Below are 144,179 nucleotides of genomic sequence, written 5' to 3'. Positions count from 1 at the left end.
ACCAAAGAGGCAAAGGATCTGTACTCAGAAAACTATAAAATACTCATGAAAGAAATTGAAGAAGACACAAAGAAATGGAAAAACGTTCCATGCTCGTGGATTGGGAGAACCAACATTGTGAAGATGTCAATGCTACCTAGAGCAATCTACACATTCAATGCAATCCCCATCAAAATACCATCCACTTTTTTCAAAGAAATGGAACAAATAATCCTACAATTTGTATGGAACCAGAAGAGACCCCGAATAGCCAGAGGAATATTGAAAAAGAAAAGCAAAGCTGTCGGCATCACAATTCCAGACTTCCAGCTCTATTACAAAGCTGTCATCATCAAGACAGTATGGTACTGGCACAAAAACAGACACATAGATCAATGGAACAGAATCGAGAGCCCAGAAATGGACCCTCAACTCTATGGTCAACTTATCTTTGACAAAGCAGGAAAGAATGTCCAATGGAAAAAAGACAGTCTCTTCAACAAATGGTGTTGGGAAAATTGGACAGCCACGTGCAGAAGAATGAAACTGGACCATTTCCTTACACCACACACAAAAATAGACTCCAAATGGTTGAAAGACCTAAATGTGAGACAGGAGTCCATCAAAATCCTAAAGGAGAACACAGGTAGCAACCTCTTCGACCTCAGCCACAGCAACTTCTTCCTAGAAACATCGCCAAAGGCACGGGAAGCCTGGGCAAAAATGAACTATTGGGATTTCATCAAGATAAAAAGCTTTTGCACAATAAAAGAAACGGTCCACAAAACCAAAAGACAACCGACAGAATGGGAGAAAATATTTGCAAATGACATATCAGATAAAGGGCTAGTATCCAAAATCTATAAAGAACTTATCAAACTCAACACCCAAAGAACAAATAATCCAATCAAGAAATGGGCAGAAGACATGAACAGACATTTTTCCAAAGAAGACATCCAAATGGCCAACAGGCACATGAAAAAGTGCTCAACATCGCTCGGCATCAGGGAAATCCAAATCAACACCTCAGTGAGATACCACCTCACACCCGTCAGAATGGCTAAAATTAACAAGTCAGGGAACCACAGATGTTGGCGGGGATGTGGAGCAAGGGGAACCCTCCTACACTGTTGGTGGGAATGCAAGCTGGTGCAACCCCTCTGGAAAACAGTATGGAGGTTCCTCAAACAGTTGAAATTAGAGCTACCATTTGATCCAGCAATTGCACTAGTGGGTATTTACCACAAAGATACAAATGTAGGGACCCGAAGGGGTACGTGCACCCCAATGTTTATAGCAGCAATGTCCACAATAGCCAAACTGTGGAAAGAGCCAAGATGTCCATCAACAGATGAATGGATAAAGAAGATGTGGTATATATACACAATGGAATATTATGCAGCCATCAAAAGGAATGAGATCTTGCCATTTGCAACGACGTGGATGGAACTGGAGGGTGTTATGCTTAGTGAAATAAGTCAATCAGAGAAAGACATGTATCATATGACCTCACTGATAGGAGGAATTCTTAATCTCAGGAAACAAACTGAGTGTTACTGGAGTGGTTGGGGGCAGGAGGGATGGGGTGGCTGGGTGATAGACATTGGGGAGGGTATGTGCTACGGTGAGTGCTGTAAATTGTGCAAGACTGTTGAATCACAGATCTGTACTTCTGAAACAAATAACGCAACATATTTTAAGAAAAAAGAAAAAGAAGAAGATAACAGGAGAGGAAGAATGAAGGGGAGTAAGTCAGAGGGGGAGATGAACCATGAGAGATGATGGACTCTGAAAAACAAACTGAGGGTTCTAGAGGGGAGGAGGGCAGGGGGATGGGTTAGCCTGGTGATGGGTATTGAGGAGGGCACGTTCTGCATGGAGTACTGGGTGTTATGAACAAACAATGAATCATGGAACACTGCATCAAAAACTAATGATGTAATGTATGGTGATTAACATAACAATAAAAAATTTTAAAAAAAGAAAAATGTAGGAAATTATAGGGAAAGATTAATAATAGTTTGTAAACCCACTATTAAAAATTTACTTACCTTTAACATTTGAGAATATAGAAAAGTATATAAAAGGAAATAAGAATCACCTGTAATGTCAATATCCAGAGATAATCACTTTTAACAGTTTGGTATACACACTTACATATCTATGTACAAACACACACATATATAAGGAGTTCCTTATATCATTTTTTTAAATTGGGATTTTATTACTATATATGCAGCTCCTTACCTGGAGTTTTTCACCAGATATTATACCATTAGTTTTCTTTTCATATTATTAACCATATTTTCAAAATGTGTTTGTTGTTGATGGTTATAAAATATTTCTATTAGACTATAAGCTCTATGAGCATAGGGACCATATCTTGTTCATACAGCCAGTACCAAGTGTGCCATAATTTATTTAACCATTTTCCAATTGTTTCACATTTAGGTGGTTTCCAAATTTTCTCTGTCATAAACGTTATAATATTTTTTATTGTGGGAAAAATGAATTTTCCCACTATTTCCCCTTTCCTGACATCTGTTTGGTTTCTCTCTCTCTCCCACCCTCAGGTATTTCGCCTAATGATTCTTTGAGATTTTGTGATGCAGATTTGGAAGGAAAGAAGTGAAGCTGAGGTTGAAGAATAAGAGGTGTGTGTTCTAGGACTGGAAGAGGAATTTGCTGAGAATATGAGGATAAGATGTGGGAGTAGCTATGTGAGAGAAATAGATGGGAGATGAGAGCTGTTGCAGTGGTCTCTCTAACCTCCTCACTGTGCTTTTAAAATAGCAAGTATGAAAACGGAAATGGAATCAGTTTTTTGTTTTGTTCTTTTTGCCAGCCCACCATTCATCTTTGACTATTAGGGCACCCTAACTTCTGAAACAAACAAGCCCCCAGATTTCATTAAAGTTTATTTCTTGCACATGTCACTCTCTAATGGATGTTTGGTGGGTGGCCTTCATGGGATGATGTAGGAACTCAGCAACTTCCATGGATTGATCTGACATCCCCCAGGGCCTCTGAGTCTTGCACCAGTCCTTCCGCATCCTGCATGGAGGTGAGCAGAGAGAACACCAATCCTGCAGGAGTTTTAAGGGGCCAGAGCTGGAGATGGCATACATCATTTTTGCCCCATTCATGGCTGAGAATTCAGTCACATAGTCCCCACTCAGCTGCAAGGGAAATCGTGAATGTAGTTTATGGCATCCCAGAGATGTCAGTCTCTGCTATCCTTCCCTATTCTATGGAGTCGTGGAATAAAAAAAAAAAAAAAAAAAAAAAAAAAAAAAAAAAAACTGTTACTCGAGGTATCAGTGTTGTCCTGGTCAAATGGTGGACAAGTAAGGCTATTCAGAATCTTCTTTCCAGGTATTTGAATCTTGAGTAGAGTGACCAAAGGATGGGAAGCATTTGGGACTAGTTCATCCTGATGGTGGTGCCCTATGTGGATCATTCTTTTGTTCCTTTGACCATCTTTTACAAGAACTGGATATTCAACTTTTCCTTCATATCCATGGTTTATCCACATCCTTCCAACAAATTCCCCTGTTGCCTAAGTAAGCCACAGTTACTTTTTGGTGCTTATAATCAAAGGACCCTAATGAATACGGAACCTGAATTATTTTGGAATTGTGTTTGGTTGTTACTGTTACTAATCTGTGTTTCTTTGCTCATAACAACTTTTGGATGGTGGCTCTATAAAGGTTACAGAAATAATGTTGAGATGAATTGATTTGTACACAAATCTTTACCTTATTTCTGATCATTTTCCCAAGCCAAATCCCTAGATCAACTCTATTTTTAAAAAGCAATTTAATACTAATTATATATCTCAGTCATTTAAATATCAATACAAAATCTTTTCATATCATTAGCATTCCATTTTAGCTTCAGAAAATTGTATTTTCATCATTTCAAGTAATAGCAAGCCCAAGAAACACTTACCCCATAGTCTAGTATTAAAGTTAGATTGTTGAATCTTATCATGAGTGAGGAAATCTTATAGAAATTCTAGATCCAGTATGAGCTTTCCTGGAAGTTCCCTGGGTTGCAAGAGGAAGGTGGGGAAAATGTGGCCAGATCAGTAGTGCAGGTTTCTGCAGCTTATTTGGTCTGGTTTTTCTTATTCTTGTCTCCTTCCCTCTAACTGCTGATGTCTCTTAGCATTCATGAAGCACCAGGCCACTAGAGGTTCTGCACCCAGAAGCCAATCACGTCGCTAAGAATTTGCCCGTGAGATCTCGCTGTTGCATGAAGACAAATTCTTTCAGAGAGGATGGGCTTCTTTTCTTGGCTTAGGAAAGGGAATGAGAATTGTGAAATCAGATATCTATGTATCCCCAAAAGAGAAATATGGGAAAAGCTTTTAGAAAAAATTCTATGAAGAAGAAAAGTTTTTGTGAGCCTTGCATACCTAGGGCAAATCTTATGTAATAATACTCAACTTTGAAATTAGGGTAACTGTCACCAGTTAAAGTTTAACTCAGCTATGGCCAACTCAGCCAAGTATTTTGTGTTGTTGTCAGAGTTTTTGTGCTGCTTGAAAAATACTTCTTTATCAAAATATTAGCATAAAATATTTAATTACTATTTAACCCAAAATATGATATAATATCTACTTAAAGAACAAAATTAGCTAAAGATAGACATTTTTAACAGGCAATACAAAAGTGTGACCAAACACTTTTAATAAAATTAAATTGGAAAGTCTTTCTTACCTTGAAACCAAAGTCAGAAGAAAACAAAAAAGCTTTTTTAAAAAAACCACCTATCAGAAAGACCCAGTATAATCATGTGAGCAAATCCTTTAAAAAAATTTTTTTTTAAAGATTTTATTTATTTATTTGAGAGAGTGAGCAAGAGAGCACGAGCAGGGGGTAGTGGCGGAAGAGGCAGAGGGCCTCCCCACTGAGCAGGGAGCCTGATGCGGGACTCGATCCCAGGACCCTGGGATCATGATCTGAGCCAAAGGCAGACGCTTAATCGACTGAACCACCCAGGCGCCCAATCTTTAATAGCCAAATAGGATAAACTTCTCTACTGAGCCCTGGAACAGTTTAAAGGAGAAGGTTACATTCCAAATATATGTTATAAGCAACATGACATTATTGCCAAATCTTAACAAAAAGAAAGCTACTAACCAACCTCACTTATGAATATTGACCAAAAAAACCCCTAAAATATTAGAAGAGATAATTGAATGGAATACTGAAAGGATAATAGATCATGAATAAGTGTAATTCATTCTAGACTGCAAGGATAATTTGATATTAGTAAATAAATTAACATACCGTACTCTCTTAGCTGCCAAAAACATTTGTTTGATTCCAAATATATTTGAGATTTAAAAAAAAAAAACTATGATGTAGGATTGAATGGATATTTCCTGAATATTATAAAATAATATACACTGTAACTCTAAAGCTGGCATTATGCTTAGCGGATAAATAATGGAAGTATTTCCTTTAAAGACAGAAATAAGATAAGGATATCTTAGATCAGTACAATTATTTAATATCACTCTGAACATTGAAGAAAATGCAATTAACCAAGAAAATGAAATGAGGTACACATACTTGAAGGGAGAATGCAAAAATTATTAGTATTTCCAGCTAATGTAATTTTCTACTTGTGAACTCCAGGAAAACAAACTGCAAAGCTTTTTGTAAGACAGCCAGTTTCAAAATAAAGATACAAAAATGCAATTGCTCTTTTCACACATCAACCTTAACTATGAGAAAACTACCACATTTACAATAGCAACTAACAACAAAAACTCAAATTAAAAAATAAAAAGATATATTCATCCCTATTGTATTCAGCAATAATAGTAATGACAGCCACGGGAACAGCATGCATGGTACTGGCACAGGAAGGGCAGACAGACTGCCAAGGAGCAGAGTCAAAAATCCCAGAAATGCTCAAGTATCATGAGAATTTAGAGAACAAATGTGTCACTTCAAATCACAGGGGAAAGAATTGTTATTCACTAAATAATTTGGGACAACCAGCTAGCCACTTTAGGGAAAAGTCACATTTCATAAATTAAATTCCAATTGGATAAAGATCGTTAATAAATGGGAAAAAAATGAAAAAAAATGTATGAGAAAACAGTCCCAAGAATAATAGAGTGGAACATCTCTTTCTTAACTTGACACCAAAGCCAGAAACCATAGAAATTTATAGAGAAGTTAAATATTTCCTGGCAGCGAAAACAAAAACAAAATACCACAATTACAGAAGTTTAAGAGACTTAGGGAAAACCATTTAGTAAAACACATGTTGGACAAAGACTTACTACCACTTTATATGGAGCTCTTACAAATCAATTATTTAAAAAAAAATAGTCAAAGACTATAGTCAATTTACAAATAAAATAAATTAGAAAGGACCAAAAAATGATACATTCAGTTTATTTTCTAAAATGCAAATAAAACAATTTTTACAGTAAACTTACCCCCGCCCTCCCATTTTTTTTAACTGAGGCATAACTGCCATAGTTTCAGGTATACGACTTGGTGATTTGATATTCGTATATATTGTGAAATAATCAACACAACAAGCCTAGTTAACATCCATTACCATACATAGTTATAGAATTCTTTTTTCTTATGAGAACTTTTAAGATTTACTCTCTTAGCAACTTTCAAATATGCAATACAGCATTATTAATCACAGTTACCATGCTGTACCTTACATCCCCATGACTTATTTATTTATAACTGGAAGTTTGTACCTTTTGACCACCTTCACCCATTTCACTCACAACCCAACCTCTACCTCTGGAAACCACCAAGCTGTTCTCTACATCTGTGAGCTTGTTTTTTTGTTTGTTTGTTTTTGTATTTAGATTCTACATATAAGTGAGATTATATAGTATTTGTCTTTCTCTCTCTGACTTAATTCACTTAGCATAATGACCTCAAGGTCTAACCATGTTGCTGCAAATGGCAAGATCTCATTCCTTTTTATAGCAGAATAATATTCCACTCTATATATATTCCACATTTTCTTTACACATTTATCTGTCCATGGACATTTGTTTCTATATCTTGTCTGTTGTAAATAATGTTGCAATAAACATTGGGGTGTATATATCTTTTTGAGTAAGTGTTTTTGTTTCTTGCAGGTAAATACCCAGAATTGGGTTTGCTGGATCAGATGATAGTTCTATTTTTAATTTCTTAAGGAACTTCCATACTGTGATAACTGTATCAATTTATGTTCTCACCTACAGTACACAAGGGTTCCCCTTTCTCCACATCCTTGCTAATATGTGTTGTTTCTTACCTCTTTGACAATAGCTATTCAAACAGGTGTATTTCCCTGATGATTAATGATCAGCATTTCTTCACATATCTTTGGTCATCTATAGATGACCATTCCACAGAGGACATCTGTGGAAAAAATTCTTCTGATCTTCTGCCCATTTTTCAACCATATTTCTTGCTATTGAGTTGTACGAGTTCTTTATATATTTTGGATATTAACCCCTTACCAGACACATGATTTGCAAATATTTTCTCCCATTCAGTAGTTTGCCTTTTCATTTTGTTGATGGTTTCCTTTGTGTGCAAAAGCTTTATAGTTAGATGTAGTCCTACTTGTTTACTTTTGCTTTTGTTGCTTTTACTTTTGGTGTCAAATCCAAAATCATCATCTTTAAGACCTATGTCAAGAAACTTACTGCTTATACTTTCTCCAGGAGTTTTATGGTTTCAGGCCTTACATTCAGGTCTTTACAATTTTGAGTTAATATTTATGTATGGTGTAAGATAGTGGTCCAGTTTCTTTCTTTTTGTGTTTGTGACTGTCCAGTCTTCCCCAACACCATTTATTAAAGACACTGTCTTTCCCCCATTGTATATTCTTGACTCCTTTGTCATAAATTAATTGACCATATTAGCATGGTTTATTTCTGGGTACTCTATTCTGTCCCATTGATCTATGTGTTTTTTTATGCCAAAACCATACTGTTTTGATTACTATAGCTTTGGAATATAGTTTGAAATTTGGGCGAGCAATGCCTTTCAAGATTGTAATGATTGCAATGATCTTTCTCAAGATTGCTTTTGCTATTTGGGGTCTTTTGTGGTTTCATACAAATTTTAGGATTGTTTGTTCTATCTCTGTGAAAAATACCATTAGCATTTTGATAGGGATTGCATTAAATCTGAAGATTACTTTGGGTAATATGTACATTTAACAATATTAATTCTTCCAATCCATGAGCACAGAGTATCTTTTCATTTATTTGTGTCTTCTTCAGTTTCTTTCAATAATGTCTTATAATTTTCAGGGTATAGGTCTTTCACTTCCTTGGTTAAATTTATTCCAAAGTATTTTGTTCTTTTTGATGCAACTATAAATGGGATTATTTTCTTAATTTCTCTTTCTGATCGTGTTATTGGTGTATAGAAACACAATGGATTTTTGTATCCTGATTTTGTATCCTACCACTTTTCAAAAGAAATCTTTTAAAACCATAATATTGGCATCAGATGAATGACAATAGCCAAATACTGCTGTAGGGGAGGCAAATTTTTACCTCTACCCTCTTAGGGTTTTCGAGCTGGGCCTGAGAATTAAACTGACATGGGAATATTAACAGGAGAAAAGCATACCCATTTATATTAAGTTTTACATGATGTAGGAGCCCTCCTAAAGAATGAGACCCAAAGAACTGGTAAAACCTAGAGGCTTTATAGGTTGAACAAAGAGAGGCAATTGTGGAAAAGTAACTATATGGGGAGCCTACAGAAGATAAGATTCATTTTAACAAGGTCTGCTTGAACAGATTTCTTTCAGCCTCAGTTCCCTGTCACTGTTGATAAGAATGTTTTCCTTCCTCCTGGTACAGGGAGGACATCTTTCACATGGGAGTTTTATCTCCTACCTTCAGGAATAAAAAGGAGGGTCAGAGTGCCCATCCTGCATCTGCCATTTTTCAAGTGCCTTTAATTCAAAATAATCAATATACCAAAGCAGCACACTTTAGGATGATATGCTCTGCACTGCTTCTTTGGCAAAGGAGACAGAATATTGGCATTTTCAAAATGCTGTTGATAGGAGTATGAATGGATAGAACCTTTCTGGGAGGGATTTTATCAATTGCAATTATAATTGGGCAACCCATTCAATCTAAAAATCTTATAACTAGAAATTCTCCACAAAGAGCTAGTTACACAATAGGGAAAATATATGTGCATAGATATACCTGTTTCCGTCATTGTAAAAGCAAAATCGAAAAGATAAAGCAAAACAAAATGTCCATTATTAAATGACTGGTTAAGTAAATAAGATATTCTGCTATCATTAAGAAATAAGGTAGTGTTTTATACATTGAGGTAGAAACATGAAATCAACATGTTTTCAAGTGAGAAAAAAATAGGCTGTCGTGTAGGATGAATTTATTTATAAAGCATGCATATGCCCACATTTCTTTATGTGTGTCCATGTACATTTAGAAATCTAGAAGTCTATCTCTGGATGGTGAGATTTTGGTGATTTTATTGTCTTAGTAGATTTTTTGCATGTGTTTTTATATTTTGTTATCTTTTGTTAATGAGCATGTATCATCTTAATGACAAAATATTAAGCTTTTTCAAAATAAGTCACTTTACCTACCACTTCCCTCTTTTCACTGTCGTTGTCCTTCCTTTGCACCAATTTTACCACATTTTTTCAATGCTAAGTAGCATATTTTTTTTTCCACCACCATGCATCTTAAAATAGATGGCATTTCACAATTTCTGTTGGCCAGGGGACCAACATGACATAGTTGTCATTGCCTGTGTATGACTCGGCCATGGTTATTCATATTGCCATGACTTCAGTTAAATTAGACACATTATTGGTTCTACATCTGTTGAGTGTAATTGACATTTAAAATTGCTTTGGTTCACCTCCTACACTGTTGGTGGGAATGCAAGCTGGTGCAACCACTCTGGAAAACAGTATGGAGGTTCCTCAAACAGTTGAAATTAGAGCTACCGTTCGATCCAGCAATTGCACTACTGGGTATTTACCACAAAGATACAAATGTAGGGATCCGAAGGGGTACGTGTACCCCAATGTTTATAGCAGCAATGTCCACAATAGCCAAACTGTGGAAAGAGCCAAGATGCCCATCGACAGATGAATGGATAAAGAAGAGGTGGTATATATACACAATGGAATATTATGCAGCCATCAAAAGGAATGAGATCTTGCCATTTGCAACGACGTGGATGGAACTGGAGGGTGTTATGCTGAGTGAAATAAGTCAATCAGAGAAAGACATGTATCCTATGACCTCACTGATAGGAGGAATTCTTCATCTCAGGAAACAAACTGAGTGTTACTGGAGTGGTTGGGGGTGGGAGGGATGGGGTGGCTGGGTGATAGACATTGGGGAGGGTATGTGCTACGGTGAGCGCTGTGAATTGTGCAAGACTGTTGAATCACAGATATGTACTTCTGAAACAAATAACGCAACATATTTTAAGAAAAAAGAAAAAGAAGAAGATAAAAGGAGAGGAAGAAAAGGGGAGTATGTCAGAGGGGGAGACGAATCATGAGAGATGATGGACTCTGAAAAACAAACTGAGGGTTCTAGAGGGGAGGGGGTGGGGGGATGGGTTAGCCTGGTGATGGGTATTGAGGAGGGCACGTTCTGCATGGAGCACTGGGTGTTACGAACAAACAATGAATCAAGGAACACTGCACCAAAAACTAATGATGTAATATATGGTGATTAACATAACAATAAAAAATTTTAAAAAAATTGCTTTGGTTCATACTCCTGTATCATTAATCCCCTCAAAACCAGGGGGCTTAAAACAACAACAATCACTTTATTATTTCTCACAGTTTCTGTGAGCCAGGAATTCAGGAAGGGCTTGGCTGGGTGGTTTTGGTTAAGAAATATCTCATGAGGTTGCTGGAACCCACACAGCAGAGGTGGGGGAAGTGGGAGCAGCTGGAGACTGGCAAGCATCTTTCTCCCTTCCTGTAGGGGGCTTGTCCATGTGGTCCCCCAGGAGTTGAGTGAGTTTGGGCTCCCTCACAGCATGGCAGCCACAGACCACTGAGACCATTAACATGGAGGCCCTGGGCTCCAGAGCAAATATTCCAGCAAGCCAAGTGGCATCTGTATCATCTTTTCAGACCTAGCTTCAGAAATCATGCCAGAGACGATGCTTCCTATTGGTGGCAAGCAAGTCACAAACTAGCGCAGATACAAGCAGGAAGAAATAGGCTTTCCCTCTTCATGTGGCAGTAGTAAGGTTCTAGAAGCACATATGGGACAAGAACTATTATTGTGGCTGCTGGAAAAAAAAATATCTGGCACGAAATGTTTTCAAAATGATTCCACTATTATTATATGGCACTGACGTGTAACGTTATTTTCAATTCAGAAAGGTACTAAGTGATAAAAATAAATCCCTTTCTCTATATGTCTAACAGCGTTCTTTACTTCACTAAGTGTAAACCAAAAATTCTAGGTGATAAGGGAGCAGCATCTCATAGTTGAACTGGCAAAATCCCTTCTTTTGTAGTGGCTTCTTAAAGGTCTCCTATTTGTCCCTCCAGGTCCGCCTTCGACACTCCTCGTGATCTTGACTCTATGCAGACATACTCCTGTGCCCTCTGCTTCAGCTCAGGAACTGGACCCACCGGGAGGCCTGGCGGGGGATGGGAAGAAGGGAGGAGAGGAAGGGAGGAGCACGCAGTGCCCTGTTCTCTCCCTGGCAGCCAGCCTGCTCTACCATTCTCTCTCCTTACGGGTTTCTGTAACAGCTCCCACTTCTCATTCTGTTATTGGGGTGGTGACAGCTTCTCCGATGTTAGCCCCAGGCTTCTGAACTTTCCTTTGTGGTTCCCCCACACCTTTGTAATTAGCACCTGTGGAAATAAATCCCTGACTGGGTGAGAGGCACACAGAACAATGCCACATCTTACAACCATGGCGTATTAGAATAGATGAGGCAGTAAGTACAGCTTTAGAATGGACTGGTTTTCCTTCACGTTACATGCTTGCAGGATGAACAGAGCCCGGCCTGTCCAAGGCCTCCACACTGCGGAGAGGGGCTGTTGGAGCTGGGAGCTCAGGTGAGGCCTCGGGAAAATTCCCTGTTGTAGACAGGCGTGGCCAGTAGACTGTGGGGGCAGTGATCCGCTGCCATATTTTCTACGTTGTAATTCCCTTGTGCTCCAGACACACATGCAGTGTTTGCTCAGTGTGACAGCCCGAGCTCAGCTCTGACATAAGCAAGGCCCGAACCTACCTTTGCTGGGTAGCAGACATAGAAGAGCAGCAAGAAGGAGAAGATAGCCACCAAGTGTCCAGAAGTGACCTAAGAAGGGTGGACAGTTGGCTCAGGTGATAAGGAACGATCGACACGAGGTAAGGAGGGACAGGGATGGTTTCTCACTTTGGGCACTCTGTAGGGCTGTTGGCCATCTACAGGTTTTTTGCACATGTAGTCCATTAAGTCATTTTGAAAAACTATGCGGCCGCTTGCAAATTTCTCAGATACCTGGGGAGGGAAGGATAATGAAGACAAGACTCCCTGCTGCCCCATGTGACTCAGGGTGTCCAAGGGGAGGACAGATCCGTGGAGACCGGGGACACCTGGGTTTCATACAGTTTAACCCTTAATTTAGGCGAACCTATTTCTTGAACACTTTTGTGCATGAGGCCAATCTTTTTCATCTCTGCGTGTCAGTGGTGGGAATCTCAGCACATCCCTGCGTGTCAGTGGTGGGAAGCAAGCCACAACTTCCTAAATCATCTTGGAATCTTCTTAGTAATTTTCACAATTTCAGTTCTTCCAGATACAGCAGACATACATTGCATTGAAAACCAGGCATATTCTTTTCCAGTAGGAATGGGTGGTTTTTGCTTTCATCCGATCAATTACAGATTGTTCTGAAAGTTACCAAAAAAGGAGTGTGCTGACTATAATTGGTTGTGGAAAAATTGCTTTATAAAAATTCAGTTAAACGTTTTTGAACAAAAATATTATTTCAAAGATGTCTGCCAAGTGAATTTCAACAAAAATGAATCCTATTTTTCCGAATAATGGGAAAAATATTGAAATTCGTCAAGAAGGAAAAAAAAGTAGATTATATTACCAAAAATAAAAGTGATTAAAAAGGATCACGAAGAGAGTCAGAGCTTTGAACCCCGTGTACTGTTTATACTGGAAAATCTCTTGCAACTCCCTCCTAGCTCTACCTCCCTCCACTTCCCAGATTATAAAAATTGTTCTATATGCAAAGATACCTGTTTCTGGGACTACAGTAGTTATTATATAACTTTCTCTCACCTGAGTATCTGTAGTGTCTCCCAAAGATTAGCTGTGAAGGTGCATTTTGCCAAAGGTGTCTACCTCCCTCGAACAAGCACTTTACCAGCATAATCCTTTAATATTTCAGAGTTAAAAACAAAATGCATTTAAAATGAGAATTATCTGAAAAATAAAACCCATATCTGAAAACCCATTCTGAGGGTTTTCTACTTCATTTGTTAATGGATTAATAAACATTGTTATGGAAAGTAAGAAAATAGATTCATCTTTATGTTATTTCCTCCCCCGCCCCCACCACCACCACCTAAAATCATTCAAATCTAGAAAACCACACCTACCTGCAACAGCAACCCTGGACAAATATTCCCAGGAATTCCAGTTGTCCACCTATGCAATGCTTGATGCACACATTTTATGTCATACTTAGTAGGTACAGAAGTATAAAGGTGTTTGCCCCAAAATAAGCTGCAAAAATCAACATGTTGTAAAAGCGAGTTCCCCACGTTACAAATACGTACATTAACAATTGGAAAACAGAGAGAGGTGTGCGGAAGGCAACCACAGAAGAGGAAATAACGGCTGGCCAAACCACACATGATAAAGAAGTTCAACCCCACCAGTCATCAGAAAAGCGCAAACCTAAAACCACAAAGTGATAGCGTTTTACACCCTTCAGACTGGCAAAACCTTAAAATCTGAGTGTTTGAGAATGCTAAGTGTTTGAGAAAATGTGAAACTACAAGAACTCTCATATACTGTTAGTGGGAGTGTAAAATGGGGCAAGGACTCAGACCTTGGCAGAATCTAGTTAAGGATATACACTGCCTCTTACGCAGCAATCAGGCACGCTGTAGAGCCGTTGGTCTCCTACGGTTTTTGCACATGTACTCCGTAAGGTAATTTTGAAAAGCTATGCAACCACTTGCAAATTTTAGACGTGTAAAATTTTAAATCATAAATGTGAACAGTTGCAGAAGATGCAATTTTGCAATTGTTAGAAATACTGACATTTAGAAAATAAAACAGTGATGTCATTCCTTTAAATCTATTCAAAAGTGGTATTAGGTAACAAATACTATCTATTTTTAAAATTACACACACTGCTCTCATTAACATTTAGAAATTTTATCTTTTTTTTAAATTTGTATTTCCATTCCACATCCCACTGAAGTTTATCTTAAAGTAATGCATTTTTATGTTTGAACATCTTTTTTTGATCAACTTATCACCTGTTACAGATATGTATACTTAATGATAAATTGCAAAAAATAAAAAAAGAAATGTGTCTTTAAGACTGACGGTTAAAAAATTTTTTCTTGAAAAAAGTGTTTTTCTTGATTTAAAAAATTATCACTAAATAACTATTTTAAGTAGTAATTTACATTACTAATTCTTGTTGAGTCTAATTACTATTACATGAATTACTACTAAATTACTATTGGCCAAAACCAAAATGTATTGCACATATTGCTAAGTATTAAATGTAAAAATGTAAATTTTGATTGGAAATGCTTTTGATGGAATGAACGGAGAATTTTTTTCATTTACTTCATGTATCCAGATATGAATATTGCTTATTGCTAAAATGAAACAGGGCTCATGAAGTTAACAATAAAATAAAAGGAATGAGGCCACTAGCAGTATGAAGCTTACCAATAGTATATTAATAATTAAGTGCATTCTTATAATAAATTCCACTAAATATACCTAAGTTATATAAATCTAATAAGTACCTGATAAAAATGAACAAATGAGCTAAGAATTGGTTAATAGGTGACAATGAGCAAGAAATTTAAGACAAATGAAGAGCATATATGGATTTATAATGTCCAATAATTTTTTTGCAAAGGTAATGGAAATATTTCTTCTACAAATCTGATTAAATGTTCGAGAAAATATAAAACACTAACTTACTTGCAACATGAATTTCTTCTACTCTCTCTCACTCTGTCTCTCTCTCCCTCTCTCTCTCTCTCACACACACACACACAGATGCCCAATTAAATTTGAATTTCAGCAAGCAACAATTTTTTTAATATAAATGTTTTCATGGCACATACCAAGATATACTATTTCAGGATATACTTATACTAAGATAATACAAAACTACCTATTGTTTATCTGAAATTCAAATTTAACTAGACATCCTGTCTTTTTTTTTTTTTTTACTTTTTTTTATTAACATATAATGTATTATTTGTTTCAGGGGTACAGGTCTGTGATTCATCAATCTTACACAATTCACAGTGCTCACCATAGCACATACCCTCCCCAGTGTCCATCACCCAGCCACCCCATCCCTCCACCACCTTCCACTCCAGCAACCCTTAGTTTGTTTCCTGAGATTAAGAGTCTCTTATGGTTTATCTCCCTTTCTGGTTTTGTCTTGTTTCATTTTTCCCTCCATTCCCCTATGATCCTCTGTCTTGTTTCTCAAATTCCTCATATAAGTGAAATCATATGATACTTGTCTCTCTCTGATTGACTTACTTCGCTTAGCATAATACCCTCTAGTTCCATCCACATCGTTGCAAATAGCAAGATTTCATTTTTTTGATGGCTGCATAATATTCCATTATATATATATATATAATGTGTATATATATATACACACACACACCAAATCTTCTTTATCTATTCATCTGTTGTTGGACATCTAGGCTCTTTCCATAGTTTGGCTACTGTGGACATTGCTGCTATAAACATTGGGGTGCACATGCCCCTTTGGATCACTACATTTGTATCCTTGGGGTAAATTCCTAGTAGTGCAATTGCTGGGTCACAGGGTAGCTCTATTTTCAACTTTCTGAGGAACCTCCATCCTGTTTTCCAGCGTGCCTACACCAGTTTACATTTCCACCAACAGTGTAGGAGAGTTCCCCTTTCTCCACATCCTCGCTAGACATCCTGTCTTTTATCTGAATTTTAAATTCCACCCAAGTTTTTGCCTTTAACAGAAATATGTGCAAGGAAAGACATGAGGCTCTATTGCAGACTCCTAGGACCTGATTAAAGCAGACTATGTGGATCCTGAAATATTCTGAATTGTCCCTTTGGGGCACAATACTGTATTAAGATCCTGGGTGGGTAAGAGACCTTTCTTTTGGACAACGGGAGGAAGAGATAGTGAATGAGGAGGTGGACACTGCATGTAGCCCTCCGGCAGGTCAAGTGTAGAATGTGGAAATCGGTTGCGTTAGCAACCATCCATACTGGCAAAGTTCCAGGATGTGTGTGCATTTGCCTATGTGTGTATGAAGCGGGGTAGGGGTGGGTATTGGCATAGTGCATATACCTTAATTTGAAGGCCAGTATTCTGGGCAGAGTCCCCCAACAGGTCTGCCCTAAATGGTAAGTGGGTTTTGGGTGTGCCACGAGAAACTGACCTCTTCAGCTCTAGGGTAGCCTTACTTTAGAGGCACAGTGATAACTGGCAGAGGAACCCAAGTGAAAAGGGCTGGGAAGCCCCATATAGCGGAAACATTCCCTAATATACATAGGTGGCACTCCATAAATGCTCACAGCAGCATTTTTTATAGTTACAAAATTCTAGACATAAACTAAATGCCCATCAGAGCAAAAATGGAGGAATGAGTCACTGAATATTCAGCTAACCAAGTATTATAGTGCAATTAAAATGGATAAACCTGATCTATAACTTCCAAGATGAAGAGTCCCAAAAAGCTAGCACTGAGAAAAAAGCAGGTTGCAAAAGGATGACAGACACAGTATGGCAAACGTGTAAAATGTACACAGGGAAATTTTAAAAAACACAACCATCGTGTATTAAAAGCAGACAAGCACTGATTAGAAGGATATAGAGTAACTTGATAAACGCAGCAATGTCCGCAATAGCCAGACTGTGGAAAGAGCCGAGATGCCCTTGGACAGACGAATGGATAAAGATGTGGTCCATATGTACAATGGAATATTACTCAGCCATCAGATGAATACCCAACTTTTGCATCAACATGGATGGGACTGGAGGAGATTATGCTCAGTGAAATAAGTCAAGCAGAGAAAGTCAATTATCAGATGGTTTCACTTATTTGTGGAACATAAGGAATAGCATGGAGGACACTAGGAGAAGGAAGGGAAAAATGAAGGGGGCGGAAATCGGAGGGGGAGACGAACCATGAGAGACTATGGACTCCGAGAAACAGACTGAGGGTTTTAGGTGGGAGGAGTGGGGACGGGTTAGCCCGGTGATGGATATTAAAGAGGGCACGTACTGCATGGAGCACTGGGTGTTGTATGAAAACAATGAAGCATGGAACACTACATCAAAAACTAATGATGTATTGTATGGTGATTAACATAACATAATAAAATAAAATTTAAAAAAAAAAAAGTGCCTGTGTGCCTCCTTCATTGTCTAGGATGACAATGAATGGAATGGAGGAGGAGGAGTAAGAGCAGAGGCCGAGGAGGGCATTCATGCAGGGGTGAGTCAGGCTCCGTTCTCCGTTCTTTACACTGTCACTCATTCACGCCTTTCAACAACCACAGAAGGTATTGGATAGTATGATCCCCATTTTACGGAGGAAGTGACTGATGCACAGAAACACAGAGATTAGACAACCTGCCCAGGATCAGACACCTCTAATAAAGGGTACAAAAGGGGTCCTTAATTATTAGTTTTTTTTATTAACAAGGACTTGAAAATGTGACAAAATGACATTATAGATGAATGGGTGTTACTTCATTCTTTTCCACTTTTTTGAAATATCAAATTTCAAAGCTCTGCTTTATTTTTTCAGAAGCTCAGACTTGTCTAATAAGATCATTCTAAAACTCTGCTTATGAATTCTTTTCATGAAAACGTAAGTCTTTTTCTCATCTGTCCTCACCAATGGTAAACTATATAAATGAGTGTCCTTTTTATTTTTGTGTGGTGAGATGGAAGTGAAGACATTCTATCTCAGTCTAAAGTACATAGTTGGCCATAAACTTGCATGCCTCACTACAATTTATGTTTTAATATTTAATATTTAAGGGATGGTTTCCATCCAAAAAATCTGTGCTTTGCATGATCCAAATGGATGAATGGGAATTAGGCCCAATTTTCCCTTGATTAAATTAACTAAATCTTTTATTTTACTTATTTATCTTTTTTGCAGCTAAGTTAAAAGCCAGTATTTAAAAGCTTGCTGCAATTAAATTTCTAAGAGCCAGGAGAATAAGCAGTATAAAGAGTAATCTTTGATTCATGCACCCAGAATAGTTTCAGGTGGTAGTTTTATCTCCACTTCCAAAATATATCTAACATTTCGTACAGAGCCATCGATGAGGAAATTGATGGAAAAATGGGGACGAAAGTAAACATTCTTCCCTGGAATTGCTCTCTTCCACCCAAAGCTCTCTCACAGGAGCCCGTCTCCACAGAGACCAGGATGGGGGCAACTGGCCAAACCTCCCTGACACATCTCAGCTGTTACTTAATCACCCTCATTCGTTTTCACTTTCAAAAGCTAGTAGCTGTTGGGGCGCCCTAGCTGGCTGGTTCAGTGGGTGGAGCGCGCAGCTCTTAATGTCGGGGTTGTAAGTTCTAGCCCCAGGTTGGGTGTAGAGATTGCTTTAAAAAAATAATAATAACATCTTAAAAAATTAATTAATTAAATTAAAAGCGAGTTGTTGGCTCCATTGTGAGCAGGAGGAAAGACCTGGCCCAAATCACATAGATGGATCTGGATAACAGCATGCTTTCAGCTGCAGGGGCCCCAGCGGGGGCGGGGGGGGGGGGTCTGTAAGTAACTAAACAGCTGTAGGACTGTGAATCCTAGACAATGAAGAAGGCACACAGGTACGATTGAGCTGCTATTACCCCCCACCAACTTGTCACACTGTCTGAAATTCCTATCCACACTCTCTCAGGTTCAGACATTGTTCCAAGGAATTGCTTGTCTCAATGTAACTATGTACCTTGTACGTACAAAGGGGACACTGCCCCTGAATATGGATTAGTGTGTTTGATTAATTGGCTGACAGTTTAGAGACAGCAAAAGATAAGAGAGTGGGGCACAGAAGAGAGAAGTTTCAATGAGGAGAATATAGAAAGGCACACACTATAGGAGCAATAGCAATTAGGGCAGCATATTAGGGTTCCTCAGAGAAACAGAACCAGCAGCTTATTTTATATATATTATGCATAGGTTATTGATATATATATATATCCCATGTATATCTTTATATAAATGTAAACCAATATTCTATTGATATAGTTATACATACATGCATATAATCTACATAGGGAGTTTTATATATATAGGGAGACATCTACTATAAAGAATTGCTCACATGATTATGGAGGCTGAGAAGTCCCACGACGTGCTGTCTGCAAGCTGGAGACCCAGAAAACCTGGTGGTGTAGTTCGGTCCAAGTCCAAAGGCCTGAGAATCAGAAGGCTGGAGTTCGCAGTCCAAGGGCAGGAGAAAACCAATGTTCGGGCTCAGCTAGTCAGGCAGAGAGTTAATTCTCCCACTCTCCAATTTTTTTGTTCTATTCAGACCCTCAAGGCATTGGACGTAGCCCACCCACACTGGGGAGGGTGATCTGCTTTACTGAGTCTATGGATTCAAATGCTAATTTCATCCAGAAACACCCTCACATCCACACCCAGAAATCATGTTTAGCCAAATCTCTGGGCACACCGATCCAGTCAAATGAACACACAAAATTAACCATCACAGGCAGGCTGCAACAGAATTGCAAACCGGGGGAAAACACTGGGATGCCAGGTACCAGGACGCGGAGGAGTCCAATAGGATTAGGAAGCAGGAGTCACAACCTCCGCCTTCGTCACATCACGCAGGCTTTAACCCTGAACAACTACTGTGAGGGATTCAGGGACCCAGGGGTCTCTGGGAGTTCAGAGGCGTACTTCCAGACCCACAAAACCCGTTGGCATCACTGAGATGCATTTTATGGAATGGAAGGCAGGATGTAAGGAAAAGCACACATCAGCCGGAGGGCTGTTCTGCTACTTACAGATTAAGGTCCTTGAATTCCATACACACCAGGTTCCTCATAAAATGGAGATAACAACCCCTTCTTAGGGCTGCTGTGAGGATTATCAGAATGACTGACGAGTAAGAAACACTCAACCTATGTGAGCTGTATTAATAACTGCCATCACACATAATACACACAATAGTAAAAGCGTGGACCTTGGCCAAGGTCAACATCATTCTCAGTGGCTAATACCCAACACATATTTTCAAAGATCTAGTGTTTGCTTTGTTGACAAACATTTGGTCAGCTGCTCGGCATGGGGGCAGAAAGGTGAGGCATTGATTCTCAGCTGACCTTGTGCTAGCACCAATATTAGTTAGTCAAAGCCAGGAGTTACTCAATAATGTAGGAATTAGCCAGGTCTGCACTTAAAACCAAAATCCATATGTCCTTACATATAATTGAAAATAATCTAAGGTGATCTGGGCGTTATTTCCTTCCACAAAATTGCTGGATTTTTGGTGCAGGAACTGAGTACTAAAGACTATGTGAGAGAATTTGTGAGCATCTTGTGATTTCCCTGACAAGATGCTAGAACTGTATACAAATGATTTCTATATTATTATTTCATATTCATTGTGCTTTTCCACTCTAACTGCACACAGAATCAGCTACATGATTCAGTCTGCCAGCATGTTTGGGAATAGCAATTCTCAACACTTGGAACCCGACTCAGCTGTACCAGAATCACCTGGTAGGCTGGCTAACAGCCCTCTTCACCCGCCACTGCACCCCACGACATAAGGAGTCAGAATTTCTGAAAATGGGGCCCAGGAGTTTTCATGTTTAACAAGCTCCCTAGGTGCGCCTGGCCGGCTCAGTCAGGCAACTGAGCGACTCTTAATTTTGGGGTTGTGCGTTCAAGCCCCACGTTAGATATTGAGCTTCCTTTAAAAAAAAAATCCTTAAAAAAAACAAGCTCCCTAGATCAGAGTGAAGTTTAGAACACGCTGGGTTTAAGACAGAAGGCAGAGTGGTCACTTGATATTAACCTTCACCTTTCCTATATCACAAATGTTCGCCTTCAAACTACTGTTGACACTGTCAAACTTTAGTCTCTTTCTTTGCCCTATGTAAGCACAATTTGGTTAATATAATCATTCTAAAAATTAAATACCTTTCCGTGCCTTCAGGTCAGCATTCTGGATTCAATTTAACGGTGGATAATTGAAGAGGAGAAACACAGGGGGAAAGTTGGGTAGCTTGCAGGCTCTGATTGGCGACTGCCAGCCACTCCTCTGCATCGCTCCTAACCCAGGTGTCGTCTTCCTCCGGCCCCCTCGGTGGAGCTTCCCTGCGTCTCGCACACCACAGCACACAGTGTCACGCTCGTGCTAGCCATTTCTCAGTCCAGGAACTGCTTGGTTTTCCCTAACTGTACACTTGCAGGGCACAATGGTCAGTGTTCGTGATTTTTTTCTTTTTCTCCGTGGTAGGTTTGCTCTGACCATATTTACTGAACTGTAGTTTTATGTCTACTGAACCTAATAAGAAAAAACTGAACTTTTATTTTGAATTTTTACCTCACTTTTCTTCCAGTTCATTTTATTTTACTGTATTTTGCAAATGCACAGCTATGCGACAGGTTTTCTTAAAACTTCTTCACCAAAGATAGCATGGCTTTCCACCACTCTCCTTTAAAAAAAAGTCAGACAAAACACAGCTCTACTTTAGCTTGTTCTCACCTAAATAGGAGGGGGTTATTCTAGATCATCCATGAGATTCTACAATTCTCTGTGGATACGGTTATATCTTTTTCCTACAGGTGACAAACTTTTATGTTCACAGCAGACTTTCTGCTGTCTTGTCATTGCCCCGCACCATCTCTCCCACTACGAGACTGTGTGGATTTAAAGAATAAAGAGCGTTTTAATAAGAGCCCAATCAAAATGTAATTAAGAAAGGTAATTTGGCACCGTTAAAAATATTACAAAATATACACCAAGATAAAGTCTAGATAGTTCTTACCATATGCTACTTTGGACGATCAGTCCTCTCTGCCACTGAGATTTAAATGTTCACATTAATATTTTAAAGTGTACACTTCTTTCTGAACCTCTTTGTATTTGCCTTATCATAACACATATCACACTGGATTAGAATCGTTTGTGTAATATTCAGCTTCCTTGCTAGATTTTTAGCTTCACAAGAATGGAGATCACTTCTGTCTTACTCACCACTAGGTTCTAGTGCTCAGACTCTGACATATTAATAAATATGTACTGGAATAAATGAGTGGAAGAATGAATGAATTTCTTAGAGGAAGAACCATGTATTAGACTTTCATTTCTTTACAGCCTCTTGAATATTTCTTGTCCATTACTTTCCTTTTGTTCTATAATCTCTGAGCATAAATTTTATAGTTTAAATAGAATCTAAGATTTCATGTGTGTTCAGAGAGCCATACTTACAATATGTCTTAATTCCCTCCACTCAGCATTTTTTAATGCCAAATACCTAACATAATTGTTATCTGCAAGTCTACTTCCAATGGCTGTCAACCTCTCATTTTCTGCTCCTGATCAGCACAGTAAATTTTTTTACATTTTTTATTGATGATCACATTACATCTCTGTTGCTTAGACTGCATAAGAAATTTTTTTTTTAATTATTTAGCCAGCAGGAGCTTAAAAAGCAAAGTTTTTTTAAGTTAAGAAATTACTTTTCTTCTCCAGAGAAGATGTAGACAAAACACATTTAAAGAGAGATCTAGTTCGGGGCACCTGGGTGGCTCAGTCGTTAAGCATATGCCTTCGGCTCAGGTCATGATCCCAGGGTCCTGGGATCAAGCCCGGCATCAGGCTCCCTGCTCAGCAGGAAGCCTGCTTCTCTCTCTCCCATTCCCCCTGCTTGTGTTCCTGCTCTCTCTCTCTCTCTCTCTCTCTCTGTCTGTCTGTCAAATAAATAAATAAGTCTTAAAGAGAGATCTAGTTAAATAAACTTTTGTCTCTGGGAATTGGATCCCCCGAGTTGGTTCTCAAGGTCTGCCTGCTTCACACCAAATGTCTGACCAGGTTTTCCTTTTTGTGATCTACACTGCTTGGACTAAGGAAGGAATGACATCACAACATGCGTTTCTCCCAGTGCTTCCTAAATGCACTGACCTCTTGAAAGTTTCAGAATGGCTTCTTTGTGGGCTGGGAGGGACCATCTGGCTAGCTGTAGATAAACAAGTTTCAACACATGGGCCATAACACATACACGGCTCTGCTCTACTAGTGCAGAAAATTAAGAAAAGGTTGCTCTCTTGATATGAGAAGCTCATGCAAAAGCAGGAGCACCCTGTCATGGAGGGCCTGCCCTACACCGCACACAGGAGAGCTTAATTCCAGCCCCTTCTATCTCACCCACTGAACATGTCACTTGATCACAGCAAGTCTCCTCGATTGTCTCATCTGAAAATTAACAAGGATGCCAAGTAAACTCTGGCCTTCCTCTTTCCCTCTCCCTCCTTCCTTCTCTTCCTCTTTTTTTTTCTTCGTTCCTTCTCATTAAGAAATATTTTTTTACATGCCTCCTATATATGTTGCAAGCACAGTGCTAAGTGCTGGGCATACTGATGAGGGAAACAGACCCAGCCCCTGCCCCTGAAGAATTACTAAACTATGATGGACACATGCATTAAATAAATCGTTGAAAACATGAAGAGTATTCCAGACACAGGGTGGAAAGCATGTGTGAAGGTCCGGAGATGGGAAGCATAGACTGTTGACAAAATGCAGGATTTTGTAAATATTTCTATCCCTTAAATAGAGGACTCAGTTGAAAGTCAAAATGCTGCAAGGAAAATGCCTGCCACCTCCAGATGGCAATTCAAGCAATCATTATATTTGCATAAACTATCTGGATAATTGTCTGCATCTTCTATTCATGTCACTGATATTATGCCTACAATCAATGAATCTAATAAAACTGCATGAAAATATGATCATCGAAAACATATACAAGCAACTGAGGCACATGACACTGTTGCAAAGGCTTTAAGAATGATGAAACAGTTTCCAGAAAACCCAGGAACTCTGAGTGCCCCTGCTTAATAGTAACATAATAAAACCAAACACTAGGGTAATTGTCATTAAGTGACAGCTTGCAAGTACTCTTTCCTAAGCACCATTTCCTGATACCCAGTCTTGCAGGCTGACAGCTGACACCCCTGAGTGAGAAGAGAGATGAGTCATCGCAGCCATTGCCGAACACTCGTAAAATATGTGTGAAGTGTTTCTTTCAGTGATTTCCCCAATTCTGGGTTAAAACAAAAGCTGTACCTTTGGCACAAATTATGTCATGTGTGAAGTAGGATAAATCGTTTGAGATTTCGCTCATTCCCTCTCAGTTTGTACTCTCTCCTTTCATTTGGCGGCTCTGCTGGTAACGCACAGCGCACACCATCCCGCCCCTGTAACCAGAAGAAGGCAGAGAGTTCAGTAACCAGGCATTCGAGTCAGGCATGATAAAGAGCCAATGTGAATAACTAAGGTCATGATAAAAAAATTAAACAAACCCATTTAAAAACCTGAAGCAATCCAATTAACCACAACACCTTGCCTTCTACTATGGGAAAGACACAGGACATTCCCTACACACTGCCGCAGCCTTCACTGTATGATATGGCGAGCATTTCTGAGAAATGTCTGCCTTCTCTCTGATGGCACACTTCTTCAAAGTAAGGACTTGCTTTACCCATCTTTGTTCCCTCGATGTCCACAGTGCTGAATGTGGCAGAAGCCCAATAAATGCCCACTAATCAAGTCAAGGAATGCACAATCATTCTTAAAAAAAAAAAAAAAAGTTATGAGCTGGATAAATCCTCACAGTGAAATGCAGTGAATGAATTATAGATGGTCTTAACTACCTGTTAGAATTTTAGCAAAACATACAAAACGTGGCCTTCTGCTATTCTACGTAGAGCAATATTCATGACAGCAGACCTTCAATTAAAAATCATTACTTAAGTTGCTTTATTACAGCTACAAATAAACTTTATTTGATGTAATGTAATAAAACATTTTTCAAATGTAACAACATTTATCTGACCAGAATTAATCATTTAAATTATGAATATAAGTATATACAGTCACTTCAGCAAATCCATGGTTCAGGAATTTGTACAAGCTTTGTCTCAGAGGACAGCGCCCACGTCCCCTCCAGACCGTTCCTGTGTCTGGTAAGATGCAAGGTCAGTGAAAGCAGAAGAAATCCATAACCCACGTTGGAATTCCACATTCTCCTGGAAGAGAACAGCTACATTTCTTATAGGAAAATAATTTTCTCTGTCAGTTCTCTTTTATCAAACAAAGCTTTGCGTTCACTTTCGCCCCTTGGAGGTACTCTTCCAACCCACCATCTTCCTGTCTCATTACATATTCCTTGTACCTTAAAAACGAAAAATACTATCTGCAAAGGGGCCTCTTCTGGTTCCTTACCTGCCCTATCGTCTACTACTTTGGGGAAGGAGAGGGAAGAAGAATGGAATCGGTCAGGCACACATTTGATTTAGGTTACAGAGAACACGAAAACAAATCCTCCTGAAGGAAGAGAACAGTGTTCTGAGTGTTTCCCAGTAGCAGCCCAGGTGACCCCCGAGTCACACAATTCCCTTCAATACAACACTGCCCAAGAATTAACATGTTGATGCTCTGTCTCTGAAAGCATCACAACCTTCCATGGAAACCCCCTTATTTCCACACTTCCTCCCCAAAGACACACGGTTATCACCCAGCCCAGGAGCCCACTGCATCTGTGTGAACATGATCATCGTGCCAAAAGTTCTGTGCCCACAACCATGCTGGTATACAGCCCAGTTCGGTGGCGCTCGCTCTTCATCCAGGTACAAAGCCTCACCGAAGGAACACCCCTCATCTCTCAGGACCCTTCAGAAGAAGTGTGAGTGCAAGAAAAAGCTTTATTCAGGTTTTATGTTTCTCTCCATCCTGAGATCTGTTCCTGAGTTATACCATAACAATACATGAGTTCACAAAGATAAGTACATTGGTGGGGAAGTCACAGGGACCCTGCAAAGAAGCGAAACTATTTGACAGAAGCTTTAACCAGACATTGCTCTGGGACATCATTTGTATTAGCTGATGACGGGATTCTGTTTTCTAACACGGACATGCAACATATTCAACACTACGCTTAACCACAGTTTGCTTGGAAAAACACCCTTCTGTCCTGCCACAAAATACATTCCGTCTTGTGAATGATTCCTGAATATTCACCACAACGCCTAGACTTGGAAGCATGGGAAGTGTGCATTGGAACTTTCTTCCATTTGTAGGGGCTTGGACGTACACAAAGCACCAGAAACGGTTTCCTTTCTGGGACTCAGTTCTGTCTGTGTGCGCACTGCAGAGCTGATCTGGCTGTCTTAAATGGAAAACTATTTTCCCTGGCACACAACAGCACTGATCCACAGAAAAAGATGAGAGGTCACCATCTCCCTCACAATATGATTTGTACAACAGATAACCCTGCTTGTCACGTCTCAGCCACCCCAGGAAAGGACAAGCCGCACTCCATTCTGTGGCCTCAGCAAATGGTTGAGTTCTGTTGCCACCTCTGTCTTGCCTTGTTGATTTCGTTTCCATTATTCCACTTTTGATCATGAATCATGACTTTTTTTTCTACAGTAGTCAGAGTTCTGTCTATAAAGAGAGAGAGAGAGAGAAAGAAAGGGAGAGAGAGAGAAGACAAGAAAATGATTTGGCAGGACCGTAAATGTGAGTTTTCATTTCGTGGTGGGTGGATTTAATTTTTACAGAATTCAGTCACTTGAATCATTTGTGGCTTCTAAGGGGTTATGTGAGCTCTCTAAAAGAAAAGAAAGAGTGCTATGGCTCTTTTCATAAATTTTATCATGTCTCTAAGTTGCCTGGGCCTCAATATATTTGCAAATCAGCCCCAGCTGACCCATTTAGAAATTCACTTTTATAATACAGCTGTAGCCAAAAATGGCTCCACTCTCAAAAATCCTTGCAAAATACTGCTGCACTTGCCCCACACGAAAAGAGTACCGATGACTACTCATGAGAAGTGTTCTTCCCTTCAAGCCTAGGAGGGTGCATCATAGAAAGACATGTGTACAAAGACCAGAAAACCCCATCTCCCTCCCTGCCTTCCCTCCCACACTCAGAAGCGGCATGAGTCATGGAGAACTCTTGGCCAACAGTTGAGGGAAAGTCTCTTTCTCCTTGGTGTAGAGCCACATTCCCTCCAGATCCAGTCCCCTAACTCTGCACCTTCACAGGACTCCACTTACCAAACACTATCCACGAGCTTGAGACCTAGGTCTGTTGAGGTTCCAGGGCCTGGCACCCGCACCCCCAGGCTCTGCTTCCCCATCCCAACAACAGTCCTACTTTCACTTGGCTCTCAAGACTGGATAGAGGGGTTTTCCCGGTACCAGGATCAGTTTTTCCATAAGACACCATCTCTTGCTTTGTCTGTCACCTCACAGGATGGTGCCTAAAGCGAAGCACCACACTGCGGCTCAAACCCACAGCTCCAGGCTCCTGTGTTTGTGGGAGTGGGCACCGGAAACAGCTGTGTCTCTGATGATGCTCCCCACCTAGTCTTAGCCTGGGGTCTCCAACTGTCTCAGCACAGAGGAGACACTGCTCTTCTCTGCAGCTCAGCACTGCTCTGTTCACATTGGTTCATGGAATGGACTGAACCCCTCCCCGGCCCCCCTGCCTTCACCACCCACCTGCGAGTACACTACCAAATGTTCAGACATCGTTGGCTCTTTCCTGCCCTCAATGCCACCCTCCTCATGTGGGCCCTCACGGCAGGAGACCTCATCTTCATATTGGTCTCTTAACCCATCTCCTTTCTCTCATTGTGAACCCGTCTACACCACTGCCCTGGTCTCACTCCTACTCAAAACGCTTCATCTCTCCCCCAACCCCCAACCCACACCGCCCACCTGGCCCTCTGCACTGACTCTACTCAACCCAGCTTCCAGGCACTGCTGAAGACCTGCCCCAGGTTCCTTATCTGCCTCCAACCGCATCTGCGCCCCTCTGTCCATGCTGTCCCATCTGCTCTGAGGAGGCCCAACTCCACTTCCGCCCCTGCCATCCCTCCTTGTTAAATTCAAGGCCCACTCCAAATATCACCTTCTTTCTGATTTGCACCATGGATAGTTTTTTTCCTAAGACATTCCCCCAAGCCTTATTTTTCTCATATACCTATCTGCACTGCTTGATTTTTATTTTAAAAGATTTTATTTATTTATTTGAGATAGAGAGAGTGCATGAGCACCAAGCAGGGGGAGGGGCAGAGGGAGAGGGAGAGAGAGAGAGAGAATCTCCAGCAGACTCAAACCTGAGCAGGGAGCCGGACACAGGGCTCCATCCCAGGACCCTGAGATCATGACCTGAGCCGAAGGCAGACGCTTAATCGACTGAGCCACCCAGGTGCCCCTGTTAATGCTTGATTTTATTTGGTGTTATGTGTATCTGCTCAGAAAACAAAAAAAAAAATATGTTCGAAAAAACAAGAGAGGTCAATTGCCTGCCTATTTTAAAGAGATATTACAAAGTTAGAATGCAGGCAATGGCAAAGCAAACAAGCTGTGATTATTACTAATTGATGATTTAATAAAAACAAAGAGTTGAATTACATCTAGTTAATGATGAGGAAAATATTATTGGGGAGGGGGGCGGGAGTGGAATCCATGAAATACCAAACATGTTATTTGTTTCTGCCTTTAAGGCAACATCCCAGCACAGAGACCCAGAGCTTCAGGGCCTTGGTGCTTCCTCCCAGTTTCCACTAAGACCCATTTCCTTTTAATTTTTTTTTTTTTTTTTTTTTTTTTTTTTTAACCACTGGTTTCCATAAAGAAAAGGTAGAATCACCCTGAGCTCCAAAGCTTCAGCCCAAAGCCTGGAGCAGCAGATTGACAGAACTCATAAAAGGAACCCAAGGTCACTCTGCTACCACTCACCACTGCAATCAGCCGGGATTATGAGAGGCTTTGTGAAGAGAAAGGCAATATGATCACCAAGGAGAAGAAGGGAGAGGTGAAGGGAGAGCTACTTCAAAACAATTTCATGAAATTCTTTTATATGGAAGTATTTTAAAAACGGCTTCTCTTTTTTTCTTTTTTACAAGATTTTATTTATTTATTTATTTGAGAGAGAGAGAGAATGAGCGGGGAGAGGGGCAGTGGCAGAGGGAGAAGCAGACTTCCCACTGAGCAGGGAGCCCGACGCGAGGTTCGATCCCAGGACCCCAGGATCATGACCTGAGCCGAAGGCAGATGCCTAACCGACTGAGCCACCCAGGCGCCCCCAAAACTGTTTTTCTATATTGCTCACAATAACAGTGTCAAAGAACAAAAATCACAATGTGACACTTAAAAACAATTCATGGCAATCAAAAGCAACTCGATAAATGAGGTTGTCAAATTAAAAAGAAAAGCACAAGAATCCCTGCTTGTATCACGTTATCACACTTGGTTTTGTATTACCAGATGTGGATACTTGTGAAAAGGTGAAAGAGGTTATAAATTAGAACTGAATTAAAATTACCCGGTGGGCATACATAGCCTTTTCTCTCCATCTACTGCCTACCCAAGTGCCTGTTGGGCTCCTGAGTCTCTCACTACGCTGATCAAGAAAATGGGAAGAAACGGGTGGATATTTGGAAGTAGCAATACATGGTCTAGTAGAGCATTTACATGGAAAAGAAAGAAAACTATCATGTAGGAGGGAAAAATAGAGCCAAGAAGGCAGAGTTAGGGGCGTAAGTGAATGAGATTAGAAGCCAAGCAGCCAGAGAGGGAGGAAAGGGCTGGAGAGACCGGAGGGAGGAACCTCGCATCTGTAGGCTGGCCAAGAAGTGTAGGCGCTGGAGAGACAGGTCGGGGGGGCAAAGGATGCTGAGAAGTTTGCTGGGAGCTCTGGATTAGACACCAGTCGTTCTTCCAGAGCCTCCAGGAGAGTGAGGAGTTGTTCGGGTCATCCAGCTGGTATGTACTGGAATGCAAGTAGAGGATATTCGGATTACTAGGCTTTCACTAACCACGACCGCCACATCTTTCCCCACCCCAGCCCACTGGGACTGTGAGCTTCCAGAAGCAAGGACAGTCACCTATTCATCTTTCTACCCCTCAACATGCCCGGTGTCATGCCTTGTACATAGCAGGCCTCAAATGTTTCTGGAGAACACCAGCCACTGAAGAGACTCTACCTCCAGCATCTGCCTTCTGACTCATCTCACCTGGTGCCCCCGGATCCGTCTCTGTCACTTTGATGATTCCCATTCTCCTACTTGCAGAGATCCAGCCAATGGCTCTCTTCTGTCCACATTAGCGTTTTAGGGTTTTGCAACTTCAACATTATAGAATTTGGGGTGGGGTAATTCTTTGTTGTGGGGGGAGGCTGCCCCTGCATTATGGGACGTTGAGCAGCGTCCACTGGATGCCAGTAGGTCCTCCCCTCCCCCAGCTGCGACAACCAAACATGTCTCTAGACACTGTCAAATGTCCCCTGGGGGAAAAAACCAACTCTTGTCTACCCTAAAATCCCAAATTCCTGGGGCTGGAATAGGGGAGGCTTTACAACTTGATCTCGTTCTACCTTTGCACTGTGATCTCCATAGCTTGCCCCATACCAGAGCTTAGCGCCAGCCTGACCGTCCTTTGCAGAAGGCCCCACACTGGTGCCTTTACACGGATGCTGTTTCTACTCTCCTTTAGCTACGAATGCTTGACTACTTTCAGAGATGTACTAGAGCCCATAACCTCTAAGGTCGTCCCTGATCAGGCTTAGGGTAAGCTCTGAGTTGTTTTCCTCTGCTTTGAATCCGATTTTTCCTTTTCCTTTTTCCACCTTTCCTTTGATCTCATTATGAAAAGGGTGACTGTGCATGCGTGTGTGTCTACCTTCAGACTGTCCAACAGAAATACATGCGGGGCAGGAAAGACATCATGTATTTTCTGCATCCTTCTCAATGCGTGGCACACTTACAAGCAAGAATTTCAAAAGAAGTCTTCCCACATTGAAAGTGACTAGAAAGCTGCCTGGTATCGAGTTTTTAAAACAGCAGTTATTCCAATTCTCTCACTGGAAATTTCCTGAAGTTAATGGAGATTTAGGCCAATCATTCCAAATGATTTTGTATGCTAATTATAAATAAAATCAATAATTATAAATGAAACAGCGTGAGATGTAATGAGAGGACAGTCATTTTCTTAGACCAAGGGTCAGCAAACTATGACCTGTGGGCCAAATTCAACTGGCAGCTTGTTTTTGTAAATAAAGTCTTACTGGTGCATGACCATGCTCATTTGCTTACTTGTGTCGATGATTGCTTTCTTACTGCAAAGGCAGAGATGAGTAGTTTCAAGAGACCTATGACTAGCAAAGCCTACTTAGCAAAACACACTTACTGTCTGGCCCTTCAGAGTAAAAGTTTGCTGACTCCTATCTTAAACTAACAGGAAGACAATACCCTAAGCCTCCATACTAGCTAAAGACCCAGAGGCAAATATCCTTGGATGCTATGTTGGTGAAGTTAGAGAATACGCTGAGTTCCTAGAGGTTTTCGGAGTCATCTGGTGGGTATCCTAGGTTTGGAGCCTCTGGAGTCTATTGTGATCCGTGAGGACACTTTGGTGTCTGCCTGGAGCAGGGCTGTTCTTCTGGGACAACTGGAAGCAGGAAGGTGTCCTTTGACACCGTTGTTACCCATAAAGGAATCTAATATATAAAGAATTTATAGAAGTAAAATTCAGGTGAGGTGGGAGCTAGACCTAGGGGTGCACTAGCTCACTGGGGGCCGCCTTAGTCCCCAGGTCTGTTACCTCTTCTGTCAAATGAAGGGCCCGGACAAGCTGGCTGACAGGCAGCCCACGGTTCTCTGGCTGCTCCCTCCCACCGGGTCCAGTGAAGAGGAGTGCCTCCCCCTCTCCCACCAGCACCTTCCATCTTCTCCTTCCAGTTTCTCTGCCCTCAAACAGCTTTCAAACAGGAAGATGTTGCCTCTGCCTCAGATTTAAAGCAAAATCGGGGTGCGACATGCTGACAACCCTAATTACTCTATCATCCCCATCTTTACCATGCCAAACTCACTAGCAAGTGGGTTGCATGTGAAACCCACGTTCCTTACCACCACTGGCCCTCAGATCCCAGCACCTACTGCAACTGCTTCCGGGAAATGCAGAGGCCTCCCAGACAGACTCAGCAACTAGGGGTTGTCTCCTCCGAAGGTGGGCAGCGCTTCCTCAAAGCTCTGCAGCTTTCAACACCTGCTTCATCCTGGCACAGCCCCATGCTAGCCACTCTCCTTTGTCTCAGGCTGCTTGCTTTAAGCCCGTGTGAATCTGCTCCCCTCCTCAAACGACTTTATCAGCAAAGGATGAGGGCATCAAAAAAGCTTCACTGGATATAAGAGTTAATAGCAATGAAAATAACAATGTTACAAGAATGGGACAAGTTAGGGGACATGACTTGGATGCTGTTTACGGGAAACGGATGGGAACCACCACCTTCCTTAGGCATCACACCAACTGCAATTCCTCAACACATCAGTCCTGTCTTCCAGGCCCGGTAGGTGCCTGACTTTGGCTTTGGGAACTCTGTTGGCTGGAGGACTGGAGTCTAGAGTATCCTGAACTCGAATCTGTTCTGCTTAGTAGAAAATAAGCTGCCTACGGATTTAGGAAGCCCTCTGGGATACGCTCCGAGAGGTTCCATAGCAAGGGCGGGGTGGGGGTTGGGGATAAAAGGAAAATAGTGATAGGTGACCTTACAGCACAAACTCGGGCCTCTCGGGCCTCTCGGCGAGCTTCAGGGCCTCGTGCATGCCTGCAGCCGACAGCTTGCGGTTGATGTTCCGGTACTGGCACTGGAGCAGGCTGCGGTAGGTGGTCCTCAGGTCCCGGTTGAAGAAGGCATATATAAAAGGGTTAATGAGAGAGTTTGCATAGCCCAGCCACAGAAATGTCCTCTCCACCCACAGCGGGATGCAGCTGCAGGCCGTGCCGCAGATGAAGGGTCTGGCCGTGGAGAGGAGGAAAAAGGGCAGCCAGCACACGGTGAAGGCCCCGACTATGATCCCCAAGGTGGTGGCTGCTTTCTGCTCCCGCTTAAAGATGGAGATGTTTTTCCTTTCGTGTTTGAGGAATCTCGAAAGGTTGGCACACTCCTCCACCTCCTTCTGGAGCTTCACCATGCCGTTCAGGGAGATGATGCTGTCCGGCTCCTCGGGCCGGGGGAAGCCAGGGAACTTGTGCTTGGCGGCGCTCCTCCTGGCGGCCTTGTAGATCTGGTAGTACATGAACAGCATGACGGACATGGGGATATAAAACGCCACCGCCGTGGAGTAGATGGTGTAGCCGAAATCCTGGCTGATCAAGCACACCTTGTCGTCGTTCACATTCTGAGCCCACCCGAAGAGCGGGGGTAAGGTGATGGAGGCCGAAAGCAGCCAGACGGAGAGAATCATTTTCGCCATGCACTTCCCGTTCTGCCTCACAGGGTACGTGAGCGGCCTTGTGATCCCAAGGTACCTAGGGGTCAAATGGAAAGCGGGCATGTGACTCTGTGATCACTCCTGAGCAGCCAGCTTTCCACCCAGCAGCTCCATTCCTCAGGACAGCCCTTCTAGGGAGGCCTCATAGTGCCCATTTTACAGAGAGGTAAACTAAGGCTCTGGGATGTTACCTACTTCTGTCCAGGTCATACACTTAGCTAGAGGGACTGCCGGTGTTTGGCCTCGGAGCCCTCTGTCTGTAATGCCAGGCCATGCTCTTCTTGAACCTCGCAGCCTCTCCGATTCCATGCAGTGAACCAAAGGTTAAACATCCGCCCTCCCCCTCCCCCCCCATGACCACTGCCACGGAAATCAGCCAGGAACAAAATGTCAAGCCTGACGCGGGATGTGGTGACACATCCTCACAAATTAACCAAGGTCTACCACGCTCTGATATTATACACCCACTGATCTCCCAGGCTGTCTTAATTCAGACAGGCTTTCAATTCATTTTAACTTCCCCTTTGCACGGTAGCAAGAGCATTTCTTTAAGATCACAGACATTTGTGAGATATTAAGGAAATCCTAGGGCTCTGGAATGGAAAGTAGCAAGTAATCTTTTTTTGTTGTTGTTATGCCCAGAAAATTCTCACACAAGAGTAATGTCGGAAGAATCTATAAAATAAAAACAGCCTACCTCGTCTCTCCTCTCCTGAGAAGGATCACAAAAAAGGGGCACAATTCTGAAAAATAGGAGGTAAAGCCAATGTTTTTTCTGTGCTTAGCTCTACATAGAGAATAAATATTTCTCCGTCTCTCTTATCAAGGATTTCCAATGCAGAAGAGACTCAGCAAACAGAAAACATGCACAGCAAGATGTTTTTGCTAAATGTTTAATGGTTTTCAGCTTTCCAAATCTGTTTTTTTCTCTGTGTATTTAATGGTCTTAGCTTCTATTTTGGGGAGAATGCAAAGAGCCCGTAAGAAGCCAAGACAGGTAAAAGCTGGTCATTTTGTTGCTTTTTTCATTTCATGGATGTATATAAAAGATACAGTCTTAACACAGGAAAAGGAAAGGTAGAGAGCCCCCAAATTACCAACAGGTTATTTTCTGGAAGTGTCTCAGCTGGTGGGTTGGAACTTTAAAAATAATTATTTGGTGCTAGAAATAGCCTCACATGTTTTGCTTAAATTATCCCACAAAAGTCAAAAAATCATACTTTCACCATGAAAATTAGCATCACTGCAGCACTTACAACAAGGCAAAATTGAAATATTAGCAAAAAGGAATCAGCCACATTTGCCTATTCACTGAGAATATTTATTCATTCCTTCAACAAATATTAATTGAGCTCCTTCTGTATGCCAGGTGCTGTTTTAAAAGCTGCAGATGTGGCAATGAATAAAAGAGACACAAATCTTGAAGCCAGGTGCTTGGGGTAATCACGTTGGGTCGAACGGGAGGACTGCGGCTTGTGGTAGCGTGGAAGGGGCTCCCGCTTCTTTCCAAGGATTCAGGTGTCGGTGGCGCGGGTTCATTTCACAACCTCTAGATCCCCTTCCTCGATCAAGCTGACTCACAAGCACTATCCCTAGGTTTATCAGGTATAACTAGGATGAAGGTTTGGCTCCCAAACAGAATGAAGGATGAGAAAGAGGGCGGTTCTTCTGAGAACACAAGAATTAGAGCTGAAGAGGAAGGGGAAAGAGCAAAGGAGGGAGGAAAGAGGGAGCAAGGAAGGGAAATGCAGAGTAGACTTTGCTGTTTGGGGAATTATCTAAAATTATCTGAGTTTTGTGTTGTGGGAAAATTTTTAAGAAAATTAAAACACACACACACGCACAAACCGGTAAATGAGGAAATCCCTAAAGCAAGGTGTTGGAACTGACTGGAAGCATACGGTTAATTTGATCCCTGCCCTGAGATATTCCTTTTTTTTTTTTGCTTTGGTTCAGGCTTTTCCTGCTGGAACTGCTTTGCAGACCTCTCTTTTCAGATCTCGTATTTGTTCTCTATCAATTCCTGTGGATGGACATAGCCTTTTGGCTCCTTCTTTGTTTCCCAGCTCCCCCCAGCAAGCCTTTGCCAGGACTTGGATTTTGATTATCTTCTCTCTGCCTGTAGCCACAGGCACAAGCTGTTTGTTCCCAAGCCTGGATCTAGCTTCCTGGATATCAACCAAGGCAGGAGGTCTAACAGAGACCAGTTCCTACAGTTCCCCAAGTGGCCACCAGATGGCATTGTGAGACCATCTTACACCTACTTACGGCGGGGGGGGGGGGGGGGGGGGATCGGGATGTGGGTCCTTAGGGCAATTGGTGTTTACTGGAAGGAGGAAGGAGGATCACTGTGGATGAGAAAAGTTATATTTTAATTGTGGGGTTATACAAAAAAATTAGCAAGCCTGGAATTCACAACCTCGTAAACTATTCTTGAGGAAATCCGTTCAGTTTTCCCTTCCATCCTTCACATACTCTTTACTCAAACAGGGAATTCCATCTTCAGGCTTAATTAAATCCAGCCTCTCTTCTGCTCCCATAAATAATATGGAATTCACAAAGATTAACCCTGAGAGATTAATTGAGTACCCAAGGACATCTCACAATATTAAATAATCTCATGAGCGCAGCATGCTTTTTCATATTCTAATGTACTTAGTCTGACTTATATTGCATTTCAGTGATGTGGGTCGGCCCGTATTTGATCCTTCCTGAATGTATAAATTATATTCCATAAACTCCTATTTTAGACTCCATTATCTAGTTGCATCAAGTCACGTCCTACAGTAAGGCAGGTAGAGTTACTTTTGTAGTTTCCTGGGTACCACCTGGTGAGACCTTTGAAGGCTAAAATCAATCGAAAGATGATTTTTAAAAATGCATGAGTGTTCATTAAAGTGTCTGGAAATAAAAAAATAAACAAAAGTCAACACATTTTTAAAAATCAATTAACAATTAGAAATATTATGAAAGGAAGTAACTCTATTCACAGCAACAATCAAGGAATTAAAATATCTAGATAAATGTTTTAAATGTCAGGGCCTACATGAAGAACATGTTTTAAATGCCACGGCCTACTGAAAGAACTAAAAGAATGCTTGAATCCATAGGGAATTTTTAAAAAATACAACCCAGTGTTATAAAAGTGCCAATTTCCCCTCAATTAATCTAAAACTAATACACAACTCTACTGGAAAATTCCAGCAGGACTTTTCTTCATTTGATCAAATGATTTTTAGTTCATCAAGTAAATATGGAAAAAGCAGAAAATCTGAAAAAGAAGAAAATTGAAGAGATACTTATTCTATTTAAAAAAATAGTATAAAGCCACAGAAACAAAAACTCAGTAATAATGACTCAGAAATAGGTCAATTGAATAGAACACAGCGCAGAAACAGATTCAAATATATAAGGGAATAATATAAGAAAATGAGTCACTTTAAATCAGTAGTAAAATGGTATATGTATTCTTGAAGTCTGACAACTGGCTAGCAATTGGGGTAAGTAAAAATAAAACTGGCTTATGTTTCTCCTTATTCAAAAATAAATCCCAGATGGATCAAAGATTATCGTGTAAAAAAGTTAAAATCTAAGGCTACTATGAGGAAATACGGGGAAGTATTTCTTCAATCCTGGAAGGACAATGCTCATTCTTAACTGTGATACAAAAGCTTAAAACTACAAAATGACATAGTGATTAAATTTTTGACAAAAATTTTATACACAAAAACAAGTGACATTTAGTTTAAATTAAAAATCACTGTGTGCAGGGGGCGGAGCAAGATGGTGGAGGAGTAGGAGACCTGGATTTCATCTGGTCGCAGGAATTCAGCTGAATAGGGATCAAACCATTCTCAACACCTACGAACTCAACAGAAGATCGAAGAGGAGAGTAGCAACAACTCTCTGAACAGAGAAGCAACCACTTACTGGAAGGTAGGATGTGCGGAGAAGTGAATCCGAGGCGATATTCGGGAGGATAGACGGCGGGGGAGGGGCTCCGCCGGCCGCTTCTGGCAAGTGCTAGAGCCACGGAGCACAAGATCGGACCTTTTAGAAGTCCGCTCCGCTGAGGGACGTCGCTGCAGTGGCTACGCAGGGGGTGGAACCCTCGCAGGACAGGGTGGTCTCAGGACCCTCGGGGTCACAGAAAGACCCGGGGTGCCTGAGTGCGGCAGAGCTCCCAGGTATCGGAGCAGGGAAGCCGGCTGCAGAGACAGAGCCGAGGCGCGGGCTCTCAGCTCGGGGTGGCCATAAACTGTGATCGGTGACAGTCGGGCCACTGCTCCTCCAGCAGGGACACAACAAGCGGCAGAGCCGGGGAGACTCCCCTTCCTCCCCTGGGAGGAGCGGCGCAGGAGCGCACCGCAGGGATCTGCTGGGTTTGGAGACTCCGCACGGGGTCAGGTGCCAGAGAGAAAGGCTCAGTCACAGGCCGGGTGAGCACGGAGTGTGGCCAGAGACCGGGGAGATGGGAGTGACTGCTTTTCTCTGGGGGCGCACTGAGGAGCGGGGCCCCAAGTTCTCAGCTCCTCCGGGCGGAGATTGGGAGGCCACCATTTTCACTGTCATCCTCCAAAGCTGTACCGAGAGCTTGCAGGGAACAAAAGCTCCTGAGAGCAAACCCCAGCAGCTTGCTTAGCCCAGACGACAAGGGCCGGGCAATTCCACCTCCGGCAAAGACATTTGGGAACCACGGCAACAGGCCCCTCCCCCAGAAGATCAGCACCAACAGCCAGCCAAGACCAAGTTTACCGATCAAGGAGAACGGGAGAATTCCAGCGCTAGGGGAATACTGCACATAGAATTCATGGCTTTTTTACCATGATTCATTAGTTTTTCAAAGTTAATTTTTAACTGTTTTTTTTTTGAATTTTTCTTTTTCCCTTTTTCAAACAACATCTTATCAATCCCTTTTTTAAAAAAAACATTTTTTATTTTTCATTTTTAGAGTCATATTTTTATCCCTGCATAGTAGTTACCCTTATTTTTGGCATATATATATAAGTTGTTCTCTCTTTAAAATTTTCAGATACAATTTCTTCTAACAGATCAAAATATACCCTAAATCACTAGTGTATGGCTTTGTTCTATTTTCCTGCCTGATCACATTCTCTCCCTTTTCTTTTTTTTTTTCTTTTTCTTTTTAAATCTTCTTCTTTCTTTTTAAAAACAACTTATCAATTCCTTTTATAAAATCTTTTATAATTTTCATCATTACAGTCATCTGCCATCCCTTCATTGTACCAACCCTTACTTTGTACATATATAAGTCTTTCTTCCTTTAAAATTTTAGCAGGCACTTTCTTCTAACAGACCAAATTATGCCCATAAGCTAGTGTGTGGCACTGATCTATGCACTAGTCTGATCATATTTGATCATGTTCTGTTTTTTTTTTTGTTTTGTTCTGTTTTTGTTTGTTTTTATCTTTTTCTTTTTCCTTCTTTTTTTTTTCTCTCTTCTTTCTTTCCCTTTCTTGTCCCCTGGTTTCAGGTCTTTTCTGATTTGTATACAGTATATTTGCTGGAGACATTCTTAACCTGTTAGCATTCTGTTCCCTCATTCATCTGTTCTCCTCTGGACAAAATGACAAGACGAAAAAAAACACCTCAGCTAAAAGAACAAGAGGTAGTACCGTCTGCCAGGGACCTACTTAATACTGACATTAGTACGATGTCGGACCTAGAGTTCAGAATCATGACTTTAAAGATACTAGCTGGGCTTGAAAAAAGTGTGGAAGTTATTAGAGAAACCCTTTCTGGAGAAATAAAAGAACTAAAATCTAACAAAGTGGAAATCAAAAAGGCTATTAATGAGGTGCAATTAAATGAGGGCACTAACTGCTAGGATAAATGAGGCAGAAGAAAGAATCAGTGATATAGAAGACCAAATGATGGAAAATAAAGAGGCTGAGGAAAAGAGAGATACACAACTACAGGATCACGAAGGCAGAATTTGAGAGATAAGTGATACGATAAGACAAAACAACATTAGAATAATTGGGATCCCAGAAGAAGAAGAAAGACAGAGAGGGGCAGAAGGTATATTGGAGCAAATAATAGCAGAGAACTTCCCTAATGTGAGGAAGGAAACAGGCATCAAAATCCAGGAGGCACAGAGAACCCCTCTCAAAATCAATAAAAATAGGTCAACACCCTGACAGCTAATAGTAAAACTTACGAGTCTCAGAGACAAAGAGAAAATCCTGAAAGCAGCTCGGGAGAAGAGATATGTAACGTACAATGGTAGAAACATTAGATTGGCAACAGACCTATCCACAGAGACCTAGCAGGCCAGAAAGGACTGGCATGATATCTTCAGAGCACTAAACGAGAAAAATATGCAGCCAAGAATACTATATCCAGCTAGGCTATCATTGAAAATAGAAGGAGAGATAAAAAGCTTCCAGGACAAACAAAAACTAAAGGAATTTGCAAACACGAAACCAGCCCTCCAAGAAATATTGAAAAGGGTTGTCTAAGCACAGAGAGAGCCTAAAAGCAGCAGAGACCAGAAAGGAACACAGACAATATACAGTTAACAGTCACCTTACAAGCAATACAATGGCACTAAATTCATATCTTTCAATAGTTACCCTGAATGTAAATGGGCTAAATGCCCCAATCAAAAGACACAGGCTATCAGACTGGATTAAAAGACAAGACCCATCCATATGCTGTCTGCAAGAGACTCATTTTAGACCCAAAGACACCCCCAGATTGAAAGTGAGGGGATGGAAAACCATTTACCATGCTAATAGACACCAAAAGAAAGCTGGGGTGGCAATCCTGATATCAGACAAATTAGATTTTAAAACAAAGACTGTAATAAGAGATGAAGAAGAACACTATATCCTACTTAAAGGGTCTATCCAACAAGAAGATCTAACAATTGTAAATATCTATGCCCCGAACATGGGAGCAGCCAATTATATAAGGCAATTAATAACAAAAGCAAAGAAACACATTGACAACAATACAATAATAGTGGGGGACTTTAACACCCCCCCGACTGAAATGGACAGATCATCTAAGCAAAAGATCAACAAGGAAATAAAGACTTTAAATGAAACACTGGACCAAATGGACTTCACAGACATATTCAGAACATTCCATCCCAAAGCAACAGAATACAGATTCTTCTGTAGTGCCCATGGAACATTCTCCAGAACTGATCACATCCTAGGGCACAAATCAGGTCTCAACCGGTACCAAAAGACTGGGATCATTCCCTGCATATTTTCAGACCACAATGCTTTGAAACTAGAACTCAATCACAAGAGGAAAGTTGGAAAGAACTCAAATACATGGAGGCTAAAGAGCATCCTACTAAAGAATGAATGGGTCAACCAGGATATTAAAGAAGAATTAAAAAAATTCATGGAAACCAATGAAAATGAAAATACAACTGTTCAAAATCTTTGGGATACAGCAAAGGCAGTCCTGAGAGGAAAGTATATAGCAATACAAGACTTTCTCAAGAAACAAGAAAGGTCTCAAATACACAACCTAACCCTACACCTAAAGGAGCTGGAGAAAGAACAGCAAATAAAGCCTAAACCTAGCAGGAGAAGAGAAATCATAAAGATCAGAGCAGAAATCAATGAACTAGAAACCAAAAGAACAGTAGAACAGATCAACGAAACTAGGAGCTGGTTCTTTGAAAGAATTAACAAGATTGATAAACCCCTGGCCAGACTGATCAAAAAGAAAAGAGAAATGACCCAAATCAACAAAATCATGAATGAAAGAGGAGAGATCACAAGCAACACCAAAGAAATACAAACAATTATAAGAACATATTATGAGCAACTCTATGCCAGCAAATTAGATAACCTGGAAGAAATGGGTGCATTCCTAGAGATGTATCAACTACCAAAATTGAACCAGGAAGAAACAGAAAACCTGAACAGACCTATAACCACTAAGGAAATTGAAGCAGTCATCAAAAATCTCCCAACAAACAAAAGCCCAGGGCCAGATGGCTTCCCAGGGGAATTCTACCAAACATTTCAAGAAGAATTAATACCTATCCTCCTGAAACTGTTCCAAAAAATAGAAATGGAAGGAAAACTTCCAAACTCATTTTATGAGGCCACCATTACTTTGATCCCAAAACCAGACAAAGACCCCATCAAAAAGGAGAATTACAGACCAATATCCTTGAGGAACATGGAGGCCAAAATTCTCACCAAAATACTAGCCAGTAGGATCCAAGAGTACATTAAAAGGATTATTCACCATGACCAAGTGGGATTTATCCCTGGGCTGCAAGGCTGGTTCAACATCCGCAAATCAATCAACGTGATACAATACATTAACAAAAGAAAGAACAAGAAATCATAGGATCCTCTCAATAGATGCAGAAAAAGCATTTGACAAAGGACAGCATCCTTTCTTGATCAAAACTCTTCAGAGTACAGGGATAGTGGATACATACCTCAATATCATAAAAGCCATCTATGAAAAACCTACAGCGAATATCATTCTCAATGGGGAAAAGCTGAGAGCTTTTCCCCTAAGGTCAGGAACGCGGCAGGGATGTCCACTCTCACCACTGCTATTCAACATAGTATCAGAAGTCCTAGCCACAGCCATCAGACAACAAAAAGAAATCAAAGGCATCCAAATCGGCAAAGAGGAAGTCCAACTCTCACTCTTTGCAGATGATATGATACTGTATGTGGAAAACCCAAAAGACTCCACCCCAAAACTGCTAGAACTCATACAGGAATTCAGTCAAGTAGCAGGATATAAAATCAATGCACAGAAATCAGTGGCATTCCTATACACCAACAACAAGACAGAAGAGAGACAAATCAAGGAGTCGATCCCATTTACAATTGCACCCAAAACCATAAGATACCTAGGAATAAATTTAACCAAAGAGGCAAAGGATCTGTACTCAGAAAACTATAAAATACTCATGAAAGAAATTGAAGAAGACACAAAGAAATGGAAAAACGTTCCATGCTCATGGATTGGGAGAATCAACATTGTGAAGATGTCAATGCTACCTAGAGCAATCTACACATTCAATGCAATCCCCATCAAAATACCATCCACTTTTTTCAAAGAAATGGAACAAATAATCCTACAATTTGTATGGAACCAGAAGAGACCCCGAATAGCCAGAGGAATCTTGAAAAAGAAAACCAAAGCTGGCGGCATCACAATTCCGGACTTCCAGCTCTATTACAAAGCTGTCATCATCAAGACAGTTTGGTACTGGCACAAAAACAGACACATAGATCAATGGAACAGAATCGAGAGCCCAGAAATGGACCCTCAACTCTATGGTCAACTCATCTTTGACAAAGCAGGAAAGAATGTCCAATGGCAAAAAGACAGTCTCTTCAACAAATGGTGTTGGGAAAATTGGACAGCCACATGCAGAAGAATGAAACTGGACCATTTCCTTACACCACACACAAAAATAGACTCCAAATGGTTGAAAGACCTAAACGTGAGACAGGAGTCCATCCAAATCCTAAAGGAGAACACAGGCAGCAACCTCTTCGACCTCAGCCACAGCCACTTCTTCCTAGAAACATCACCAAAGGCAAGGAAAGCCAAGGCAAAAATGAACTATTGGGATTTCATCAAGATAAAAAGCTTTTGCACAGCAAAAGAAACAGTCCACAAAACCAAAAGACAACCGACAGAATGGGAGAAAATATTTGCAAATGACATATCAGATAAAGGGCTAGTATCCAAAATCTATAAAGAACTTATCAAACTCAACACCCAAAGAACAAATGATCCAATCAAGAAATGGGCAGAAGACATGAACAGACATTTTTCCAAAGAAGACATCCAAATGGCCAACAGGCACATGAAAAAGTGCTCAACATCGCTCGGCATCAGGGAAATCCAAATCAAAATCTCCATGAGATACCACCTCACACCCGTCAGAATGGCTAAAATTAACAAGTCGGGAAACGACAGATGTTGGCGGGGATGCGGAGAAAGGGGAACCCTCCTACACTGTTGGTGGGAATGCAAGCTGGTGCAACCACTCTGGAAAACAGTATGGAGGTTCCTCAAACAGTTGAAAACAGAGCTACCATACAATCCAGCAATTGCACTACTGGGTATTTACCCCAAAGATACAAATGTAGGGATCCGAAGGGGTACGTGCACCCCAATGTTTATAGCAGCAATGTCCACAATAGCCAAACTGTGAAAGAGCCAAGATGTCCGTTGACAGATGAATGGATAAAGAAGAAGTGGTATATATACACAATGGAATATTATGCAGCCATCAAAAGGAATGAGATCTTGCCATTTGCAACGACGTGGATGGAAAAAAAAAAAAAAAAAAAAAAAAAAAAAAAAAAAAAAAAAAAAAAAGAGGGAGAAATTTTAAATAAAAAAAAAACAAACGGAGGGTTGCTGGAGTGGTGGGGGGTGGGAGGGAGGGGGTGGCTGGGTGATAGACATTGGGGAGGGTATGTGCTATGGTGAGCACTGTGAATTGTACAAGACTGATGAATCACGGATCTGTACTTCTGAAACAAATAATGCAAAATATGTTAAGGAAAAAAAAAAGAAGAAGATAGCAGGAGGGGAAGAATGAAGGGGAGTAAGTCGGAGGGGGAGACGAACCATTAGAGACGATGGACTCTGAAAAACAAACCGAGGGTTCTAGAGGGGAGGGGGTGGGGGGATGGGCTAGCCTGGTGATGGGTATTAAAGAGGGCACATTCTGCGTGGAGCACTGGGTGTTATGCACAAACAATGAACATGGAACACTACATCAAAAGCTAATGATGTAATGTATGGTGATTAACATAACAAAAAATTATTAAATAAAAAATCACTTTGTGCATAGTTAAAAGTCAAATGACAAACTCCAAGTCCAAATAATAATATCTCAATATTCACAGATCCCTTACAGGTCAATGAGAAAAAGACAACCATCCCAATAAAAATACTGAAGCAATTAAACAAAGAAGAAATAAGAACATCCAAAAAGCGCTTGGAAATATGTGCGATTTCACTAATAATCAGAGAGATGCAAATTTTTAAATGATTTTTGGGCATTTGTCAATTTTTAAGAAAGACAAAAGCCAATATTGAGAAAGTATGAAAAAACAAACACTCTTTATTATTTTGCTAGTGGGTGTTGCAACTGGATCAAAGTTCTGGAGGGCAGTTTGGTAAGGAATATACACCAAAATTTACCTTTTGTCTCAGCAATCAGATTTCTAGGAATTTAAGAATATAACTGTACAAAAGCAAAATGATTAATGTGCAAGGATATTAACACATAGTAGAGGGGGAAAGCTGCAGTGTAAATATCAATAGGAGGTTAAAGTTGAGTACATATGCATGTATACAAAGATACAGATATGGATGTAGATGTATAATGTAACCATTAAAAATTATGACATACGTATCTATTTACTGACATGAAAACACAAAAAAGGGGAGCGAAAACAATGTCTAGTCCTAAAAGACAAGTAACAGAGCGTCATATATTGTATTAATCTTTTTATGTAAAACTAGGTGTTTATATGAGTGTGTGTGTGTGTGTGTGTGTGTGTGTGTGTGTGTACTGAGATGTCTAGAAGAATACCTACCAAATATGAATGGCACTTTTATCTCAGTTGGAGAGATTTGAGTAGTTTTGGGTTTTTTTTTTTAAAGATTTTATTTATTTATTTTGAGAGAGAGAGCACATGAGAACGGGGAGGGTCAGAGGGAGAAGCAGACTCCCTGCTGATCAGGGAGCCCGATGTGGGACTCGATCCAGGGACTCCAGGATCATGACCTGAGTACTTGGATGGGAGATTTGAGTAGTTTTAAATTTTTGGGGGGGACTTGGGACTTTTCTATGCTTAATTTTTTTTGTTTTTTGTTTTTTTAAGGTTTTATTTTATTCATTAGAGAGAGAGATAGCGAGAGAGCGAATGAATACAAGCAGGGGGAGTGGGAGAAGGAGAAGCAGGCTTCCTGCTGAGCGGGGAGCCCGACATGGGCTCGATCCCAGTACCCTGGGATCATGACCTGAGCCGAAGGCAGATGCTTAACAACTGAGCCACCCAGGCGCCCCTCTAATTTTTGTTAACTGTATGTAAAAAAGAAAAGAACATCATTTTAATTTCATTTTAATTCTGAGAATAAAATAAAAGATTAGGGAGAATTCTGGGATTTCTAAGCCACCTAAGTGATTTTGGCAATACAGATGACCTGGTTCATAAAATCTTTAAAAGCCAATAATTAAATCTCAGATTGTTTTATTTGATAAACTTTCCAAAAGTGTATTATTACATTCATAAATTCACACAAAGGAAACAGAACTTACTGGCATTTAAAATCCCGTAATTAGTATATAAAGTAATATTAGTATTCAGGGAAGTGTTTGTTCAAATTATACATTCATTCTCTCAAATAGTATAAATTTATTCTCTCGTACAGTATAAATCTTACCTTTGGCGGGGGGGGGTAATCTAGATTGATTCTGAAAATTCCCTAATATGCATGGTTAATATTTGTCACAGTACATTTTATGATCATTTGTGCTCAGTATTAATTAGAAAGCAGGGTGCTTATAAAGCCTTCAGAATTTAACTTCAAAATGGATACAAATGTTAAAATACAGTAAATCTCAGAGACAAAGGCACCAAAGTATTATATAATTGAGAAATGTATGCAACTCACAACAGGGGCTCTATTAAAGAAGAGGTTTGTAGAAAAAGAGGGTTAGGCAATTATAATCTACATAAAGAAGGATTAGAACGCAAATGAATTCTGCTGCCTGTCTTCCATTCTAACTCTACAGAAATTATAGGTAATGGTTCTTCAGCAAAATGGCTTCTCCTGAGTTTTGCTGCTATAGAATAGTAAGTTAGGAGGTAAAAGAAACAGGAGAGAATTACTCTTTGGCAAGTGTTAGGCTTGAAAAAGGTCTGCACACTTAGCACACCATTTCCATGAGAAATCCTCCCTCACAGGTGAAATCCACTGGAATCTCCAGCCCAAAGTTGTCAGAATATCAGAACCACTGAGAAGTTTGGAAACCTACAGATTCCCAGACTGCTTCCACAGATGCTCTTTCAAGAAGGTCTGGAGGCCCGGGGCTTTGTATTTAGGACTGTTCTGTTCCTTATCCCATGTACTGCTGTCAGGTTGCCTTCCTTTGTTCAATTACAGAGATTTTACTCTTGTATGAAGGACTTCACTTTTACTTTATATATTTCATCTTCATGGTTTGCTTCCAGTTGGGGCCAGCAAAAGCATCACGGACCATGTCTCCGTTACGCCAGCTATTAGTTTTGTCTCCCAGTGTACTAACTGGAAGTGAGATAAGCATGGTTTTTCTGTCTTAATCAAGCTGTACATTTTTTTTAAACATACAGAATACAACAAGGTTTTGTAAACCTTTTTGACAATAAGAAATAAGAACAAGTATGTCTTATAATAAATATATTGTCCACAGTCATTCAGTACACATATATTTATGTATTTAAATAAGAAACTGAGGCACATATATATATATATACATATGTGTATGTGGGTATATAGACATAGGCATGCATATGTTTATGTACTATGAATTTAAATAGAAGTTTCACAATACCAACTTACCATTATAATTTGCAATTCACTCTCTTCTATTCTACTTCAGATTTTTAAAGCGTTGGTCTTAAGAGGCAACCCACGGAATGGGAGAAGATATTTGCAAATGACATTACAGATAAAGGGCTCGTATCCAAGATCTATAAAGAACTTCTCAAACTCAACACCCAAAAAACAAATAATCCAATCAAGAAATGGGCAGAAGACACGAACAGACACTTCTGCAAAGAAGACATACAAATGAGGCCAACAGACACATGAAAAAATGTTCAACATCACTAGCCATCAGGGAAATACAAATCAAAACCACAATGAGATACCACCTTACACCAGTTAGAATGGCAAAAATTAACAAGACAGGAAACAAGTGGGGGTTGTATGCAACTGATGAATCACTGAATTCTACCTTTGAAACTAATAATATAGTATACGTTAATTAAATTGAATTTAAATAAAATTTTAAAAAATATAAATATAAATGATAATGATGAGGGGGAGCCTGAGTGGCTCAGGTGGTTGAGCATCTGACTCTTGATCTCACCTCAGGTCTTGATCTTAGGATTGTGAGTTCAAGCCCTGCCTTGGGCATGGAGACTACTTAAAAAAATCTTCTAAAAAATGTAAAAATGGGGGCGCCTGGGTGGCTCAGTCATTGGGCATCTGCCTTCAGCTCAGGTCATGAACCCCGGGTCCTGGGATCAAGCCCCACATGGGGCTCCCTGCTCGGCGGGAAGCCTGCTTCTCCCTCTCCCACTCCCCCCGCTTGTGTTCGTTCTCTCGCTGTGTCTCTCTCTGTCAAATAAATAAATAAAATCTTTAAAAAATATATAAAAATGATGATGATGATGATGATGGTAAAAACTACAATGCTAAGTGTCTGGTGAAGACAGGAAGCAATTGTCATTCTCATATACTGCTGGTGAAAGTATAAATCGATGCAGTAACTTTGGGAAACTATTTTTTAATATATATATAAATTCTTTTTTTTACATTTTTTTAAAGATTAATTTATTTACTTGAGAGAGAGAGAGAGTGGGGGTCGGGGGGAAGGGCAGAAGGAGAGGGAGAGAGAATCCCAAGCAGGCTCCATGCTGGGTGCGGAGCTGGATGCAGGGCTCGATCCTAGGACCCTGAGATCATGACCTGAGCCGAAACCAAGTCAGACGCTTAACCAACTATGTCACCCAGGTGCCCCTATATTCTTCTACATATACAATAAACATTCATCAAAATATCAAAATACATGTATAAGAATGTTCATAGCAGCATTAATGGTAATAGCCCTGAATGAAACCAGCCTATTCCACAAGAATAAAATAAGTACAATTCCACAATAGAAGAATGGACACATACACTGTGGCATATTCATGCAGTAAATTCTATAAAACAAGAGTGAACCAACTACTGCTCAATGCACCAACATGGATGATTCTCACAAACATAATATTGAACTAAAGCAGCCCAAAAGAAAAAAAGAACACAGTTCACAAACAGGCAAAACTAACCGATGGTGACAGACCCCAGAATAGCGGTTACCTCGAGGGGACAGGGGATGTCAATGAGTAAAAGGGAGTCTCAGGAAAAGTGAGAGTTCTGGAAATGTTCTATTTCTTTATCTGGGTGTGTTACACAAATACATTCTCTTTGTCAAAATTAAGTTAGCTGTGCAGTCATGTTTTGGCAGTGTTTGGAAATGTAAATAAATGAGGTTAATTTTAAAAATTAAAAGTAAATTTTTAAGAACACATCAAACTTCCCATTTGTCATTAACCTACACATGGACCTGTTCTCTAAAACCACTGTTATAATGGGGTTCCACTATACTTTTAAACCATTTTCATCAGTGTTTCCAGGCTGTAATTACAGTGAGGACCAGTAAAAATCGAGATTCCCCGTTCTGACCCCAGTACTGAGGAAGAAAAGTGGGCAGAGGAGAGGGGGAGAAAAGACAGCAACAAAACTCAACAAAAATTTGGAAACAGATTAACAAAAGCTTCCTCTTTGAAAAACTAAATTGTAAAATAAGAAATGATAGTTTCCCTTTAGGGAGAAAATCAGGCTTAATTAAAATAAAGCAAATCACTTAAAAATTAAATAAATTAAAAATTCATATACTGTATTAGTTTACTGTTGTTATATAATTAATTACCACAATTTAGTGGCTTAAAATAACACCAAATCTGTAGGTGTTCTCACAGTTCTGTAGGGCAAAAGTCTGGGCACAGCTCCACAGGGTTCTCTACTCAGGGTCTCACCAGGCTGAACTCAAGGTGTTGGCTGGGGCTCAGGTATCATAGGCAGAGAATTCTGGCAAGTGTACAAGGTTGTCAGCAGAATTCATTTCCTTGTAGCTGCAGAACCCATAAAGGTTGCCTCTTCAAGGCCAGCAGGGTAACACCAGCTACATGTCTCAATCTCTCCGATCTTTAAATCCTCTTTGAAAAGGGCTCACCTGATTTGATCAGGCCTGCTGACAGTGAAGGGGGAGGAATTATACAGGGCACACACACGGGGAAAAGCAAATCTTGGGGCTATCTTAGAATTCTGCCTACCACTGATACTCGGTGATACAAGAAGATAAGGATACAGAAAATTTCCCCCCAAAAGAGCTCAACAGAGACCTAGTTACTACCCACTCAAGCTGAGACAAACCTTCCAGTGAGGCTAATCTTCTCTGTGCTCTATCATAAGGCAATTGTTTTCTGCTGAATTTTTCCATCATTCATTAGTGTCAACTCAGTTTTTAGCTACGTAATATGTAAAACTCTGTATCTATCAAAAACTAGCAAAGGACTTTTTTAGATAATTATAGAAAGTCATGAAAATAAATAATGTAAGAGAAGAGTGATCCCTGAATTATACTTGGTGTTTACTCATTTCAGTTGTATCTGAACTTACAATAAAGTCTGAATTTTCCCACCAAAGGATTTTATTCCTCAGAGAAAGAAGTGGAAAGCCAAAGCGTGAGCCAAAATTTTACCAACAACAATAAAACAAAGGAATGGCATAAAACTTCAGTTAAAATTTCAAAAGATCACAGGCAAGGAAAAAAAATATATATATATATATTCTGTTTTGTGATAGTACTAAGTGGCTTCTAATCCCACACCACCCCACAGAAGCAGCTGAAGAAAGACGGTAAGTGAATAAAATCCTTAAATTTCTGACTAGTATTATTTGAAGTAAATTTGAGGTGATGAGGAGCCAGTGTAAGGAAAAGCCATGAAAACCATCAAGAAGAAAAGCCCCAAAATATCATTTTAGCCAAAGTAAGAAGGAGCACCAAAATCTATTATCTTTTTAAGACACAGGGCTAAAATGGGAGATACGCCAAGGTCCAGAAGGTGGGTAATCCTTAGCCCAGTGGAATGTGCTCTGATACAGGACATTTAATGAGAATTCAGAATACAGAACAGTTCCCCACTAAGGGCTTTTCACTCAGCGGCAGCAGTCCACTCCCTTTCCCTCCCCCAATGCTCCACCTTCAGGCTATAGAAAAGTAGATACAATAAATAGTAGCTTAAAGGGAGAAAATAACTGATATCAAATAAGGCAGAATGTCAAAGAGAATTCAACCACACGATGTCAGAACAAGCACTAAGATTCAAATAACTCATGTTAAGAATGAGCCAAATGGAAAAAAAAAGATGTTACAGCAACTCTACAAACATACTACAATAATAATAGTGAAAGAAGAAAGCAACAGAACATGCATAAAACTGTTTAAAAAAAAAACAAATCAAAAAGAAAGCACACCCTTAGATTAGAAGTGGTTTTCTTACAAATACTTTTCACTGTAAAGGACCTCAATAAGGACATCTGACCCTTGAACAAGGCAGGAATTAGGGGCGCTGACCCTCTATGCAGTCAAAAATCCATATTAACTTTTGACTCCCCCCAAAATGTAATTACTCATAGCCTACTGTTGCCCAGAAGCCTTACTGATAACATAAACAGTTGATTAGCGCATATTTTGTATGTAATATGAATTATATATTCTTACAATCAAGCAAGCTAAAGAAAATAAAATGTTATGAGAAAATCATAAGCAAAAACACATTTACAGTACTATACTAATTTTTAAAAATCCACATGGAAGTGGACCCATGCAGCTCAAACCAGTGTTGTTCGAGGGTCAAATATATACATAATCACTAAGGCAGGGATTCAAAGATGAGATGCTGAAACAGCAGAATGAGATAGAAAAAGACTGTAGAGTTAGGGAAATAAATTAAGGTCAAAACACCACCAGTTCAGATCTAATAGATAAATTAGAAGCTATGAATAGAATAAACACAAGTGAAAAGCAACTCAATGGCATGAAGAGAAGGCTGGAGGTAAAATAAACAATGCAGAGAGGAAAATTTATTCACATCATTAGAGAGATGATAGACAAGGAGGACACACAAGGATAATACAACATAAGGATAACTGGTGCTCCGGGAGAAACAAAAGAACCCAACAAACAAAGTAACAACAACACAACATCAATTAGAGATGCAAAATGTTAAAAGTATACAGAGATATAATATAGGATATTTTCCTTAATTCCATGAAAGAGGTGAATACAACACAGCTGGGAAAAGTGACCTAGAATGATCATCAACAAGACCTACCCACATAAAGTTATTGAACTTCAAAACATGGAAAAACGTATACAGGCATCTGGAATGAAAAAAAGAAATCAAGAAATGTCCAGGGGGAAAACAATCAGACTGATTCTCAATAGTATCACTCCATGATGGAACATAACACAAAAATGTCTAGAAAGGTGTGAGTGTGCAAGAACATGATACCTGTTACTTAAGATTATAAGGTCAGCAAGTGGACATTCTCAAACATGAAAGAAGTTGGGGAATATAGCACCCATAAACTCATTTAGAGGGCAGGGGGACAAAATTCATCCAACCAAAAGATGAATCAAAATGAGGAATTTAGAAATAAAGAAACCATGATTATCTCCAAACCTGTTTAAATGCAGAACTAACACCTGTGGGAATTATATTAGAAAAAACAATACAAATTTTACAAAGTAAAAATAGCATAAGCCACAAGAATCAGGAGCTCAGGAAAGTGGTGTAGGATACAGTGTTAGAAGACTAATCACTTCAACTTTTGTAGTAGGGAAGTACTGATACTGTCTATAAAATTTTAACATATAGTTTCTATAAATCCAACTTCTTGATGGTTGCATATTTTCCCCATAATCTTCATGCAATCTTTTAGGAACTAATAGCATTAAAATTAACAGCCCTTACTTTAAGTTTGTACTTCTTTCATTTTAATTTTATTTTGCTTTTAAATCAAACTTTAAATAACCTGTATAATGGGATCTCCTTCCTCTAATTTTTCATCTATCAACTTTCTGTCTGTCTGTTGAGTTAGCCAACCAGAGGGCCAGCTGTTCTTCTAAGTGGACAGAAGCATAAAGAAACATCTAAAATGGTACTCACCAAATATTAACACTGTCATTTTTTCTTTCTGCACAGGGAGAGTTTAGACAAGTTGTTGCTTTCTTATTTGTGTTTTTTATAATTGCTTAAAATTTTTATGATTGAGCACACATGATTTTTAAAAAATTATTTCTCTAACATAATGAAAGTTCTTTAAAAAAAAATAATGGTTTCAGGGGCACCTGGCTGGCTCAATCGGTTACTTAAGTATCCCTACTGTTGATTTCAGCTCAGGTCTTGATCTCAACATCATGAGTTCAGGCCCTGAGTGGGGCTCCATGCTGGGTGTGGAGCCTACTTTAAAAAAAAAAACAGGTTTCAGCCAGTAATTTCATTCACCTGCCAGTTGGTTCTTCTTTACAGATCTCTCTATGAACTTGGCAAGTTTGGGATTAACTGCTGATTTTACCATACTCAATTTCTCAGAAAATTTTGCAGATCATCTTTGCACTCTAAATTCTCTTTAACTTCTTGAATTGTGAAGTACATCTTGGGAGGAAGCCGGTTCTAGGCATCCTAACGGTCTAATCTCCTAACGAGCTGCGGTGGACTACAGGTGGTTATATATTCTTTGCTGCCCTTTCAGAGGTAAACTCTTCCCCTTTCCTTTAGTCTGGGCTAGTCTTGTGACTTGCTTTACCCACAGAGAGTGGGGTAAGCGATGTGTGACTTCTGAGGCCAAGCCTCCAGGGAGCTGTAGCTTCCTCCTTCACAGCTGGGAAAACTGCCTCTTGGAAGCTCACCATGCTGACAAGAAGCCCACTCTAAGCATGTTTAAAAAAAAAAAAAAAAAAGAGCACCTTGTGAGGAGCACTGAGGAGTCAGATATGTGAGTAAAGATTTCTTGGATTTTCAGTCTGGCCCAGACACCAGCTGAATGAATGCAGCCAAATATGACCCTTATGATGTCATTTGATGTCAATGAACCACCCATGTGAACTCTGCCCAAATTCCTGACCACAGAATTTGGAACAATAATAAAGGTACATGGTGGTTTCTTATGCAACATCAGACAACTCAGACAGTGTACTGATGCCCTATTCTCCTAATTAACACATGATCTTAGAAGCTGCATTTGCTGACAAGCACTTCACCTCACTTTTAGGAATGAATTACCACCAGCGCCACTGCTTCATCTTGGCCTCTGCAGCTCCTAAAAGTGAGCCACCAACACTCACTAGTGTTTGAAGCAACTCCAAATTTTGTTCTTTGCCTTCTTTCACTTTGACTTCACCTTAACTGCTTCATCTATTCATTCAAAGACTATATCCTGAGTACCTACAATAGGGTAGGTACTGTTTAAGGACTGGGGCTACAGCAGTGAACAAAACAGATGAAAATCCATGATCCTTGAGTTGAAAAAAACAAAACAAATGAACAAACAAAACCAGAAACAGAATGATAAATACAGAGAACAAACTGGTGGTTGCCCCTGGGGGGGGAGGAGGTTGATGGGTGATACAGGTAAAGGCGATTTAGAGGTACAAACTTTGTAAGTTTTCAGTTACAAAATAAATAAATCGTGGGGATAAAAAGCGCACCATGAGGAACAGAGTCAATAACATCCCACTAGTGTTTCACAGCGACACATGGTAAGTATACTTACTGGGGTGAACACAGCCTAATATACAGAATTGTGGAATCACTATGTTTTACACCTGAAAATAATATAACTTTGTATGCCAACTATACTTCAATAAAAGTAAATAAATATGTTTTTTAAAAAATCTATGAAGCTTACAGAGATAATAAATAAATAAGTAAAAATGGACAGGTCAGATCATTGTAAGTGCAATGGCAAAAAACAAAGCAGGGGAGGGGAACAGAGAGTGGAGGATGGGCTGCGGGCAAGCTGCAGCACAGGTGTGCACTGTGGTCCCTGAAAGGTGGTGGCAGGCTGCCCAGTATGTCTTAAAAGGCTCTCCGCTCTCAACTTCTGTGGCCCTGCCTTCACTGGCTTCTTTACCTTAGGCTGCACAGAGAAGCACCATCTTCATGTAGTGGCTAGACAATATTCAACATCTGGCTAAAAGGAAAACTGCGGAAACCCTGCATCAGGCAAATCTGGCTTGCGTTCTGGCTCTGTCCTTTTCACTAGCTGGAGCACTCTGAAACGGATACTCAGCCCTCCAGAGTGTCTACTGCCTTCCAGGGAAGAAAGGGGGGAAGAACGGAGCCACTGTGATGGGGAAATGAGAACGTGTATGTCAGGTTTTCACACTACCCAGTACCTAACAGACACTCAAAAACCAGAGCTGACTTCCTGCCCCAGAACCCCATTTTAAAGAACAGAACTGGCAAATAAGGCTGCAGATAAGTCAATCCAATGGGAGAGAGAGTGAGAGGACATACAATGCATCTGGGAAAGGAAGAAGAGAGGGGCATCTTGCCCCACACATGAGAAACTGGCAGTGCAGAGCACGTGTTTGTGGAATTTGTTGGTATGAGAGCTAGCTGGCCTTGAACTGGTAAAGTGGCTGTATGAATAAAGACAAGACAGAAGTAGAAGACATTGTTGGAACAGAGTAGATAAAACTCAGAAACGATTTAGCAAGGACTAGGGGTAAAACTGGACAAAGAGAAAGGAGGAGCTGAAGAAGCTGAGTCTTCAAGCCAGGCTGACTGGGAAGATGGTGGGGCTATTATCTGAAAGAAGCGGTCCTCAATCTACTGTGATCCACCTTCACGCCCAAGAGGTCTCTGAGGCAGATCCCGCAGACCTCTCCAGATCCAGTGGACAACACTCCATCCTCATCATAACTGATGGCTCTGCAGCCCTCAGCATGCACTCACTGCCTCCTTCTTGAAACTTCCCTTGGCTCAGTATTGACAGGCTCCCCGAGCCCTCCCATGCCTCTGGCCCACTCCTGCCCAATCTTCTTGGCCTCCTTGTTCTCCACTATGGGGCCTTTATGCTTTGGAACTCCTCCAGGCTGGGTCCCAACCCCACTGTCCTTCTGACTCTGTATTCTCTAGCTGTTCCCCTCCATTACCAGTGCTTTCAAACCTTCTATTGACTGATGATCCGCAAATTTGTGTCCCCAGCCCAAACTTCCCCATGGAGCTCCAGACTCACAAATCCAACTGCCTCCTTCCCATCTCTACTTTGATATTTCTAAAGCATCTTATTCATTCCTTCATCCAACAGACTTTTGTGAAACACCTTATATGGGTCTGGCACCATCTCAATGTGTCTAAACATATCCCTACAAACTGAGTCTCCTTCTATTTCCCCAACTTAGTGAATCCATCTAAGGGTGCAGTTCAGGAACCTGGGAGTCATTCTGGACTCCTCCTTTTCATTCATCATTTCTCCCCAGGCATTAACCCAGTCCTGCCTGTTCTACCTCCTCAGTAGCTCTAAAACCTACCCACTTCTCTCTGCCTCCACTGCCACCATTCTAGAATCACTATCTCGCCATGGATTACTGCAGTGGCCTTTAAATTGGCCTCTCAAATCTATTCTTCTCCTTCCTAACCCATGCTCCACAAGCATCCAACATGACCTTTTCTTTTTTAAATTTTTAATGTTAATTTATTTAACTGAATATGTAACATCTTCTCAGACTTAAAAAATTAAAATATAATAAAAGTGGATATTGAGAAGTCTCGCTTCAAATCTTGCCCCATTCTCCTAACCCCTTACATCCTATATGTTTCATTTTTATTACAATCTTGTGTACCCTTCCAGCTTTTCTTTGTACAAATGCAAGCAAATAAGAACATATGTCTTCTCTCCAACTTTCTTGTATACAAAACAGCATACTGGATATACTGTGCTGGTCATTGCTTCTTTCACTTAAAAATATATCCTTGAGATACTTCTACACTGGTGCATCAAGAGTTCCCTTGTGCTTTTTTTAGAGGGGCCTAGCATTCTACTGTGGGGCTTTGTCATCATTTATTTATCCAGTTATAAATAAATAATTGTATAAATAAATGCTAATGGTACCCACAACATCATACTCTCCCGTCCACCAATCAAAGCCAAAAAGAAATCCACACTTCAGATGCAAACACTCAGGCAGAAAAATAATGAAACAACTCTAATGTCTTCCTTGTGATGTGAACTCTAAAACTTAGTGGCCACCTGCCTTCGGTTGGCCTTTGAAGGAAAGGAAGGATGTTGTTGGCCAAGGCTGGTGTTCAGCTACTGAAGATTCCACTGACACAGAACACAGAATGGATGATTCTTTCTACTAGCCACCAATAATCCCGTTAACTGGAGCCCAGAGCCTAGTTTGCAGAAATCCTACAATAGCTCAGGATGTGTGTCTTTGAGCCATCCTTGCAGAAAGGGCAAGAAGACAGGTTTCCTCCATGACAAGTGCCTCAAGTTGCTGCACTCTTTGAATGTAAACATTTTCCTCCTACTTCGAGAAATTCAAACAGAGTAGTCTAAACCCACCAATACTTGAGTTTTTAAAAAGCATATAAAAATATGGCACCTATAGCTTTGGGTAAGACGTTTGTCTCTGTATTTAATACTTTGATAACACCATTTTCCTCTCTTAAGTAAATTGTATGGAAAGTTATGAATTAAATTTACTCTATATTCTCTTTTCTATTTATTACTGTTATCTGATAATTAATTTGCCCATTTCCATTCATCTTTCCCCAAAGCAATCAACTAGCAAATATATTTAATCTTGAAATGCTTATTATGCATGCATAATTTCAATGTTTTCTTTCTGAACTAAATGCTTATCTGATCTAGACCTGTCACAAATGTTCATAAATTTCCACTGAAACAGAGTGGAATATAAATCAGCATATACTTATCAAAATGTATTTTCTGGTTTAAGTTTTAACATAATAAGCTTTGGACCTTATAAGCAACTATAACCAAATATATACTTTAAAATAATTATGAGAACAAATGAACAAAAGAATTTTTAGAATTAGAAAACCAATTATATAATATATTCCAATCTGGAACCATAATTTAAAAGATTAGATTCTAAAAAACCAAAAAAAACGAAACAACAGAAATAGTTGGCAAAATAACCAACACCAAGAGTTAGTTTGCTGAACAAAATGAATAAAATTGAAAAGACCCTTTAATAGACTGTTAAATAAGAAAGAGATTAAAAGAGGAAAGAAATGAAAAAGAAAATAGCATTTAAAAAGATCAATAGCTTTCACAGTGAACTAAAACATAAAACAAACACTTTTTTAAAAAGCCTTTTGGTAAGAACTATAAATCATTACATGTATAAAAAACAGTATTTAGGAAGACATCTCAATTGAAAACTGATGACAAAATTACCATAAAATAATTCAATAACCTCCTAAATTCAGACAGTATTAAAACAAATTTCTAAACACAAAACCCCACATCATAGTAGTATAATTTTTGCTCTGATCTACTTAATAATCTTACTATCTACTTACCTACTTTATTATTTTTTTAAAGATTTTATTTATTTATTTGACAGAGAGAGATAGCAAGAGCAGGAACACAAGCAGGGGGAGTGGGAGAGGGAGAAGCAGGCTTCCCGCGGAGCAGGGAGCCTGATGCAGGGTCCTGATCCCAGGACCCTGGGATCATGACCTGAGCTGAAGGCAGACACTTAACGACTGAGCCACCCAGGCGCCCCCTACTTACCTACTTTACAAAAGCAAACAGGCATCAGGTATTTGGGTGGTTATTTATTCTCTTCTCTAATTCTAATCCTTTATTCTCATATCCTTTTAGTATTTTTCCTTAAAATGATATTCTGCTAGTTTGAAATGGTATTCAGCACTAGTAGTAGATATTAGCCATATAGTCTACCATTTAGCTGTCTTCCGCTTCTTCTCAGAAACACGAAATGTATCAATGAGACTTAGAGACTTTCCTCCTCCTCTTCCTTCCCCCTTTAAACCATTAAAAAAACACCACAACTTTAGTCCAGAGGCTCTTCTTCCCCTTAGCCCTTTTCTACATGACGTATCTTCACACAGGGGAAAAACCTTTCCAGAATAAACAATCACAGCTGATAAACTTATTTTATGGGGAAAAATTTACGTTTCTTTTATGCATGTGTCTACCCAGAAACCCAACCTGCTTTGTGTGAGCTTAATGAAATATGGCATGTATTTTTCCTTTTATCCCCAAAATGATTATGCTAAAAGAGTAAGAGCAAAAAATAATTCTGCCTCATGTCATCCTAGCATTTGAATACTGCTAGCTAACATTTACTGAGCATGCAAAATGCCAAGCTCTGTGATAAATGTGTAGACAAGGCATTGGATTCAGTCCTTGCAACCTTACGTGGTAGATACTAGCCACATTTCACAAATGAGGAAAATAAGGCTCAGAGAGGTTAACTTACTCTCCCAATGTTGCCCAGGTAACAAAGCTCAAAACTGAATTCCAAACAAGTTTTTTCTGACTCCAGAGCCTCCTCCTAACCAATACACAATTTCTACTTCCTCATTTACAAGTCACATCCATATACATTCTCTCATATACTCCCCCTTTTCTGTTTATGTTGGAGAATCACTGCAAGTCTAGGTGGAAAGAGCTAGGAAACCCTAACTCAATACAGAAATTCCAATCTAGAACATCCCAAGCTTTTGGTTAAACTCATACATTGTCAGAGAAGTCTGAGCTGCCTAAAGCAAACAGCTACGCTGTTGGATAGTGACAAATGTTTACAAGTTCTACATTAGGTCTAGGACAAATGTGCCTTTTAATGGTTCCCCTCCCTGGGTGCCATTCTTTTAGGGCAACTGAGAATAATTCTCAATCTTTTCCATATGACAACTATTCAAATAGCTTCAGACATTTATGATCCTTTCACTCTTCTGTTCAGTTAGGTCCTTTTCATTGGAGATGATAGAACCCTGACCTCAAACAAGCATAAGCAAGAAGGCAAATGTCATGACTTGTGAATAAAAAAAGTTGAGGTTATGGGTTTCATGTATGTCTTGATCCAGGGGCTCAAATGATGTCACTAGAATCCCGGTTCCCTGCAATTCTCATCTCTATACTCATCAACACGGCTCCATGCTCAAGCTCAGTATATGGCTGTACTGCTTCCAGCACCCACAGAGTTATATTTTGCAAGGTTCAGTCTGATTCAAGACTGCGCTCTCTCCCAGCAAACCCAGAGTCTTTTCTCTTTCATTTTATTGGCTTTGATTGGTTCACACATCCATCCCTGAGCCAATCAGACGGGTCAAGAAAACAATACCCTTCCCACTCAATGCCCCAGATGCGAGTAGCAACCACTCCCCCTAAAACTCGCAGAGTAAGCACAGGGTAGGGATAATTTCCCAGACCAAAATAATAGTTGTTCCAGGCATCGTCCTTGTTTTTAGTAGAATTTGTCAGCGATCTTACAACATGACTAAGGAAGGGAACTCAGGACTCCAAATGTGCCTGCATCTGCAGAGATGACATGAAAAGGGGAGTCTTTTTTTTTTTTCACATTTTTGTGTTGTATTTATAATTTAAGTTTATATAATATTGATAACTCAAGGTATTCTTTTTTGGAGTTGCTCTTCCCTTAAGTACTAAGCACTCTTGTGCCATGTCCCTAGCTGATTCCTTAGGGAGATGCTATTGTACAACAGTATCTCATTATGACTTCTGCTCTTTTGTCTGACAGGTTTATACTTGGGAGGCTGCTTCACTTGAATTTTGTTATAATATAGCATTAGTTAGATATGTTTGGCTGGGAAAACCGTTTTCAGAAAACCCAGCTCCAAATGACCTAAACAATGAGAATAATTTATCATCGCCCCAAACAAGAAGTCACAAAGTAGGACAGCTCTGAGATAGTTAATTTGTCAGCCCAACAACATCATCAGGGACTGGGCTTCCTCCAAACTGTTTAATCTGCCATTCTCAGTGTTCGGACTCAGCAGCTCCATGAACCTAATATGGCTGCTGCCATTTTGGAATGGCATCACACACAAACCAAGACCAGTAGAAGTGTGATAGACCGGTCCTTCATTGAAGTGACAGCTTTCCCAGATGGCCTCCTTCTCAGAAGCCCTCTGTTCACAGCTCACCAACAAGAAGTATATCACCTCCCTATTCCCAAACCAACCATAGAAATATGAGACCACCATGAGTAGTTCAGTGAAGCAAGCCCATGGGTAGAAGAGGAGTGCCTGGAACAAGTAGGGTTCTTTTAAAAATGTGCTTGGGTAGGTGGCAGAAAAAAAGGAAAATCATCCATTGCTTGGAAATAGACCTTATTTACATTTTGGTGTTTTTTCCTTCCAAACTGTTTTTCCCCCCTTTTTGGTTGCTTCATTTAAAACTGTTTTAGTCATTTGTCTGACAAATATTTATTGAGGCCCTACTATGTTCCACTACTGTCAAGGCAATGGAGATTTGGTGGTGATAGAGGCAAGGAAACAAATAATTTACATGTTCTTTCAGGCAGTGTAGGTGCAATGTGGATGGATTTTAAAGGGTGAAGGAAGTGCAGTGGGGTGAAATGACACAGTGAGCTGAAAGGAGGCCTGTCTGAGTAGAGGTGAGGGAGTGAGCCACCTGAGCATCCAGAGAAAGCCCATGTTACGTGCAAAGGCCCTGAGAGCAGCATGTGACCATGCTCACAGACCAGCAAAAGGGCCAGAGTGGCACGGAACGCTAGCAAGAAGGGGAGCGGTAAGGGATTGATTTGCAAAGTGGTCAGCAACCAAACTTCACGGGGCCTGCCCGGCCGCTATGGGACTTGGGATTTAGTCCAAGTGAGATGAGAAGTCTCCAGAGAGCTGAGCAGGGGAGATGGGGCCTGAGTTACATTTTTAATGCTCACTGGGACTGCTGTGTGAAGAGACTATGTAGAGACAAGATTCTAGGAAGCAGAGTTCTCAAGATTCTCTAACAGCTTTTTAAGTTCATTTTTTCCTCATTTACAAGAATAACGCTTTTTATTCCCTAGCTTTCTCCTGTATCTCTGGGAGTCTGTTTCGATTACTTGATTTAGACCAGCACCGTCCAGGAGAATATAATGTGAGACACATATGTAATTTAAAGTTTCTAGTAAAAAAAAATTTTTAAAGAAATAGGTGAACTTAAATTTAATACCATACTGCATTTAACCCATGTATCCCAAATATTATCATTTCCACACATGATATAAAAATTTTAATGAGTGATTTTACAGTCTTTTCCTTATATAAAGTCTTTGAAACCTAATGTCTATCTCACACATACAGCAAATCACCATTCTTACCTAACTGCATGTCGAGCCCTCAGAAGCCATATATGGCTTCTGCTACCAGATTGGACGTGGAAGTTTGGGACAACAGTTTCCACCTGTTCTTTATTCTTTCAAATGCGTCCCTTATGCTATTTCATGCCTTTAATATTTGAGGAGTTAATTTCATAAATATTTTAATTATAAAAGGTCTGACCAACGTTAATATCCAATATCACTCAGATCTGTTGGGATGGACATTGCCTCATTCTATTCTCTTTAGACTTTTTATTTTCAAATGCTTTAATTCAAATACACACATACACACACACACACACATATGTATGCTAGCCAACTTCAGTTCAGAATATTTGTCTGAAAAAACAAACTGTTGGGAATCTTTATATGCCTTTAACTAGATAAATTCTACTAACCTTAGAAAAGATGTGAAACTTAACTATTTTTTCTTTCTCTTACATTTATGACCTAAATTTGATTTAATCATATAAGTGATTTCATAAACTCCAAACCTCACACCTCACATAGGTTGAAAGGACATCTTTTTAAACATTTTTAAATCGACATTTAAGCAGAGTAAAATTAAATTATCAGGTATAAAAATGCTGATTAGCTAGAGTACTTAGGGAATAAGATGGTTTTTTTAATTGAATTCTAAAGTTAATGTTTGCTCCTTATTGTGAAAAATCTTTCTAAAATATATTAAGCAGATTTCCATTAATTAAGTTTAGTCTACTGACTATAATAGATTTTCCTTTGATGATTCCAGAAGTTATGCAGGCTCAGTGTTATTATTCTGAATAATAACCATCCATGTACAGAGGTACAAAGGAAAGAAAATCCAATTATTTAAGGTCTTAGTTTAGCTGAGGTCTAGCCAGAATTCCCTATAGCATGGCAAATGAGAACAATTACTATTTTATAGAGGAAGTGAGGGTATACTAGCTAGGAATGCTTTTGGCCCTATAGAATAACCTCTCCAAAGTGGGATGTGTTTTCCCCTGGAGGAGTTCTGAACAGTTATGGTGCCTCTACAATGCCATCAGGAACCTAGCCTTCTAAATTCCCAGTTGTAACAAACTTAATCTTGTGGCCTTAAGATGGTGTCTACCAAAAAACGGCATGCCATCCATGTTCTAGGCTAGAAGACAGGAGAAAGGCCAAAAGGCAAAAAAGAAAGTCAGCCAAGTCTGTCCATTTTTGAAGACTTCTCCAGAAGTCACTCCCAAGAACTTTTGTCTCAAGTCTCATTGGCCAGGACTGTGTAATCTGACCACCATGGCACCAAGAGAGGCTGGGGGGTATTTCAACTGGAAGTGTTGCCATCCTAAACAGAAACAGAGCTTTGTTAATAAAGAAAAGTAAAAGAAGGGGTTTGGAAATGGTAAGCAGCAGTTGCACACAAGGGAACTGGGGCATAATTATGGGGGGAAAGGGAATTGGCTCCCAAATTCCCTCTGTTGCATGGCAGTGGGATGGGAAGTGAGCAGATAGGATCCGTACAAGAGAACGCAATTTGTGTCAACACATAACCATGCCACTTCCTCACCCTCCATCCCAAACCACACATGCCTCTTCAACTCTTCCTCCTCAGGCAGTGTTGGACTCCATGGACACTTCCAGGTATAAAATCTCCTACTGTTGTTTCCTCTTCCATTTCCCTAAAGTAGATTCTAACTAGGTGAACCTGGACAGCCATTGTTCGTTGTCCATGTGGTCCTCTTCTACCTGCCTCTCCTGACTCAATTCCAAACTCGATTTTTCAGCTTCAACTCCAACTATTGTCCCACTTACCAGAAAGGAGATCAGGCACCCTCACTTTCCACCCAGTGTGCTGACTGCAGGAGCCAATCACCCGAAGGCAGTCGCTGCCCTGATTCTGGCCATGATGCTGGTGAAGGGTCAGTAGGAGGGAGGATACTAGACCTGTCCTTTGATGGTGGTGCTGGCCTGCAGAGCCCCTGAGAGCAGTCCCTGAGGAAATGTGTATGACTCTTGGAGATGTTTAAAAAGAATCTCAGCAAAGGTACGCTCTCTTCCTCCTTCCCCCTCTTTGGAGCAGAGAATGCTAGAACAGAGAAATTAGGACAGACCAGAAGAAGAAGGACCAATACCATCAGGAATGACAAGATGAAACTCTCCACATTGCTAAATCTGCTGAGAAATAGATCTGACGTGATTGGAGGAAGTGGTGTTTTATCCCAGGAAGAAGAGAGCAAGAGACAAACAAGGTCCTCCGCACTCTGACCCCTGCCTTTGGCTCCAACCTCACCGCAGGCTACTCCCTTCTTATACCTGCTTTCTGTTTCTCACATACTGTGTCGGCTCAAAGAAGCTAGCTTCTGCTCTGATGAAAAACAACTCTGAAATCCCAACAAGTGTCCATTTTTCACTCGTGTCACATCTTCTGTGAGTCCAAGCAATTCCTCGGCCCAGCTCTCCTCCTTAGTGATAGCTAAGCAGTACGTCTCTGTCAAGCCACGCTTCCACAATCCCATGGCAGGGAAAAAGTGCTCTGGAGAACCCCCCGCCCCCACACCCACAGCTGAATCCCACCCAAAGAATATCTGCCATTTCCACTCACATCCCATCGGCTAAAGCTTCTTACAAAGCGATGATTAACCCCAGCGGGGCAGGGAAGTGAATCCGCTACGAGTGCAGAAGGACAACTGGAAATACTGCTGAGCAATACAAATCAGCTGCCACACCTTCCATGTTCTCTTTCACCACCACACTTTAGCTCCTCCGAGGGGCTGCTCTCCACAGGCTGCTCCACCCCCAACCCTTTCCTTGGTTAACGTCTATTCCTATCAGTTATTCCTTACCCTCCCAGTCTGCACCCAGGCTGTTAGAACTCTGTACCATCATTACGCTTGTCACATTATTTGCTTATCTTACTCACAAAATGACACACTTCTAATGGTCTATCACTTGTCTTTTGAAAATTCAAGTATGGAGCTCAGTGTGTGGCACATGGTAAGGATTCCAAAATGTGTGAGAAATTATTAAAGGAATAAGCATGCGGCAGCCCAGGAAGAGCCGAGAACAGCACGAGGCATGGTGCCACAGGGAAGTAGAACAGACAAACCCACATCCGGCAAGAAGGTCAGCCAACATCAAGAAGGACAAAATCAAACTCTCCACCTACGTGAACTTGTAAGAAGTAAAATTCAGTGGAATGATGGGAAGTGATCTGTTTTTTTCTGTCTGGGGTTGGAGGAGGGGTGTTGTTTTGTGTTGTTTTGTTTTGTCCCAACAAGAGACAGACATAGCCCAGTGCCTGGAACACCACAGAATTCCCTCTCTCTCAGCTTCCTATCCTTCCTAAGAATGCCGTTGGTTTGAGGAAAAAAACACAGAACAAAAAACTCCTTTGCAAGGAATAAATGTTCTATGATGGATGTGGCTTGAAATCACTTCCATGGTGATTAGGAGTTTGTATCATCATCTAGCATGCATCCTGGAGCCTTTCCTCTCCTTCCTGCAAATCTGTCTGACCATCTTTGAGCATATTTGTTCCTCGTTCACCCTTTTTCTTCCATTTTTTTAAGCACAATAAACATGGGCATCTTATGTTCAATATTTAATAATGGCATCTAAAGTCTGCAGATCCAATGACTAAGTTCACACCCAACGTTAACTTCATTAGCTTGAGTGAGCCATTTCCTTAAGACTCCATTACCTCATTTGTGATAGAGGGTTAATAATAGCATTTATATAATAAGATTAAATAAAGTATAATCTTATTTTATAAGGTTAAATAATCCATGTCATGTGCTCATCACAATGCACGAAACACAGGATGTACTTAAATAAATATTCACGGAGATGACAGTCATGATGGCAATGGTGAAGGCATTGACCGCTCCAAAAACTATTTGGAAGTCCTGATTTCCTTGAGCCACTGACCCCCAGAATCATGTCCCATCACCTTTCCTATACCTTTAGTAATGAGATGGCCCAGATCCTTCCAGAGGAAAGGTGCTCTGAAAAAGCTAAGACAGCGCCTTAAATGGCCAACTAGCCTCAGCCAGAATCCTCAGAAACAAGGTAAACCCTTGCCCAGGCCATGTTCCTGGGGCTCCTCAAGAGTGCTTTGGAGGCTTGTATAATCATCTAGCACCTATCCTGGAGCCTTTCCTCTCCTTCCCACAAATCTGTCTGACCATCTGTGAGCTTATTTGTTCCTCGTTCACACTTTTTATTCCATTTTTTTAAGCACAATAAACATGGGCATCTTATGTTCAATATTTAATAATGACATCTAAAGTCTATAGATCCAATTGTGCTGCATGTAGTTTTTGCTGGTAGTGACTGATTTCCTGAGAAGTTTTATAACTTGGTGATTAGGAGCTCCTTCTTACTGAAACTTGAACTGTGGGAATTCTCCGAGGCCTGTGTCGAAGGTATATTTCCCTAGAGACCATCTGCATCCATTTCTGCCAGGCTGGGCAACAATGCCAATCCAAGGCCCCTTTAAGCCCAATTCTAGGTTGGAGATTTTGCTTCTTTTTCCAGGACCTCAGGAGTAGTATGAACTCTACCCCAAGCCCTGTGAGTGCCTGCTTCTGGTTACAGATTCTCAAGTGAGACTTTTCACTCCCCAGTGCCAGGGTTAAGAAAGGCAAATTTCCCCTGCTAACTTCCATGCAAATTTGCCTCTTAGGTCAGCCTTTCAAGAGTCACTCTCTCAAAAATTCGGGGGCAGCTTTGATCTGACTCCCCACTTTGTAAAACTCCTGGGCTTACTTCTTGCCTCTGGAATGCAGCCTTTATATTTAAGACTCCAGGTCACCAGAAATCTGCAGCTCTCCCCATGGGAGGTCACCAGCTTGCACGCTGGTTTACCTCTCTGGCTGCTTGCTTCCTTTCCATTTTTGACCTGAGGATTCTTCTTACTTTCTTGCCAGTTAAGCCACACAATTAAAATGACATGTATTTTTGAAATTTTATTCAGAATTTTTAGTGTTTTACATTAGAAGGGTTTTATAGAATATCTAGTCCATCCATAACACTACCAGAAATAGCCTGGATTTTCATGTGATGTTAAAATTTACTCAGTATTTTCTTCACCCTATTATTTGAATGGTTTATGTTTGCCTCTCCTTGTCATCTGCTTCAATAATCATCATGCTCCTGCTTGACTTTGGAGCCCCCACTAACTCACCTCTGAGTTTTCTCTTATTTCTCCTCTTGTTTTCCATTAAGCTAATGGCATTTTATCACAAATTTTTCCAACTAGGTCTACCCACAGGACAAAGGCTACTATATAATTATTATTTTTAAACTGTGACTTCAAGCAAGATTTCTAGAAAATTTAGTTCCTGACAGGTACAATACAATTACATAAAGAAAGATGGAGATTAATTACATTCTTGCTAAGACAGATCCTGTTAAATAGACGATGTGGAATAGTATAGCATTTTATACATTATCTGTCACAAAACACACCACATACAAAACTGTCTAATTGTGTTACCAATCACCTCAGGAAATATTAATCATCTACCCACTAGAATCCTTCCATTATTTTAAAAATTAATCAGAAAAGACTTTGGAAAGATCTGTTAATAACCCCTGCATTGCATACTAAATACCTCCATCTGGTTCTTTCTCTGAAGCTCAAACCCTGGGGTTCCATGCCCAGCCTCTGAGACAGCCTGAGTTTGAATCCCTGCTCTAATCCTTACCAAGTTAGAGGGTAAGAGCAGGTCACTTCATCTCTCAGAGCCTCTGGTCCTCATCTGCACAGTGGGAATAATAGTTCCTTCCTCACACGGCTGTATCAGGGTTTAAATATGAAGTTTTGTAAAACCTTGGTACAGGGCCCGACACAGACTGTCTTCAATCATTGGCAGCTGTAAGAATAAATTCTATTAATATCTAATTTAAAAATTTATTCACCCAGCATCATCCCAACTGGAATAGCGACCACAGCTGAGCCAGTATCAAAGTTTAGGAAGCCAAGAGGTTTGTTCAAGGAATGGTGATTAATGTGTGCTGACCTAACCACCTTTTCTCCTTGGTCCTCTGTGGGTAGAGTCAACCCAGTCTCCAAGATGGTCAGTCAGGATAAAGTCAGTGGTGCCTGCCTTAATTCAGAAAGTGTAATCACTGACCGTGTGACTCAGCAGCATTAGGACCAGTACATATAGTTCTGTATTACTGCCCAGTTCACTCATCAGCCGTGACCACTCCAGGAAAGACTCAAGCTCCTGGCCATGTACAGGCTGTTCCTCTGCCTAGAACACTCCACAGTCTTCCTCAGGCTAAGTCCTACTCATTCATTAGAGGTTAGCTTGGGTACCATTTCCTCCAGAAAGGCTCTCCAGTCTCATTGAATGCCCTGCTCAGAGTTCCTGGGGCTTCTCCTCATCACATCAACTACCCTGGACTATGGTTATCCACTTAGTTGTTTGGATCCTCAGTAACGTAAGGTGCATTAGGGCAGGAACCATGTTTTCCCTAGAACAATGGCTAGTACAAATCCTAGTACAATGGCTGATATGACAGGCATTAAATAAATATTGATTGTATGAATGAATGAAACATGCAGAGAAGTGTAATCAAAGACGTATTTGTCTTACAGACATCACTTAGAGGCATTCAAACAGACCTAAATATCTAATTGAGATGATTGAATTGAAGAAGTAGCAGAACATACACTTTGAACATTCTCTTCTCTGTGAAAGCCAAGTAGAATCGAGGGGATTTTTAAGTCCTAGATGCAAATTCCTTTGTTACCTGTGTAATGTCCCCCATCCATCTGTCTGTTCCTCCCCCAAACACACACAAAACACACACACACTTGTCCATACAGTACATGACTTAGTACCTGGTACATAACCAATAAATAAATGTCACCCGAATAACTGAACGGCATCCCTGCCATTTTTCCCCCATCAATCCTAACACTTTGCCTGTGGCAACAGACACTTCAGCCAAGAACAGGCACTGAACTCTGCAATCCACTTGGAGCCTCCATTTTGTGGTATATTTTAAATAACACTATGGTTCATCTTGTTCTTTACTCAGACCTTAAAATTGTGTTTATTTTTCCTCCAACATTTTTTACTGTTCCTCAGACAGCACCACAACATCTGCTGACAAGGACTGAGCCCAAAATGCAGCGATGCACAAGGTCGCGCAGGCCCGCAGAGCCACTGCTCAGGAGAGCCCAGAAAACTCACTGAGGTGCCTGCGAGCAGCCCAGCATCAGAATGTGTCTGCCCCTGGAGTGTGCTTTCTCACCCAAATTCACGTGACCACGGGGATGTGGCCTTTCTGCAAGGTGCTTCCACACCCACCCCTGGCCTCCATCTTCAATACTGCTCATTCCAGGCATTTCTACTGAGGGCACTTCCACAGCGCACTGTGCCCGGGTTTATGTCTGACCTGCACCACCCTTGTGTTTTCATTAAAAACACAAAACTTACAAGAGCTTGCAGGTTAACACCTGATCTTTGCTCAGCATTGGCCCACTCACCCATCCAATAAGCAGGCTACTCACCATGGAGGCATTAGCAACTCTGTAGATGCCAGGCGGCCGAGGGCAGGCCTCGGCTAAAGAGGGTTCATCTGCTTCATCAGCAGGAAAATGCCTGTCATACTTGCCTGCCTCTAGGTATCCAGTTCATGTTTCTTTATGCAGGTCAGTGATTTTTATTTATTTGTTTATTCATATATTTACCACACATGTTCTCCTGGGAAACTTGGAAGCTAATGAGGTGGCCAGAGGTGGTGCCTGGGTGATTTTTATTTGTTTGCTTATTTGTTTGCCACACATGTTCTCCTGGGAACTTTGGAGCTGATGAGGTGACCAGACATGGCGCCTGGGTTAACATTTCCAGGTGTGCTTGTTCCTGATATTGGGGTACAGGCTAAGAAATGCTTAAACAGACAGAAAAGTTGATGAGACAAGCAAAGAGAGAAAAAACCTGACAGAGTTTAACTTTCCTTATTCTCGGTTATTACCTGAACTTTTATTTTTAAACTACAAAGCCTTGAAATGCATGAATAATACAGGAAATCTGTAAAATGCCACTTTTCTGGAATAAGCAGGACATTAAAATGCAAATTGCTGTTCCACACACACAGCTGTACTCGATGTGACAAATTAAGCTCTTCTTATTCCTAGTCTTGACATTTGCCTTCAAGATATGTGTTCAATGTAAAGAGAAAGAGCAAGGGAGAAGCGGACAAGAGAAGCGGCTACCACAACACCCAGGAAGTTAGGGGGCGAACGGCCACCCTGGGAGCTCCCCTCCTCTAGCAGAAAACAAGGGGGAAACCATCCTCTGCCTTACTGCATTTTTCTCAGGAAGGCCTCCCTGTAAAAATAGCATTCTTTAATAATGCACATACTTCTTTAGAACAAGCAGGACAGAAATCTAGAACAAACTGAGTAAACTAGAAAGTTCGAGTCCCTTTTTGACCTCCAGTTCCACATTTCACTCACTCGGCTAGACCCACAAAGCTCATCCTCAAACCTTCCCTTATAATACAACATATTTGTTCTGGAGAAGAGCCTACTCTGCCCGGTACACTTAGGAGCCACCTGTAAATAATGCAGACAAAGCTCACTCTCTGCCTTCCCTGGGCTTACCTGTCACAGCGGCGGGCAGGAGGGAATGATTGGCCAACAATTTGATCAGCTGTAGTGCTAACTACATATTTCGCTTGCATAATGCCCACAGCAGCCCTGTTGAGGGGGTACTATTATTATTCACATTTTACAAATGAGGACACCCAGAGGTTAAGTAATTTAGACAGCACACTAGTAAGTGGGTGAACTGGGATGTGAGCCCAGGCACTCTGGCTCCAGAATCTGTATGCTTAATTCCTTCATTAAATTGCCTCTCTCTTAGCGGCCTCTTTCACTTTGCTACCCTGCTATCTGTGTACCCACCCAAGGGGAGGGTCTGCACCCTAGGTATCTTTGGAACCCACCCCTCACAACCCCTGCTGAGTTTGGTTCATGGGTAATCAATTCTATTTCGTGAATAAATGATGCAGCCGTTATTACTAAATGACCCAGGGCTGGAGCTGCAACAGCAAATATTAGCACCACCTAGTGGACAGAAGCCTGGCACAGGAAAGACCACCATCACTGAGTGGTCAACAGCCGGAGATTAAAGCAATTATCTGGATAATTCGGGTAAATGTCCTCATGCAGGTCCCTTGCCATCATTCCACAGTCCTCTCACACTCAATCTGATAACCAAAAGCTAGTCACCTAGTATATAAAGGTGACAATATTCCAAACAGATCAAGCCTTGGTATTCTTCAGGGATCAACAAAACAGAACTTTTTTAAACAGAACTCTTCTGGAAAAGTCATGATCGTGGTCACAAGATGATAGGGAAGATCTCAAACTCTTACAGGAAAGACCTACATATATGTATCTACAAATAACTGCACTAATCTTGTTAAAGCAGATAAAACCAAACATTTGGAGACCAAGAATTAGATTGGGTCCAGATATAAGGCCTAAAAGAAAATGATTGTTCCTGATCTCTGCTTCTACAGTAACTCAAGTCTTTACCCATTCTTTTACTAAATATTAGCAAATTGTAAAAAAAAAAAATAGTAATTATAATATCAACGTATTAGTATACGAATAAAAGCTCTATCTATACTTTGTTTAAAGTAAAACAAAACAAATAGAATTTATTTTTTTGAGACCTCTTATCAAAACAGGAAAAATAAAAAAAGTATTTTATTTCAGTTATTTTCAGTTGCTTTCCCCCTTTGACTTAACGTGAAGAAAAAGAGAAGAGAAAAAAGGTATACGAAAAATGCAGGGAGTCAGAGTTATAGGCCAAAGTGGGAAAGTCAGGAAGACTTCCAATCCCGACTTTGTAACTTGGCAGACTCCCATTCATCCCTCAAGACCTTATTCAATTGTCACCTCCACTGTGTAGTTTCTCCTAGCTGTGCCCCTCCTCCACTGCATACTCTCATTATTGAGATCCCATAGCACTTGATAATACACTATGATATAATATAATATCACATTATAATTATGCACTGACCTGTCCTTATCCCTAAATACTATGAGGCTTTTCTTATGAAGTTTCTCAGAACATCTGCCAGAGAAATGACTACTGAAACCAGAAGTAAATAATGATCATTTGAAATAAATATCACTTCCTTCTTCCTAAGCTATATTTTGTATTGTTACACAACAAAAGGCTCTTGAAAGTAGCTTAAAGACCCAGCAGTTCTCAAGGCCTTTGACTCTTTTGTGATTTGTGTGTGTGTGTGTGTGTGTGGTCTTCAAAACTAGTCCTCCCAAGCTACAAAATCAAAAATCATTGAAATATAAAGTAGAAAAAATAACCAAGGGCTTTGGTTTCCAATGCTATTTTTGTCTGTTCTGCCTACGATAAAACTGTGTCAGGAGGGACACCCCACACACATCAATGCATCTGCCTGAACTGAAAAGAATGTGGAAAGCCTCACTGGGAACATCAAACCCACTTTATAAATCCAAGTGCCTGGACATGATCTGTTTATTTAAATGCTATTGGCAAATGGACTGCTGAAGGTTAACAATTAAGAATCACTATAGTTCCATGAAAATGATAAGTAAGACAGAAGGATCAGCCTTACATTGTTTTATAAAATCAGCTACAATTACACAAAAATAAATCACCAGGAAAAGCACTCACCGTACTTGCTAAATGCATCTTGTTGGTATAGTGTAATGGTTAAAACTGTTTGGATTGGGGGATATCACAGAGCCCAAATTCAAATCCATGTTTGGCCGTATATAAAGTGACCTAAAACATGTTACTCAATCTTTTTATACCTCGATTTTCTTATCTGTAAAATGGGAGTGATAATAGCACAATCCTGGGTTTGTTATGAGCACTTAGCAGAGCATCTGGCATATAGTAAACACTCAACAGATACTGTTATTCTTTCTCTTTCTCATTTATGTATTCAGTGCTTCAAGAAAATAAACACTGAGTGTACACACTAGATATTATGCTGGAGATTTCCATACATATCACCGCAGCGCCTATCTGGAAAAACAAAAGGGCCAGACACAATGAAATTTTCCCAGGCCAACATCTTTTATCCTAGTCATGCAAAGAGTCAAACAGTGCTCCCAGGGTTCTGCAAACATTTGATTCAAATTTCACTGTTAAAGTATATTAATCATTTTACAACTGTAATGCAAAACATCAACCATACTTATTTATGTTCTCTATCAAAATTTCACACAAAGGAGACCCCGAAGAACTTAATGTGTGCTGCCTGGTTTACTCTGCTTTATTCCAGAGTCCACATAATAAAGCTTTTTTGTGGATATATTTGGACTTCCTGGGAATGTGACACTGATTAAGAAGACTGAAGGTCTTTTTGTTTTGCTCTGTTTTGTTTTGTTAAAATTCAGACCTGCACATGCCTACTCACATAAAATCATACAAGCAAATACAATCCTACAACATATGTGTGCTCCACTCAATTAAATGACAAGATACATTCATATGGTATTTTCTGACACATGCTGACAAATTAAAATGGCTGAGGAACCCATTAATTGATTCTTTAAGCTGAATACTTAATTAATAACCTCATGCACTTGTTACTTGTGATTTTAATTTGAGACAAGTATTTGTTACTCTTTTGAGTTACTGCATCCATTAAATTGAAAAGAAAGCTATTTTTAAAAATACTGTCATTCACAACTACTCCTCAGTATGAGTCCACGTTTTCTTGATACCATGCAAAGAGAGAGAGTATATGTATGTGTGAGAGAGAGAGAGAAAGAGAAAGACACAGAGTGAAAGAGAAAATTAAATTGGATGCTTAGATTGATGTGGCTGGAACTGTCTTCATAAACTGAAATTTCATTAGAAGTTTATTAAATGAGCCTCATTGCTCTTTTGGATGACTTTCTAATAACCAAATGTCACAAATTTGAAGTCACAAATTTATACTTTTAAAATGTCCCCTTCATCTCTTCCACATATTTGAATCCTACATGATATTTAAAAGGGAGGTTCAGAAAACTTTGTTCCAAATTATTCTCTTTAGTGAGCAATTATCATAGGCTAGTAACTCTTATGGTTCCTAGGTGGGACACAAAGAAAAATATCACCATGTACCTGTCCACAAGAAGGTTTAAGTCTAGAGAAGACAGACATACCCAAATTTAGAATAAAGCAGCAGGAGTGAAGCTGTAGATTGGGGGATGATTCATTTCAATGAGGAAGTTAGAGGAAAGTTTCATAAATAGTCAGTATTTAAGTAGCACATTGAACACGGAATAGAATTTAATAGGAGAATTAAAGAGAACATACCAAGGTAAGATAAAGAAGTAAAAGATTCAGGAAATGCTCAAGAAAGGTAAGTGGTCCAAGCATATGTGTATACATTTTTGTTCATTTTCACTGAAGGAAGAGGTGGGGGAGAGAGTACAACATGAGATAACAAGGCTAGCCTAAACTGAAATAAGCCATAGCTCCTGAAATTGTACCAAGATAAAGATGTACATTTTGCATTTATCCTAGGCCTACAAAGCCAAAGAGAATAATGTTTAAAGTGAGCTCTGCTGATATTCCCTTCCAGTTTTTTCTGTCATTCAAGATACCCTTATCATTTCCAGTGAACTGAAGCTTGATAATCCTCTTGTTTCTTGATCTTTCCTAACAATTTCTCACAAACATGAAAATACTACAATATTTGATAGCAGTTTTGGTTCTTTAAATTTGAAATATCTGGCCATATCTGCTCCCTAGAGTTCTTTGTTATTTACCTGGGAAATCTCCAAATCTGTTTTTAGTAGAGTTTATAAAAAGACAGAATGAAATTAAAGAATTTTGAAGAGGAAAGAAACCATAAAATTGTGTAACTCAAACTCCTCATTTTCACGGCATCTATCACCCATACAGTTCAGAAGATTCTGAGGAAAGGATGAAATAAAACAGAACATGAAACCATTTTTTAACTCAAACACACTTAAAAATGCTTTGTTTAAGTGTCACACAAGTTCATCCTTCAAGCTCTCAGTGCTAGGAACATAATAACCATGATATTGTGATCCAAATTTTCAAGTTTCTTGACTTCCAACTCAAGCTTATCTTCATGCAGGGTACAGCAGGGGATCAAAAATAAGACACAAAGTCCCTGGTTCTAAGATTTCAATGTCTAATTGGGGAGATAAAAGATAAAGTCTGTAAATAATAGTTTTTGGTTTGTTTGGTTTTTTGTGGGATTTTTTTTTTTTTTACTACAGCCATACTAGATGGAAATTAATCATAACTCTTGGTTTACAACGTATTGTCAACATTGCTCCAGCCACGACCCTCGTCTTGTTTATTTTATCTTTAAAAATAATATAATGAGCACCATGAATGTACCATCTGTCCCAAGACTCAGAATGCAGACAACCATAGCTACCTACCCATGGGCCCTTCCCACTGGGTTAAGGAAAGACTCAATGGAGCTGGTCAGATTTTGGTCAAGGATGATCAGTAGCATTTGGGCAGAAGGAAAAGAAAATCCAAACATGAATAAAAGCTTGAACAAAGTTCAAACATAAAAAACTCTAAGGCAAGTTTGGGGAGGGACTAGGGAGAACACAAAGATCTATTCAGCTGGAATAACAACTTGTGTAAGGGCTTAATGAGAGCCAAGAGTAGATACACCTATGGGTAGAGAACTCTAAGTGCCACCTAAAGTATCTTAAGTGTATTCTGAAAACAATAGGGAGACTTTCAACGGAGAAATGAATGATCAAAGGAGTGTTTTAAGAAAATCAGCAGGATGGAAATAGACAAAATAGACTGAAGGGAAGGAAACCAAAATCAGAAAGTTCAGTCCAGAGTTGTACAACAAAATACCACTGAAAATGACATCTTGCCAACATGCCACTAGCAGCAACTCCCTGTTTCCCATAAAAAATATGGACTCCTCATGAAAATCAAAGACATAAAGCTTATAAAAACCACTTAAGTGAATAACCTATTAACAAGTACCCTCGGATGATCTTTAGAAATATTCAACATGATAAAGCTTAAAATACACACATCTTTAAAATCACAGAGAGTTGAAGAATAAACAGATTCATTGGGCAAATAATTTTTAAAAAGCACAGATGGTAATAATAATTTCAGGTAAAGTAGGGCATATGATTCAGCTGACTTGAAACATATATGGGAAAATATAAATTTCCAAAGCTGACCCCAAAAGAAATGGACAATGTAAAGAGATGAATAATAATGAAGGAAACTGGAAAATTAAAGAAAAAAAAGGCTCCGGAACCAGATGTTCTACTATAGACGAAAGATGCAAATCCATTCATTTTATAAATCTAATATAATTCTAATATCTGAAAAAAACTAGCACTGAGTAAGAGCAAACTACTGAAATTAACAACAGACCAGTCCCATGTCTTTAATTTTAGTAGGGATTATACAGAGCCTGTTACCTACCCTGCAATATGCTAAAATACAAGAAAAAATATGGTCTCTGTCTTCCTGGTACTTATGGGTTAGCCATTAAGCAAGTAATTATAAGTGTGATGAGGTAGATATGTAATATGTGAAAATCACAACAAAATACTGACAACAGAATTTTAAAATAAACTAAAAGAATCATTCATAATAACCATGGAGGAAGCAATCCCAGAAATGCAAGCATAATTTAATGTTAGGAAATTTATTTATATACTACAGTAGTATATCAACATATGTATATGCTGACCATTTTGAATATATATATGTATATATTATATATATTCACTAATATAGAGGTAATGAAAAAATTATATTTAAAAAGAATTTTTAAAAAACTCTTAAAAATAAAAAATAAGATCAGCTGAGAATTACGAAGCAGCATATACTGCAGCCTCAACCCTTACTCACCAGTTCCTTAATGTATAAAGAGAGTTTTTTAAAAATCCATAATAGTATTGGAAGGAAAGAAAGGGAGCCTTCGGTGAACCAAAAATCATAAGGAACCCCTTAAAGATAAAAGGTAGACTGGATTGGATTAAAAAAGGAACTGCAGTCCAAAATGCTCAGAGACAATGACTGTTAAAAAACATGGGTAAGCCTCTACAGGTGCTAGGAAATGGGACGGATACAGGAGGAAGCTCCAGGATAACCAACAGTGTGGTCTAAGTGGGGATGGTTATCACAGCAGGGACAGATAGACAAGCCTGTCACTCTCCACTCAAAACACTCACTAGCGGAACACACTACCTGGAAAGGCAAGATGAGCCCATAACAAAGAACCACAAAACATCTGGGGACAACCAAAATGAAGCCCCAAACTCAATCACAAGAACTAACACCAGGGGAAGAAGAATTATTACAGCAAACACAGAAAGACTTTAAAATAAGTATAATTTTTGAATGTTTAATTCATATTCCCAGAAGGATGAGACGAGATATTGAACCCATTAAAAAGTAAAAGTTGATATAGAAAATCATATCTTTGATCTTAGGGTATTCATTTTCTTAGAATGAGTCAAGTGATTCTAAAGCTCATCTAGAAGAATATTTAGATGATATTAGCCAAGAAATTCTGAAAAGGAAATAGTCCTAATTGTTAGATAATAAAGAATTAAAACAGCAAAATATTGGTATAAAAATTGATAATTAACAGAGTAATAGCCCAGTAACAGACCTTAGTACAAGTATTTAGAGCAAAGTACAACAAATCTTATTACAACAATGAAAATAACCCAAGAACAAAATGTAAAAAAAAAAAAAAAATCCATGAATTATCTAAAATAAATCACAAATATTTCAACTGTCAAAAGATAAACAAAGATATCTTAAGCAAAAAGGCAATCTAAGAAATACAAGATAGCTTTGACTATTAAAAAGTACAAAATTAAAGAGCAAATGATAACCCAGAAAAATATATCTACAACATATAGGACAAAAGAGGATTGTCTTCAAATATAAAGAGCTCCAAAAAGTTAATCCTTAATTAATACAGATACTGAGATGCAAACAAAAAAAGGTTATTTGAATATTCACCATTTTACTTTATTTTTCACCATTTTAAAGGTATTTATCACTAAGTGGTTAAAGTAAGAATTTCATTTCCTTTATATTTTTTTTGTACACCCCAAATTTTCTACAATGAACCCAGTATTTTCACAACCAGAACTAAAAGTTATCTCTAAATCAGTAAAATGAAGATAAACACACTGGCAAAGACAATTCATAAAAACAGAAATATAAGACTGGTCAATATATGATAAAACCTGGACACCTCTAATCAAAAATCAAACCAAAATGGATGCCACGTTTGTTTCTTAACTTGCCGAAGTTAAAAAAAAATTTTTTTAATGCTACTACCCAGGGTTGGCAAGAATGTAATGAAACAGACACTCTTATATACTCTTCTCAGGGTAGAACTTAATTGGTACAATCTTTCTGAAGAATGTAACAATATATGCCATAAATATTAAAAATATACAAACTCTTAAAATTTGCACTTATAAGAAATTATCCTGAGAAAATAATCAGAGCAGCAAAGAAGTATTTTCATCTTATTCTTAATAATAGCTCAAAACTAGACACAACCTGAATATCAAAATATAGGAAAATTACCAAATAAATTATGGTAGATAATTATGCAGTCACCAAAGGTCGTAATTTTGAAAAATGACTTAAGGATGTGATGATTGTTCCCAACATAATTTTAAGTGAAAAACAGCAAGATATAAAATTCTATCTACAGTGGGAATGTAAAATGACGCAGCTGTTGCAGAAAACAGTATGGTGGTTCCTCAAAAAATTAAAAATAGAATTAGCCTATGACCCAACACTTCCACTTCTGGGTGTATACCCAAAAGAGTTAGAAAGCAGGGTCTTGAAGAGATTTATACATGCATGATCATATACCAATGTTCACATGCCCATGCTCATGCCGCAGGATTCAAAACAACTAAAAGATGAAAGGAACCTAAGTGTCCATGGACACATGAATGGATAAACAAGATGCCATCTATCCATACAATGTAATATTATTCCACCTTTAAAAGGAAGGAAACTGGCACACGTTGCAACATGGATGAACCTTGACTACAATATACCAAGTGAAAAAAGACAGAAGTGTAGTATGATTCCACTTCTATGAGGTACCTAGAGTAGTCAATTTCACACAGATAGAGGATAGAATGGTGGTTGCCAGGAGCTGAGAGGAAGGGAGAAGGGGAGTTGTTTAATGTCTATAATCTCAGTTTTTCAGGATGAACAGAATTCTGGAGATTGGTTGCACAAATACATGAATGTATGTAACAGTACTGGACCATACTTGAAAATGGTTCATGTTGTAAATTTTACATTATGTGTACTTTACCACAATTTTAAATGGGAAGAAAAAACAGGTATGAACCCGTTTTTTAATTTTTTTATTATGTATGAACCCATTTTTGAAAGACATTTATAAAAATTGATCACGTCCTTCTACCCTCTCCACCATCACTATCTTCTAAGGAGAACCTAGATATGAGCACAAAGGTTTAAAGGCTCTCCGAATAGCAAACAACAGAGCCACAAGATATTAGAAGTCTAGGAAATAACGAAGAAAAAGAAGGCGGGAGCTGTCAAGATGGCGGTCCACAAAAGGAAGAAAGAAAGTAAAAGAGAAAGCCAAAATTCCATTGTCAAAGAACATTTACAATACACTATAAATTGCTTACAAATACTTTTATGCGAGTGGATTCTTCCAGGGAAGCTCAGAGAGGAGGCTGGTGGCAGCTGACAATTGGGTTACATAAGAAATGTCTAAGCAAAAAGACTGGAAAGATATACCCTAAAGTGTCAGTGATGGTTATTTCTAGACAGTGAGATTCCAGGCATCTTTTTTCCCTTTTCCTGTGTATTCCTTTATGTGTTTTCTAAATTTTCAACAACAAGTAGGCAGACATTTATTTTTTTAGTGGTTGTCTCAGGTAGTGGTGATGGGAATGAGAGGAAGGTAAGCAACAGGCGCAGCCTCATGAAAGGTCAATCTGCAGGATTTAGCAACAGGACTGCTGAGGAACTGCATTCTTCTGCAGTTCATTCACTCACTGATTCACTGACCTGACTGACACACATTTACTGAGACTCAGAAGATACCAAGATGAAGAAGACCCTGTTCTTGCCCTTGAGGAGCCATCGGTCTAACAGACTCATTATCAGCCAACCAGAGAGCTATGTGAGAAGCCCAGGAGGGCTTCGTACTAAGGATACACTCTAAGAAGAACTACCAATCTAGTCAGAGTACTAACTGGAATCCAGGATGATTGAAAAATGCTTCGAATTAGTGTAAAATGACAAAAGCCAGATATTGTCCCAATTATCTGAATTATTCTATCAAGGAACAAAAACTCCATAAAACAATGAAGGATATATCAAGGAAGATGTTCCACTAAGTAAAATTTCCAAAGACTGCATCTTTAAGGAGCATTTTGATAAGCATTATTGGATGAAATCTTTGGAAAATAATTTGTGTGCTTTTTTTGCATTATGAAACAGCATCTACAGAATATTTGATGTTTTCCTGATGACTCAGTGTCATCAACAAAAGCATCAAGCCCGGTGCTGTCTATGATACAGTTATGCCCTCAGGAGCTACTAAGTTCTCTAGGACTATTTCCCCTACTCTGGTCCAGATTTCCAGGTTTTTTCCATTCTTGTGTGTTTTTCTATAGCTTTTTATAGCTTTTATCTTAAACACATTGAGTTTTAGAGCTGGAAGTGACCTCAGAGATTAACTAATATGACCTACTCATCTTGCAGAGGAGCAAACCATTTTCCTCCTCCACTCTAAGGCTCTGCCTCCAACATCTAGCTGTGTCAGTGTGCCTACCGTGAGCAACGCCTCTCCAGTTTCCAATGTTCTGCTTCTAATCTGACAACTGGGAAACCAGATAAGCAACCTTATTAGAATTAGACCAAAAATAACCATGATCTAAATGAAAAACTATTCTTAGAACACAAAGTAAGAGTTTTAATGTTGTTCTCTTGGGTCATACATTTTTTTGTGTGGGAATTTGGAGGCCTCTTTTCCATCCCTCAGGTTTGGGGAATGTGTTTACAACACAACACTACAGGCTTCTAGGACTGTATATAGAGAATGCTAATTCTCTGAGAAGAAGGAATCCTTCCTCTCCTGAGCCGTGTGATCTCAAGTCAACTGTAATCATTCTGAGGCTCAGTGTGCTCACATGGATAATGGAAAGGAAGTCTACCTGGGACAATAATGAATGGATTAAGTGAGGTCCTGTGCTTTAAAGAGTGCTCAAAAATGGGAGTTGATATTGCTGTTCCTCTCCACATTCCCTCAAGAACCACAAGAAGGCATGTTTGCAAAAATTAACATAGTACCTTCATTTATGTAGCTCCTTCAGGACTGGGTACAATCTCACTCAAAGCAAGAGTGGGAACCCCACTCGCAGATACTCTGATTTAACTGGCCTGAGTTGGCACCTAGGTACAGAGATCTTCAGAAGATTCCCAAAGGAGCCCAGGTTGTGAATTAGTGCTCCAGACAAATACCTTGAACCCTGCTGAACCTCTATACCTGCCTGCATCAGATCAGGACCCCTAAAAGCCCTACCGTCCACTGGTGAGACTCTAGGTCGGTTTACTCTTGGTACTTCCACACTGATCCCCGGGGACCCTGCCCTGACTCAACTCCTACTTCCCTCAAATTGCTTGACTATATCTGGTGTGAGTCTCATCACGTATCAGGTACCTATATTGGTATGACTGTAAGTTGTTAAAATACTATGATACTTCCATACTAGTTGGCATATAGCTGTTGCCCCAAACTCCCTGAGAGGCCCCACCTCTCCATCATCCAGCCCTATGACCTACATCTACTGTGACTGGTTAGTAGCAATAATCGAATATTTTTAATATCATTCTTGATTTTCAGGACCTAGGTCTTTGCACCAGGGCACTGAAATTTAGAGTGTGAAAACACTGTAACTAATGATTTTTTTTAAGTTTATGGGTGAAATAATGAAACAGCAGAAACAGAAACCAAGGAATCGGTCCCATTTACAATTGCATCAAAAACCGTAAGATACCTAGGAATAAACCTATTTATGATAGCCAAAAAGTGGAACATCCTAGATGTCCTTCAACTGATGAGTAAACAAATGTGGTATATCCATACAATAGAGTGCTGTTCTGCAAGATATACATATATATATTTGGGGGGGTGGCAATCGGAAATATTCCAGAACTGGATTGTGGTGATAAATACGCAACTCTACACATTCACTCAAAATCACTGATCTGTGTACTTATGGTGGTGAGTTTTACGGTATGTAAATCATATCTCACTAAAGCTGTTAAACAACACCAAAAAAAAAAAAAAAGATGAAATAAAAACCACTGTGGAAATCTAAGTGTTCATTGGCAGCCCTTCCCAGAAAATCTTTCCTTCTCCCTTTTCACTAATACTGCCTCTACCCTAAACACCATCCCCTACCCTGGGCTAAGAACCTCCTTTTGACTGGCATCAGCTAGCTTCCCTCTAGTTCTGGGGTGGGATAGAGTTCAGGCAGTACCTCATAGGCTGAAGGGTATATCCCAGGGATTCCTAACCTTCTTCAAAAATGAGGACCCCTTTTGAATGTCAAAATATTTTTCAACCCACACTTAGTAGTAATTGCACTTCTAGTATCAGTTGACTAAAGAAGTACAGAATGACAAAACGCTATGCTAGCTTAAATGCTCTTAAGTAAATTTGCATTTTATTAATCATAATCACATCTACATTTACCGGGAAGGAAAATCTGCTATTTTTTAAAAGGAAGAAATACTTAGCTCCAGCTGCTTCTGCATCCTGAGAAAGTGCAGAATTCACGTCAGGGGGAAAAAAGATCATTTTTTTTTCCTTAGGATGATGCAGCCCCAAGTTGTGAAAGGGAAGCCAGCCTCTAGACTAATCTGAAGAGAGAGATAGAGGCTGATGGGAAATAACTTGGTTTGCATAATAAAATAATAAAGATCTTTCAAGTAGTTCTCAGGCAGCTTATGAGAGTGGTGGTGGCTTTTAGTTATTGTTTTTGTTACGGGAGGGCGGCAAAGGAGAGGAAGAACCCCAACATATTGAAAGAGGTGTTGAGGGGAAAGTTTCAATGGGAAGAAGAGCTTAACACAAATCCAGACCATTACTGCTTGGAGCAAGGACCTGGATGCTGTCAGAATGCCCCTGCCCACAACATGGGAAATCCACTATAGGAAATGGAGTTTCTGATCATTTCTTGAGTCATCTCTAGAATCATCAGAATCATAAGTGAGCTTCACAGATACTGGGAGAAGATCCCATCTGAACTAGTAAAGCACACAGATCAGAATGCCAACATAGGACCCACACACAGTCCCACCAAGTCTGTCATTTCACAGATAGTTAAAACACCCTAATACTACAGGAAAAGCAATACTCTCCACTTACAAAAAAGCACGCTTGTACATACATTCTTACTTTTACCACCAAAACATCCTATGAGAAAGGTATAATCAACCCAACTTTACAATATGGGAAACTGAGGCTCAAGGAGGGTGAAATGATGTCTTATAGCTAGTAAGGAAGTCACAGAATGAGACCCAAAAGCGAGGCCTTTGGATTCCAAATGCAGCGTGTTTTCTACAACATCATCGGTATGGAGAATGAACAGAAAAAAATAAAAAGAAGTGAGGGCATCTGAATTCTAATTAGTATCAGGCTTCAACAGCCAACAGAGAATGCCTCAGAGGTCAAAGAATTAATAAGCGGTGCTCTAGACAGTTTAGGTGCTATTGCTAACTTTACCATTTCCCACTCATCAACATTATGAATATTCATTCATTAAATCATTCAACAAATATTGACTGTTTATCTTGAGCCAGCACATTGGCAAAAGCCAAGTTTCAGTAATTGCAACTTGAATAGCATTCAATAATGATATCAATAAACAGTGTGACAATATCCTTCCCTTGATGGTAAGAACCTGATTTGCTGCCATTGTGGTTTGTGGGCTCATGAAAACTCTGTATTTCCCAAAAAACAAAAACCATTTACCCCAAAAGATGCTAATTATACTTACACACAAACCATCTGCCTACACTGCTTTTAAATAACACAGAAGCCCATTCACGGCATTTTTTATTCTGGAGCACCCAAGATAAGACAAAAGTCAGAGCTGACAAGTTGTTCAAGAGCAGTTGAGCAATAACCTGGGCCAAAGTCATTACAGGAAGATGTGACTCAGTTAAGTTGTCCTACAAGAAAAGGAAATAAAATAAACAACTGTCTCAACTACTAGAGTACCACTCACTGGTCTGTCCTCACTGCGGTGTATGTGAGAATCACTGGATCCGAAGTCAGTCCAGTGTGCCTTCCAAGTTCTGGTCCTGCCACTTAGCAGTCAGTGGCTTCAAGCAGGCACTTACTTTCTCTGTGCTTTGGTTTCCTCTTTATAAACTGCGAAGGTTAGACTATATACGCTCCAGAAGTTTATATCAATCCAAATCTCAGCAAGAAATAAATTGCACCCTCTAATTAGGATAGTCAAGGAAACTATTTACAGAGGGATGAGCGGGAGGTAAGGGAACGACAAAGGACAGTGGGGCAACAGAACAATCACCACTCCACATGCAAAGGGAAGAGGGCAGAAGGCAGTTAGAGAACCCAGTGGGAAGGAGTCAGGCAGCAAGGGCCATCTGGAGAGGAATAGTGACTTCCGGTCAAGGGGCACAGTCCATGCAAGGTGACCCTAAGGAAGAGTAGGATCTCCCTTTGATATCCTTTCCTGAACTTGCCATTGGCTGAACCCAACCAGAAACCAGAGAGCATATCAGTTTCCCAGGAAAGAGAATAGAGTGGTGAAAAGTAGAGAGTAGACCTGAAGATGTCAACTAGCAGAGGTCCCTTCCAGTTTTCACATTCTCTGATTCTGTTTGTCTGGTAATATGTGGGGGATAACTTGACCTCACTTTACCTCTGGCATGCCAAACTGGGAACTCTGGGACAATCAGGGATAAGTAGAGACCAGCATACACACCAAGGTCAACACCTATCCTATCACTGTACAGAATATTTCAAGGTGCCGATATCATGCCCCCTAGGTGAATCTCCAAGGTCTAGATATATTAGTTGATTTTCATCTTTAAAAGAAGACCCATGATCTACCAGGAATAGACCATACTTTCCATTCCCTTCTCTGAGAAGCATTAAGACATCAGCCCTGGAATCAGATATACCCAAGTTTGATTCCAGATTCTGACCCTGAGTAACCCGATTAAATTCTCTAAGCCTTTCCACATATAATAGAACCTATTGCACAGGGCTATTGGAAAGAGTCAATGAAATGGTCAGCATGTAGCACAGAGTCCTGCAGATACCGGGTAACATTTAATCCTTCACTGGGCATTTATTTAACAAAACTTTCTTAGGAGTTGTTAATGATTTTTACCTAAGTTACCTTTCTCTTCCTTTATTCCAACTCTGAAGGACTCCTTCACACAACTTTCTACGGTTCCCGAAATGCCAACAATTGGTCAGGGATTTTTATTGAAGCTACACATGAAATGAATTTGTTTGAAGAGTCATCACCTCAGACAAGATGAAATTAATAGCTTTCTGTGGAAAACTGTTCATTTTGAAAATATGAATCCTACACACTGAAAATCAAATCAAATGTAAATAAATAAAAATCAATCATCACAATGCCATTTGAAAAATATAATTTAGAAAAAGGAAACTTGGATTCTTATCAAAAAGCTTTATTTTGGCCAGTGTCTTCTGTGACTACCTAATCCTATTTTTTAAAAACTTGGCGGGGGGGGACTTTGCTATTACCTAAAGATACACTAAGAAATTATAAGGATGGGTAAGAGACCACCATAACTATAAAAGAGAATGTGGAAATACAAAATGTCAAGAGTAGAGTGAACATTAAGTGTTGGATAACTAGCTGGGGAGTGGGGAAGAAATAAGTAAAAAGGCTGCTGGTGACACAGAAGCCAAGATTCAAAGACATTGCAATTGAGCTGCACACATTCATCTAGCCTACCCATGTTTCCAAAGTGCATTCTTAGTCCCTGGCAGTGGGATAGGTCTTAAGTCGGCAAATCTTACAAGTCCACCAGACATTGCTTCTGCTCTTGGAGGATCCAAGGTCTACTGGGGAGGTAGACTCATAAACAACCATCCAGACAACATGATGGACATTGTACTATAACATGAATGAATCAATATGGGAACATATATTCAGGGAAGAGGAGGATCAAATCACAAACAGCTTGCTATCAGCTAGCCTCTGCTGTGTAACAAATTCCTCTAAAACCTTGAGATTTAAACACCAGCCACATATTCAGCTTGCTATTCTGTGGGTCAGCTGTACTGTCCTGGTCTAGGTTGGTTCAGTTCTTCTCAGGTGGGTTTTCTTATGTCTGTGGTCAGGTGATAGATCTGCTGGTGCCTGAGTAGTTCATGAAAACCTCATTTGTCTGACCGGGGACTGGGAGGACTAAGCCATGAGTCTCTCAACACCCAGCCTAGGCTTCTTCACATGGAAGTAGTCCCAGGGTCCCCCCAAAGCAGCAAAGGCAGGCAAATGTCAATGCATAGGCTCTTCTCAAGTCTCTGCCTGCATCACGTTTGCTAAAGTCCCATTAGCCAAAGCAAGGTAGGAGGCCAAGCCTAGAGTCAACATGGCAAGGGCTGTGAAGTCACACGTGAAAGGCATGTGCATATAGGAATGGGAAGAATTTGGGGCCATTTTTATAATCTATCACAAGGCTACATACAAGTGACATTTGAGGGGAATCTAACAGTCTCCTAGGAATTTAGCAGGATAGAAGCTATTCTTTGGAAGAAGAATCAAGACAGGAACCAACGTGTAAGTGTAAACATGCCTCTGACTCACCCAAGATGGAGCAATGAGAGGTTCTGGAGGCAAGGTTACATTTCATCATGTGATTTCCCATCTTGTGCAGGGATATTTGAAATATCTGTGGCTCCTGGATCCCATTATATGATTTCCAACATCTCATCTTGCCTCTGGGGCTCAGAAGCTCACTCGACAAGGCTGCTGGGGATGTTCATGTAATGCACCGTAACAGGTAAAAACCCTGTTACACTGACCACCCTTACAAAGAGACCTTAATGACAGAACATCTTGACAATGAAATCCACAGGGACTCTATAAACCATGGGAGGCAGAACTGTGCCTTCAGAGTTAGAAAAAATGCCCCTGGCAGCTATGATGATGTCCCCACTCAGGGAGAAAGGAAATAAGGCTCATCAAAGCAGAACTGGATCATAAAGGGTGTGGCTTCTATGTCCTTCATTTTCCCTGCCTACTTGTTCCAAACCCAAGACCCAATTAAATAGTCAAGTTTTGCTTGCTTGCTTCATTCATTCACTTATTCTTTTACTTATCCATCAAATATTTATTGGGCACCTTCCACATGCCAAGAGAAGCTGGGAGCAAACAGAGATGAATAAGATGTCCCTGTCCCCAAGGACTCTCAGCATTCGCTGTGTGGGGTGGGGGAAGAAATAGAAACAAGTACATTTTGCATGATGATAATAGAGAAGGAATCTCAGGGTGCTAAGGAAGAGCCTGGGAGGAGAACCCAACCCAGACCAAGGGGTCAGGGACAGCTTCCCAGAGACCATGATATGTTAGCTAAATCTTGAAGAATGTTTAGGAAATAGGCAGGAAAGGGAAGGGCATTCCAGGCAGAGGAAACAACAGGTATTAGAACACGGGAGCAAGGGAGGAAGGGTACAGTATATTTGGGAAAAACGGAAACAGCCCCTATGCTTTCTGTGACACATAGGAAGTCCACAGAGAAAGGGCACAAGCAGGAGACAGCTAGGATGTCATCTGATAAGGGAGGATGCCCCACAAGCCCTCCTCTCCCCATTATCTAGAACATTATATAAGGTACCAGTTAGTCACCCTTCCTGACTGACCCACTGAGCACACCCCAACATGAAGGAACTCAAGTCCCTGACTTGCCTCAAGCAGCGTCTGTACTTAATCATGGAATACACTTTGGCCCCTATTTCTGGCATCAGTGGACAGGTGAGGTGGTTTGGGGGCAGGCTAGCATTACCTGGAGCCTCATCAAGACCCCCTACAGGCTTTCCCTGCAGGCAAACTTGATTTACTTCTTCTCTTCAGGATGAAAGAAGGAGAGTCAAGAAGGGCACCAGTGAGCCCTCCCCTTCAAACAGCTCTAATTCCAGAATACTGCCCTAACTGGCTGGCAGCACTCGAGGCCCCCGCGCAGCTCAGAGTTGAACAATATTAAGAACAGTAATAACAGTGCTCTCAATCCACGGGTATTTTATAAGAGGCAAGCCCTTGGCTAAATTCCTCTTGGATATAATCTCATTAATTCCTCATATTAACTCTGTGGAGATATTTCTATCATTTTGAGCAATGAAATTTAGCGATAAGGCATAGTGACTTATGTAAGGCCACAACAGGCGTCACAGAGACAGAATTTGTATCCTATCCCACCTCTGCCCTTTCCTAACCCAGACTCCCCTATTTGACTCCCAAGTTTACCAGATACGTTTATTCATTCAGGGATATTTTTGCATCCCACCTGGTGTAGTGAGCCTGCAGAGGATGAATCAGACATGGTCTCAGAGCCTCAAGTATTTCTGCCCTGGTATGATACTCATTAATTCATCCATCCATTCATTCAGTTAATATGATAAAGCACCTACTGTGTGCCAGGAACTCTGTAAATGCTAGGAAGTAGAAATGAAAAATGAGGTCAAATTTCTTGCCCATTATAATGGAATTTACGACACGTACTTAAGTAACTATCATTGGGGTACCATGCCCCAATGGTACTTCAGATACGAGGCTGGAAGCTCCGTTTCCTGACTCCCAGCTAAGTAGCTATCAGCAAAACTTCTCGAAAGAGCTGTTTCTAGTCACCGTCTCCACTTCTTTCCTCTTGTCCTCTCTTCACCTCACTCCAGCTGGGCTTCTGTTCCACGGCTCTGTTGAAGCTGCTCTTCTCAAGATGACTAGACCTCAAGGTCACCAAGCTGACTGGTTACTTTTCTAGCCTTCTACAACACCATCTGACAGAGTTGATATTCTGTCTTTGTCAAAATACATTTCCCTTGATTTCCTAGATAGCACATTCTCCAGGTGTTCCTCATGTTTCACTGACCATCCCTTTTTAGACTTTGCTAGTTTGTCCTCTCCGCTTGGCCACTAAATACTTTATCTCCCAAAGGCTTGGTACCCAGGCCCCTTTTCCTATCTATCCTCTCCCACCCTGTGACTTTAAATATCATTTACAATGACATCCACATGTGTATCTCTAGACACTTACATCCAAATGTCCACGGACACCAAACCCACCAGTCAAAAGAGAATTCGTGATTTTTACCACCAGTCCTACTACTTTCCCGTTCAGTAAACAGCATCATCCTCTGCTGGGTGGCTTAAGCCAAAAGCACGTCATCCTTAATTCTTCTCTGTCCCTCACTCCCCACATCCAACCCTCAGTTAGTCCTGTTGATGCACCTCCAAGACATATCTTGCATCCCTCCACTTTTCTCCATCTTCACTATTCCCAATTATCTCTTCCCTTGATGACTGTGGAAGCCTTCCGATTGGTCTCCCAGCTCTGCCATGTTCTTTATATCTCAGTGTATATATCACCACCTCAGAAAGGTCTTCTACGATTACCCACTCTAATTAATATATCGCTCTGTTTTAACTCTCCAAATGGCACCTATTACCAATGAATCAGTGTGTTTTTTAAAAGTGTATCTGTTTTCAGCCCATTTATCTTACTAGAATATAAGATTCGAGAAAGCAAAGACCTTATTTTTGCCTTGTTTAGGATACAGAGGAGTAACTAATGAAGATTGAGTACCCGGTAAAGGTTGAAGAAATGAAAAGATGAATCCTCTATGACTCCCAGAATAAGAAAAGACAATTTTGATATGTTAAGAAGTTGCTAATAAAGGCCTCTCACCTTTGTGTTCCGGGAAGGAAGCCTGAGTGGCAGGGGCCTGCAGGAGCCCCAGAACTATCAGGGATGAAACCACAAGGCAATCTATTTGTCAAAATGGAAGAATTTCCAAAGACTTTTATCGGGGATACCAGAGACTTTTTCAAACCAAGCATATAGAACATGTATTTCCCAAAATACAATTCTGAAATATTCAGGCAGCTGGACCAGATTGATTATAGCTGGACTGGAGAGCATGACTGAAGTCTCTCAGGTTGAAGCATTAAGACTGATAGCCCCCTGTAGGTGGATGGTTCTGGCAGATGTTCTGGATGAAAGAACCATTTGGAAGAAGGAAAGCCATCCAGCTGCCATTCTTTGAAAGAGTAGAAAATTTTACCAGAATGCCCAGAAATATCAAACGCTCAGGAATTTGAATCAGAACAGAGCCCATAATGAAAGTGAGAAGGCAAACTGGGTAAATGAGCAAAACTAAAGCTCCCCACACAGATGCACTGTGAGTCCTCCCCCCGGGGCCCACGGTTGTGCAGTCCCCAGAGGCCGGCATCCTGCGCCCTCGCTCCAACACCGGAAGGGTGAGCACGCAGGTCTGACCCAGAAGCTGTCACTGTGCAGCAGTCCTTAGCAAGGATTCTTCAGGCACAGAAAGGCTGTCCAAAAACAGACCACATTGTACCTGAGTTTTTTTACTGATGGAAGCACTCAGACAACCCAACTGTTTGCAACTAGAAGCTAAATGACTCATAATCTCCTCCAGAAAGCTCAGAGCACACAGGGATTGACTGCAGAGCAATATGGATAAGCTAAGCTTTTAAAGGTCCAAATTTTCTGATATGTGAATAAATCATCTTAATTTATGCTCAACTAGATAACCTCTTAAAGATGGGGCTGTGTCTTTATCCACCTTTGTATGGCCACAGTACTTCAAAATCTAGGAGACAAATAACAAGGGTTTGGTTATTAAAGAAATCTCAGCTCCACCATCTCCTCTAACTTGCTCAGGCATCCTCTCTCTCTCTCTTCATTCTCTCTCTCTCTCTCTCTCTCTCTCACACACACACACACACACACCTGGCCTGTTAGGGCCTGCTGCTCAAGAGTCTTTCTCAAACCAGTGAAGAAGTGGATCTTAAGATTCCATAATGACTTACCCTAAACCTAACCCAAAAGCTAACAGATGGACTGGAGTGGAGGTGCCCTGGATCAACAATGGAGGAGAAAGTGCCAAAACACATCTGGCTCCTAGGATATTAGGTAAGAGCCTATGGACTTATGCTAACACAATTACTATTATATTCACATCACCTTTGTCTCTCTGAAAGGCAGAAGAAAACATCTAGTGCTTGATGCAGTTCACAAATGATGTTCACAAAGTCAACACCCCTCTGGGTCTCAAAAGACCTGAAGTCAGACATCTCCCCAGCCAAATATGATTCCACTACTTTCTTCCTGTGTGCCCTTGGGCAAGTTATTCAAGCTCTAACAGCCTCCCTTTGCTCATCACACATGTGGCCAGGATGAGAGTGCCCACAGAGTGGTCATGGGAATGAAGTGAGATGAATTACACAAAGCCCTTGGCAGTAGGCCTGGCATAAAGTATGCACTCAACAAATGGCATTGTAAATGCCAGTTACTGTTCTCCCCTGCTTGGCCATCGCCTTCCTGCCTGACACCTGGGGCTCTCCTTCTGGGATGTGTGAGCTTGGTCAAAAATATGTTTCTTCACTGAAAGAAAAAGGCTCTGGGGTTTTAATTCAGTTTCATCTGCATTTTCCTCCTGCTCCATGGCACAACAATGATGATAATAAAGAGCCAACCCCTGGCTCTAAGCAGCTAAGTGTTCAGTATCCCTGGGGCTTTGTTAAAATCAGTGTTCTGCCTATGCAGAACACCGTCACTCAGCAGCCTACTACAACTTGATGGGACAATCCCTTGGGGCTGTCCCATTGCCTCCATGCTGCTTCTGTCCCATCAATCCCCTAATCCTAATTTGGTTTCCCAAGGAAACTTCTATGTTGTCACCAGGAAGAACGTTTCCCAGAAACCTGGAAAATAAGAAGTCAAGGCCAGACCTTTGGGAATCTGAGGTACCCACCTTCCTTCCTCAAATCAACCCACAGTGATTAACTAAACACCTACCATGTGCCAAGTACTATGCTGGGGATGGGGATACAGTCTCCCACAAGACAGACTCCTGCCATGCAGAATATATGGAACGATTCCATGCAGAATGTACAGGTCCTGCTATGCAGAACGTATGGATGATTGAGCTCACAAATCATGCATTTATTACAGTCACTTTCACAAACCATTAACTACACACTGAGGGGAGTGTTATTAGGAAAAAATGCAGGGAGTTATAAGACTGTTTAAGATGGTCTGGAGATTCTAGGATTGCTTGCATGAGACAGTAACATCTAATCAGGGACCTGTCTGAAGAGTGATAAAAATTAGCTAGCCAAAGAGGTAGAAAAGGGGGGGTTGGGCAATAGAAAGACTTGTGAAGGCCCTGAACATCAAAATGTCAAGGAACTAAAAAAAGAACAAGGTTGTCAGAATATTGGGGGCTTGGGGGAGATGGGGAGATAGATAGATAGATAGATAGATAGATAGATAGATAGACAGACAGACTGACCAACCGAGAATTGAATTGAATTGAATCGAATCGAATCGAATCGAATCGAATCTTGGGCAAAAGCTGGCAAACTCCTGCAGGGTCAAATCTGGCCTGCCTAATTTTGTATAGGACCCCTAGCTAGGAATGGTTTTTATATTTTAAAATAGTTGAACCAATAAAAAAGAATATTTAATGAGATATAAAAATAACATGAAATTCAAATTGCACTATCAATAAATAAAGTTTTATAATGGAACACGGCCACTCCCATGTATCTACATAACGCCTACGGCTGCTTTCAAACTACAGTGGCAAAGTAGTTAAAACAGAGACCACATGACACACAAGCCTAAAATATTTACTAAAATATTTATCTAGCCCTTTACAGAAAAAATGTTTGCTAACTCCCAATCTAGTGAGGTAGGCAGAGGTCAGATTATATAATCTTTTAGGTCACAATGAACATTTAGGATCTTATCCCAAGAAAAGGGGAATTCATTCACCCATTAAAGAAGAACAGCATAATCCAGTAGTGTCCAAACCTGTCTGCACAATGGACTAACCTGGGAGCTTCCAAAATATGGATGCATGAGTCCTATCCCCAGAGGCTGTGCATTAGTTGGGCTTGTGTATGGCCTGGGTGTGGGCTCTGGAATTTTTTGAAGATTCCTAGGTGATTCTAATATGCAGGTAAGTTCAGGAACTATCAATAAAATTGCATTTGTCTTTTTAAAAGAACATCCTAACTCAGGGATTCTCCATCGTGCTACACATTAGAATCACCTGCAGGGCGGGGGGGTTATTTTCAAACATACTGATGCCCAGGCCCACCCAGACCAATTAAATCAGGATCTCTCTAGAGCTGGGCTCCAAGAATTGCTTTTTTTTTTTTTTTTAATTTCCCAGGTGATTTTATTCTTCAGCTAGGGTTACACATGCTGCATTAACATGGGGCAGTAGATACAGGGAGCCTCCTGGGAGGCTACTTTGGGTGGTCCAAATGAAAGATGATGGGGGCTTCAGCTGAGCTGCTGGACATGGCTGTGGGGAGAAGGAGAGGGGAGGGATAATCAGCAGGATTTGGTGATTGGCTAGTAGAGAGTGGGGGGCTGAATGGGAAGTTTCAAAGATGGTACCCAAATGTCTAGCAAAGTAAATGGGTGCAGATTGATTGGGATGGGAATGTCAGAAGAGGAACAAGTTTGGGGTAAGAGCATTAGCTTTGTTCCGACATTGAAAGGGAGGGTCTTATGATGGAGTTAGTCTGACTGAGGCAGTAAGAGAAGCAGGAGTTAAATCATAAAGGGCCTTGAATGCTATTCCAGCAATGTTCTACTCATGCAGCAGGCTATCATTAACAGTGATAGAGAGGAACACATGGGCTTTTGATCCAAATGCTGTTCCTGCCACATAGAATGTGCATGTTCCCTCAGCTTCCTCATCTACAGAACAGGATTAAAAATGTTCACACTTTCTCTTGTTCACCTTTGGCCAGCCGAGACACTCAAGGACAGACACTCAGTAAACACCCTTGCTATGAAAAGTAAATGGGATATTGTGTCGAGTCTCTAGGAATTTATGTAGCACCAAAGGCTCTCAAAAATGGTAGTTTTTAATCCTAAAGGATTTCCAAAAGAGAATGACACAGCGACACCCTCACAATGTTTTATGATATATACATGTGGACATCCATGGGAAGGAGCAGGGAGCGGAGTAAGAAACTGACACTTATGTTCAGCAGGTGTGACAGACAACAGAATGGTATCTGTTCACCCATTACGAAGAAGTCAGGGTTCCAAGAACCCTGTGGAATCCACAGTCCTCCAGGATCCAGGCTATCCTTCCTGCATACCACTCCTCCCTCCCAAGTGTGGCCCTCTCTTGACCAAGATGACAGCCAGACCTCTAGGCACCATACTTAAATGCCAGGTGGCAAGGTGGAGCCAAGGACAAAAAAAAAAGAGGAAGAACACACACACCGAAATGTCTCAAAGGAAGTTTCCAAGAAGCTGAAACACAATACTTCTCTGACATCTCTTCGGTCGAAATTTGATAACACAGCCACACCTAGCTGCAGGGGAGAGTCATCTCTCACCATCATCCCCCAGAGAAAATGTCATCTTTGCGGCACCTGGGTGGCTCAGTCGGTTAAGCATCTGCCTTCAGCTCAGGTCATGATCCCTAGGGTCCTGGGATGAAGCCCCAAATGGGGCATCCTGCTCAATGGGGAGCCTGCTTCTCCCGCTCCTTCTACCCCTCCCCCTGCTCATGCTCTCTTGCTTGCTCGTGCTCACTCTCTCTCTCAAAAAATAAAATAAAATAAATTTTAAAAAACGAAGAAGAAGGAAAGAAAGAAAATGTCTTTATTCTGGGCAGCCATATTCCCAGGTGAAAACAGGAATTCCTGTAAGTAAGGAGGAATAGGGTGACGGGGGTCAAGAAAGGCAACGAGCAGCATCTGCCACAAGGGGCAAGGTCTGGCAGATTTGGGCTTTCCCTGTGCTATTCCCTCACCTGGGATGCCTTCTGGCTCCTTCTCTGTACGTTTGCTCACAGACTGATTCATGGCCTCCAGCCTCTTGGCATCTCTGTTGCTCTTGCCTGGAAACTCTCCTGCCTTTCCATCACCAGTCTAATTCAACATTTCTTCTGAGACCTCGATCAGGATTTAACTCTATCATGGCTGTATCTAAATTTCTATTTTCCTTAAATATATACACATTAATACATGGCACTTGAAGAGGCTTTGAACACAAGTTTCACCCATGCAAACTGTGTCTTTGGACAAGTCGCTTTCTCCCTCCAGTTCCTCCCACACTGAGTACAGATAATAATGCCCACCTCACAACGTTGTTGGAAAGATCAAAGGAGATTTCTGCATGTGGAAAGTGGTCTGTGAACAATAAAGCACTGAACACCTATTAGCGGCTAGCATTTCTACCCTGCCAGCTAACTCATAAGAAGAAACAAAAGTAGTTTGTGGGAAGCGTCACTCACAAAGGAAGATCCATTTATTCTCTTCCCTCTCACCTTCCCAGAGCAAAGCTAGAAGAGGATTCTATCAACCCTTAAAGTGTACCTACAAGCTGAAAATTAATTTAGAGATGAGCAAGGATGACTTCTTCAAAGAGAAAGGCAATCCAGAGAAGCCAGAAGGCTCCCTGCACTGCTGATCACAGCGGAATGAAAGCCAAGAGTACAACTCAGATCATCGAAGCGAATGAGTCACAGTACCTGGCGAGGAGGCAAGGCTTCAGCCAGACACCAGTCAGAGCTAAGGAGCACGGCTCTTGCAAATAAGTCAGATGAGTTCCTGTAACTGTTAACAACCCCAAGATGACCCTTGCCCTCACGCATGAAGCTAAAAAATGAACAGTGGCTGATAGCCCTGAAACAGTAAGTGCACCTGCTAAGACTGACCATCCATCTGATGTGAATCCTCACAAGATGTCATCAAATAAAGACTTCTGTCCTTTTGATTATAAAACAAAATGTGGAAGCAGGAAAGCACCTAGAATATACATGGATGCTTTAGCGGTAATTTAAAAAGCGAACACTCATGTAATTATCACTACAGTCAAGAAATAAAACATGACAACACTTCAGAAGCATGCCCAGAGGTAATCACTCTCCTTGGTCTCATGATCTATATCTCTTCCCTTTTCTTTCTAAAATTTTCACTTACCTGGGTCTCTGAACAAGGTTGTCTGTTTCAAATTTTTATACTAATGGAATCACATTGTACGTGTTCTTTGGGACTCTGCTTCTTCTGCTCAGCATTACATTTGTGACCCCAAAGTATTTATGGGTGAAATGACATGACGTCTGAAATTTGATTTAAAATACTGTGAAGATGGAGGAGTCACAATGTCGAATAAATTGGCCATAAATTCATCACTGTTGAAGCTAGGCAATGGATACATTAGGTTCTTCATACTGTACTCCTGACTTTTAAATATGCTTCAAATTTTTTATGACAAAAAATTGTTTAAATTACTTTGTAAGATTCATTTTAACCACAGTTTGTTCATTTTCATTGCTGTATAGCAGTAGTTCTCTAACTAAGGTCCCAAAACCAGGAGCATCAGAATCATCTGGGAATCTGAAATGCAAATTATTTGGCTCTACCCCAGACTTACTGAATCAGAAACCCTTGGGGTGGGACCCAGCAATCTGTGTTTTAATAAGCCCTCCAGATAGTCCTGATACATGCTCAAGTTGGATAACCACTATCGAATAGTATTCTATTATGCAAATATACCACCATTTATTTATTTATCCATTCTACTATTGTTGCATATATGTATTATTTCAAGTTTTAGGATTCCAAGTTTGTGGATATTATAAGTAATCTTATACAAGACTTTTGGTGACAAGAGTCTCTTTGATACATACCTAATGGTAAAATACCAAAATCATAGGCCGTATGTATCTTCAACAGTACACAATAATGCCAAACTATTTTCTAAGTGATTCACCAATTCACAATCCTACTGGTAATGTATGAAAGTACCTCTACATCCTTGTCAATATTTGACATTTTACAGATATTTTAATTGTTGCCATTCTGGAGCATTAAACACCTTCAGGCTTTCCAACTTGGGATCAAAAAATATATATTAGAGAATAGATATATTAGGGAATAGAACTCCAGACATGAAATCATAGTTTTGCAAACATGTTAGTTGGTGGGTCTGCATGGAATGGACCTGATTTCGGAAAGAATCTGGCATTATGGAGAAACCACAAATGTCAGGGGGACTATACTTTGGAAAGCAAGAGGGAATGTGGTACAAAATGTTATTGTGAAGGAAGGCAGGGACAAATCAAGGACCTTAAAGATGTGCTAAGCACTTTCAATGTTATTCCAAGTGAAATGAAAAGCCAAGGAAAGGTTTTCAGAAGAGCAATTTACATAATTATACTTCTGTATTTGTATATATTTAAAATATTTCAGGCACACATCCACTTGTAGCTATGATGAGGTTGCATGATGCTTCACACCAATGCTTCTGCTGAAACAACTAAAAAAGCTGGATAAAACACAGAGACACATACACACACACACACACACACACACACACACACACACACACCTGCCTGTAGTCATCAGAGTTTCTGAGATAACCGGGAGTTGAAGGGACAAAATAATCCTGGAGAGGAGAGAACCACAGAGAGGTGAGCCAAAATTCTGCCGCCACTCTTTCCCTTGGGACATTTGCCAAAAGTAGGTGAGGGGAAGGGGCTGAGGATCCAGGCAAAGAGCCTCAGGCAGAGCTAGTTATGAAGAGGCAACAATACCAGAAAAAATTTTGGTAGTCTCTTGAAGATAGACAAAAATTTAAGACCTGAGAGTCCAAGAGCCCCAAAAGAAGGAAGGAGCAGAAAACTAAGCCCAACACTGGGCTGGTATTCCCCCTCAAGATGTTGGTTGAGTTCTGAAGTTGTGCAGGGCAGGAGGCTGAGAAGCCAAGGAGAAAGCTCCCAAAAGGTTTTCAGTAGGAGTTTTAACCATCTCACAGTGCTGAGGAGTGAACAATTACAGTTCTGAACAAGCCAGGGGGAGAAGACACTGAGAACACCCCATGCTTTTAGCTGAAATCCCAAGAAGGCTACACCCCAGAAAGAGGCATCAGCCAGTAGCAGACAGAGCTCTAGCAAAACTAAAACATTAGGGGCGCCTGGGTGGCTCAGTCATTAAGCGTCTGCCTTCAGCTCAGGTCATGATCCCAGGGTCCTGGAATCGAGCCCTGCATCCAGCTCCCTGCTCCACGGGAGGCCTGCTTCTCCCTCTCCCACTCCCCCTGCTTGTGCTCCCTCTCTCACTGTCTCTCTCTGTCAAGTAAATAAACAAAATATTAAAAAAAAACACACAAAAAAACCTAAAACATTACCTATAGTTAGCACAACCCCTAACTGGATTACAATAATAAGTCCACCAATATGCCTGCCTAGCAGCTATTTTCTCTCAAGGAAAACTACATCATCTACAACATCTATAATTTTTCATACAAAATACTGAGTATATAATCAAATGTACTAGGCATGCCAGGACATAGACGCAAAACCCAGAAGGGAACAAAAAAAAAGATCACAGACAAAGAAACCACAAGTGATTCAGATATTGGAATTAGTATAAAAAGAGACTAGGTATACTCAAGAGTATAATAACAAGAAAGAGAAATTACATAAGGCAGAGAATTAGAACCAAGAAAAAGGATCAAATCAGAAAAAAAGATCAAATGGAACTTTTAGGAGTGTGAAATTAATAACTCAATAGATAAGGCTGAACAACAGATTAGACAAGCAGAAGAGATGATTAATAAATTGGAAGGCAGGTCAAAAATTTTTTTAAAACTGAAGCACAGAGGAAAATGGAAAATGGAAAATAAAGAAAGCGTGTAAGAGACATGTGTGATAGAGTAAAAGTTCTAAATTATGTAAATTTGAGACACAGAAGAGAGAAAGAATGGGACAGTAAAATTACTTAACGAGATAACAGCAAACTGATTAGAGACTTTAATGCACAAATACAAAAATTACTAAGAACCCCAGCAAGCTTGATCAACAACAGCAAAAAATGATCAATAATGCCACACCTGAGGACATCACAGAAAAACTGATAAAAACTAAAGACTAAAACTAAAGAGAAAATCCTGAAAGTAAGCAGAAGAAAAAAAGACACATTATCTTCAAAGGCATAATAATAATGTTGGTTAATGGCTGATTTTTCAACAGAACTGATGGAAACCTGAAGACAATGGAAGAATGTTTTAAAGTGCTGAAAACCCCTCAAATATAGAATTACATACTCAGAGAAAATGTCATTCAAAAATGATGGCAAAATTAAGACAGTTTCAGATAAATAAAAACTGACAGTATTTTTACTAACAAACCCTCACTTTTAAAAACGCTAATGAAAGTTTAACCGGTATTATACGAAAACAATGAATCATAGGTCACTACATCAAAAACTAATGACGTATTGTATGGTGACTAATATAACATAATAAAATTAAATTTAAAAAAAAAAGAAAGTTTAACTGGACAGAAGAAAATAATCCCAGATGAAAGCATGTTAATGTAGGAAAAAAATATAGAGCAATGCAAAGGTAAATGTGTGGGGAAATAAGAATGAATACTGACTGTCTAAAGTAACAAAAATAATATCTAATAGATCTTTTAAATATGTAGATTAAAATGCATGACAACAATAACACAAAGGATGTAAGGGGGTAAATAGAATTAAAATACAATAAAGAACCTTACTATACAGTATTGTATTTACCCAAAACAAATGGAAACAAGTCCACAAAATGACTTGTATACAAATAAATGTTTATAGCAGCACTATTAGTAATATCCAGAAACTGGAAACAATTCAAATGTCCATCTACAGGTGAATTGATAAACAAATTAAATGGAATATTACTCACCAAAAAAATTGAAATAAAATAAAACAAAATAAAGTACCGAAAGACTATAAACTATGGATGAATCACACAGATATATTGAGCAAAAGAAGTCAGAATTAAGAGTACATACTATATTGTTCCATTTATATGAGTTCTAACCAAGTGAAACTAATTCACGATGCTAAAAGTCAGGATAACAGTTATCCTTGGAGTATCAGAAACTGGAAAGGGGCAGAAGGGGACCTCTGGGAGGTTGGTAATGTTCAATTTCTTGATCTAGTGGCAGATTACATCAAAGTGTTGCTCGCGTTATGGAAATTCATCAAGCTCTATACTTAGGATTGTTCATTTTCTATATGTATTTCCAAAAGACATTAAAAATATATCTCAGACATACAGAAAGTTATATAAAGAATAACAAGACTGTATCAACTATCAAAATTAGAAACAAAACATTGGTACAGTTGGTAAGCGTGTCACTCCCTCATACACCCCCACCCCCACCCCCACCCAGAGATAACCACTCCCATGAGTGAGGTGTTCACCATTCCTCTGCACTCTTTTTTCCTTTACTCTTTATATAAACTCACCTAAACAATGTATAGCGCCCTTTTGTATGTCTTAAACTGCATGTAAAATATAATTTGATTTCTATTTTTATTTTTTTCAAAGATTTATTTACTTATTTGACAGAGCAGGTGGGGATAGGAGAAGAGGGAAAGAATCTCAAGCAGACTCCCCACTGAGTGCAGCGCCCCACCCGGGGTTTGAAGATCTCAGGACCCTGAGATCATGACCTGAGCCACAATCAAGAGTCAGACACTTAACCGACTGAGGCACCCAGGCGCCCCTGATTTCTAGTTTTAAAAGATCATTCTGAAAGGGGCACAAGGCAACTTTCTAAAATTATAAAAATATGCTATATCCCCATTGGAGTGTTGGTTACATGGGTATAGACATTTGTCAGAACACATCAAGCTATGCATTTAATATCTGTGCATTTCACTATAGGTAAATGTTATTTCACTTAAAACAAATTTTTTTAGAAGAGATCATTCTAGCTACTTCATGGCCAATGGATGAGAGATGGATAGAAATGAAACCAGGAAGGCCCATTAAAATACTTCAGTAGACCTGAGAGTGCCAAACATCTACCTGAGGAGGAAGGAAATAAAGACAGCTTGTGGGCACAGTTCTTTGAGCAGCTTAACTGTGAACTGGAGAAGTAACTACAGAAAGAAATAAGGCCAAAGGAAAATAGAAGATCAAGCTTGACCCATTTGAGAAGAAACACTGAAGACAAAGAAGAGAAGAGGGATCAAGGAAGGAACAAGATCCTTGAGATGAGAGGGGGTGGGATGGGGAGCGCAGGTGGTTTGGTCTTTGCCGGGGAACAATGTCTTCTCACCTTTTAACTGGGCAGAAATAAAAAGGGAACAGATGTAAGAAAGACTGTTTGGTAGTGGAGAGATCATGAAGCTCCCATCCAATGACTGCTACTTCTTCAATGATCATGAATCATCATCTGAGAAGGGTGGGGAAGGGAATGTTGAAGACTCTGCAGAAGAACAGCATGGAATTGCATTTGAAAAGGCTAGAAAAGCATCCCTGTAAGGTGGGGTGTGGTTAAGAAAAATCAAACGTTCCATTTTGGACATGTTAAATGCTCAAAAGATATCCAAACTCTCACAATACAGTAAGAGCTCAAAGGCAGGAATACTATTATTCATCTTTGATTGTAACCTAACCTTGTACTCAAGAGGGAATGAACAAATGAAGATGAAAATTTTTCATATTTTCTTAGCACATTTGTATATCATTGGTCATAGTCTACAACAAAACTGAAGAAAACAGTCTCCAGAAGTAATTCACCTTAGATATCAAATGCATTTTCCTTTTTCTCATTTTTATTTTTGTGTGTTCTTGGAAGAAAAGCAATCTGTGTCTTCCAGTGTTATCAATTCTTCATTTTATCTAAAATTAAAAAAAACCTATGTTCATCCTCCAAAATAATTTTTTAAGCAGAATTCACCAATGGAGCAATTCTCATAGGAAATAAAGAGACTCTATATCCCTATATTACCACAATTTGTGAGAATCGTACAGATATACTGGATGAAAAAACTGGAAACTCTTGCCAAGAAGGATTAACCTCTGTCATCAAGATATTCCTGCTGCTTGCTGGTAAGTCACATGTGCACACTGAGTGAAGAAAGCCTTTAGCTCATATACAGGAATCTCAGGGTGGTCCCAAGCCAAACCTGAATGTGCCCAGCAGGACAGAAGCACTGGCTGTGCTAGGAGATGAGTTAGGATACTGTGCTGTTTACGTATCATTTATCAATTATGAAAGGGAAAAAATTATAAATGCATTTCTTGCAGCATAAATTTATATGTGTTGTACTACACTAAGTTCCATTTAAAAGGACTCCATTCATGCAAGAAGCGCCGATTTGGTTGGCTTAGCAGTCCAATTTTTATGCTTACAATTCATTTATATACTTACTATGTATATTGCATGCACTCTCCTATTTCCTGTTGCCACAGCCAGACTGTGAGTGCATATGTTTTTGTCATTCTTAACTACAGTAATTCAGAACTTCTTCAGCTGTCAAGTTTGGAGCTAATATTCTCATATATGCCATTCGTGCACTACTCTTAAAATTAATTCCTTGTTTGCTCTCAGAAGCTCCTACCTAACGTGATATACAAAATGGCAGGGTCAATTCTTTAAAAATAACCTAGATCTTTAAACGTAGCTACAATATATTTTTTCCTTGAAAATATCCCCTTTCCTATCATTCTCTTTATTCAGTAATTATAAACCCTGGTCAAGCAGTAAAACAGGACATGTTAAATACCAACAAACCACAAATAGCAGTATTTACAGGGAGGAAAAGGAAGAAAATCTCAGTTTCCTGCTAAACCATCCTTTGAGGCACTGTCATTTTAAGTGTGGAGGCATCAATCATTTCTTCTATGCTGAAGGGTTTACACATTTAAAGGTTCTGTAGGTCCACAAAGAAAATAAGCAATTGTTTCTCTGTATCATTAAACACAAGAGGATACCAGTCCTGTGCGGGTTTTAAAACACCAGCAGAATTATGTGGATGAACACTAAGGTTTACTATTTCGGTTTCAAGAGAAACAGAGTTATTAGGTGGCCAAAGAACATTGGAACCATCCTTCGAGTTGTCAGTTGCACAGTGTTTCAGGTACCAAAGACTAGCTCCATTGCAGCATCCTGTAATCCTCGGGGGTCTCCTAGCCCAATCTGACACCCAAGAATTTTACCGGAATTTTTTCCCCCAGTATCTCTGACAGATGGTCAGCCTCTGTTGCAATTACTCCACTGGGGAGTTCTCAAGAGAAGATTCTCAAGGGATATGATGAAAGGCTAGAACCAACCATTCAGACAGGGAGTAAGGCTCCAGTCAGCAAGCCTGCAGGACCCAGACAGCGTTTCCAAACACTAAAATCAGACGTCCAGGAGAATGAGATTCAGAACCATCAATCATAGGGGTGCAACGTTTAGACATGTAGAACCCCCAATTCTGGAACCCTCCTCAGTCCCCTGTCTGGGGGCAGCTCCCACAATCTGGAAGCAAGGAGGCTTTTCAACGACTGATTTCTTAAAGTAAGAAATGACACTTTCAGACTCACAGCAAGGGTTTGTCAAGCTCAGAAAGGATCAAATCCCTTCCTTCTAAAAACCAAGCCAAGGGACCCCGTGCTGGAATTGCCAATACTTAAAATAACTTTGGTCTTAAAACCCTCACTACAGTAAACTAGAACATTTCGGGCTCTTTTTTTTTAAAGGTGTATATAGACTATGCTATAACTGTAGTTGCTCGGTTGGTGTAGGGTTGATGTGTGGGGGTTGATGTTTTAGGCGCAGCCCTTCATCCCGCCGAGGAGTCTGGCTTATCCTCCCAAGAAAGGCGAGCGCTCGCGGTGGAGCTGCCAGCGCATCCGCAGCCGGACCCCGGGACGGGGCGGCCCGGCCCTTACCTGTCGATGCTGATCACGCATAGGGTCATGATTGAGGCCGTGCAGCACATGACGTCCATGGCGATGAAGACGTTGCAGAAGAAGTGGCCAAAGATCCACTTGCCCCCGATGAGGTCGGTGACGCTGACGAAGGGCATGACCGCCACGGCCACCGAGAGGTCGGCCAGCGCCAGGGACACGATCAGGTAGTTGGAGGGCTGGCGGAGCTTCTTGACGAAGCACACCGAGATCACCACCAGGCAGTTGCCGGCGATCGTCAGCAGCGTGATAAGCGTCAGGATGGAGCCGATCACAACTTTCTCGGCTCTGCCGTAGTTGATCTGCTCCCCGCAGCCGGAGACATTGTCCGGCGGCGCGTCCCAGGTGGGCACCGGGCTGGCCGTTACCTCTGGGACCCCGCGCAGCAGGTGCGGCGCCCAGGAGCCCGAGACCGGGCCGGCGCCGTCGGGGCTCAGGTCCGGCAGCCCGCGCCCCACCTCCGGCAGGAGCAAAGAGCGGAGGTGCCCGTAGAGATCCGGGCGGCCGCTGCTGTTAACGTCCATCATCTTGCCGCTGTGCGCTGCTGCCCATGGAGCCGGCACCCCCGCCACGCGCTCCGGCCGCCGGCCCGGGGGGGCTTCACCTCGCCGGTTCCGCTCCGCCCGGCCCAGCCATGGAGCGCGCGCCGGCCACTGGGGGGCGCCTCGGCTCGGCCTCGCGGCCCCGCACGTCCCGGGGCCCCAGCCGCTGCGGACCACGCGGGAGCGCGGCCGCGCCGAGACTCCCTGCGGGAGGCTCCTCCGGCACCGACGGACGTCCGGGACGCGCAGCTCGCGGGCCCGCGGGCACGGCTCGGCTGGCCGCCCTGCAGCCCGCAGCGCGCAACAACCGCGCGCTTCGGCCGAGCGCGCCCGGGAGGCAGCGGCAGAAGTTGCGGAGTGCGCCCCGCCCCTCGCGCCCGCCGCTGCCGCCGCCGCTGCCGCCGCCGCCGCTTCCCTGCGGCAGCCACGCCGCGTCCCCGCCGCCGCCGCCACTGCCACTGCCACTGCCACTGCTGCTGCCGCTGCCCGCGCCCTTCGGGCTCCCGGGACGGGCTTCCCCGGCTGGGCCGGGCCGCCGCCTCTCCCGCACCTCCCCGCCGGGCGGGGGGCGGTGCTTCCCGCGCCTCCCCGGATCCCGAGCCCGTTCGCTCACAGATCCCTCTGTGCGGCTGGAGGCGCAGACCCCCTCCGACAGACTCGAGCGTCCTCACAGAATGGGCGACACTTGGATGGGGGAGGACTCGGGGGCCGGCGGACGCTCGGACACATTGCAAAATGAACAACCTGGAGGGGATTTTTTTTTCTTAATTAAAAAACCTTTTCGAGCACTACACCAAGCAACAAATAGATAACTTCCGTTTCCTATTTTGCCCACTTATGGGAGAAAGCGAAGATAGAAAAGGAGAAGCAGCCGAATGGGGTGGGGGTGGGAACTCAGAAGAAAGCAGGGAGAGGGTGGGATGCCTTCAGGCTTTGGCACCCAGGAGGAGCTGGGGGCTCTGGGGAAGGGACCAACACGGGGCTTAAACCCATTGTGACTAACCCTCTAGCGTCTAGAAACAGGCCTCTCGCGGTCTGAAAATAGACCCGGGATTATTCCAAAATCCTGACAGAACTATCTGGAATTCTTTGTTTCCCTCTAACCTTGACTAACAAATAATCCTCTCCTCATAAAAACGCTAAAAATCTCATATTTATATTCTGACTTCAAAGCTTAATATACTGAAATGAGGGTTAATTTTCCCATGGTATTCTGGAAATCTTGCCCATAAGCGAAGAAATGACCGGTTATAATGTTCTGCAGAAGAATTCTGGAGGTGTATGTTGACTTAGTGCCTATTGCCTAAAATTCCCTTGGTATTCAAACCCTGTCAGAGTGGCTGATTTTTATTATTTGTGAGACTTACTTCACTCCATTTTGTATAAAGGTTTTATTGGAAGCCAGCAGTGATTTCTTTAAAGACTCTAAAAATAATCAAATCTGTTTTCTTTTCTAGTTAGGCCCTAGCAGATTATAAATGGGAAGAAAGGGAACAAATCTCAAAATGTATTGATCTGAGAGCTGAATAATACTCTTTCTTCAAGGTGGGTATTAGCCCTATTTTTCCAGATAAGGAAACACAGTTGCTACTGCATTCAGCTGGTAAGTAATAGTTAGGTTTCCAACCGAGGTTTATCTGATTAGTATGCCCATATTCTTCCCTCTACACATTCAAAAACAGAATTTTTTAAGTAAAAAAAAAAATCCCTACATGGTGGGCTAATGGTCACTATTTGAACATGTCAGGGTCTCTCCTCTGAGATAAGCAGATCAATACATTGAGTCAGAGGAAGGGTGGAAGATAGTTACGTAGGCTGCAAAGCAATACCATTTAGTAGTTAAGAAAATGTATGAGGAAACGTCTTCAATCTTATGTTAGTATTAAACATAACTTCAGACAAAAGAAAACTAGTTTGCAGTTGGAAGGCATCTAAGAAACCATTTGTTTACCCTTCAAGACAGAGAGGGAAATAGAGGTTGAGAGAAGTTTACAAGATCATATATGACTACACTGAAATGGTTCAATTTTCTTCGAGTCTAGAATTGTCTCAAGGACTCTTAAAAATTCTTTAAGGGGGTAATTTCACAAGCTACTTTTGACTTATTTGAACTCTTCAATCATTTTAACTTATTTTGACTTTCCTCTTCTTTTTCCCCCCGGAGTAATCAGGCCAACTTACATTCTGTCTTGGCTCTTGTAAGTAATATGCCACATTAATGAATTATACAAAGAATTTAAAAGCAATAGTTTTATTATTTGAATCTACAGTTAATATAATTTGCCACCTACACTCCTACCAGCTCTTACCCGGGCTACTTATTTCATAGCAGCTTCTGATGTTTTTTGCCTTCATTTTTTTCATTGTAGGACACCAAATAATCAGTAAAATACTACTTTCAAATTGACTTCCTCTTCCATTTTCCATATAGCATCAGATCCAAACTCCCCTTTTGATAGAACAGTTACCTCTATTACATTATCCTTGGTGATAGCTGGGTGTATTTCCTTAGAGTTGCTAGGTTTTTAATTTATAAGCTGTCACAATGCATAAACATAGTTATTGAAAATCTCAGCTTCTGCAGCATTACCTTGCTAATGCTGAGTTTAGATTTCATCTATCATTATTCCAAAATCCTGACAAAACTATCTGGAATTCTTTGTTTCCCTCTAACCTTGACTAACAAATAATCCTCTCTTCATAAAAACGCTAAAAATCTCATGTATATGTTTCCATATTTTTCTTGTAATGAAAAGCTAAAGGTAGAGCTTCATGAAATGTCCATAAAATACCTAAACACTCACCTAAATGTGTTATTTGTTTTGTCCTTGGTTTCCTAGTGTTGAAAATCCATACCAAGGTGTTGCTTCCTTCACCCTCCCCCTGCCTGCCCACTCTTTAGCAGTTACACTGGAGAGAATAAGAGAAGTGTTGGCATTTAAATCAGATTGTGTTGTTCGTTTTCATCCCTTTTATTTCTTTTACTTAAAAAATAACTCTGCTGCTTTAAGAAGTATAAAACCTGTCTAGACTCTCACTTCCTATAACAGCAGTCTCATAAAATTGTCAATGAGGGCACTTGAGACTATAGCTTTCTGATGTTTCCAACTGGTAATCTCCCTCTCTCAAAACTGCTCCGGGGTAGTAGAGAAGAGCAGCCGAGTCCTACAACACTAATTACCTTCTTTTTATAAGCTCTTCCTCCCTCTAGGTACTCATCTAGCTCATCCACAAGCATATGCTTAATCCTATCTATGCAGACACACACATACCCATCCATAGGACATAAGCTTAGGAGAGTCTTTTCCCCTAAAACAAGCATATTCTGACAATCTAGATTTACTTTAAGAAACACAAGTAAAATAAAGCTTTCTATGCCATAGAATCTACTGGCAACTCACTAGTCAGTTAAGCATACTAATACCATGCTGACTGGGGTTCCAGTAATTTTCAATGCCCAAAGCAGCTGACTTGCTACAGAGTTACTCTTTTACTTCTCCAAAGTTTTTCAGCTTCTCACTTTTACACCCCATTGCCTCACTCAACTAATTTGCTGGGGTGTCCCTTGATCCCAGAACTGGATGAGGAAAGACTAGGAAAACCAGAATGCTTGGGCAAATGTCGTGCTAAGATGTTGACATATAAATATCCAAATACTACCCTATGGCTACCAGTCGGGCTGTGGAGCATAGCACAGAGACAGAAGTCAGAACACCCATCCTCATGACAATGACTGAAATCTGTCAACAGACACTGGGGAGGCTCAGCTGGGATAAGAGCAGCTAGCTAGGCTGGAACCAGGAACGCCCCTTTCTCTGTGACGACCCCCTTTACTATAGCTAGTTTTATCCTTTCTAGATTCCTGAAGCATTTTTTTCATCTCTTTATTCTAGCATCTACCAGTGCAATATGCTTTACCTTTCCCCAACTCTCTTCCCACTAGACTTTGAACTTCCCAAAGACAAGGATATTTTCTTATTTCTGCCATGTGCTAGGGGTTCAATAAACATTTGTCAAATAAACTGAGTGCAGAATAATGCCTACAACCAAGTGTCATTCATGATGTAAAAGAATTCCTCAGCTTAAAAGTAAATTGCAAGTTTTGTTTTATTTTAGATATATGCATCCTTTAATTATGCTACCTTTCCATTGTCCGTTAAGGCTGATGACAAAAATGTACTTTTTTTCTTTTGTTCCTTCCATTTAGAAAATTTTCATTCTCTTTACAAAATAAACGTAACCTTTAAAAATCGTCATAAGAAAAGATAAATAGAAAATCAAAGAACAGATCCAAGAACACTTATTTTTAAATTACTCAATTTTTTCATGCTAGGACCCTTTTTGAAATATAAGTGGTACATGCGCACCCCCTAGTGGGAAATCTATTCCTGGATACAAATTCCACAAAGAGAAAAACTCCCATGGAGAACTTTTGTCGGGGAACAAATTCAACAATGTCGGCTTTCATGCTCTGAACCTGAAGGACTAATTAAAAGTAAAATGAAGTTCTTCGCAGCATTCACTCATTGATTGAGTCAACATTTACTGAGTGTCTAATACTACAAGTTGTAGTACAATATGCAAAGCCTCAGAGTATAGGAATGAACTAAAGATGCGCCCACAGAAAGAGGCGTTGGACCTGACTGGGGAAACCAAAGAATTCACAGAGCTAACATCTCAGTTCAACTAGAAATTTCATCGGTAGACTGGAGGAAAGGGGACAGGGTTCCATAAATATGGGGGACACTTTTTAAATAAGTATGTTTAGATTCTAATGTTTAAATTTAGATTTATTTTTCTAAAGATTTTATTTATTTAGTTGAGAGAGAGAGAGAGCACGAGCAGGGGGAGGGGCAGAAGGAGAAGCAGACTCCCCACAGAGCAGAGAACCCAATGTGGGGCTTGATCCCAGAACCCTGGGATCATGACCTGAGCTGCAGGCAGATGCTTAACTGACTGAGCCACCCAGGCGCCCTGAATTTAGATTTAAAATAACTAACTGAATATTGTCAGTACTTCTAACTTACATGCGATATTTGTAAGTAAAGCCTAAATATATATATTTACTTATTTAACATGTATTAGCTTGTGTATATAAGATGATGATGTATGCATATGTATGTCTATAAGGGCAATATGTATATATGTGAGTCACCATAAATGTGAGTGCTACAAATGCAGAGTGATGCAGGGGGCCCCGCACTGTCAACCCGAATAACAGCAGCAGTATTACTGCAATGACATGATTTTTTGAAATGAGGAACAACTCTTCTAGTTTTCTTGCAGTTCTAACCAACTCATAATTCCAAGCAAAGTAAAGTATAGTCTGTTTACTCAATAGTTATATTCCTGGAAACTTCTGTGTATATAAAAAAATTGTGAAAAAAAATTGCTGTGCATTTATATAGAAAACCTGTTTAGGTTCTAGATTCAAAAATACAACAAACAAGCTTTGCCCATGCCAGACAAGGAGCAAGTGTTCATCTGACAAGACTTTCTCATACATTGCAGGAGAGTTAGCATCCCTGGGCCCTTCCTGCTAGAGCTAGTAGCAGCCATCCCACTTCTCAATTATTGTGACAACACTAAGTCTAAAAAAATACCCACATAGTCTTAAAGAGGGCACGTTCTGCATGGAGCACTGGGTGTTATGCACAAAAAATGAATCATGGAACACTACATCAAAAACTAATGATGTGATGTATGGTGATTAACATAACAATAAAAAATTTAAAGAAAAAAACAAAAAAAATACTACATAATTTTTCAACACACACACACACACGGTTGGCTGGGAGGTAGAAGAGAGGGCATCAACACTGTTGCGGAACATTGATTTTAAAGAATGGTTCATCAAACGTTTTCTGTAAAGTATAATATATATATTTTACGATTTCCAGGCCAAGACGCAAGGTTGAGGCTATTATATAGGTCCTTAAATAGCAAAACTTCCTTGTGTAATTTTCATTCATAGTAATGATATGAATTGAAAAAGACAAGTTAAGCAGTATTATCATAAAGTTTAAATGCTTAAATCAGAATACCTTTTTTGGATCATAGTCTTGATGCTACAGTATGAGGTTAGACCATAATTTTCATAGCTGGAAACCAGTTTCTGTGCAGAAAATGACTTAGATTATTCCTAGTCAGATGAATTTCCCAAAGACACAATTTTGCTATCTACGAACAAATCAGTGTGTGTGATTTTTTTTAAAAGGGAGATGGGGGAGATCAGAATATCTAGAGGAGATATATCATCAACCAAAAGGAGACTAAATCTGACCCAGTCTTCCCTGATGAGCCAAGCTGAAGATATTTTCCTTGATAACATTAACAAGGAAATCTCTTTCTGCAATTCAAAATTTTTTCAGTATCCACTACATCCATTTACAGATATTTGGAGCATGAACTGTGTAGTTAACTACCATGGCTATTATTTTTGTATAGTATTTAAGTTTAGAGCTCAAAATGGTTTCTAGTCAATGGTACAATAAATTGGCTAAAATTCTGTGTCTCGACAAAATCTTGTCACATTGTGCTTATGTTTTCATAAGTCTGATGTTAAAAATGACCCCTGCAGGAATCCCATCTGTAGTCATGGTTACCAATTCTGACAAATCTGCTTTAAAATTCTCAAAATTCTTCTCCATACACACACAAAAAAGCCACTTCCTAATGATGTGCCTTTTTTGGGGCACCATTTCCAGATGATATTTAGTCATATCCAAATTTTCAACAACACAAATAGCTTTTATATAGCTACTTGATTATCAACTGCCATAGAAAATGCCCAAAATAACTTGATTTTTAAATGTCATTTATCCTGCAAGTTCCAAGCTGTATTTCCAACACACTGAGCCATAGAATTTATAGTTATTATGTTCACAGGGGCTAATTTCTGTTTAGGACCTGTTCTTTCTTTTGCTTTCAATAAACATTCTTTGTAAACTTGCCTTTGGTAAAGAAGTTGTAGTTGCCTGAGTAATTTTTGGTTTCACTTACTATGCCACGATTTCAAGGCAGCATCACTGCGATGGGTAATTTTATCTATCAACTCGACTGGGCCACAGGGTACCCAGATATTTGGTCAAACATTATTCTGGGTGGGTATGAGGGGTTTTTTCCTGAATGAGATTAGCATTTGAATCAGTTGGCTGAGCAAAGCAGAATTAACCTCCCTAATATGGGGGTGGGGTGGGGGGCTTCATCCATCAGTTGGAGGCCCGAATAGAACAAGAGGTCCAATCCTTCTTCAAGTAAGGGAGGATTCCTCCTGCCTGACTGCCTTCAAGCTGGGACAATGTTTTTTGGTTTTGTTTTGTGTTTTTTCTGTCATTGGACTGAAGCTGAAATATCAGCTCTTTCTGGGTCTTGAGCCTGCCGGCCTTCAGACTGAAGTTACATCAGCAGCTCTCCTGGGTCTCCAGCTGACCACCTGCAGATTTGGGGACTTGTCAGCCTCCATAATCCCCTGAGCCTATCACTAATATGATACACACACACTTTTTTGGTTCTGTTTCTCTGGAGAACCCTGACGAATAGGACCATTTATTTTACTTGTATTAAAAAAAACCAATTCTGATTGAAATTTCAGTCCTCCTCTTTCCATTCATTAAGTTTATCATCATACATCTTTCCAAATACCGGTTCTTCCTTCAATTTCTTTCCTAATGTCTTTTTTTTTTTTTTAAGATTTCATCCATTTACTTGACAGAGAAAGAGACAGCGAGAGAGGGAACACAAGCAGGGGGAGTAGGAGAGGGAGAAGCAGGCTTCCCACGGAGCAGGGAGCGGGGCTCGATCCCAGGACCCTGGGATCATGACCTGAGCCGAAGGCAGATGCTTAACGGCTGAGCCACCCAGGCGCCCCTTTCCTAATGTCTTCTTCAGTTGTATTCTTTTGTCACAGGCATACTTTGCATCTTAGGAGGTAAGAATATTCTTTATTTTCACATGGCTAATTTTTATAATATACAAGCCTTCTCCATCTGTTTTTCATTTTCAAACTTTCAATAGAAATATAGATATTTTAAAAATTTCACTTTCATTTTAATTGCATGTTAAAAAAACAACAACAACTAACATTGCAACTAACATAGACTACCCTGGCTCAGAAGATGGATAAATTTGGAAGATATCGGGTCAGTAATGGGAGTTTGTAGGGGAAGACGAGAAGATGAGAGGAATTATCAAGAGAGGCTTCCTGGATTGGTGAGGTCTTATGGAGTCCCATTAGAATTCTAGGTTTAGCAATTAACTACTCTAGTATGTTTTATCAGGAGCTCTGGGAAGAGCTGGGCAGATTGTTCACCACACAGACTTACCAGCCATGTGGTGAATGGGAGCAAATACAAACACAAGAGGAAGGGCACCATTTTTTGATCTGCACAGAAGCTCCTGTAAGTGCTCCATCATTGGGAATAAGAGAGGGGGTTCCGTTGGGGTCGCTGGTATATCATGCCAGCACACCATATGCACAGTTCAGTGAATTTCTGGCCATGTGTTTAGATAATTGAATACATCCAACAGCTACAGTTGTGAACAAGAGCTCATGGGTTTTTGACTGAGCACTGTCTACTTTGTGCCAGTTCTGGATAGCCAAACCCCAAACCTCTGCATCTTGTTACTTTTCAATTCCATGCATCACAATCTAAATCCAGCATCCCCTCCTCCAGGAAGACATCGTTTATCTCCTCCAATTCTCCCAAACTCCCCCTCAATCTGGGAGAGAAGACCCTTTCGGATGCTGCTGACACACCTGTGCCAATCGGGTTATAATACTGCTTTCTTGCCTTGTCCCCCACCTCAATCATAAGCTGCCAGAGGACAGGGGCCCAGTGAAGTGCTCATTTACGAAAGGGGAACCGAGTGAAGGGAGGATAAGGACAAAGATTAGCTGAACACACACTGACTTTTGGGGATCAGCTCAAGAAAGACAGGCCTTTGGGGAGACCCAGAAGGGCTCAAAGGTTGCTTTGGATACCAAAAGCCACCCTTTCTTTCTAAACTCCCCAAGGAAAAGGAAATGACTCAAGAGCCAGCCATCTTCTCTGACCTCAGATATAACAGGAATAACAATATCTCCCTTATTGGCTGGTTGTGATGATTAATCAGATAATGGATACAAAGTGGATACAAAATGGATAAATCAGATAATGGACACAAAGTACATAGAGTAATTATGCAGTACTGTTATTTTCCAGGCAGAAATTTTCAGGGTCTCCTTCAAACTCCAGATCCTTGCTGCCTCAGCTTCCCCTGCAGGCTAACTTCTGACCCTTCTTCCTTGTTCTTCTCCCCTATCACCATCCCATCTTATCTCTCCCTCCTCCCTTCCCAACCTCCGACTCTCCCCACGGCTTGCCTTGCCCAGCAGACAGTACGGGAAGGGAAAACTGAGCCAAACTGCCCGGATCTACATGTAGTTCTATCCCTATTACCTGAGCCATAGATTTCTCAGATGTAAAATGCAGATGTTGCTAAACAAAAACAAAAGCAAAAAACTAGTACTTAACTCACAGTTGCTTTGAAAATTAAATAAGATATCTAAGTAAATACTTACCAAATTGGCTGGCCAAATTAGCTGGCCCTCAGTAAAGAGTTCAGTGACTCTTATCTATTCATTTTCTTTCTCCCCCTTTCTTTTCCTCTTCACCTAGGCCTCGGGTGAAAATGAGAAAAGAAGTTTAAATGGTACAGTTCACAACAAGAGCACCATGACTCTCGAAGGGGTACATGTACCCCAATGTTTATAGCAGCAATGTCCACAATAGCCAAACTGTGGAAAGAGCCAAGATGTCCATCGACAGATGAATGGATAAAGAAGAGGTGGTATATATACACAATGGAATATTATGCAGCCATCAAAAGGAATGAGATCTTGCCATTTGCAACGACGTGGATGGAACTGGAGGGTGTTATGCTGAGTGAAATAAGTCAATCAGAGAAAGACATGTATCACATGACCTCACTGATATGAGGAATTCTTAATCTCAGGAAACAAACTGAGTGTTACTGGAGTGGTTGGGGGTGGGAGGGATGGGATGGCTGGGTGATAGACATTGGGGAGGGTATGTGCTACGGTGAGCGCTGTGAATTGTGCAAGACTGTTGAATCACAGATCTGTACTTCTGAAACAAATAACGCAACATATTTTAAGAAAAAAGGAAAAGAAGAAGATAACAGGAGAGGAAGAAAAGGGGAGTATGTCAGAGGGGGAGACGAACCATGAGAGATGATGGACTCTGAAAAACTGAGGGTTCTAGAGGGTAGGAGGGTGGGGGGATGGGTTAACCTGGTGATGGGTATTGAGGAGGGCACGTTTTGCATGGTGCACTGGGTGTTATGAACAAACAATGAATCATGGAACACTGCATCAAAAACTAATGATGTAATATATGGTGATTAACATAACAATAAAAAATTAAAAAAAAAAAAAGAGCACCATGACTCTCAAAGAAAGAAGCCCTCTTTAGTCTAATGGTGACATCAAAGAATCAGTTATCTTATTCACCTTCACCACACATTGGTCACATTTCTGACCAATCTAGATTTAGTGGTCATAGGTGAAGATGCCTGTATGATCCTGCAAAATTAACACTAGATTGTCTGATGAAGAGCAGAGTTTGCTTTGCATGACGTCATTCTATTTACAGAAGTAAAAAATTCTTCTGTTCTTATTTAGGAAATACCAAGTATTGGGAAAAAGCAAAATATTTCTTCTTTATTAAATTTAACCAAAAGGAGAATTGCGTGCTACCACATGGAACAGAGCCCTCTTAAAATTCCCTTCTGAAATCAGGAAAGAAAGCATGTAAAGAAGGACTAATCAAGGTGTGGTCCATAGCCCAGAGACTATGTACTTACTGTTTAAGTACAGAAATTGGAAACTGTTCAGAAACGTTTATAGCACTTCGGTATTGTCTGGATATCTAAGCCTCCAATCAGTGGACTCTTCTTATTCAGCTGAGTATAGGGCAATTTAGTTGTTGTCAAATCAGTTTTATGAGGCCGGAGCTGCTTACCGGTAATGCACAAGGGACCACGTACGGGTCTGCGAAGAATTGGAGACGGGGTAGGGTATCGTAGGATGGGGTGGAGGCGAGACTGGCCCTTCGTCACAGTCTGAGAAGCACCGATGTAAACTTGTAGTTCCACAATTTTACGTTGTCGGATAATTTGTCAATCTTCGAGCGTTCCTTTAAATGAAGTCCAAAAATGTGGAAACATCAAATGTGTGGGATATATGCCACTTTGTACCCTTCTCAGATGGAAAAGTTGACACATTTCAGTTTTGCATCTCCCTTGTCGAACCTCTTTGGCCAAACCGGTACTGGGGCTCACCGCTCGTCCTAGAGAGAGCCCTGCCATCTCGTGGCTGGAGGCGGTGACCGCAAGACAAAGCCGCGTGCTGGGGACCGCCTGTCCTGATTGGACAAAAAGACCCTTTCTCCGAGGTCTTCTGTAGTTCTCCCTCTTCCCGATGAGACCATTTTAAAGAACAGGATGGACTTTGGGAGGCGGAGGGAAAAGGGTTTCTTAAGACTGTTTCAAAAGCGCTTCCAGCTCTTGGCAAGAGCGTCCGGTTCGCGAAAGAATCACTTTCTACCAGTATTTTCTAGGAGGAATGGTGGGAGATGTGAACGCCTCCGAGGGAAACCAAACATTCTCATTCAGAAGAAGGCAAAGAAGGATTGAAGTAAGGATGTGGATTTCCACACACTAACTTTTGCTGGTACTTCTAGGCGAGGCAAGCGCCTTTGAACCTTAAAGTGAATACCTATTTAAGTGGAGGGAGGGGCGGACTGCCCAGGTAAACTACAATTCCCAGCAGGCCAGAGGGGGAGGACCGTGCGGCTGCGCAGACGGGCGCGCGACGGTCATGTGATTTCAGCATGGCTGTATTCGCGGATTTAGACCTGCGAGCGGGTTCCGACCTGAAGGCGCTTCGGTCGTTGGTAGAGAACGCCGCTCACCGTGAGTCTCCCCTGCTTTGCGGGCCGCTGTACCTGCCCAGCTTCGTTGCCCCCCAGACCATCGGGCCACGTTCAGAAGGGACTCGAGGGCCTGCCCTCGTCCAGGTTTCCTGGGATCTCTGGGATGTCCCTGGTAGTTGATGCTGCCACGGTGTTGCTCTGATCCTGGGAGCGGGAAACTCGAAGGCACTTGGGAGCTCTTACCCGCTCCAGCTCCTTCTCCCATGCAAATTGAAAAAAACTGAGGCTCTGAGAGGATGGGGGATTTGCATGGAGCCCCACAGCTGATGGATGGCAGAAGGCAGGGCTTCCAAGTGTATAAGTCTCCCATGCCAGTGCTTTTAGTATCACCCCTTTCTGCCTTACGGCAGTATCAGAGCATTTCGGGGAATTGAGCACAGACGGGGAATGCTGTCGGAATTCAAAGAAGGGGGGGAAGGACGTGAGGGTGACATTGTGGGAATATTATTAAGAAGAAGGGGAGGTAGAGGGAAGACGTACTAGGCGGGTGGGAGGGAAGCAGCATGGCCAGAGTGCTAGAATGTTACCCATATTTGAATCCAAGGGAATCAAAAGCCTTGAGAGATAAGACCCTTTTTAATTATTGGATTTAATCATGACTGTTGTCTTCTTTCCACTGTAAAGTGTGGGGATAGAGAAATTTAAACATAAGGAGGTTTCTATGGAGCCTGTCAAGTAATGGATGCTCATTAACTATTTGGGGGGCGGGGAGGAAAGAAGGAAATCAAACAGATGAGAGAACCATTCTTTTGGCATTAATATGCATTATCTTTTAATACTAGTATCCTGCCGTCCGCATCGGTATTTAAGTAACTTAAAGATAGGAGTCATAATTTTCGGTAGTCCAAATGTCCAGAACAATGCTGTATTGAGTCTGATAAAGCAAGGCCCTGGCCTCAGAGAGTTCCAATCTACTGATGGTGGGCAGCTGGAAAGAAGTGAGCAGTGGTTTGAGGGAGTGATTATTCCATTTCTTCCTAGGAAAGGGCCCTCGTAAGGAAGTAGAAAGGGTAAAAAGCAAAAGAAATGAGCGAGGAAAAAAGGTATCATACTAATAATACATCACAGAGGTCAAACAGAGCCATGCCTCTGTGCCAGGCGCTGCTCTAAATCATCCTATGCTTATTATCTTATTTATTTCTCATGACAGTTGTGTGAGCTAAGTTCTGTTAACACCATTTGACAGTGGAAAAACTTGAAGCTTGACATTAAGTAACTTGTAAGTGGTAATACTTAGATTTGAAAGCAGGCAGTCTGACATCAGAGCCCATACCCACAATCACTGTTCCTCCTGACCCCTAATCTTGACATGAATTGAGCTGAGCCTATGTGTACAGGAAAGAGGTTAACGTTTAACAAGAATGTTCAATTTTTCTTTTCAGTTGGCTATTCAGTTGTTGCCATCAATCACGTTGTTGAATTTAAGGAAAAGAAACAGGTAAAAAACAATTTCTGAAGCTAATAATAACCAGCATTTACAATTGTCTTTGTTTATATTGGTAATGTGGAAGCTACAGATGAGCATATTTCTTAAATGCACACTCTTGCGTGCTATCTTATTTTACATGTTAACGATTGAGTCAGTGCAAAGTTTTTTGTGAAGTACTAGGGCATGGTTAGAAGGATTCTTAAAGTTGAACTGATGTTAATTAAATAACTTTAAATAATTTCTAGAAGTACATTGTTATTGACTGAATTGTAATCACAGTATTTAGTCCTTTTTATTTTACTGATGTGGACTCATTACTAATTGATTCCCCCTCTTAAACATGCTCATAAATGTGTATATTTTTCTTCAGACCAACAACTGTACCTTTTAGATTATTTCAATCTAAAAACTATTTTTCATCCCTCTTATCCATTGATGTTCCCAACTGCTTCTTTGATCTCCAGCTTTCTTCTTTTTTTAAAAAACTTATTTAGTGTTGGGGCGCCTGGGTGGCTCAGTCGTTAAGTGTCTTCCTTCGGCTCAGGTCATGATCCCAGGCTCCTGGGATCAAGCCCCACAGGGGGCTTCCTGCTCAGCGGAAAGCCTACTTCTCCCTCTCCCACTCTCCCTGCTTCTGTTCCCTCTCTTGCTGTCTCTCTCTCTCTCTCTCTGTCAAATAAATAAAAAATAAAATCTAAAAAAACAAAACAAAACTTAGTGTTTCTGTATACCAGAAATTAACTTTTCTGAAAACCCCTTGTTTTAAGTTTTCCATTACGCTTCATTCCTTTAACATGTACAATCTAGGGTGACTGTTTATTGTTTTTTGTAGGAAATTGAAAAACCAGTAGCTATTTCTGAACTCTTTACAACTTTGCCAGTTGTACAGGTGGGTATTTTGTTGTTTAAGAACCATAATACCTATTCAAATATGCCCAACTTTATGTAGGGTTCTCTAACCTGCACTGTTCCTTCCTCTACCGGTCTTACTTTTCCACAAGACTCAGCTCTTCCATGAAGCATTCTCTTACCATCAATTCAGTACTTCTTTGATGATCTTTTTTCCTGAAATCCTGTAACCTTTAAATAATCTTGTTATGTAGTTTAACATGTGTACATCTTTATTTCGCTAATTATATTATAAATTCCTTGAGAATGAAGACTGGCTTTTACTGATCGTCACTATCCTTTATTGCTGGCACCTTTTAATGACTACTTTCCCCTAGTAAAGAGGAAAATCAATCATTGGCATTTTGAACTTTTCTGATAGAATGTATTCGTTTATAGGGAAAATCAAGACCGATCAAAGTTTTAACTAGACTGACGATTATCGTTTCGGATCCATCTCACTGCAATGTTTTGGTAAGTTATTTTTCCTTCTTTTCGGCCTTATAAGTTGTTGTACTGGTTAATGTTGAACCTTACTCCCTACTTTTTTTTTTTTTAAGATTTTATTTATTTACTTGACAGAAAGCACTAGCAGGGGTAGTGGCATATAGAGGGAGAGGGAGAAGCAGGCTCCCTGCTGAGCAGGGAGCCCGATGTGGGGCTTGATCGCAGGACCCCGGGATCATGACCTGAGCCGAAGGCAGGTGCTTGACCAACTGAGCCACCCAGGCACCCTGAACCTCACCCCCTTCTTAAATCCCCTGCCCCCAGATATGATACCTGCCTACTCTCCCTGTCCTCAGAATTCATATAGCATAACAGTCTCTTCTACTCTTGGCACGTATATAGGGATACCACAGTTAAAGAATCCTTTGACAACTGTTACTCATTGAACTTACATGAACCAGACATAAGGTGGGTGCTAGGGATATTGCTGTGAATAATACAGACAGAATTTTTGAACTTAGGAAGGTTATAGTTTAATTGACAAGATGAGCACTAAACAGATAATTAAGAATGTGAGGAATATTTGAAAAGTTGGAGGTAGTAAATAAAGGATGCTCTGAGAGTGTGTATCAGGGGGGCCAACCTAAGGAACATCAACTTCCTTGTTGATGTTCCACCTGGGGCCAGAAGAATCAGTAAGTGTTATATAGGTGTTGAGCAGAAGAGAGTGTTCCCACAGACAGGATGGATTGGACAGAGGTCCTGGGTCCCAGAAAAACATGGTGTTTTCTGGGAAATGAAACACCAATAGGGCTGAACCTCATGAGCTGGCTAACCTGGGATGAGGTTAGAGAGATAGGTCTGGGTGAGCAGTTGGAAGCCCTTGAACATTTTAACTGATGGAGTGAAATTATGATGTTTGCATTATAGAGACTGGATCAGAGGGGCTGAGGGGATTTGAGAGGCTTGGTGGAAGGCAGAGGATTGACAGGATTTGATGGTTGATTGGATGTAGTTTGACCACTCCCTGGTATGGCCTGATCAGCCTGCTAGGTAGGTGGTGGCACTTTTTCCTGAGGCAGGACATACAAAGAGGAGCGGGTTTGAGGGCACCGTGTTTGGGTTATAAGGTTATTGTGAGGATTCCAGTGGAGTTGTCAAATGGGCAGTTGGAAAAAGGGGTGTGGCCCCCAGAATAGTGGTCTGATTAAAGATACTGATTTGGAAGCCGTCTCTCTGTAGAGAATAAATGAAGTCATGGCAATGGATGAGAATCCCTGGTTCATGGGCGGCATGTGAAGAGAAGTTCTAGGACAGAGTTCTGAGGAACTTCAGCATTTAATGGTGGAGTAGAGAAGGGGGAGCTAGAATTGGAGACTGAGGCGGGACAGTGAGAAATAGGAAAACAATGAGGAAAGGGAGAAGGGAAGCGTGAGGACGGGTCAGCATCAGTGAGCCCGAGTAGTCCAGCAGGAGAGGGGCTCAAACATGTCTTCGAATATTGACAAGGGAGTCATTGGTTGCCTTAACAAAAACCATCTCCATGGAAATGGTAGGGATGTGAGGAAATGCAGACAGTGTGATTGCTTGAGAAGTTGACTCCATAGGGGAGCAGAAGGCACAGGGAGGTTGGTGGATGAGAACCTGCTGTCTGGGTTTTGGTAGGTGGGAGAGAGGAGTGTGCCTGCCAATGGGAAAGATCTGGTGAAGGAGGGAGAAAGCAAGATCCCTGAGAATGTGAGCAGTTTTATCTTGAGCTGGAGTGGACTCCTCTGCCATAGAACAGGAATCATCAAGAAAGGCTGGCCTCCTTTACAACAATTAGCATTGCTTAAAAAAAACGGAAAGCCCAATTCTGGTATTTTATACAACTGCAAGGCAGGGTTCTGGTTCTCTGGGCCCAGGTAGAGCTGACTTTTGATGGGTCACAAAGATGTTCATTTTCTCTTTTTATCATGAGGATCCTGGTGGACCCTTTTTGACCCTTTTCAATTGGGAGTGGGCAAGCAGAGGGCACAGAATGCTAGGTCCTAACTTTTTTCTAAGACCTGAAGCCTGCCCTGTGTCAGCATGTCTGCCCAGCAGCCCTTCCTGCCTGCTTCCTCCTCTGATTTTTAGAATGCCTTTTCTTTTTACAAATTAAGAGGTAAAAACTTTAAAGGTGCAAATAGGCAAAGATGAAATATCACATATTATCCCATCATTCAGAGACCCCTGACCCCTACCCCAATATTCATGTATAACTTTTGACTCCGCAAAAACTTCACTACTAACAGCTTCACTGTTGACCAGAAGCCTCACTGATAATAAAAACAGTTGATTAACACACATTTTGTATGTTCTGTGTATTACATACTATATTCTTAAAGTAAGCTTGAGGAAAGAAAATGTTATTAAGAAAATCACAAGAGGGGCGCCTGAGTGGCTCAGTCATTAAGCTTCTGCCTTCAGCTCAGGTCATGATCCCAGGGTCCTGGGATCAAGCCCCCACATCAGGCTCCCTGCTCAGCAGGAGGCCTGCTTCCCCCTCTCGCACTCCCCCTGCTTGTGTCCCCTCTCTAGCTGTATCTATCTCTGTCAAATGAATAAATAAAATCTTTAAAAGAAAATCACAAGAAAGAGAATATATTTATAGTACTGTACTAGATTTATAAAAAAAAAAAAATCCATGTATGGGTGGACCTGTGCAGTGCGAACCCATATTCAGGGCTCAGATTCATAGTTTCCCAGCCTTTTCATACACATACACATATGGTATTAAGTTCGAGATTTTCATTTTTAAGCAATAACTCTTTAACTGATATATCCCTTTCCTGCTGTCAGAGGACTGTCAGGTATTTTCTTGCACATCTAGTATTTTAATTTCTATTTAACAGTATTGTTATTGTGAACCTAATCATATCATGTTTAGTATGTGTATTTCTTGTCTCATAAAAAAAAATGATGAGTTCCATTGAAAGCCCAGACACATGCCTTAAAAGGGTTCATATCCCCAGTGCCCAGCACACAGGAGGTGCTCAGTAAATATCTGGCAACCTCCTCCACTCACTTGTAAGAGCACGAGCTATCCAATTTGATTTTTACATCTCAACACAGTTTGGTACAGAGTTAAAGGGTAACAATGTGGGAAGGAGGGTGATGGGTGGGATCTGAAACCTCATGTGCTTAGGTGGGCTTTTCTGTCCACATACAAAGCAAAGCAGAAATGGCATATAAAAAATGTTACATGATTAAAATAAGTGCAGCTAGACCACAAGTCAGAATTCCACGTGTACACTCTTTGTTACTGTACAATAACATTCTTTTTGTATTGCCAGAGAGCAACGTCTTCAAGGGTCCGGCTGTATGATATCATTGCAGTTTTTCCAAAGACAGAAAAACTTTTTCATGTAAGTAACAGGGAAAGAAAATAGTATTTATTATTTTATATAAGAAGTCTGATGTTCTCCTTTTGCAGGTGACCTGTTTTCACTCCATCTGGAAACTTTTAAGATTTTTCATGTATACTTGGGATTCTGGAATTTCACAAGGGGATGCTTAGATGGCATGTGTTGTTTTGTTTTATTCATCTTGCTGGATATTTCATGGGCTCAGATTGAAAGAGTCTCTCAGGTTTTTTTCCTGTTTCTTTATCTCTGCGTCATTCACTCATTCATTCATTCATTTGAAATGTCTCTTAAATAAATGTTGGTCTGTCTCCTTCAAAGCTCTGAGATCACTTTAGTTTCTGCCCTTCGTACTATTCACTGCTGCCTGTGAGGGAAGAAAGGTGCAAAGTTCTGCTGTGGCATGAAAGATCTCTCTGGTTTGGCTTTCTCCTTTGCATGCTCTCAGGTGTAGTCCATATGCCAGCATGATCACGTCGGCCTTTAGTCTTCCAGAAGTTCTTCAGAATCAGCTGTCTGCTCATACTATGGCCCTTTGTGTTCCTTGAGCTTTTATGAATTTAATTCCTTTTGTATTTTTAAAAATTGCCATTTCCATGACTTTTCAGGAGGGAAAGTTGTTGAACACGTATATTTGTTTTGTCAAGTTGAGACAGAACACACTGGGTATTTTATTTTATTTTTTTCACTCTGCGCATATTAAATGATTACAGGAAAGAAAAAAAAGTCAATGGTAATACAGTTTTTCAGGAATGTTTTACTGTGTAGAATAGGCATGGCTACTTTTAGAAAGTTCTGAATGTTGTTTTTATCTTGATTCAAGAAAATAGCCATCTATCAAAACTCTATCCACCAAATGGATACTGCAGAAAAAAACAATGTACTGGTCTTTGATGTTTTAATTTTGTAGCCGAGTTCATTTTTAAGCAAAATCGGTTCTAAAATTATAGGATGATTTTCCTTAAGTTTACCCAGTAGATGGAGCTGTTGACTAAGGAGGCTGGTGTATGATTAAATTTAGTTTTTAGAGCAACTATCAGTTCTTGTTTATATTACTTCAAGGAAATAGCACAAATTATGAATTTTTTTTAATTTGGTGACGCCTTTCATAAAATGCTCAATTATACTAATTCTCAAGAATTTTGTTTCAGATAAAGGTGAGTAGGATCAAGTGGTTCTCAGTTATCAGAAGCTCCTATGGAACTTTCAAAAAATCAGGCACGTTCAGGTCTCTACCACTGGAGATTCGGATCCATTAGGTTTGGGGTTGTTAGAGTAACTTTTTTTTTTTCCCCAAGTCCCACAGGACATTCTCATTCAGTATTGAAACCCTAAGGAGGAATATGAGCATATCCAAGTTCGTTAAATAGCAAAAGATTTTAATTTTCTTATACCAAAACTTTAGTATACTTAGTTTTCTTACTAAGTAATAGCAACTCAATTATAATGTAGACTGAAGGTTGGCATGTACCTAATTTTTTGTTGCCCATTTATTTTTTTAATTGATTCTGAAGTGCACACAATTTACTTTTCCATAGTCGTATAACATGGTGGGGAGGCACACATTTATATATCCTTGCAAAGACTTCTACCTATTTATTATCTTTAACACAACAATCCTGGGAATAAACAGGACAATTACACCTTATTACCCTCATTTTTTAGAAGAGAAAGTTGAAACTTAGGCTAAATGATTTGCTTTAAATCTCAGGTAGTATGTAGTAGAGCCAGGACTTTTGGGTTTTAGAATACATTAAAATTTCACTTAGCGATTTTATCTTATTACAGTTGACCCTGAAACAACATGGGCTTGAACTGCACAGGTCCACTTTTATGCAGGTTTTTTTCAGTAAATATAGTCCGGTACTATAAATGTATTGTTGTCTAGCTTACTTTGTTGTAAGAATATGGTATATAATACATATTACATACAAACGTGTTCATTAGCTGTTTATGTTATCGGTAAGGCTTCTGGTCAACAGAAATTAAGTTTTTGGGGAATCAGAAGTTATATGTGGATTTTCAACTGAGTGGGGGTTTCCACCCCTCACCCCTATGTTGTTCATGGGTCAGCTGTATTTGTTTTTCTCAGATTATTCAAAAGTGTGAATTTGAAAGCATGAACACATGCTTTATATGGTGGGTAGAACTGTCAGAAACACTCCGGAAGATGGAATAAAGCTGTAAATAACACACAAGGTATTTGTTTGGAATTGACTATGCAGATATGCTCAAAAAGTTACATGAAAACAGTTTTTAAAACTGGAACGTCTTCCTCTTATGTGTCCAGATCTTTCCCATTCATGAAGATGCAGTTAAAGTTAGCACTCTCCCAGAGTTCTATAGAAAATCAATTTTAAAAGACATTTTTTTTTTAATCATAAAGGTTTTACAAGTATATCATGGTTTGGAACAGGGTCAAGTGCAAGCATTGTGTTGCTTAGCAGGTTGTATTCTATAAGTGATTTTATTTGTTTGGTTTTTAAGTAGATTATCTAGAATTTAAGCAAGCATCCCTGTAGATGTGATATTCTAAAACTAAGGTTTCTAAAATGAGTCATAAAAACATACACACACACACACACATACGTTTACCGTTAGTAGTTTAAAATCTAACCACCTTAAATAGCATTGTTTCCATGGGAAATAACATATGATTTCCCATTTGGAGTATATGGAAGATGTCTCAGGATAAACCCTCCCTCCCCAAAGTTACCCCAGGGGATAAGGCAGAGATGAAAGACTGTAAGGGGAGTCCTTTAGCCAGGACTTCTTGCGATGAGAGATGGCGTGGAATTTGGCAGACGCATTACCTAGAAGCTTCGGGAACTTCTTGGTTACTCCCATTTAGGGATTTAAAGCGACTTTAGTTAGTTACTCCCATTTAGGGACTTAAAGCGACTTCAAAGTACTTGATTTTGTACTCTATCAGTTTTAAAAGATATTGAGCTTTTATCCCCAGGACATTGTTTATTTTCTTATAAATTATGGGTATGTTCCAGTATATCAATGTGATTTTTGAAATAATATACACACACAAAACAAATTTTAAGAGAATGAATTAAAAAATAAATGGAAATAGAAGGTCTGTTTTTTTCCTTCCAAACCCCATGCCTTAGCCTTTGAAGAGCATTGTTGTAGAATATGATCGCAACACCTGAGGCTCTTGAGGAGGGGGAGTACCTTTCAAGGCAGTGCTCCTCAAGCTGTGGTCTGGCTTCACCAGAGAGGGCTGTTTCTCCAAATGCAGGTTATTAGGCCCTACTTATCCCTGAATTTATCACTGGGAGTAAGGCTGATAATTTCCATTTTAAATAAATTCTTCAGAGGAGTTTATATACACACACTTCAGATTGAGAGGCACTGTTTATGGCCATCTCTCTTTTCTCTAGTTAAGTCTGGCTCTCCTTTGCATATTACTTGTCATAAAGTACGAACATGTATTAACCTTACACCCATGAAGGGGACTTAGGAGAGACTGAACCCCTCCCCTCCTGTTTCCCCAGTTCCGTAGAATGAAAAGTAAATGTATTTGTGGGTATATGCAGTTTGGGGAATATGCCTTCCTTAAATCCTCATAGGAGTCCTTGGCCAGAAAAAAGTGACAAACAGTTGATAGGAATTCATACGCAACTTGGCAAAGCCACTATATTCATGTTCTTAACTGTAAATATTATTTGAACATAATTTATTCTGTTTTAGTGATTTAGAGAGTATATCATTATAATGTAAAATTAGCTGTTATTTTATAGTTCTCTAAATGTATCAATTAAACATTCGGATTAATAGAAAGTTGAATAACAAAAGAATTCAGTTGAGACATTTTAAGTTTGAGGTGTCAGAGGGAGCCAAGGGGAGCTGTCCTTTGTAACTGAACGTTTATTATAATATGTGTACTTAAGGGATAGTTTTTAATTAGCTGCTGTTATATAAGAGGGAGAAAATGAGCAATACATTAGTTAAAAAGTAACCTAATTTAGCCTTATTCTGGGGAAAAATGCTTAACGGACTTTTAAAAAATGAATCTGCTTTTTTTTAAATGAAAAACAATAATAAGTTTAAACAGTACAGCGTGGTGTGCATTGAAAAGTACACTTTCTTCCCACCTGAAGCCCTCCCTTTTCTCCAGAGGCAATCATTACTAATAGTTTTTGTGTATCTTCTCAGCAGTAATTATTTACGTACTCCTTCCTTCCTCCATTCCCCTCTTCCTCCCTCCATCCTTCCTTCTAACACCGTGCTTTTTTTTTTTCACCTAACAGTATATATAGTTCCATAATACCAATTAGAGATGTATGTCATTCCCTTGAAGGAGTCCTCATATTCCATTGTATAAAGGGACTATAATTTATTGAAGCAAAATAAAGGGATATTTAGTTGTATCTAATCTTTTGTGATTGGTATTGCAGTGACTGTCCTCGCACTAATATTCTTGAGCATTTGTTGGGTATGAGGCTATAGAATGTGTTTCTAGAGGTTCTCTACAGGATACGTTCCTACAGGCGAAATTGCTGATGTGTGCATTTAAAATTTTGATGCCTGTTGCCAAAATGCTTTTCAGGACCCTGTACTGATTTAAAGACCCTGTGAGTGCCTGTTTGTTCATTCTCTTGTTAGCAGTGGATTACTGGACTTTTGGATCTTTGCTATTCTGATAGCTTAAAAATGGTGACCAGAAGCTGAACTTGTTATATCTTCTATTCGGAGCTTTCCATCCATTCTTACCAAATTTTCAATGAGTCTTTTATGAGGTGGACAGCAGTAGTAGTTGGGATGGGGCAGATTCGTTATGAGCCAAGTGTTTCTGCCAAAACAACGTTCTTTCCAGGCTTACTAAGTTACTATGACTGTCTAAAGCCAGGCAGCCTCTGATCACTGCTTGCTTCCTAAAGCCCTGAGAGGGGGTAGGAATGACCAAAGTGGGAATTCTGAAGAAGAGAGGCAAGATGGGACATTCCTGTCACTGCTAAAAGTCCAGGTTGGTCATATGGGGCATATTATGACCTGCTCTTTACCCCCCTTCCTTACTCTGCCCTCCCCCCCTGGCCATAGCACTGATGTTGCTTTGCCCGCAGAGCCAACCCGGCATTTTGAATTTGCTATCAAGCCTGTATACACCAGCATTGTCACTAGGCTTATTTTTAATACAGTACAAAACAGCCAATTCTTTCTGTCACTGTAAATCAAGTAAAGGCCAAATCAGAGCCAGACATGGTATCTAGCAGTGGTTTTGGCCTATACTCTTATGCTCGTAATCTTTCCCCAGCTTTATTTTGCTTCTCTGATTTTCCATTTATCCTGTTTTCCTTATCTATTTATTTTCTTTTGTATGTTTTTTGTTTTGTTTTATTTTTGTAAGCCACTTCAAACCTCTTTTGGAAGTAAATGCAAAGTATTGATCAATAAGCAAGAACAAAAATTAGAACAAAGGCAAGGGAACTTAAAAGCTGAAAAATGCATTCACTATCATTTGATTTGTAACAGCTCTGCTTTGGCCACTTGCGTAGACTGTTTCTCTTCTAGTTGGAACAAAATTGCCGTCAGTAGGGCCATGTCAGTATTTTTCTAGCCCCTCAGTAGTCTGGTAGGAGCCACAGGCCTGGGACAATTCCTGGCACAAAAATAATCTGTGGAATAAATGGACCATGCATATATTCCTTTGGCTTGTTTTTCTTCGTGGATTTCAGAACAGTTAGTTGCCTCTTTTCTGGAACAATCTGATTTGGCCTTCCGGAAACTGGGCCTCTCTTAGCATGCCATCCTTATGTAGCAGACCATGAGTTAGAGGGTCTCCAGCCTCTGTCTGGTGAGATGATCCATGGACACATCACTGTGCTCCAGCTAGGTTATAGTTAAACCATTCAAACCAGATGTGAAGGAATGGCTAATCATTGACAGATATATTCAGCACCATTATGATGCCTTTGGACTGAACCATACCTATACTTCTTTAAATCAGGTTTGACTGTATCTCCCATTCTTTTTTTTTTTTCTCTCATTCTTAATGTGTGCCATATTTTCTTTTGGCTTTACCTGGTTTTCTTGCTTCTTGACAGGTTGCTTGTACACATTTAGATGTGGATTTAGTCTGCATCACTGTAACAGAGAAACTACCATTTTACTTCAAAAGACCCCCTATTAATGTGGTAAGTGTTGTACTTTCCCTTCTATATGTGAATCTCTGCAAACCCACACTAACAAACTGGAAAACGGACAAAAAGACCTAGTGTTCTTTAGAATGAAAAACCGAAGGCTAGGTGATAAATAGGCAGTTTAAAGAAAAGAGGATTCCATTTTTGAAAGCTGACTAAAGGTAGAAAAGGATCTTAAAACAAAAACTATCCAGTAAATTATTAAGATGTTTTTAAAAGGCCTTAGAAGCCAGAGTTTATGAAGGATATTTCTTAAAAGGATAACCATAACAACAGACACTTAGAGCCTGAGCATTGAACAGTAAGGGGATAGGGCAGTCGAGAAAGAAGAGGTAGAGGAAAAAATACAGAGAGGGTTCCTGAGACACCAGCGAGCTCGGGCGGGCGGGAAGATGAAGGAGCCGGGCTCAGAAAGCCCAGTGAACGAGGTCCAAGCGGGATGAAAATCTGCCCTGAAGCCCGATGGTTCGCACAAAAGCACAAAAGCCCAGAATGACTTTTATAATAACCTCAGAAGGTGGCCATGTGTTCAGGGAAGTTTTTCTTCCTGCTCCTGCCACAGAAGTCTTCTCATTACCTTTCTACATAGTTTCTCTGGTTCTTCCCTACCCCTTGTCTCCCATCTTTCACGCCTTCTTGCCGGTCTTCTTCCATCTGAAAGGTGGGAGGGCTGCACCTCAGCGGCTGCCGGCTCAGTGTGGCTATCAGGCGGCCAGGTCCTGGGCAAGGGTTAGGATATGCCGTTTGAGAAGAGTGGCTTCCGAACCTGTCTCCCCTTCTCAAGAATTCCTCTCGAAGGAGACAGAGGGTCTCACAGACAGTCCAGATTCCAAACCCAATCCTGTCAGAATTGGAAAATTAAAGACTTATGTGCTTTTTCCAGATTGATCACTGCCCTCTTCCATCTCGTGGAATCACAACTTCCTCGAGCTTTCTTTTGCTGTCGCTGCTGCTGAAGAATTGGCTCAGTGCCAAGAATAGGGGGACACAGAGGAGAACATTGATCTGTGTGGTGTGCAAAAATTGAATCGTGTGGAAAAATTTAAGTTGGCTTATGTTCCACCCCTAAAAATATGCTATTAAAGAACTTGAAAAGCACTCAAAATTTTAAAGTCACGTATATAAAGGGAAAACTAAACCAGCTCTTTCCTGATAAATACAGAGAGTGCTACTGAACATAAAGCAATATTTATTAAGCTCAAATCATTGCCCATGTTTTTGCTGGTACTTATAAATGAGTAAATAAACCCTAAAAAAAACCCTGAATTATTATATTTTCGAGTTGGAGATCTGTGTTGTTTTTAGCAGCTCACCTCTGCAATGTGGTAAAACGCAGGCTGGCAAGGAGAAGCCATTCAGCTTGTCAGTCACAGGGTGGGGACAGTTCTGGTTTGTACCCTGTCAAAAGAGATCTCTGAGATGCTCCAGCTACCTGCGATAAAAGGCACAAACTAATACAGTACCCAAGGTGATGGTAGTCTCGTTGGCCTCACATATTGGTCCTCTCCAGAGGTAGCAATCTCTGTCTCTAGAAGTTTGCCAAGGCTTTTTACCAACCTCCAATTACCAGTCCGGTTTCTGGAGTTAGGTGGTACAGCCACTCTGTAAATTGCTATTCAGCTTGCAACTTTTTTACCTTTCTCTTTGTCTTAATGAATAAGGAAGGCCATTTTCTAGACTTCTTTGCCTGACTAAACCCACATACGGTACTCTGTCCTTGTTTGGGACAAGAGAGTAGCCCATGATGCTAAGGCCAAGTCCATGAAATGGATGGACAGCAGTGTACAGCACATAATTCCTCACGTCCTACAGCAGTGGTAGGCTTCTCAGTGGCTGTTTTGGCAAGGGCTTTCATTCGGTTCCATATGAATGTGCCCTACTGTTCAACCCAGATTGTGAGCTTCTAGAGTGCACCAACTAAGGGTTGGGCCTTTTTATTTATTTATTTATTTTAAGATTTTTTATTTATTTGACAGAGAGAGACGCAGCGAGAGAGAGAACACAAGCAGGGGGAGTGGGAGAGGGAGAAGCAGGCCTCCCGCTGAGCAAGGAGCCGGATGCAGGGCTTGATCCCAGGACCCTGGGATCATGACCTGAGCTGAAGGCAGATGCTTAACGACTGAGCCACCCAGGCGCCCGGGTTGGACCTTTTTAATTACCTAAAATCTTGCCTGCAATGGATGCTCCTTAGAATTTGTCAGTCAAATGAATATATGTCTAATTTAGCATATCAAGGTGCAGCTTGGGGAACATGGCCAAATCCTCCTTGTCATCAGTCTTTAGCTGGCTGTCAGGGTCTGGCGACAAGCGTGGGCAGGGAGGGAAGTGGGGCACTGGGGCAGGGTGAGGAGGATGGCATGGGAACAGTGGCAGTAGGACCGCCCACCCTCGAGTTCCATCTGTAGGTTCAGGAAAACTGCCGTTTGATGGATATTTTTGGCTTAATTCCCATATATTTCAATTTAAGAATTCTGAAAAGTAAAAATTTGACAAGTGAGAGGGATAGGCAGTATTTAATACAGTGTCTGCTTTTTTCAAAATCTGGTGTGAACATTTTACATATGTTGTTTAATAAAAACTAGATGATGGAGTGGAAGGAAAGGCTGTGCAAGATTATTTTTAGTCTTCATCTAGTGTGGAAGTAGGCTGTGGTGTGAATTGGTCAGGAAGCACAAAAGTCTATTTATTCACCACCCATTTGAAAGAAAAAGCTGAAAACATGTAATAAGAGGTAGCTAGCTTATTGTTGAGGGCAAGTAAGAGTTATGATATGTATGTATCTGTATCTAATATCTATTCTAGATAATGGAGCTGTATGATTTTACATTTAATTTCTATTTAAAAACGGAAATATACTCACCATGAAAGTATAGAACATGTGGTAAATATGGGTAACAGTTAAGTCTTAAGGCCCTGTCCTTGCATGCTTCTTTGGATTTGAGAGTAAACTTGTCTTTGGCCATGAAAAGTTGATAGGTTGACTTCATAGGGATCGCTTTATTGGGCACAGATCTTGATTTGAATAGGATTTGTATCCTTTTCTTTTGTGGTGGTGAAAAGCAAGATCATTAAGATACTTAATTCATTAGTCTTCTACCTAGAGGCCTTAAGGCATGTAACTGTCATCACCTCCAAAGGTTGGGATGATAGGTTGGAGGGGACAAATTTCCAGTTATAAGAAGAAAAACTTCTGAGGATCTGATGTACTCTCATGACTGTAGTTAATAGTACAGTGTTGTGTACTTGAAAGTTGTTGAGAATAGATCCTAAGCATTCTCACCAAAAAAAAAAAAAGAATAGAAAAAAAATTTTTGACTACATTAACTACGTCAGGTAACGTATGTGCAAATTATGTGGGTCTTAGTAATCATTCCACGATGTATATGTGTATCAAGTCATTGTATTGTATACTTTAAATACGTACAATTATATTTGTCAGTTATTCTTCAATAAAGTTAGAAGAAGATGACGGTTGGGGTTATGAAGGAGGGCCCAGGAGCTCGAGCAGCACACCAGAGCACTCCATTTGTACAACTTAGAGCTCGCATCCCCTGGGTTTTCTTTACCACGTGCTTAGGGCACCATAATATCAGTTATGTGATTCCCTTTAAAATCTACAGACCTCTTCTGGCGTCTAAGTAACTTGTAGGAAATCACAACATATCTTTGCCTTCCCTTTGATTTTTTTTTTTCGGTGTTATTGCCATTCAACAATGACTTCAAGTTTATGGAGTTATTTCAGTGCTTCCATGTGTTTTGCTCCCTGATGTTTTCCTCTCAGCACTTCCTTTAACTGTAATCCATTTCTGTCTTCATGGTCCAATTAGTCCCCACCAAGAAATGTCCAGTAAATAGTGTCTGAAGCAGTGAAGTTGTTCCAGGAATCATGCCATATATACTTGAGTTGGGTGTGAGTGCTTTATAAACTTTATTTTTCATCACACATATTGTGACCCTAAATGTATTGAGTGCTTTATCGATCCAGTGCTTAGACCAGTGCTAGCACACTTGCTGGTATCAACAATTTTTGTGTGGCAAAAAAACCAGAAAGAAAGTTAAAAGAGTGGTGAAAATATTTTCACATATATCGAAGGTAAAAGGCTAATCTCCCTAATGTATAAAGAGCTCCTAGAAAATGAGAAGCTAAAAAACACAAATGAACAGTCCCCCAAAAATGGATTAAGAATGTGAAAAGACATTTCACTGGAAAGGAAATACAAATGGCCCTCAAAAATGAAAGATACTTAAATTCATCATAATAGGAAAAATTCACATTAAAAGCACCTGATTGGCACAAACCCAGGAGTTTGATGATACGCTCTGCCATAAGGTTGCGGGGAAGCAGGCATTCTCCTACATTGCTGTAACAGTGTACATTGGAGCGATCCCTATGGGGAAGTGGGTAATTTGGCAGCAACCATCAAAATTACAACTGCCTTCCCTTCTGACCTTGTGTATGAGTTTCCCGGGGCTGCCATAACAAAGCACCACAAACTGGGTGGCTTAAAACAACAGCAATTTATTGTCTCACACTTCCGGAGGCTAGAAGTCTGAAATCAGGGTATCATCAGGATCATGCTCCCTCAGAAACCCAGAGGAGAAACCTCGGCCTCTTCTTGGCTTCTGGTTTGCCGGCAATCTTTGGGGGTCCTTGGCATGCAGCTGTGTAACTCCACAGTCTCTGGCTTTGCCTTGCGCCGTGTTCTCCCTGTGTGTCTCTGGGTCTTCACGTGGTTGTCATGTTGTAAGGACACCAGTCTTGGGATCAGGGGCCCACCTTACTCCAGTGACCTCCTCTTAACTAATTACATCTGCAACAGCCTTGTTTCCAAATAAGGTCACATTCTGAGGTACTAAGGGTTAGGACTTCAGCATACCTTTCAGGAGGGTGGGAAGGGGGGACACAATTCAACCCATAATACCCAGCAGTCCCACTTGAGTGTTTATTCTACAGATATATTGAAACAACCCAAAGTCTACCAGTAGAGGCATGGTTAATTCCATGCCATTGCTCTAGAGTGAAATACTCTGCCGCTACAAAACGCCCTCGAGTCAGAGCAAGAATATGGTGGGCTACCTTTTGGGTAAGAAAGAGAAAAAATAACATATACTCATATTTACTTGTGTTTATATGAAGATACTCTGGAAGAAGACACAGAAATAAATAGAAATAATTATGGGAGGTGGGGATGGGGCAGATGGGAGCAGAGATACAAGACTTTTTATTGATTTCTTATGTTACTTTCGTTTGTGAATTATATGAACAAATTACCTGTCTTAGATAATGATACACCAAAAGGGTGTTGAATCCTTTTGAACTCAGTAAAGTATTTTTATGAAATTAACAGAGAATCTGTATATTGTCCTGGTAGTCAACTCTCTATTTTCTTCCTGTCATCTTAAGCTTTGCTTAGTTCTTGCAATTCTACCACCAGTTTTTCTTGATTCAAATATCACACACCTGCCCTTGGTTTATAGCATCATTATGACTTATTTCTCATTAGTATAGAAATCTGATCATCTCCCTATTCCAGAACCTTGGTCAGAGATGTGAACAAAAACCAATCAGGCAGACACTGTCATTCTTTATGAAGAGGCTGTTAGGAACAATCATTTGAGGAGCTTAAGGCAATTTACATTAGAATGGTCTTAGAAGCAGGCCCAGGTAATGAGTCTGTATTTTATCCATCTAAAAATTTAAAGTGTAGTATTATGAAAGAAATAGTCACAAACGTCAATAGCACATTATGTATAATTTCTCTGTCTCAGACTTTTCTTTTTTTTTTTTTTAAAGATTTTTTATTTATTTATTTGAGAGAGAGAATGAGATAGAGAGCATGAGAGGGGAGAGGGTCAGAGGGAGAAGCAGACTCCCCGCTAAGCAGGGAGCCCGATGTGGGACTCGATCCCGGGACTCCAGGATCATGACCTGAGCCGAAGGCAGTCGCTTAACCAACTGAGCCACCCAGGCGCCCTGTCTCAGACTTTTCTTAACTATTTAAAAGTGAACCTGATTAATGTACTAAGAGCAAAATCAGAACTTTTTTCTTAAAGACTAATTAAGCTAATGATTGTCTTCCCTCCTTTCCCCCCCCCAAAAGAGAGGAGTTTTTATTTTGATCTCATCCCCAGAGGGGGCTAAAATTATAGATACAGTTAGGAAGACTTTCTGACCTGGTCCCCCAGTTCTGTGTATCATCCACATCTTTTTTTTTCCATCCACATCTTTTATTTCCCCTCTTCTCCATCCTACTGCCTTGTGTTTTAGTTCAGCAAATAGAAGGATGAAGAAAAAATGTCAGCTTCTTTGACTAATTAGTAGTTTTGGTAAGAGAAGTAGCCAAGGGAATAGTTGAGAATATGGCTGAAGGAAGTGTTTTGGTTTATCTGTTGAATAATTAGCCAAGTTCACCCTGGTTCCTTTTACATGAATAATCCGCATTATTACATAACCTTTTTTCTATAAGCTACCGTTTAACTTACAGAAAGCATTATTACATAACCTCTTTTCTATAAGCTACCATTTATCTACTCAGAATATAAATATATTAAACACTTTTTGCATAAAAGGCAGTTGTGTGTTACAAAGAAATACCATGACACCAGCTCTCAAGCAGTGCATAAGACAGGCAGGGAGACTGAGGTGCACATTTAACTATGGCACAAAAAGTATCATCACAGACACCATTCCCAGAAAGAATCAATACAAGCCCAAGGATTAGAGGTAGGAAAAAGTCGTCAGGGAAGATGGCAGTATGGAAAATCGCATGTAAATTTTAACTAAGCTAATATCAGATATGTAAGGAAATCTGTAACAAAATCTCAGAGCCTTAAGGCAAGAGGAAAAGTTAATGAAGAGAAGATTAGGGATGGGAGAAAGGAAGTCTCTATTCAGGGAGGGAAAGTAGGGGGGCCTTCCACGTACACCTGAATTAAATCAAGGTGGGCTGCCAGTTCTGGAAGAAGACCGGTTTTTCCGTTCCCTCTGCACATTCAGAAGTAGACCTCCAGCAGCCACAGCTGACCACTCCCAGCTCATCCTCTGGGTAATAGAAACTCATTTGCCAGACGCTGCCCGGTTTGTGCCTGCTGTCCTTCCTTTGTTCATTCAGAAGACCACTGCAACCAAGGGACTTGGCCCTGCCACGCTAGCATCCTTCAGATGCTTCTCACTGCTGAGTCTGCCTGCAGTCCTAAAGACCTGCACAGTGGCTGTTCCCACCGTCCTTAGCCTCCACTCCCACCACAGGGCGCCCCCTCACTCTATCTTCCCCAGCCCATGACCTTCTCTCCGTGCTCCCACACTCCCTCCAACCCCAGAGCCTCTCCCTGTACTCCTCCCTCAGAAAATGCTCCTTTCTCTACAATTCACTCAGTTCCTTTGTCATCCACTCCTAAACTTCTCCTTGATAGCACTTACCACAGTTGAAGTGTTAGGTTTTTGTGTAAGTATTTGATAGTCCCCCTAGAGTAAACTATAAGCTCTGAGAAGGGAGGATCCATGTCAGCTTTTGCTCACCGTTCCCAAACATAGTTGCCTGAACACATATCTTGTGAATGGATGAAGATCCGGAGTTGCTCATCAGAAAAGATGGACAGTGTAGTGGTGGCTTTCAGTTCTGTCTCCACCCCTGCCAGGCTGTTTTCTTACCTGTGGATGCCTACCTATTAAGAATGTCTTAAGTAGGAAAGAAGTTTCTTTTTCTCATGTAAAAGACCAAGCTTGTCTGGTGAGCTGGGCGAAATAGTTAAGAGCTCAGGCTTCTTTGATCCCTGAGCCCAGCCAAAGCTCAGGGCCTCTAGAAGTAAAGAAAAAGGGGAGAACAGATATTGGGGGCAGCTAGCAGTCTCTGCCACAATGCCTTATAAAGGTATCATAAGGGTTAAATATAAAGGTAAGACTCTTAGCACCTGACACATGGTACTTCCTTCATTCAACATATGTAATAATTGACTCACCTGCGGGGCTTTCCCACCCCTATTCTTTGAGCTTTTTTCAGCTCTTCATTTCTTTGTCTCTTACATTCTTGGGTCAAATTTTTTGTTTGTTTACTGTGTTTGCAAACAGTTTACCCGAAGTGTAGGGAGCGCATCTCCATTTTCCTTTTAATAGTTGATGGAGGAATAGCCCATCTGGCACCCCCCTGGGACTTTGCTCTGCCTCAGGATTCCTGTTTATATAAAGTCAGCTTCCCCACAGCTAAGATAAACTCTTGATCAAACAGAGCCAAGCATCTGCCTTCTCCTGTGGATGGTGCCATTCGGGCATAAATCTGCCTTTGTTTAAGGCTGTACCTCGACATGCAGGAGGTCTGTGGTGGGGTTGAGGAGGGAGATGAGGGAGAGTCTTAGTGAAAAGAAAGCAGGACAGTGTGTGTTGATCCTTGACAGTTTATTTTCTTTATCTCCTGTGAAGGCAATCGACCGAGGCGTGGGCTTTGAACTCATCTACAGCCCTGCTATCAAAGATTCCACAATGAGAAGGTACACAATTTCCAATGCCCTCAATTTGATGCAGGTCTGCAAAGGAAAGGTATGGTTCCCTAATTTCAGGATGTTTTTCAAATCTAGCAGTTTATTCTTATTATTAATATACTGGAATTGTTTAACCGATTCCTTTTCCCTAAAGCAGAACGTTCTCAAGGCCCGGAAACAAATTCTCCCATGTCAATGAGCCCTGCAGGTTTTAAGGGAAAGAAAAATATCAAAGGAAGAATAATGCAAGGGTGGGGGAGGAAGATCTGTTGAAACCCTTTATCTTCCAATAAAGACTTTGTAGTTTACCTCCTGTGCAAAGAATGGTCTAGATAACAATTTTTTGTCATCAGTGAGTTGAATTAAGATTATATGACCTTTTCAACTAGTTTTTTAAACCAATTCACCTTCTGTAAGATCTGGTGGGAAGGCTTACTCTGTTTCTTGTCCTGTAGGGTGCTGTTGGTCCTAAGGTCTTTCTTTGACTTTGATTCTTTACCTTATCTTTAAAAGAAGTTGGTATTTGTAGAGCCTTAAATGTTAAAAAGTGATTACTGGTTATTTGTATTAGAAGACTTTTCAATTTTTTTTTTTTGTTTACATTTACCTGAGATTAATGTTGATCACTTTCTATTTTGCAGAATGTGATTCTATCTAGTGCTGCAGAGAGGGTAAGTCTGGCATGAGTACTTTGTTTACACTCTTCAAGTTATAAGACTTTGAAACATTTCTAGAGGATAAATTAATAGTAATGTAATGAATGCTTATTGCATATTTTCATTTTGAACTGCCTGTGCCCATTGCAAGTGCTGAAGAGTGAAATGTGTCCCCATTTCTTTTGGGCTGCAGGTTTTGTTTATGTGAAGTTTTTTCTTTATGCTATCACAAAATGCTTTCCGAGTTCTTTTAGAAACTTTTGGAAACTTAAGGAAACCATCAAAATTATAAGGACTTAAATTGATGCGATTGACTCCTTTATTTTGGGATACTTAAGCATCCTATTAAGTTACTGCAAATGAAATCATTGAAATGTTATGAGTAACTTCTCTCCTGTCTATTTTTTGTTCACTTTATTTTAGCCTTTAGAAATAAGAGGCCCATACGATGTGGCAAACTTGTATCCTTTTCTGAGTTAGAAGTTGTTGAATTGTTCTTTTAGGAAACTTGGAATTTGATGTGATATTATAGTTTAAGATTTTTTTTAACCTTTTACTGTGAGTTTACCAACTAAAAATTTCAAAGACAAATTATATAGGTTGTGGAGAGCTCCATCCTTTTGTTTCCTGGGTTAAGGGTGAAATAGAAAAAGGGGAAGGAGGGACTCTACCATAAAAGCTTAGAGCGAGTCTCTTCACAGATGCCTGTTGCATTCAGGCTAGAACTGCTAGAGAGTGAGTCTCTCTTGGTGTGGCCAGGGGAGCTGGCGTTGGCAGTTGGGTTTCTGTTAGTCCCCTGTCCGTGGCTGACGCTGGCTTGAAAGCTTTAATGGCCCCTCCAGAGGACTGCTGTTTGGGCTGTCCGAAAGTGACGCCAAGGCCGCTGTGTCCACCAACTGCCGAGCAGTGCTTCTACATGGAGGTGAGCAAGTTCTTCCAACAAAAACACCAAATGCTCATGTTAGGAGCCAGGCTTTTTTCTGTCCATCCAGACAATGGAGCCTGGTTTACTTTTACCATCCTGCTCTGCAGAGCTCCTTCAGGCTCGTCTTTGCTCAGCCTGTTTTAACTCTGCCCTTCACTTCAGGCTTTACTTTGTGTACTCTGTGGACTGAACATGGTCTGCGTCACTGAGTGCTGAACGTGTCTTCCAAGCTCTGCGTGTGTGTCCCTGTCTACCATTTTCCTCCCTCCTCTCCGGAGAGGCACGCTTCCCCTGCGGAAATCATTGTTTGCAAGAACTGAAATGTGAAAAATTGATGCTAAGCCATTTATTCGGAACACAAAAACAACAAATACATTTTAAAAACCCAACTAACAAACTCAAATAGTATCTTTTCACATTTATTACAACTCGTGATCCTTTTTCTCATTTGTTTTTGTTTACATGCTCAACTGTGTGCACACTATATATTTTTTACATATATCTACCTCTTCACCTTAATTCCACTACTTGAAGCCACTGAACTTCTTATTCATCAGATAAAAATTAAACTAGAAGTATTTGATATGCCAAGACTTCTGAGAATGAAAATGAGGTTTTATTAAAAGAAAAAAATTTAGAGGCACCTGAGTGGCTCAGTCGGTTAAAGTGTCCGTCCAACTCTTGATTTTGGCTCAGGTCTTGATCTCAGGGTCGTGGGATCGAGCCCCACGTCAGGCTTTGTGCTCAGCACGGAGTCAGCTTGTCCCTCTCCCTCTGCTTCTCCTGCACACACTTGCGCTCTCAAATAAATAAATAAAATCTTCAAAACATACTGTCTCGGTTCCTTCCCTTTTTAAAAAAAAGAAAAGAAAAAATTTACACTTTGGATCTGCTGTTTTATCTTTGTTCTCTCTGTGATTTTTAGCACTAGCAGTAGTGGTCACGAAGCAGTTTACTTGATATCACCTAGATGAATTTAAACTTCAGAATAGGGCTACATGTAGACTAGGTTATTTGGCATATGAATAGGTGAGTTATTGAGGCCTTGTGTATTGTGTCTAGATTTTAATGATCCTGTTCTCCACTTGGGAGAACTGATTCCTGTATTGACTTAACATAAATTAGATGATTTTGCTTCTGTTTTCAACATTTTTAGTTTGAGATAATTGTATTAGGTAGCCTAGACTCCATCACGTAAGCTCTGGGAATATTCAAATTAATTAGGACTTTATCAAGATTGTCTTGAAATTAGGAAATAGTTGGTTCATGCTTTGGTTGTTCTGCCATTATTTTTGTCTGTTTTAAATGAACATAAGGAGTCATCAAGATTTTGGATAACAATTGGTGTTCCAAAATAGACTAAAACAAGAAAGGGAAACTAATAAGAAAATATAATGGGAAAAAGATGAAGTTCTACATTGACTTCAAAAAACTCAGCTAGTCAATAGAGGGTATGTATAAAGCTAGGCTTTTATGGAAGCTGAACTAAAGGAAGCCTGTGGACTTTAGGTGGCATTACCTTCCCCCTAGTGTGACAGTCCTGGTTTATGGCTGCTGTCCCTGCAGAATTAACAGTACATCTGGAGGATGCATTACAGTTACCCTGCTTTTAGCTGACATTTGGCATCAATGTTAGACTGCGGTGTGGTGGGTTCCTAAGATTGTGAATTCAGCCACAGGTTACACTAGAAGAAATAAAAGAATCTGAAGCAAGGGGATTCAGAGTCTCACCATTACCCTCTGCGTTGATGAAGTCCCAGCTGGCGTGTGTATCATCCTGAGTGCCCCGTTCCAGAAGGACAGCAGTGCACGGGAGTACTACCAGTCTGGAAGCCTTATCGTGGAGTGGTTGAAAGCAGTGCTGGAATGGATACCTGGAAACGGAAGACTTAGGACACATAGTAGCTGCCATTCAACATGGGAAGGCTCGCTATAGGGAATCAGAATTAGGTGGGCCATTCAGGGTTCCAGAAACCAGTGACTAGCAATCTTAAGGAGGTTGTAGAGAAGGGACAGAGGAAGTTGGCATTTTAATGACCTTGAGAGAAGTTTGTCCCTTTGATAAGTTAAAACGCTTTAAATAACTGGCAAAGATTTAGTAGACTTGGTAAATTAATCCTGATAAATGAGAAGGCCATGCTTATGTAACTCTTCAGAATTGACTTTGCTTTTATTTGAAACAAATCCTAACTGAATTTATATTTATCAAAGTTCTTTTGATTCTCTCTCTCTCTCTCCTCCCCAGTCCTTATTTCATAAGGACTAAATTTGGATCTTTTCATGGCATTATGGCCCTTAAGCTACCCCTCCGGCCCCGTTTCCCCCTAAATTTTTCACACTTCTCCTTCACACCAGCTTAATGTCCCCTAAACATACCAGGTTCTTCTTACTTCTCTCTCCGTGCCTTGCAAAGGAATCCTCTCCTCTCTTTTCCTTTTCCTGTATTCCTAGTGTTAACTTTTGTTACGATACCTTCCTGATTCATCCAGGCGGAGTGTCTTCTTATGGGTGCCTCCATTCCCATTACATTTGCCCCTAACGTGCTTTTATTTCTGTGGTAGGCATCTCGGTGCCCTCTGTAGATGACACAATGCCTGGCCCAGTAGTACATTTTTAGCTGAAATTGGATAGATTTAAGTTGAACTGTGCTGCCAGCCTGACCTAACACCTAATAATTCCCATTCTTTATCCATTGTCACCAGTATATGAGAGATCGATAAATGTGTGAGTTTGATTTTCTTCGTTCACTCAGCAAGTATTTATTGAACACCTGTTAGATAACCAGGCATTGCTGGGTGTTGATAATACAATATGATTGATTCTTCAGAGGTACATAGATGACCTAGCGAGGGACCCAGATATGGTACATGCTGTAAAATGAAGTAAACATACGTCATCACCGTGGAAGCGATACAGTTGACTGTTGACCGGGCTGTCTTGATTCATCTGCCTTTCTACCATACATAAGACATCTGCTGCACCAAAGTCTGTGACTTGGGCCCTGGCTACATAAGATACATGGACAGACCATTCAAGAGAACCTGCCCTGCAGTTTTACCCTTGAGTAATCCCTTTAGAATGAATTAGATGTAAATGATACACTGATTACATGTATACGTTGGGGAGGAAAAGGTACTAACAATGAATGACATCAGTATCCATAGCAGTTCATTCTGGTTTTATCATGTACTAGTGTTGTAAGTCAAAGTAACATGGTGATACTTGTTAAACCACGTCTTTTTAAATCATGTCTTAATTTAAGGCCTATGGTTTCCCTGTTTGTTTTATAGAAACTAGAAAAACTGCTTTTGGAATTATTTCCACAGTGAAGAAACCTCGGCCATCAGAAGCAGATGATGATTCTCTTCCAGCTTGCAAGAAAGCCAAGTGTGAGGGCTGAAAAGAATCCCCAGTGTCTGCCTTCTTCCTTTTGATAGTCCGTCAGCCACAATAGAAGTTAAACCTTTATGATTTACTGTTTTCATTCGGAGCTAGAAATCATTAATCTATAAAAGCATTTTATATTCAAGCCTTTAAAGTAACAAAACCTAGTGAAGCAGTAAAAAAGAAGACGGCCCACTTAATGAATTTAGATATACTTTAAGAGAAAATCAAAGATGAGTTTATTCTTTGTGTTAAGTGATAAAATAGCCGGTATAATTGAATAAGATGTTTCCATATTTCAGGAGACTCTTTAAAAATGTTTCTTCTTCATTTAAAAATACATGCTTTTCGGGCACCTGGGTGGCTCATATGGTTAAGCGTCTGCCTTTGTCTCAGGTCATGATCCCAGGGTCCTGGGATCGAGCCCCGCATCGGGCTCCCTGCTCCTTGGGAGCCTGCTTCTCCCTCTGCTTCTCTCTCTCTCTCTCCCCCTCTCTCTCTCCCTCTGTCTCTTATGAATAAATAAATAAAATCTTTAAAAAAAATAAAAATACATGCTTTTCTGCTTTACTTGATATACATGGCTTATTTTTTAATCTTACTTTTCAAAAAGGGGTTCTTTTGAGGCCTATGAAGACATACTAAGGGGTTGGCTTTTAGTTGATTTGTTTTTGTTGTAAACCTCTCTCATTGTATTCATCAAGTCAGAGTTCTTTCTGAAAGGAACTGCTATAAAATTTGTGGAAGGAGAGAGAAAGTACGTGTAAAATTACACATGGCCTCTTTGTTTGCTGGTTCTTGCCTCCGTGATGTTCTTGAAATAGAATTCCCTCCTTTGAGGCGGAAGTCCCTGAAAACCTAATGTTGATTTTCCTAATAGCAGTATTAAAAATATCAAACCATTGTACTCAACCAACTTTGGAAATAATTTTTTTTTAAGTAGCAGAATCATTAAAATAAATGGAAGTAGCCTTTTTTGCGAATATCTGTATTCATGTTATGTTGATATAAAGAAAATAATTTCAGTGAGAAAAAGGACACCATTCTGAGAGAGAATCATATTTCTTAATTGTCATACTTACTAATCAAATGAGAAAAAGCATCATTTTAATGGATGTAAGACATTGGATAAAACTTAAAATCCACTCCTGGTTTTAAAAATGATAAAAACCCATAGCAAAACACAAGTAGAATATCACACACACACATATGTATGTCCATATATATATTTATATATTGTATGTATTGAGCATGATGGTTCTAAAAGCATTTTTGTCTGACTTGCACTTGAGCAATTTGATGGATTAGCCGCCTCCGTGCCTTCCGTAAAATGATGCCGCGGCCATTGAGCCCACACAGGAGTCCTCCACTTGCTTGAGCACCAGCTTGCTTCTGCCCTCACCCCACTTGGATTCACCAACAGTTAATGTGCGTTTATTCACCAGTCTGTTTATGCCATTGTAGTTAGCATTGTAAAGTTATATACGTTAACTAAATGTTATGAAAACTGTTGCACTATGAAGGACAAAAAAGGAATTCCCGGGAAATCCAAGTTCATGCTTTTGAAAGGCTTGAAAAAGATGAGCCATTAAAAACCTGTCACAGTAGGTGTGAACAGGACAACTAAGATTTGTGGGGGAGCCAGTAAAAATTCCACACCTTGGCTTGCTTTACTCAAGTCTTAAGTTCTCTTTCTTCTTTAAAGAGACTGGAACTCAAAGACAGCTGTAGATGTCCCATCAGAGGGTCCATACTCCCAAGAACAGATGCTGATCTTTAGATCAGCACAGGAGTGTGCATTTATACATTTTAAACTCAAAATATTTAAGGGGACGTAAATTAAACTTTTTTTGATGTCCGACCTTAGTCTGCTGTTTCAATCAACT

At 40.5% G+C, this 144,179-nt stretch overlaps 2 protein-coding genes across 7 annotated transcripts in view; one reads left to right on the top strand and one right to left on the bottom strand.

The window, feature by feature from the left end:
• Nucleotides 1–25,056: 25,056 nt before the first annotated feature.
• HTR7 (5-hydroxytryptamine receptor 7) lies at nucleotides 25,057–104,666 on the bottom strand. 4 transcript variants are annotated; one of them, XM_025880921.2, is made up of 3 exons: nucleotides 103,996–104,666; nucleotides 33,048–33,811; nucleotides 25,057–26,936 (listed from the first exon to the last, which is right to left on the bottom strand). In XM_025880921.2, exons 1-2 carry the CDS (start codon nucleotides 104,538–104,540, stop codon nucleotides 33,049–33,051), a joined length of 1,308 nt encoding a protein of 435 aa, XP_025736706.1. In that variant the 5' UTR covers nucleotides 104,541–104,666; the 3' UTR covers nucleotides 25,057–26,936; nucleotide 33,048. The 4 variants fall into 4 exon arrangements, with proteins under 4 accessions (XP_025736706.1, XP_025736705.1, XP_025736704.1 ...); XM_025880920.2 differs by having other exon boundaries at nucleotides 25,059–26,936; nucleotides 33,053–33,811; XM_025880919.2 differs by lacking the exon at nucleotides 25,057–26,936 and adding an exon at nucleotides 26,944–30,275 and having other exon boundaries at nucleotides 33,053–33,811.
• Nucleotides 104,667–116,420: 11,754 nt separating this feature from the next.
• Nucleotides 116,421–144,179, top strand: part of RPP30 (ribonuclease P/MRP subunit p30) — a 40,687-nt gene continuing 12,928 nt past the window's right edge. The window contains exons 1-11 of one of the 3 annotated variants that reach the window (XM_025881059.2): nucleotides 116,421–116,531; nucleotides 117,934–117,989; nucleotides 118,813–118,869; nucleotides 119,268–119,342; nucleotides 122,633–122,704; nucleotides 128,758–128,847; nucleotides 137,270–137,386; nucleotides 137,970–137,999; nucleotides 138,408–138,445; nucleotides 138,827–138,906; nucleotides 142,200–142,824. In XM_025881059.2, the coding sequence (XP_025736844.1) occupies nucleotides 116,450–116,531; nucleotides 117,934–117,989; nucleotides 118,813–118,869; nucleotides 119,268–119,342; nucleotides 122,633–122,704; nucleotides 128,758–128,847; nucleotides 137,270–137,386; nucleotides 137,970–137,999; nucleotides 138,408–138,445; nucleotides 138,827–138,906; nucleotides 142,200–142,309 (807 nt within the window). In that variant the 5' untranslated portion in view covers nucleotides 116,421–116,449 and the 3' untranslated portion in view covers nucleotides 142,310–142,824. Of the gene's footprint in view, nucleotides 116,532–117,933; nucleotides 117,990–118,812; nucleotides 118,870–119,267; nucleotides 119,343–122,632; nucleotides 122,705–128,757; nucleotides 128,848–137,269; nucleotides 137,387–137,969; nucleotides 138,000–138,407; nucleotides 138,446–138,826; nucleotides 138,907–142,199; nucleotides 142,826–144,179 lie in introns of those variants that run through there. The other 2 variants (XM_073904453.1, XM_025881060.2) reach the window with 2 other exon arrangements.

The sequence above is a fragment of the Callorhinus ursinus genome, unplaced genomic scaffold (assembly GCF_003265705.2).
Source record: "Callorhinus ursinus isolate GAN/ISIS: 27379988/994484 unplaced genomic scaffold, GSC_fseal_2.0 scaffold20, whole genome shotgun sequence".
Taxonomy (NCBI): Eukaryota; Metazoa; Chordata; class Mammalia; order Carnivora; family Otariidae; genus Callorhinus; species Callorhinus ursinus.
Note: the sequence above shows the minus strand (reverse complement) of the source record. Positions and strands in the feature narration are given on the sequence as shown.

What these genes read in the sequence shown, in the direction of transcription:
- HTR7 (XM_025880919.2), bottom strand. Translation starts at nt 104,540, where the DNA reads ATGATGGACGTTAACAGCAGCGGCCGCCCGGATCTCTACGGGCACCTC. An exon ending in TGCGTGATCAGCATCGACAG is followed by an intron (nt 33,812 to 103,995) that starts GTAAGGGCCGGG and finishes TTTGACCCCTAG; the next exon opens with GTACCTTGGGATCACAAGGC. An exon ending in GAGAGGCCCGAGTTTGTGCT is followed by an intron (nt 30,276 to 33,052) that starts GTAAGGTCACCT and finishes CTTGCATTCCAG; the next exon opens with TACATACCAGCTGGATGACC.